Source organism: Lactuca virosa, chromosome 7 (genome assembly GCF_052849685.1).
Source record: "Lactuca virosa cultivar CGN04683 chromosome 7, Lactuca_virosa_CGN04683_v6, whole genome shotgun sequence".
In the NCBI taxonomy this organism is placed as follows: Eukaryota; Viridiplantae; Streptophyta; class Magnoliopsida; order Asterales; family Asteraceae; genus Lactuca; species Lactuca virosa.
Window position 1 is genome coordinate 47,338,561 of NC_136432.1, and position 144,179 is coordinate 47,482,739.

The following is a 144,179-nucleotide window of genomic DNA, read 5'->3' on the forward strand; positions in this document are numbered from 1 at the left end:
CGAATTTTCAGCCTTATTTTGGGTGTTCTTGGAGCTTTATATCAAAGGGTATGTTCTTATCATACACCTTGAAACATCTCAAAAATACAGTCTAAAATTTTCATTTTAAATCATTAATAAAACCATAAACATCATTCATCATACTCAGCTAGTGATGAGATACGGGACCTCGCCCACACTCACCTCCTCATCAGGCACATACAAGTATCACAAAGACAACAAGTATAACTAAACATGCATTCCTTCATCGGGTACCACCCGACATCGAATTGTAGTTCGGAAACATACATATAAACATACATCGGGCCCCGCCCGGCATCAGACTGAAGTCCGGAGAGCTTAGAACTTCCTCGGGCTTTCCCCAGCATCGGACCGAAGTCCGGAAACATATAAAAAAAGCACATGCAAGAATCACAAAGACATCAAGCATACAAACATTCATTGGGCACCGCCCGACATCATACCTTAGTCCGGAACATACTAACATACATAAATGGTTCGGCATTGGTGCCTTCGATGCGTTCCTACATGAGAAAACTCACCTCACAAGCTAACTGTAGAATCCCGCGAATAAACCTCTCGCTGCTAGCTGGCAGATCCCCGAACTGCTGCTCTCTCGACTCTCCGAGCTATCATTAACAACATAATATTTAGTCAAAATCCAATAATCCCTTAGATATCATTCCTTTCTCAAGACCCCTTCACGGGTCAAACTTGGTCAAAGCCAAACTCAACGCCCACTCAAATTCAAACTCAACACCCCGAGTTGACTCAACTCGTTGAGCCATCCCCCTAACTTGCTGAGTTCCCTTGCTACTTTTAGTCGTGACAATACGAGTCAACTCATCGAGTCCCTCCTCGGACTCGTCGAGTTCTACCTGGTACAGCATCGGGACACATCGACTCAACTCGTCGAGTTCCTCTATGGAATCGACAAGTTCCTCAGTCTGTTTGGGCCATCTTAATGGATTAAGCCCCTACTCCTTAAATCTAAGCTTTATATTTCTCATATACACTGAAAATGTCCTTTTGAGGGTAAAGTCTCCAACTTCACTCGTTAATACCTTTACTTAATGGGTTTAGCTCAAACCCTGACCCTTTAGGAATTAGATCTTGATTCTAAAGCCATCAACCCTCCAAGCTAAGGCATACAAATGGAGATTTGGACCCTAGACACTACATAAACACGTAAAGCTTCCACCTTTCTCTCCATGCATGGCATGTTGGAGTTTAAAAGGCCAAAATGTCACCCTATAGCTTGTATGGGGCTTCAATGGCAATAATGTTTGCACCTTTATGCCATGAAAGCCCTCCATGGTTCCAGATCTGATGGTGTACTAACTTGGGACGTCCATATCCCAAAGATGAAGCTTCTTGGACCAAAAACCCAATAAAATGATAATAAAGAGATCTAAGAAGCTACTAAGCAAGTATGAGACTTGATAACCAGAAACTAATGAGAATGGAATGGTGTCTCTGGATCTACTAGCTTCTTCTTGAATCCCCAAACTTCTCCTTTCTTCACAAGTTTTAAAACACACTAAGTTTCTCTCAAGGATGGCTCACAATATTCAAACTAGCATTAGGGTTTCTAGACTCAGGGTTTGGACAATGGAGGATGGAAACCCTAGAGTTTAAGATGTATAAATAGGGTGTAAAATCTCGCATTTAGGGTTTCCCAAACCCAGTTCAACTCGTCGAGTTGGTCCCCTCCAACTCGTCGAGTTGGTCTTCCAAAAACACGCGTGGCAACATTTCTACTCGTCGAGTTCTCACCCTTGAACTCAATGAGTTGCCTTCTTGTTTGGAGATTTTCTTTTCTCATTTGGCCTTCTGGTTTCTGGGTGTTACAACTCTCCCCCACTTAAACTGGACTTCATCCTTGAAGTCCGCTACAGTCACCTACCCCGCAAACATCTCACGTGCCACAACCGCAGCTTTCCTCCTACCTGCCCTGGACCAATTGGTGTTTCCCACAGCCATCGGCACTCGCCATCCTGGAAGTACCACTATCATCCCGCGCATTCAATGGCCTTTCCAAGGCAGCTGAACCCAACCATCTAAACTTTCCAAACCCGATGAAGGATAATCCTTACTGTCATACATAAAACTACTTCTATCTTTCCAAGATCTGAAATCTATAATGGTCTATCTCCCTGACGGACCGCCTATGCTGCAAAAACTACCATGCCAAAACCTCATCGAGTAATTATTCAATCGTGAAACTTCTCACCCTAATTATCTTGATGCTACCATCATAAACAAAATCCATGTCCATAACCAGCTGTAAAATACTTATACTTGACAGAAGGCTCAGATAATCCTTCGAGTAGAAGATTCATCCCTGAAACGGTTAGACTCAGACGAGAGCTGCGCAACAGGGTCAAATCAATTACTCTGAGATTATTTAATCCAACTGTAAGTGTCTCGGGACTTTCGATCCGCAAGCTACCCTGCTCACAAGATTCCTCACATCACTACTTCTATCCAAACATCGCTGCCTCTTATCCAATTTTCGAATGAACCGAGACCTCCCAAGTCCCAGCTTATTTGTCAACTATCCGAAGTACCAAATTCCACCCGGTTACGGAACCAATGCACACCCTCTCATTCGCTCTCAGCGACTTCATAAGAAAACTTCGGTTTTCGAAACTGCTCTATCCACCTTGCCACTCTTGGCTCTATAAATCCTGGAATTCCCGATCCTATATCTCAACCCCACGGTCTCTGCGAGGTCCCACCTGCCTTGCTATGATTGCACGGGCCTCGCCCACGGGTCTCACCCAAACCATACTACGGAGTGGCCTTGCCCCCAGGTCTCACCTATCTAGGGCTACGCAGGTACAACTCCACCTTAAATCCTATCTACCTATCCTTTCCTGATTCTGATCATGTTAACTAGGAGATACGGGCCTCGCCCACACTCCGCTGACTATGAGATACGGGCCCCCGCCCACACTCCGCTAACTGGAAGATACGGGCCCCCGCCTACACTCTGCTATATGGCCGCTACTGAATGTTGAGACTATCCCGTAGTCTTACAACATTTCCCACATTGTCTGGCTGCTAGGGAATGTTATGGCTATCCGGCAGTCTCACAACACTTTCTACATTGTCTGGCTGCTGGTGAATGCTACGGCTATCCCGCAGTCTTACAACACTTTCCATGCTGTCTGGTTGTTGGTGAATGATACGGCTATCCCCTAGTCTTACAACACTTTCCACGTCAATCATGGGCACGACCTAACATCCTGGCTGAACTCACGTCCTGACGGGGATTTCCTCAACCTGGTCCTGAAAGCCAACTATCGAACACCAAAAAGACGCAAACCCTACGTTGGGAAGTTTCCCAAACTCCCAACTCACATACCCCTCAATACAATCAGTCACTTGGACCGCCTTCTTTCCTGGCGAGAATGCGAACTCATCCTAAATTCACACTTCCTTCTGTTCCTGAACCCCTTGGAGAATTCTCCCCCACTTTGATTCAACTAACATCTTACAGCACACCAGGCTAGAAGGATTCCCAATCCTTCGTATCATCCATTGATTAATTTTGCTGGCAACCAAGCTTACCACTGTTAGTGTTCCGCAAACTAACCAGCATTAAAGCAGTAAGACTTTAAAGACTGTCGGAACACTTCCCGGGTTCCAATCACACTTGCTACAGCTATCGCATCTTGAGAACCTACTATATAAGGAGACGGCCTCACACTACTACTCTAAGACTCATGGTATGCAGATGGCATATAACCCGAACATAAGCAGGAAGTATAACCCCAAGATACAATTACTCATATGGATGCGAGGCAATAACAATAAAAATCATAAATAAAAACTGATAGAAAAGCAAAAGATATGCACCTGCAACATCGGAAGCTGCTTGTGTCTCCTCTATAGTCAACTGGAAAGCCTTGCCCCTCGCCGCAGGTGCCTCTACCCGGCCCTGACAGCCATCGGTGATCCTCAATATCGCAGGGGCAGGTGCCATCACGTGTCCCGCTGCAGCCAAACTTGGACATTAGGCCTTCTTGTGGCCCCTCTGACTGCACTGAAAGAAGATCAGTTCTGATCCCTACTATAATGACCGATCCAGCCGCATTTAAAACAGCCAGAATCAACACCACTACCGCTCCTACACGCACCCTTGTGTATCCTGCCGCACTTGCCATAGCAGCTACGGTCCCGATGACCTCTCGATCTAGAATCCGATACCTTAGGCCTCTTGCCCGACCCTGCAGATGTCTACACCTCATCTGGTTTCCTATTCCTCTCTGCCTCTAAGTCGATCTCCCTCTCCCTGACTCGAGCGATCCTATCCTCCAGCATCTTGCAGCTGGACTGGCTCACAAACTGCTTGATGTCGCTCCTTAGCATCTTGTGATATCGGGCCTTCTTCATCTCCTCGTCTTCTACATACTACGGAACAAGAAGGGCCCTCTCCTTGAACTTGGCGGTGATCTCTGTCACCGTCTCCGTAGTCTGCTGGAGATCCTGGAACTCCCGTGCTAACTGCTGCAACTCAATCACTCGTGTAAAATCGGCCCTGAACCAGGCCGAGAAGTCACCCCACGTCATCGCGTCCAACGCGGCATCATCCCCAATAGCATGTCCAACCTCCACCCACCAATCACGTGCTCTGTCCTTCAGAAGATAGGAGGCGAGTCGAACCTTGTACCCTCGGGACACCGGCTAGAACGAAAGGCATTGGCGACATCTGCCAACCACCGGCTGCTAGCAATGGGGTCCTTAGCTCCATGATAGTCTGGAGATCAACAGGCTCTAAACTCCCTGAATGTCAATGTACGCACCCCCATCATGGCCGCCATCTCGGTGCAGAAAGCACCCAACCTCTCGTCAAGAACCTCCAAGATGCCCTCCTTGACCGCACTGAAGATCACAGGAGTCTGGTCCATAATATTACGCATAATCTCAGCTGAAATAAACTCTCTCATCTGCTCATCGATCTGCCCAGCTCCAGAGCCCGATTATGATCCTTCCCCAGCGCCTGAACCGCCAACTGGTCTAGTACATAGCGTCACTATACTGAAACATTACATAACAACCATAAGAATACTCATCACTATCGATGGATCACACACGCACCACAAGTTTCCTGGTTTTATCTCAGCCCTCCTTGACTCGAGTATGGATCCTTAGCTTTCAGTAGTACGGGCCCATACTACCTTCCACATCTATCCGTACTTTCCTCAAGAACTACCTTGACTCCACCAAGTCCCTTTCACTACTACTGCTCTCTGCTAATCTCATCTTAGGCTTGCCCTAGGGTAATCTCCGACCCACTATCCGCCATCAGTTGTATAAGAAATCCTTGCTATCTCCCCCTAACTAGCTTGTGAATACTATTACATATCACTAAGAACAGATAATTCTTCGAATGAGAGGCCCTACCCTACAACGGTTTGACTCAGACAAGAGTTGCGAAATAGAGCTGAACCTAACCTTATAAAATTATTTAGTCCTCATAATATGTAACTTAAGATATTTGTTTACTAGGTAGTTAAAGATAACTAGAACTCCTAAAAGCACAAAGCAAGCAGCATTCGAGCATTGAGTAAACATAATCAATCATATTCTACTATGGCTGTCATATCACTGTCTAATTAGTACTAGCATGCAGTTCATAAGCTCATACACATATAACAGGCACATAAGGCATCCTTCCTAGATCCTTATCCTTAATCTAGCATGCAGTTCTCATAACATATCATAACATAAACTTGTATGGGTAATTTGGGAGTACTTACTTGAGCTCGGTTGATTTCATGCACCACACCCTTTTCTCTTTTCAAAGTTCTTTTCTTTTTCAAAATTCTTTTCTCTTTTCAAAATTGTTTTTATGAAAATGATTTTCTTTTGAAAATTTTCATACCAAGTCCTCAGTTTGAGTTCATACACACCTGAGAGTGTGCCCGAATCCCTCAAACCAAGGCTCTGATATCAACTTGAAACATCCCAAAAATACAGTCTAAAAATTTCATTTTAAATCATTAATAAAACCATAAACATCACTCATCATATAAAAATCATAATTCGTGTAACTTAAAAATATCATATCATCTGTCAAATATATCAAAGCATAAACATCCCAGGCTGAACAAATGGTGTGTGCTCTGTAATCATCCCGAGCTCTTCCGCTTGCTACTGGAAGTACCTAAAACCAAAACTGAAAAATGTAAGCACGAAGCATATTGAGTCTCCCCAAGCTACCACATACCATACACATAGTCACTTAATCACATAAACTGGGCCCCCGCCCCTTCTTCGGGACCCGCCCCGTATCGGACAGTGTCCGGCATCAGGCCCAACCTGGCATCGAGCCTCGCTCGGTATACATATATTTTTCTACCAGACCCCGCCTGTCTCTCGGCCCCGCCAACTATACACATACAAACAATAACATATAATCCTGCTAGTACATAAAGAATCATACACAGTGCTTAATATTTTATTCCTAAGGCCTCGCCTATCATAGGACTCGCCCCTACTCTGTTAATGATTGGATATGGAACCCCGTCCATACTCAGCTAGTGGTGAGATACAGGACCCCGCCCACACTCACCTCCCTACAAGGCACATACAAGTATCACAAAGACAACAAGTATAACTAAACATGCATTCCTTCATCGGGTACCACCCGACATCGAACCGTAGTTCGGAAACATACATATAAACATTCCTTAGGCCCTGACCGGCATCAGACTGACGTTCGGAAAGCTTAAACCTTCCTCGGGCTTTCCCCGGCATCAAACCAAAGTCCGGAAACATATAAAACAAGCACATGCAAGAATCACAAAGACATCAAGAATACAAACATTCCTCGGGCACCTCTCGGCATCGGAACTTAATCTGAAACATACTAACAAACATAAATGGGCTGGCATTGGTGCCTTCGACCCGTTCCTACATGATAAAACTCACCTCACAAGCTGACTGCCGAATCCCACGAATAAACCTCTCGCTGCTAGCAGGCAGATCCCCGAACTGCTAATCTCTCGACTCCCCGAGCTATCATTATCAACATAATACTTAGTCAAAATTCAATAATCCCTTAGATATCATTCCTTTCTCAAGACCCCTTCATGGGTCAAACTTGATCAAAGTCAAAATCAAGGTCAAAGTCAACGCCCATTCAAAGTCAAAGTCAACACCCCGATTTGACTCAACTCGTCGAGTCATCCACCTGACTCGCCAAGTTCCCTTGCTAGTCGTAGTCGTGACAATACGAGTCAACTCATCGAGTCCCTCCTCGGACTCATCGAGTTCTACCTGGTACAGCATCAGGACACATCGATTCAACTCGTCGAGTTCCTCTATGGACTCGACGAGTTCCTCAGTCTGTTTGGGCCATCTTAATGGATTAAGCCCCTACTCCTTAGATCTAAGCTTCATATTTCTCATATACATTGAAAGTGTCTTTTTTAGGGTAAAGTTTCCAACTTTACCCGTTAATACCTTTACTTAATGGGTTTAGCTCAAACCCTAACCCTTTAGGAATTAGATCTTGATTCTAAAGCCATCAACCCTCCAAGCTAAAGCATACAAAATGATATCTGGACCGTAGACACTACATAAACACATAAAGCTTCCACCTTTATCTCCATGCATGGCCTTTTGGAGCTTAAAAGGCCAAAATGTCACCCAATAGCTTGCATGGGGCTTCAATGGCCATAAAATTTGCACCTTTATGCCATGAAAGCCCTCCATGGTTCCAAATCTGATGGTGTACTAACTTGGGACATCCATGTAACATCCCAAGTCCACGTATACCTTGTAACCCTTGGTCTTTTGAGTACTTGTCCATGTTAGTCCCTTTATGAGAAAAGGTGGCGAATAAGTACGTGGGCCGTACGCGAGTGTATGCTCAGCGTACTCATATGCGTGCATTTGACGCGGAAGCCACCTAATATGCTGGGCGTACTAGGCCCATAGTGAAAACCCTAATTTAGGGTGAGTCCCCTATATAAAGGTTATGAGGGCCTCATTCCTGGCCACCATTCTCAGACACCAACCCTCCTAAACTGTAGTTTTCATTCTTAGTGCTTGTGAGTGCATTTGAGAGCCTTGGAAGTATTCTTGTGTTTCTTTAGAGTGAAGAAGGAGCCTTGAAGAAGAAGGAGTGGGATTCCATACTTTGGATCTAAGCTTATCTGAGTGTGGAGCTTCATTTTGCGGTATAAAGCTTAAATCTTTCTCACCCTTTTGATGTGTGCATCTTAGTAGATTATTTTAGGGTTTTGTCCCAAAAGTTGGAGACTTTATGTGATATTGAGCTCCAAAAACTATGATCAACCCCCTTTGAGTGTATTTAGTGGTGTAGTGTCATAAAAATCCAATCTTGGACGTTGGAATCAAGCCATGCATAAGATATGGGCTTTTTGAGATAAGAGAGTGAGTTTTTTGTGTGCCTGTGACCATTCCAGCCATGCAAAGGCTTAAAATCACTAACTTTATGGAATAAGAGCCATTAGGGAGTCCAGATCTGTGATATGAGCCAAGGTCTTAACTGATTAAGACCAAATGAGTGAGAAGAGTGAAACTGGGATGTACGTTGGGCGTAATCCCAGTATGTGTAGCATAGGGGTCGAGCATCCCCGATGCATGCATGACGGCAGAGTACGCCCAGCGTAGTAAGCTGGTACGCGCAGCGTACTCTCTGTCGTTGACTTTTGGTTGACTTTTAGGGTTTGGTCAATATGTGGACTATTAAGGCCATTGAGGGGTAAAATGGTATTTTACTCTTCTGTGAGTTTGTAGAAGGGTTAGTTTAGCTTATTCAGAGCCGTGATTAATTAGGGATAAATTTTCATGTGTGTTAGGGGGAGGCTAGACCCGTGATTTGAGTTCGAGATTAGCCGATTTCTTGCGAGTTGAGTCTTCTCACTATACTTACCATGAGTGGTATAATTGTGTGACTGAGATGTCTTATGTGCTTATCTGTGTATTGTGATATCTACATTTTTTTTCTTGTGATTTATGCTTATTATTACTATTATGAGCTTATGGAGTTAGGACCGAAGGGTCCACCCGAGTTGTGGGACCGGAGGGTCCCCACTGGAACACATTGACCGGAGGGTCGTATTCAGTTAGCCTCGAGTGGCTAATGTGATGTGTGTGGTATTTTGGGGAACTCACTAAGCTTTGTGCTTACCGTGTTATGTGTTATGTGTTATGTGTTTCAGGTACTTCTCAGGATCGCGGGAAGGCACCGGCTTGATTGTACACACACCTGCATTGGAGACATGTTTTCGGAGGATCCTGGGTTTGTGATAACAATTTTTTAAATATATGTTGAGACTTGATACTTGAGATTTTTGAGAAAATGTTTCATGTGTTTTATTGTGTTTGAATAATGAAAAAAAAATTGGTTGAAAATTTATGTTGTTACAAGTTGGTATCAGAGCCTTGGTTTGAGGGATTCGGATGCACCTACGGGTGTGTTTGGACTCAAACTGAGGATTTGAGAAAAATGTTCAAAAGAAATGATTTTCTAAAACGGGAAAGAGTTTTAAGAGAAAACGAGTTGGAGCGGTGTATACAATCAGCCAGAGCCCGAACGGTGATTTCCCAAAATACCCATACTTTTGTGTTATGAGATATTTATGCGATATTTTATTAGATTTGCATGCTAGAGAGTAGGCTAGGTATTTCATATTCTAGGGCTAGAGTTGCCTGATTTGTGATGTCTTAGCCTAGGAGATGATTTTGATCAGTGTTATCTGTTATTTGCTCTGAGTATTTGCTGTGTTTTGAGTCGGGAAATAATCTAGGAAGAGATACTTAGATGAGCATGTGAGTAGTCTTCTGGGAGAGTAGTCTGAAGTTTGTAAGGGATAGAGTACTTGTGAATTAAAATCCGAGGAGGAGGACTTGGGGTGACTACAGGTGGGGTGTGGAAGGTAGTATTAGGCCCACACTACTGAAAGCACCCGGACTGTATGCAACCCAAGTAAGAATACTTAGGATGCTAAGGAGGCAGTAGGGATGAGTAGTCGAGTGTGAGTATGCTCGAGCGAGTCTTTGATGGTTTTTGTGTTGTGTTTCAGAGACATCATGGTGGGTACACGCCACACCCCAGGGAGCAGTGGAGTTAGCGATGATGAGATTTGTAGGATGATTCACGACGAGGTGGCCGCAGCCATACGAGAGGCTATTCCGGAGATGTTTGGGTCTATTATGACCACTTTGATTGAGACGTTTGACGAGCGATATGTTGCAGTTTCTGAGGCGACTGCTGCTGCAGCCACCGCAGCTGTCGTTGCTGCCAGGCCACAGGGAGGTGAGTCGTTGCTATACTGGGAGTTCAGCAACACGAAGCCACCAGAGTTTGAAGGGACTCAGGATCCGATTGTTGCGATGAGATGGATCTCTGATATCGAGGGGTGTTTCTATACTTGTTCATGCCCAGAGCATTTGAGGGTACGGTTCGCGCTGTACCAGCTTCGCTTCGGAGCGAAGGACCGATGGAAGTTTGTGACTACCAGTTTTACTCCCGTAGAGCACATTGTAGTGACTTGGGAGAGGTTTACTGTGATGTTCCGAGATGAGTATGTTCCCCCGGTGCAGAGGGAACGGTTGGCCCAGGAGTTTCTGTCTCTTAAGTAGAAGACAGAGTCGGTGACTGAGATTACACGGATGTTTCACGAGAGGGCGTTCTTCTGCCCTGAGCATGTGTTGACTGAGTAGGCACGCATGATCCGGTATTTGAGCATTCTGAGGAGGGATATTCGAGAGTTCGTGGCGAACTCGTCTTATCGGACATTTACTGAGCTTCAGGAAAATGACAGGAGGAGGGAGAACGAGTTGGAGACTCAGGCCAGGGATGATGCGGAGTCTCAGGGGAGAGACCAGAGGCCGGCGCAGTCACAGCCGGCAGCAAAGCAGGCTAAGCCCGCTGATTCAAGGACTAGGGGCCAGAAGGGCAGCACTTGTGGTAAGTGCGGCAAGAGTCACGAGGGGTCGTGCCGAGCGGGGATTTGCTACAAGTGTGGCAAGGAGGGGCATATGGCAAAGGATTGCCCCAAGGGGTTTGCAGTTTGCTTCCACTACAACCAGACCGGCCACCGAAAGGCCGAGTGCCCCCAACTTTGTTAGGGATCTGCACCTGCTACTTTGTGTGCTACTGATAGTCGGCCGGTGAAGGCCGAGGTTCCGAGGGCTAGTGGGAGAGATTTTTAGCTGACAGCGGAGGAGGTCCGCGCAGCACCAGATGTCGTGGCTGGTACGTATTTCCTTATTTATTTATTTTGAGATTTATTGTGCTTATTTTTTGTTATATTTAGGTACATTCCTTGTGAGTTCTGTACCTGCTTTAGTGTTATTTGACTCGGGTGCGAGTCGATCCTTCGTGTCCTTAGCTTTTCGTCATCACATTAGCATCCGACATAAGACATTAAGTTAACCCATGAGGGTTTCTATAGCTGATGAGCATGTGGTTTTTCGCTACTGATGTGTTCCGAGGATGTGTGCTAGAGATTTTTGGTGTCGAGTTTCCGATTGATCTGGTACCGATTGCGATGGGTGATGTCTGTGTCATCGTGGGCATGGATTGGTTGAGCCATTTTGGAGCCGTGATCAACTGCGAGCGTTAGTTGGTGACTATACGAGACCCCAGTGAGGGAGTGCTTACAGCGTATGGTGAGGGTACCAGATCTGGATCAGCCTTCTGCTCTGCTGCCAGGGCAAGGCAGAGTTTACAGCATGGTTGTATGGGTTTTCTAGCATATGTGATGGATACGCGGATTGTTTCAGAGATGCCGAGTTCTATCTCCGAGGTTCTGATAGTGTGCGAGTTCCCGGATGTTTTTCCAGAGGAGTTACCATGTGTGCCTCCCGAGAGGCAAGTGGAGTTCTGGATTGATTTAGTTCCGGGCACGGCGCCTATTGCCAAGGCACCTTATCGCCTTGCGCCACCAGAGATACAGGAGTTATCTTCACAGCTCCAGGAGCTGCTGGGGAAGGGATTTATCAGACCGAGTAGCTCGCCGTAGGGAGCGCTAATCCTTTTTGTTAAGAAAAGGATGGTTCACACTGGATGTGTATTGATTACCGGGAGTTGAACAAGCTGACGGTAAAGAACCATTATCCACTTCCGAGGATCGACAATTTGTTCGATCAGTTGCAGGGGGCATCTTGGTTTTCCAAGATTGATTTGAGATCTGGATATCACCAGATGAGATTCTGCAAGGAGGATATTTAGAAGACGGCCTTTAGAACTCGTTATGGGCATTACGAGTTTGTGGTGATGCCTTTCGGGCTCACCAACTCACCAGCAACATTCATGGATCTCATGAACCGGGTGTGCATGCCTATGTTGGACCGGTCGGTGATCGTATTCATCGATGACATCTTAGTATATTCGAGGTCCAGAGAGCAGCATGGGGAGCATCTGCGAGAGGTTCTTGGGGTATTGAGGTCGGAGAGGATGTATGCCAAATTCTCCAAGTGTGATTTCTGGTTACGAGAGGTCCAGTTCCTGGGACATCTCGTTAATTATAATGGGATTTTGGTTGATCCGGCCAAGATTGAGGCAGTTATGCGATGGGAAGTGCCGAGATCCCCATCCGAGATCAGGAGTTTTCTGGGATTGGCTGGCTACTACCGGAGATTTATCAAAGATTTCTCCAAGATTGCGGTTCCGCTCACCAGATTGACCCGGAAGGGCGTTACTTTTGCTTGGGGGCCTGAGCAGCATGCATCATTCGAGACTCTTCGCCAGAGATTGTGAGAAGCTCTCGTGTTATCCCTTCCGGAGGGAGTGGAGGACTTCATAGTCTATTGTGATGCGTCTATTTCAGGGATGGGTATAGTGTTGATGCAGATGGGTCACGTGATAGCATATGCGTCGAGGCAGCTAAAGCCTCATGAGACGAGGTATCCCACTCATGATTTGGAGTTAGGGGCAGTGGTGTTCGCCCTCAAGATTTGGCGCCACTATCTCTATGGTGTTCGGTGTACCAAATACACGGAACATAAAGAGCCTGAAATACCTAATGGATCAGCCCAACCTGAATATGAGACAGAGGAGATTGTTGGATGTAGTAAAGGACTACGACTGTAAGATCTTATATCACCTAGGCAAGGCTAATGTGGTAGCCGATGCCTTGAGTCGCAGAGCCGAGAGCGCTCCGATCCGGGATGTGTGTATGAGGATGACGGTGATGACTCTGGTCTTAGATACCATCCGAGAGGCTCAGGTGGAGGCTGTGAGACCGGAGAACTGCAAGAGAGAGCGTGTGATTAGGAAGGTTTCCGAGTTTGTGACGGACAATCATGGGCTTATGACCTTCCATGGGCGGATTTGGGTGCCCTACACAGGTGGAGCTCGCCGTGTATTGTTGGAGGAAGCACATAGATCAAGATTCTCAATCCACCCAGGGGCCACTAAGATGTATTTGGACCTAAAGAGAGATTATTGGTGGTCCTGTATGAAGAGGGACGTGGCATGGGTGGTAGAGAGGTGTTTGACTTGTCGTCAGGTTAAGGCAGAGCACCAATGACTTCATGGTCCATTGTAGCCTCTTGAGATTCCCCAGTGGAAGTGGGAACAGATTTCTATGGACTTTATCACCAAGTTACCGATGACTGCACGTGGAGTTGACGCGATATGGGTGATTGTGGACCAGCTGACAAAGAGCGCTCACTTCCTCGCTATCAGTGAGAGTTCTTCTGTAGAGAGATTAGTTGAGATTTAAGTGAGAGAGGTGGTAGCTCGGCATGGAGTGCCAACCTCGATTATGTCAGATCGAGACGGGCGCTTTACTTCCAGGTTCTGGAAGAAATTTCATGAGGAGTTAGGTACCCGGTTACATTTCAGTACCGCATACCATCCGCAAACAGACGGGCATAGCGAGCAGACGATTTAGAAGCTTGACGACATGCTGCGTGCATGTGTTATGGACTTCGGAGGAAGTTGGGACACTTATTTTCCATTGCCTGAGTTTTCTTACAACAACAGCCATCATTCGAGTATTGGTATGCCTCCCTTTGAGCTTCTTTATGGGAGGAGGTGTCGAACTCCCATTTGTTGGGGAGAGGTAGGGCAGCGAGTGATGGGTGGCACTGAGATAGTGCTGAAGATGAATGAGCAAATTCAGCAGGTCAGACAGAGGTTACTGACGGCCCAGAGTCGCCATAAAAGTTATGCAGACAGGCGACGATCTGAGCTGGAGTTCCAGGTCGGAGATTTGGTATTCCTGAAGGTATTCCCTTGGAAAGGGGTGATTCGATTCAGGAAGCGGGACAATTTGGGGCCCCGGTACATTGGCCCTTTCAGAGTGACCGCCACAGTAGGTAAGGTAGCATACCGGTTGGAGCTACCTGTAGAGTTGAGTTAGATTCATAACACCTTCCACGTGTCTCATTTGAGGAAGTGTGTAACCGATGAGACGACAGTGGTACCTCTAGAGGACATTCAGGTGGATGCGAGCCTGAATTACATTGAGAGGCCGATCGCGATTTTGGATCAAAAGGTGAAAGTTCTGAGGAACAAAGAGGTGTCCCTGGTCCGGATCCAGTGGCAACATCGGAAAGGGTCCGAGTCACTTGGGAGCCGGAGTCATAGATGCGAGAGCAATATCCCGAGTTATATTCAGAGCATGACTTCGAGGGTGAAGTCTGATTCTACTGGGGGAGATTTGCAACATCCCAAGTCCAGGAATACCTTATAACCCTTGGTCTTTTGAGTACTTGTCCATTTTAGTCCCTTTATGCGAAAGGTGGCAAATGAGTACGCGGGGCGTACGCGAGTGTACGCTCATCGTACTCATATGCGTGCATTTGACGCGGAAGCCACCTAGTACGCTGGGTGTACCAGAGGGTAAGCTGGGCGTACTAGGCCCATAGTGAAAACCCTAATTTAGGGTGAGTCCCCTATACAAAGGTTATGATGGCCTCATTCCTGGCCACCATTTTCAGACACCAACCCTCCTAAACCCTAGTTTTCGTTCTTACTGCTTGTGAGTGCATTTGAGAGCCTTGGTAGTATTCTTGTGTTTCTTTGGGGTGAAGAAGGAGCCTTGAAGAAGAAGGATTGGGATTCCAGGCTTTGGATCTAAGCTTATCTGAGTGTGGAGCTTCATTTTGAGGTATAAAGCTCAAAGCTTTCTCACTCTTTTGATTTGTGCATCTTAGTAGATTATGTTAGGGTTTTGTCCCAAAAGTTTAAGACTTTATGTGATATTGAGCTCCAGAGACTATGATCAACCCCCTTTAAGTGTATTTAGTGGTGTAGTGTCATAAAAATCCAATCTTGGACGTTGGAATCAAGCCATGCATAAGATATGGGCTTTTTGAGATAAGAGAGTCAGTGTTTTGTGTGCCTGTGACCATTCCAGACATGCAAAGGCTTAAAGTCACTGACTTTATGGAATAAGAGCCATTAGGGAGTCCAGATTTGTGATATGAGCCAAGGTCTTAACTGATTAATACCAAATGTGTGAGAAGAGTGAAACTGGGATGTACGTTGGGCGTAATCCCAGTACGCGCAGCGTAGGGGTCAAGCATCCCCGATGCATGCATGACGGCAGAGTACGCCCAGCGTAGTAAGCTGGTACGCGCAGCGTACTCTCTGCCGTTGACTTTTAGGGTTTGGTCAATTTGTGGACTATTAAGGCCATTGAGGAGTAAAATGGTCTTTTACCCTTCTATGAGTTTGTAGAAGGGTTAGTTTAGCTTATTGAGAGTCGTGATTAATTAGGGACAAATTGTCATGTGTGTTAGGCGGAAGCTAGACAGGTGATTTGAGTTCGAGATTAGCCGATTTCTTGCGAGGCGAGTTTTCTCACTATACTTACCATGAGTGGTATCTTTGTGTGACCGAGATGTCTTGTGTGCTGATCTGTGTATTGTGATATTCAACATTTTGTCTTGTGATTTATGCGTATTATTATTATCATGAGCTTATTAAATTAGGACCGGAGGGTCCACCCGAGTTGTGGGACCAGAGGATCTCCACTTGAACACATTGACCGGAGGGTCGTATTGAGTTAGCCTCGAGTGGCTAATGTGATGTGTGTGGTATTTTGGGGAACTCACTAAGCTTTGTGCTTACCGTGTTATGTGTTATGTGTTTCAGGTACGTCTCAGGATCGCGGGAAGGCACCGGCTTGATTGTACACACACCCGCATCAGAGACATGTTTTTGGAGGATCCTGGATTTGTGATAATAATTTTTCTAAATATATGTTGAGACTTGATACTTGAGATTTTTGAGAAAATGTGTCATGTGTTTTATTGTGTTTGAAAAATGAAAAAAAATTTGTTGAAATTTTATGTTGTTAGAGTCCATATCCCAAAGATCAAGCTTCTTGGACCAAAAACCCAATAAAATGATAATAAAGAGATCTAAGAAGCTACTAAGCAAGTATGAGACTTGATTACCAGAAAGTGATGAGAGTGAAATGGAGTCTCTGGATCGACTAGTTTCTTCTTATATCCCCAAGCTTCTCCTTTCTTCACAAGCTTCAAAACACACCAAGTTTCTCTCAAGGATGGCTCATAATACTCAAACTAGCATTAGGGTTTCTGGACTCAGGGTTTGGACAATGGAGGCTGGAAACCCTAGAGTTTAAGATGTATAAATAGGGTGTAAAATCCTGAATTTAGGGTTTCCCAAACCTAGTTCAACTCGTCGAGTTGGTCCCCTCCAACTCATCGAGTTGGTCTTCAAAAACCACGCGTGACACCATTTCTACTCGTCGAGTTCTCACCCTTGAACTCGACGAGTTGCCTTCTTGTTTGGAGATTTTCTTTCCTCATTTGGCCTTCTGGTTTCTGGGTGTTACACACCTCTTGAAGATCCATAACAAATTTTACAAGTTCTATTCACTTTCTCCTTCAAATTTTCGATTTCTAAGGCATGTTCTTGCAAAGAACCTTTGTTTGATCTTGATGTTTATAGATCACCACCAAAAACATGTTTCATGTTCTGTAAATGGTGTTGATCCATGATCAAACCAAACTCAAGAGCAAAGGTGAGCACATGCAAACCTTGTCTAGCACCAAAAACCAATTTTTCAAAAGTTAGTCTCATCTAGCTTGGTTACATGTAGGATCAAATGGTTAGAAACAAGTATTTTCTATAGAATATATTTAATATAGTGTTTTTATATCTCAATCTAAACAAAAGAAAAGGATAACATTAGGTAAAATAGAAGTTTGAACTATGTTTTCATGAGTTTTACTCTTCAACATTCTCTTAGATTTGTTTACTCAACTTTAAAAGGTCATAAATCACTCATTTCTTGACCAAATCACGATATTGTTTTTCTGAGGACCAGCTCCATGAGTTAAATTTCGAACCCAATTGGCCTTACTGTAAAACATTAAAAATACGATTTTTGACGATTTTTACAAAACAGTTGCACAAACAGCATTTTTTCTGTGATCACTAGTTTTGCATTACATGATCAAAGGCATTAAACTCCACAATAAATCTGGAGAAAAATATTTTAGAAACTAGACACATCTATCTCAGAAGACCTAAATATTTATGAACTAAAACATTATAGAGGTTTCTACACAAGTTATTGAACTTTCAGCTACATTTGGAACTCATGCATTTGCTAGTGCTACATTTCATAACTTGTTGGGGTTGAATACCCCCATTTAGCTTCGAAATTATTTTCAGCCAAATATTTTTATGTAAATGCATATCTTCATGGGATGTTTTGTAAAACCCCAAGTGCTAGACCAAATTATTTAATTTTCTACAAAAATAAAGATTTAATGGCCAAAAATTCAAAATAATTACTTACAGATGAGATAAAAATCTGAAAAGTTATATTACTTATGCATGTATGAAATAACTATACCACCTAAATTTTCATATAATTTGGTCACTGTTTGGTATTTTATCCATAATTTTCATTTAATTAGGGCATAAATTTACAAAACCGAGTCTTAGGACTCATGAGCACAAACTAATATTTTTCCCAGGTTTGGGAACACTATTAGAACTTGTAGAAATTAATCTAGCAATTTTTGCAACTATTTTCTATTTATTATCAATTTTTCCTATTATTTATACTTAAATTATAAATAAATAACAAATGACCTTCACAAATTTCTATAAAATTTCCAGACACTAATACCCTTTGTTAGAACAAGAATATAAAGTGTTACTATTTTGGAGTTCATTTTCATTACTTTATGTATTTTTGCACACAAGGCACAGTGAATTCCATATTATCAATAATGAACCGGACAAACTTTGGTCACTTTACAACACCATTAGTAGGATAGGTAGTTCTTAGATAATGGCTTAGTAAATTGTATCTTACTAGAAACTATTTGTTCCGTAGGGAACTAGTAGAAATCGATCTCTACAACACCGAACTGCGAAGCTCGAACCGCAAACTCTCCCTAGTGAGTATTCACAGCCTCATTTTTACTGTTTTCATGTTTTAGGGTGGAAAGCATGCTACTGTTTTATGAGCTATCGTTACTATTTTATGAACTTGTGGAACTTTGTTTTATAAAATTGTTGAACTCTATTTTGTGAACTTGTTGAGCCTTGTTTTATGAACTTAATGAACTTGGAACGATGTTGTTTTATGAACCTGAGGAACTTGGAACGATACTCTTTTATGAACTTTATATTATGAACTTGTGCTATGAACTTTATGCTATGAACTCTTGATATGAACTTTGTGATATGAACTTGTTATGAACTTTGTATGTAAAGTCCCCGAGAACCGAACTACAACTTATTAACTCGTATTTCGAGCCGACAGTCTTATGAATAACGCTATTTAGGGTAGACAGCCCCCACTCAAGAACCGTGAATGCATATTTCCGTGAACTGGCATCATGGGAACCATGGACATGATGGAATGGGGCAAGAACGGTCGTTAGGCTTGGTTGTGAACGGAGTGCTTTGGAATTCAACACTCATTTTGAGTTGGAACTTTTGTTGAACAAATCTATATTTTCTTATTGAAATGATGTACCTTTATAAACCTGTGAATTCACCAAGTATTTTATAGTTGACCATCATTTTTGCATGCTTTTCAGGAAACGGTCAGTGAGCCAGTTTAAGACGCCATAATGATTTATGTTTATTACTCTTATTATGTACTAGACTATGTAGTATGGAACTAAAATGTAATATTGTTTCGAATATGATGTAAACATAAAAATACTCAATAATTATGGTTGGTAATCCTATTTACCTTGTGTTATGAGACCTTATCCAGTCACCCTTCGTGTTTCTGCTTTAACGGGGTGTGACACATCAAGTGGTTAACTGTGATTATAGAAATTGAAATGAAACAATATGTGCACTATAGTGTGTTTTGGCATGTATTCGATAGGAGATGTTAGTGTGTAGACCACAAAAATCTTGTTTTGGAAGGCTTTCGGTCCAAGTTGAAGGCACTATGTTAAGTTTAATACTTTGATACTAGAGAAAGTCATAAAGGGCAAGTTGAAAAGATATTTTGGAAGCTAAGTTTGAGAAATGATTTACTAATGGAATTATTAAAGATTGGAATATTGGTGACATGCTTGAGAATGAAGGGAGATACTTAGGAAAATTGGGACCTAAGTAAAGAAATAGACAAATGTTGACTTAAGGTTGGATAACCTTATTGCATGAGGTGTTAAATGTTCAAAAATGGACAAAAGGGTAAAACTGTCTAAGAGGGTTAATAACACCTAATGATGTAATGATAATTATTATAATGGGTTTCAATTATGATAAGACGACCAAGGTTACGTGGACATCGAAGAAAATAGAAAGTGATACGACAAAAATCTAATGAGATGGCTCACGATATGATTCCAAGAACATAATCCATTCATGGGGTAGATAATTGTAACATCCTAAAATTTAATATAAGGTTATTAAATTAATTAAATAAAGCATGATTTACATAATCAAGTCATTTAAATGATAATTGTATCATTAATTGATATAATGCTTAAAAAGTTAAAGGTTGAAATGTTAACATTTCAAGGTTAAGGGACCAAAAGTGTCAATTTGGCAATGTATGTTTTACCAAGGGTTGACTCAACTAATGGAAGTGACTACAAAAGTTATGTAATGGATGGAGAGGGACTTAGGATGTCTATTCTTAAAGAAAAGTCACACATATTGGAAGAATGGACCATTTTTGACAAAAATGTGAAATTAGAAGGATAAATGTGTAAAATTATGGGAAATAAGAGGAGTCTTCACTAATTCAGACATATGAACGAAAATTTGATCTTGAGAGCTCCCAAAAGTGGTGATTTCTTACCTTCTTCACAACTAGGATTCAAACCAAACAAGTATTGATGCATTGGAACAAGGAGTGATACAAACATGGGTTTAAAAGGTATAAAATCTCTTCCTCTTGCTCCAGTTTCGAATTCAATGCTTAGGGAAAACCCCAATGTCAAAATTAGTATGATTCCTTGATTAGGGTTTTGGGTTTTAACCTCACTTGATTTGTTTTAATGATCCCAATCTCATTCCTTATATCTAATTGATTGAGGATTTGAGTGAAAACCCACATGAACCCTAGAAATTCAAATTCAGGATTTCATGTTTATATGTTGGGCTAGAATGGATTCAATGACCTAGATGATATTTGATAGCAACTAATCCAATTGGAATGCTCAAATTCATCCATGATGGTAGAATGTTTCATAAACATGGACTTATGGATTTTGGGACAATATGATGAAACTAATGGAATCCTTTGTAGTTGAGAAATTATTGAGCAAATGAAGTTCATAAACACGAATGGATGCTATTAAAATGATTTGGATGCAAAATAGTAAGTGTTGATCTATTATTGGATGAAACCATGGAGTTTGTGGTCATAAGGGCATTTTGGGAAATGTAGGGATAACTACATGTTGATTGACATCTAAGAGGCGAATGACATTCATGGATATGAATTGACACTTTAGATATAGAAATGGAACATAAACATGAAGGATCTCTTGATCTATAAGTGGTTCTAGTGATTATTTTAGCCTAAATGTTAATTTGTGAAACATGGAATGGAATTGAGGATTCCATGGTTAGTTTATGCACTTACAATGAGATTAATGAAGGTTTTATGTACTTGACAACATCGTCTTGGGTATTCAACAAGTTGAGAACAAGTTTTGGGACTTTGTAATGTTCAAGTATAGAATGGACTAATTAACCCTTCATTAAAAGCCTAAGGATCATCATGATCTTTAAGGAGTTCAATGAACACTTAATGGATTAAGTGGAGTGTTTTAAGATGATAAAACACCCCCTAAACATGTGTGAGAACCTATACAAATTGTACAAAGTGATTTGCAAAAGGGTCTTCAAGAACTATGAAAAGTATCGTGTTATTTTGAAAAAGTCAAATTTTGTGTGTGTGTAGACATGAAAACACGGCCTGTGTAAATGCATGCTCTAATTTACACGGTCGCGTAATTCCCTGATTTGGAGATTTTCTTGTTTTCTTCATAACTTTTGCATATAGACTCGGATTTACACACGGTTTTCGCCTACTCGAATTTAGTAATGGAAGTTATGAGGGGTATTTTGGTCATTTTAATGACTTATGTCCGTATATGGTGTAGGTGGTGTTTGAAGAGGATTGATCTAGGGAAAGGAATTAGAAGAGCATTAGGTAACCTACGTGTGATTGAGGTGGGTACATTTTGGCAATTTCCCCACTTTCGGGTACATGGAAAAATGATTTTTATAATAATGAAATACTAATATTTTGAAATATGAAACATTTTGAAGTAAAAGTGTTAAATGCTTTTGGAAATAATGTCTTGAAAGAATGCCTTGAAGGCAAAAATGTTTGTGAGAGCAAAGAACATTTTAGAAGAACAAATATTTTGATAATGTGTTTGAAATGTTTTGAAACGAGTATTATGATACTAATGTATGGAATATGTAAAGCATGGAAATTAATGACAAGAAATGTAAAGTAATGAAAAGGAATGGAAAGTAATGAAAGGAATTGGAAAGTAATGAAATGAAAACTTTCCGAGCCATGGTACCTCATAAGAGGCACTATAGGAATCTATCGGGGTGGCGCCTCCCCTTTGCGAGATAGATGTCCTAATGCAAATGATGCCTTGGTGGATTGATTTGCTCTTTCCACCTTGGTCTAGACTTGGGAGTGGTTCCTTTATTGGACGTAGACCCTAAGTATAAAAATGGAAACGGTCTAATACCATAATTAGCCCTCAATGATAAAAGAAAGTGAAATATGGAAATATGGCTTTTGAAATGAAATGATAAGATATGAAATGATATTTATGACATGTATGAAATGAGTTTTCCTTGAAAAACTTTTATGGTCTAAAACTATGTTTGCAAAGATGAAATGTTTTTGGTAAAAATGTGATAAATGTTTTGGGTCACAAATCCGAGTAGCTTGCGAGACATTATTGTCTTACGTATCTCCTTTTAATGACATGTATCTTAGGTTGCCTTTAAGGAGAGAGGATGATAGATGGAAGTTAAAAGTCAAGTTATAAAGAATGAAGTGGAACTTGATAAGTTCCTTATTATTTTGTATTGATGTAATTCCTATTTGCTTGTTATGGATTTATTGATGCTTAATGGTAACACCCAATGTTTTAATTTATAAAGGTTTTTGTGGGACCGGTTTTTTTGTTAATTGTGGGTTAATATCCGAATGTTTTTAAAACCATAGCATTTTAAAGTTTGAAAAAGTTTGAAAATTTTAGGGTTTTACAGTTTGGTATGAGAGCCATAGTTTAAGCGAATTAGGATTGGATCATTCCACTCCTAGGCTTTGACTTTGGTTATGAAAAGTGTGAATGATACATAGTGTAACACTCGGAATCCAGAAGGTTAATTAAAGGAAGAAAAACCCTAATTCAAAGAAAGTCTACTCGGCAAGTCCAAGGAGGGTAACTCGACGAGTAGAAGCAAGATTAGGACGCGGGTGGAAGGACCTACTCGACGAGTTGTTCAGGCTTTGGGAAACCATAAATCTGGGTTTTTGTACCCTATTTAAAGAGCACTAAGCCTCTCTTCCGGCCTCCTTACTTCCCTCTCACGTCCAGAAGCAAAATCCTAGCCATCTAACTCCATTTTTGAGCATTGTGAGGCTTAGAGTTCCATTGTTGGTGCATGTATTGAAAGATTGAGAGCTAGGAACGAATGGGAGCTTGTAGATCCAACACCTACTTCAGTTTGGCAGCATTTGGAAGGTAACAAGTCATTACCTTAATTATTCTATTGATAGATCTCTTCATCTTAAGCTTTGAAGCCATTTCTAGCACTTTTGTGGACTAATTCTTGGGAGGAGCATGATCTGAAGTTGCAACTTCAGATCTGGACTCTCCTAAGCCTTTAATGTTGTAAAGCTTCAAGATTTTTGAAGCTTGAGCCCTTCTCCATAGTCTAACCTTTCTTTTAGCCAAGTTTTTGGCATTTGGAACTTCCATGCACGTAAAGTTTACAACTTTACGTGGTAATCATGTCCTAGGAAGTCAGATATGCAATTGGGAGCCTTAGGTTAGCTTAAAAGTGACAGAATGAGAAGTGGACCAAAGGAACTCGACGAGTTGGATAGACAACTCGACGAGTTGAGTCGACTTGTCCCGACTCCGTACCAGGTGGAACTCAACGAGATAGGCGGGGCCTAGTAGAAACAGATATGTATACCGAGCAGGGCTCGATGCCAGGCGGGGCCTAATGCCGAATTCGTCCGATGCCGGGCGGGGCCCGATGTAGCGGGCTAGGCCCAATGTTTGCAGTCTGTGTTTATGTGTATGGTATGTGGTAGTTTGGGGAGACTCACTAAGCTTCGTGCTTAAAGTTTTCAGTTCTGGTTTCAGGTACCTCCATTAGCCAAGGGAAGGGCTTGGAATGACTACAGGTTACACACCATAGCTTTTAGCCTGGGATGATTTACTCTGATATTTTGACATATGATTTTGATACAGTATTTTGTTATGATGATTTGAGATACATGGCTTATGATTTTTATTGTGATGTTCGATGATTTATGATTTTCGTAAATGATTTTAAAATGAAATTTTTGGAACATATTTTGGGGATGTTTCAAGTTGGTATCAGAGCCTTGGTTTGAGGGATTCGGGCACACTCTCGGGTGTGTCTGAACTCAAACTAAGGAATTGGTATAGAAAATTTTCAAAAGAAAATCATTTTTACTAAAAGAACTTTGAGAAAAAGAAAAGAATCTTGAAAAGAGAAATGGATTTTGAAAAAGGAGAAAAGGGTGTGGTGCATGCAATCAGCCGAGCTCAAGTAAATACTCCCAAATTACCCATACAAGTTTATTTTATGATATGTTTATGAGAACTGCATGCTAGACTAGGACTAAGGATCTAATAGGATGTCTTATGTGCCTGTTATATGTATATGAGCTTTATAAATTGCATGCTAGTACAGATTAGTCAGTGATGGCCTGAATGAGATATGCTTGATTATGTTTACTCGATGCTCGAATGTTGTTTCCTTTGTGCTTTTAGGAGTTCTAGTTATCTTTTACTAACTAGTAAATGAATATGTTAAGTTGCATATTGCGAGGACTAAATAATTTCAGAAGGTTAGGTTTAGCTCTATTTCGCAGCTCTTGTTTGAGTCCAACCGTTGTAGAGTAGGATCTCTCATTCAAAGAATTATCTAGTCTTAGTGATATGTAATAGTATTCACGAGCTAGTTAGGGGAAGATAGCAGGGACTTATTATGCAGCTGATGGCGGAGAGTGGGATGGTGATTACCCTAGGGCAAGCCTAGAATGAGAGTAGTGCTGGGAGCAGTAGTAGTAGTGGAAAGGGACTTGGTGGAGTCGAGTCAATCCTTGAGATAAGTATGGATATATGTAGAAGGTAGTATGTGTCCGTACTACTGAAAGCAGAGGATCCGTACTCGAGTCAAGGAGGGTTGAGATAAAACCGGGGAACTTGTAGTGCGTGTTTGATCCCTCGATAGTGATGTGTATTCTGATGATTATTATGTTATATGCAGTATGGTGACACTACGTGGTAGACCAGTGGGCAGCTCAGGTGCCGGTGAGGGATCAGGCTCGGGCTCTGGAGTCGGGCAGCTCGATGAGCAGATGAGAGAGTGTATTTCAGTTGAGATTACGCGCAGTATTCTAGACCAGACTCCTGTGATCTTTGGTACGGTCCAGGAGGACGTTATGGAGATTTTTGATGAGATATTGTGTGTGTTTCGCACCGAGATGGCGGCCATGATGGGGACGCGCACACTGACGTTCAGAGAGTTCAGAGCCTGTGGAGCTCCAGACTATCATGGGGCTAAGGACCCCATTGCTAGCAGTCGGTGATTGGCAGATGTCGCCAACGCCTTCCGTTCTAGCCGGTGTCCCGAGGGGGACAAGGTACGACTCGCCTCCTGTCTTCTGAAGGACAGAGCACATGATTGGTGGGAGGAGGTTGGGCATGCTATTGGAGATGATGCCGCATTGGAGGCGATGACATGGAGTGACTTCTCGGCCATGTTTAGGGATGAGTTTGCACCAGTTATTGAGGTGCAACAATTAGCACGGGAGTTTCAGGACCTCCAGCAGACTACAGAGACAGTGGCGGAGATCACCGCCAAGTTCAAAGAAAGCCTTTCTTGTTCTGCAGTATGTGGCGGACGAGGAGATGAAGAAGGCTCGGTATCACGAGATGTTGAGGAGCGACATCAGGCAGTTTGTGAGCAGGTCTAGCTACAAGACGCTGGAGGATATGATCTCTCGATCTAGGGAGAGGGAGATCGACTTAGAGGTAGAGAGGAAGAGGAAACCAGATGAGGTGCAGGCTTCTGCAGGGTCAGGCAAGAGGCCCAAGGTATCAGATTCTAGATCGAGAGGTCATCAGGACCGTAGCCGCTGTGCCAAGTGCGGCAGGGCACATGAGGGTGCGTGTAGGAGTGGTAGTGGTGGTGATTCAGGCTGCTTCTAGTGCTGTCGGATCGGTCATTATAGCAGGGATTGTACCGCTACCACCACCCAAAGGATCAGACCTGATCTACTTCCATTCGTGGCTTTCTGCAGTCAGCGTGTGAGGTGAGTGCTCTTCTGTAGGAGCGGGTCGAAGGCACCAATGCCGGCCCGTTTATGTATGTTAGCATATGTCGGACTTCAGTCCGATGTCGGGGTTAGCCCGATGTAGATTGCATGTTCCGGACTTCGGTCCAATGTCGGGGCAAGCTCGATGTATGTTAGCTTATATGTTATGTGTTATGTGTTCCGGGCTTTGGTCCGATGCTGGCACAAGCCCGATGTAGATTGCATGTTCAGGACTTTGGTCCGATACCGGGGCAAGCCCGAGGAAGGTCTAAGCTTTTCGGACTTCAGTCCGATGACGGGCGGGGCCCGAGGAAGGAATGCATGTTTAGTTATACTTGTTGTCTTTGTGATACTTGTATGTGCCTGGTAGGGTGGTGAGTGTGGGCGGGGACCCGTATCTCATCACTAGCTGAGTGTGGACGGGGCTCCATATCTTATTATTATTAGAGTAGGGGCGGGGCCCAAGATAGGCGGTGCCTTGAGACTAGCAGTTATAGCGTTGTGTTTGATTGTTATGTACTAGCATGATTATGATTATATGTTTGTATGTGTATAGCGGGCGTGGCCCAGAGACAGGCGCGGCCTAGTAGAAACAGGTTTGTATACCGAGCGAGGCTCGATGCCAGGCGGGGCCTGATGCCGGATTCGTCCGATGCGGGGCGGGGCCCGATGTAGCGGGCTAGGACCAATGTTTGAAGTATGTGTTTATGTGTATGGTATGTGGTAGTTTGGGGAGACTCACTGAGCTTCGTGCTTACAATTTTCAGTTTTGGTTTCAGGTACCTCCACTAGCCAAGGGAAGGGATCAGGATGACTGCATGACACACACCACAACTTTTAGCCTGGGATGATTTACTCTGATATTTTGACATATGATTTTGATACAGTATTTTGTTATGATGATTTGAGATACACGACTTATGATTTTTATTGTGATGTTTGATGATTTATGATTTTCGTAAATGATTTTAAAACGAAATGTTTGGACCGTATTTTGGAGATGTTTCACATAGGATTGTTATATGCCTTAATGTAGGTAGAACCCTATGTAACGAATGATGATAAGAATTGTGTTAGTTAGATTCTTATGACATTTTGGATAAGTCTAGATGAAATCATAGAACGCTACATTGAGTGATTCTATAGTGAGTAATGGAAGTAAGACTAGTGTATGGATAATCTAAACCATTGGATCAAAACCTTCATGTGGTAAAGTCAAGGTTGATTATGTATGATGTGGGTATAACAGTATAGGGCCCATACTATTATACATACATGATACATACATGAACTTGGTGGAAACATGAAAGGGTTTTGTGAAATGTGGTAAGGATTTCTAGTGAGCTGAGGACTTACTGAATGCATATCTTGTGTTAGAAAAGAGTCATGAAGAAGTTTAAAACATGATTAATGGATAATGGTGAATTTTTGACAACTTTGACTTTTCTGTCAAAGTCAAACAACTAGTATGAAAATGCAAATTTCTTGGTGTACATTTGATAGCTGCTCAAAAGTGAGTTTTTACTCTTTTATTTTTATTGGTAGTGAGTTAGAAACACCAAGGAATGAAACAGATTGAGCTATTAAATTATTAACAAACAATTAGCTAAAAATAGGCATAGCTGACTTTTGGTAAAAGTAAAAAATGGGACAAGAATTGGAATTCCAAATTTATGGTTAAGTAACTAGAAAAAGTTGGTTATTTGGGACAAGCTTGTAATATTACATAGGAGTGCAAACTTCAAACTACAAGCGAGCTGATTGAGAATGAAATGGAATGGAAGCATAAATTACATCCTTAATGAGAGATAATGATTTGATGTGATTGTTCACACGTGCAGGCGAGCCAATGGCTAAGTTGGAAAAAGGGTGATATGATGATGAAAGCGAGATGGTACAAGAAATCATGACCGAGAAAGCTTGGGAAGGAGCATGATAATGTTGACTTAATATGATCTTTTGGGATCTTAAGGAGTTGGCAACTAGATGACAACATCATCAAGTTTCAAGTGTGATAGCAGCTGTGGAAGAAAGGTGTCCTGGTGATACCTGGACACTAGTTAAAAGCAAGCAGTGGTGCATTAACCTAATGCACTAGACTGGTGAGTCAAATCACTACAAGGAAAAAAGAATAGTGTAAGATACATGGGGGTATTTCTCGAGCCTAAGAGGAAGACAACCAAGATGAAGACTGCCTTGAAGCATGAAAATAAGGGAAATTAAAAGTGATGATGACGAGTCTATAAGAGTACCTTACCCTAAGGTACTAGACTACTGTGATAAATAATTTAACAGAAGGAACTTTGTAAGCCCTACTTACAAGTCCTATAAATTGTTATGAGAAGTTAAAATTACACATAGAATGTGATAAGGGAAAAAGAAGAAATAAGACTCCAATGTGTAATATTTGATGATGAAGGAGCATTATCTGGAAGGTGTTATGTGATTGAGAAGTAGGAAGACGATTTCACATGATGGAATATAGAAGAATGCAAATTGAACATCAAAAATTTTATAGTAATAACAATGTATGGACAAGAATAAACACTTGAAGTTTATTGAAAAGGGCTGTCAAGAAGAAGATTTTGAGCAAACGAAATTTTTGAAATTTCCATGAATAAGTCAAAAAGAAGAACTACTACGTGAGAATCAAAGTGTAATTTGGACCTTAAAAGAAATGCTCTCATTTCTTTTAAAGGGGTAGATGGTAAGAAGGGTATGGAAATGTGATGATGTGATGTTACAAGATCTTATAGTACTCTAGGGGTTGAGTAAGAACAACACGTGGTGCTTGAAATTATAAGTGACACAAACAAACCAAGGATACAAGATTTAGAGCTACCAAGTTATGCAACCTAATGATGCGGACCAAGCACACTCAAGTACAATTTAGTACTAGGTTTGAGTATTGCTGCTAATTGGAATCGACGACCATGCAAAGAGCGGATAGATTTATGATAATGGGAGCTTTTATTATGAGTAAATATAGAAGACATGGCTTTGCCTTAGAGCACTATGGGTCACTCAAACTATGACCAAAGGACTCGAAAATCAATTGATTAAAAAAATTGGTTGTGTATTCATAAAAAGGGACAAGGAATAGAAAATTTAAAGCATGATGATACTTGAGAAGTTAAACTAACAAAATACAAAATGGAAGAGTCGGGTGCTCGAGCAACAATGTTGAAGGACACTTGAATGATGAAACTATGATGAAATCTATATGCAATCAATGGGAAAGTCAGAAGTGTAATCCGAGGTCCATAAGGAGTATATGTGAGGCAAGAAGTTTCCATGAACAAATAAGCGAAATATCACAGTGAGGATCATCTTGTATTTTAACCTTAAAAGAAATGCTCTCATTTCTTTTAAGGGGTAGATAGCTGGTTTCATGCTCATGTTTGATTGCCATAATTTTATTGTTGTTTTATATACTTGTACTATAGTGAATGAGTTGAAAAGGATGAATTCCCAAGTGTTTAGAGATGAGAAAGTTGGAAATGAAATGTAAAAGAAATAATGACGTGGTGCCTACATGACATGTGGGTTGGGACCGGTGAGGGATGCAAGATGTACTCCCTCCACCCTACTTTCTAAACATTCGGTTAATAATTGATAATTAAGAAATGTTTCAAATGTAGAAAATATGCTATTTTTTTATAGGGACTTAATTGTAACTTTTCAAAGAATAGGGGCGAAAACAAAACTTCATTTCACTGTTTTTTTACATTTACACCTAAGAGGGTGTTTGGGATTCCTTTTTGATCAACTTTTTGACTTTTAACTTTTTCAAAAAGTTAAAAATTACCAAAAGTTGTTTGGTAAATTGAAAAAAAAATTTAAAATCAACTTTTAGTTAAGAATTAAAAGTTGGCCGGACAAAAAACAAGAATTCCTATCTTTTTGTGACTTTTGATTTTTATCATTTAAAAACCTTAAAAGTCAAGCCAAACACATTTTAAAAAAACATCTTTTTAGAAAAAGCGAAGGGGAAGGTGGCAACGGGAAACAACGACAGGCGTATAACGCTCAAAAACTAGAGATGCAAACGGGGGCGGATATTGACGGATACTGCAATACCCGTCCCCGTACCCGAAATCCAATCTCCACACCCGTCCCCGCCTTCGCCCCACCTAATCCCTGACGGGTTCGGTTGAAAAAATATCCATTGGGTACGGGGAACCCGATGATACCCATGAAGTATATTATGTTTATTTCTACAAGTACAACTATTTATGTTCCTAAAGGTATGTTAATTTATCAACATATTTTAAAAACAAATTTTCTTATATATTTTATCAAATTAATTGCACTTTTAATCGAAATCGTATAATCAATCAACTACTTCGTTTAGAATTTATTATATAAAATAATTAATGGGCGGTAATTACTTGCATGAAAATGTGCAATGATTTTAATACTTTAAACATCGTTCCAATTCTCAATACTTCAATTATGCATACATACACAACTATACATATTTTGGAGTGTGAGTTGCGAAGAACGAAGAATAATCGAAGAGTCTAAAAGACGGTGAGTGGTGAAGGAACTTTGAAAAAGTAAAAACGTGTCCACAATTTTCAAAGACCAGGTTTAATCATATAGAAATTAATGTGCTTTAATATTTTCGAGTCTATATATAGGAGGGTTCAATTGAGAAAAAAAAAAGGTTGAGAATGGGGGATTCATTCTCAGCCAATCATTTAACTAGCATCTTAACATAAAATACACGGTGGCAAAATTGTAAATATGATATGATATCCTTCAATCACAGATACATAATTGTGGATAATTTGATAACAATTCAAATTCATTACTACTCGATCGTTCATCATCCAAATTTCTTCTCCAAGCTTCAACGATCATCCAAATTTCTTCAATTAAATCATCGATCAACATCATCCAGTGTTAATCAATCATCCATCTTCGTCAAAAACACGTTCATCAACATCATTCAACAGTAGACAAAAAAAAATTGTTTTTGCTTCTTTCAATCCAACCTTCAATTATGCTTGAATTCGAGCATATCTTCAACATCTACGATTAATTATACTCCCAGTGTTATTAGATCAACATCATCGATAATCAACAACAATTTCACTTCATATCATTCATTCAACATCGATCATCAAACAAAACTTCGAAATTAAGGTTAGAAAAACATCAAATCATTTTTTTTTGAAAAATTTCATATAAGTCTCTATCAATCTACTATTTTGTAAGTTTTAAATAGTCAAAGTATCATGTTTTTAGCATTTTTAAAAAAGCTTACTTGTATGCACTCCAACTGTTTGATGAAATGCATAAACTAAATTATCACGTTATATTCACATATGAATATGTTTTCGCACCTTAATCAGTATATGATTATTAAAATAGAAAACAAATATACAATTTTATATGTTATTCATATGTGAATAACATATAAAAATTATATATATTTGTGAATATACCTTGTAATATTCATATGTTAATATCCTGTGTAATATTCATATGTGAATAAACTGTGTAATATTCACATATGAATATACCATCTAATATTCATAAGTGAATATATCATCTAATACTTACAAGTGAAAATACTATGTAATCTTCACAAGTGAATGCATCGTTTAATATTTAAATATGAATATATTGTATCATATTCACAAGTGTATATACTATATATTATTCATATGTGAATATATTGTGTAATATTCATGAATGAATATACCATGCAATATTTGGATGTGACTAGAATGTGTAATATTCACAAGTAAATATACCATATACTATTCACATGTGAATCTACCATAGAATATTCATATGTGAATATACTATGTAATATTCATTTGTGAATATACCATGTAATATCACATGTAAATATACAATATAAACAACATATATCATATAATATTCACATATGATTATACATTCATATGTGAATATACCATGTGATAATTAGAATGTGATAAATCGCTATTATTATGAACTAAAAGTATATTTTTAACATTTTTTATGTGTATTCACATGTTTTTCAGGTATCGTTATAACTCAATAAAAGAATAACATTTCAATCAATGGTTGGTTCATATCCCGGTGGTTGACGATTAGTTGACGTAATTGAGAAGATATCATTGACGAAGACAATATGTTTTTATATTCACGTGTAAATGTTATACAATTTAATATATTCTTCATTTTGATCATGTTAAATTCAAATGCAAATGATATTCATTAACCAATACAATGTTGTTTGTCTTAGTATAATGTTGATTTTACATGTAAAATAATATTGTTACAATATACAAAAAAACTATTCACAAACCAATTATTATAGTGTATTATTTATTTTTATATATAAAGGTTGTATTCACAAAATAAATAAATCAACATGCATAGTTTATTCACATAAATAAAAATAACAGATTACAATGATGTTTTTACTAGTGGGATTGAAGTTAGTAACATCATCAGTAAATATGTCGTAATGATTTCTAAACTTTATTCATATATGAATAAATAGCATGTCATGATGATGTCATCACTAGTAGGAATGAAAATTTAGTGACATCATCAAAACAATTTGCCGCAATGAAGTTTAGTCTCGGAATTGGACGAAATTCGCATATTTGATGTAAAATGGTGCGATTTACAAAACTCACAGCTTCGCCGTGATGTACGGTGTTTTTCGGCCATTCGGGACTGTTTAGGGCCTCAAAATGACGTTTTTCTATTTTTATAATTTTCCGAAAAAAAAGTTATCATTTATTCACAAATGAATATAACATTAATAAAAATATATATGCTTATATAATTATTTTATTAACCTAAAAAGATTAGTTGTATGTGAATAAATATATATTCTTATCAAATACTTTTTTTATCTTTAATTTTATATATTTTGTAGTTCTCGGTTTTATTGACAGTTTTATTCATTTGTGAATAATACATATATATTCACATTTAATTATTACATATATATTCATTTGTGAATATTACATATGTTCACATGCGGATATAATTCTTATATGTTATTCACATATGAATTACAAACTTGCTTAGGACCTCAAAACAATGTTTTTTTCCGAAAAAAATACATTATCACTTATGAATAAAAAGTATGATTAATTTTTTTATAATTTAAGTATCATTCATATATGAATATAGTATATAATATACATAGTATATTCATATTTAAATATTAGACGATGCATTCAATTGTGAATATTACATAGTATATTCACTTGTGAATATTAGATGGTATATTCACTTATGAATATTATATGATATTTTCATATGTGAATATTACATAGTATTACATGGTATATCACATGTGAATTTTACATAGTATATTCACTTGTGAATATAAGATGATATATTCACTTATGAATATTACACAGTATATTCACATATGAATATTACAAGGTGTTTTCACAAATATATATAATTTTTATACGTTATTCACATATGAATAACATACAGACTTGCATATTTGTTTTTTGTTTTAATAATCATATACTGATTCAGGTCAGAAAACATATTCATATGTGAATATAACGTGATAATTTAGTTTATGCATTTCATCAAACAGTTGGAGTGCATACAAGTTAACTTTTTTAAAAATGTTAAAAACATGATACTTCCAATTCAAGTTATCAATTCCAAATCATCATATACTTTCGATTTCGACTTTGAAGCGTGCAATTCCGATTTTCATTTCATTCCAAAAAAAAATTCCGATTTCAATTTTGAAACCTTGAAATCACGATTTCAGATTTCTTTGTAATACTGATAATCAAGCCGCGAACTGTTCCGATTAGAATATATGTTCCAATTTCAAAAGCTTCCGACTTCAGATGCGACATCCTATGTCTGATCGATTTCACATTTTGATTTTGATTTTCGAAAATCCGATTAGGAACCTGTGAGTACCGATTCCGAGTCCTTCAATGTTGATTGTGACTGCGAGTCATGAACTCCAATTCCAATTTCATGAACAACAAAGAAATTCCGATTCCAACTGAGTTCGTTTGTGAATCTGGGAAATTCAAATTCGGAGTATTCAATAAAGAAATCGATGTTACGTATTTGAGATTGAAGGTTATTATCATATTTACAAGTTTGCCACCGTGTCTTTTATGCTTAGATTAAATGAGTGGCTGAGAATGATTCCCCCATTCTCAACCTTTTTTATTTTCTCAATTAAACTTACCTCTATATATATATATATATATATATATATATATATATATATATATATATATATATATATATATATATATATATATATATTCGGGTCTTAAACGGGCGGATAGTACCATACCCATACCCGCCCCGCCCCCACATCGGATATGAAATTTTAACCCCGTCCTCGCCCCGTTACCCGTTAAGACAGATAATACCCGTTCCGTTAGGGTCGGATACCCACGGATACCCGAATCCGCGGGTCGAATTTGCATCACTATCAAAAACGGTGAAGAGGTGGTGTTTGTGCGTTATAACGCCTAAACACGTCCGAAGGCCTTACCATACCCACCAGTTGTAACAAAATTCTTTTTATAAAACGACTTTTGTAATCCCAAACACACCCTAATTTGAGTTTTGCTGCAAATTTTCATGTGGGAAAGCAGCGAGACCTCGCCGCCATGGAAATCGTGGAAGAAGTACAAAATCAACCTACAATTTCCAAAAAAACGTATGAAGCTCGAAGAAATCGTGGAGGAGAGGGGAGAAGATCGACTCAGTTCGTTGCAAGATTGCTTGCTTCTTGAAATCCTCTCTCGTTTACCCTATACAAAAGACGCTATTGGAACAGGTACGCTCTCGAAGCGATGGAAACATCTCTGGACTTGGGTTCCTTCTCTGATTTTCAGTGATCATAATCTTCCGCCGTGGGAGTTCTTTTCGTTCGTCAACAAAACCCTAACTCAATGTCGCCAATTGAAACTCAAGAAATTCGAAGTGTCTATCTTTTATGATATACAATCTGGATCGCAACTCAACAATTGGATTCATTATGCTATAAGATGTAACGTTGAAGAGCTTAATTTAATGATACGTAATGTGGACGAGAGAGATAAGTTTCTGTTAGATCAATGTTTCTTCAACAATTCATGTTTTACAGATCTCACATTAGAAGGCTGCATGTTGAATCCATGTGGGGCTATTAGTTGGAAAAATCTTAGGAGTTTGTGGATTTGTGAAGGGCATTTAAATGAAGATCTGATTGAAAATATAATAGCAGGGAGTCCTGTATTGGAAACTTTGGTATTGGCTTATTGCTATGGTTACAAGCAGCTGCATATTACTTCAACGAGCATTAAGAACTTGGTGGTCCATGGATACTATTTGGATCCTCCTAATTATGAGGATGATGATTTAACCCATATTATTGAAATTAATGCTCCTAATATTTTATCACTAAAAATTGAAGGTAACCTGTGGCAGTGGAAGATTTTGCTGGTAAATGTATCTTCTTTAGTTAAAGCTAACTTAGACTATACAATGTTTGTGTATCATGAGACAATACTTGAAGTGGAAGAAGAGAAGCTTAAAGAACATATACTAAACCTTTCCCATGTGAAAGAGCTTAAAATTGGGTTTTTATGTTCTAAGGTAAATTTGTTTTCCTTTGACTGTTTGTATATCTTTGTAAGAATCATATGATTATTAGTTGTAGTAACTAGTAAGTAGTAGTCTATTGATTATCTTTTGGTAAACTCGTTTCGTGTATACTTGTGCTGAATTCAAAGATTTTTACTTAGAGATGTCACAACTATATATTTGTTTTCCCTATTCATAATTGATGCATTGCATGTTTTCTCATTTTTGTTGTCTTCTCACTTGTATTGTTGTGTTGGTAGGTTGTGTCTCGTTTAGAAGCAAAAGGTTTTGTTTTCCCATCAAATGTGAAGTTTCCTCATGTTCGATCCTCCGCCAGCTTTGCACTCTCACACTGATTCGCTGGAGCTTGGTGATTGGTCAGATGGTTAATTCTTGAGATGGAGTCTGATGTTTTTTTTGATGTTTGTGAAGTCGTGATGCATGCTAGAATGTATGTATTATTGTAATTGTAAATCCGTAATCCGAATTAATAGGTTTTGTTTTGAATGCATACAAGAATGGTTGGAGGTAATGCTTGATATATCTATTCTGTTTTGTAATGGTTTGATGATTTTGTATACATCTTGCAAGTATGCCTTCTATTTCTCATTGAAACTAACAACACAATGGTCCATCAATGGACGAGTCACAAGGTATTCCCTTATGTATATAAGGCTGTGATTGTAGGCTTGTTGCTTTCATCCACATGCCTTGAGGTGAATACTCTGCACATATTATTAAGTAGTTTATCTGATGATCTGAATGGGATCTTACTGTTTGTATGTTCAAAGTTTCAATTATCATGATAATCTATATTAGACTAAACAAAGGATAGAAAAAAAAAGAGAGAAATAACCCTTCAACTATTTTCATCTCTTTTTGTAGAGATTACTTGTGTGGTTGGTCTTGTCCTGTATTTTTATAGAAGTCCTATTCTTAATAATAATGACAATGAATAATATCAGAAGAAAAAAGAGAAAAAAAAACAAGGTGAGTGGTCTAGGGATGTAAACTGGTTTTGGTTCTACTAGAAAATGCGCTATCTAAAAAGGTGTTTGGAATCGGAACTGGCCCGAACCGGAGCGGAACCAAAAGAATCGAAAATCGAAAATGATGGATTGGGGGAATTGGACCGAATACCACTAATCGTTTTTTGTTCGGTTTTTCAGTTAAAAAGTTCATCCCTAGTCCAGAGATGATAGAAAGTTCGAATAAAGCGTAGTTACAAACAATTATGAATTCTACACGATTATAAATGTGACAGGTCTTTTTTTTTTTTTAATAACTTGATTGCCCGATCAAGTCCAAAAAGTCCATTGGATCTGGTTCTTTTTTTCACCTTACCTCTAGTCTAGTATTGAAATGCGAATTTCATGGGGTTAATGATGCTTAAAAGTGGTAAATATTGGACGAGTTCGACACGGAACACAATTTTGGTGTTTATCTTGTGTGTTGAATTCTCTGTGCACTCAAACTCCTTGAAATGTCAAATATCTCTCATATTAAGTTATATCTCCATCTATATAAACATGTGATGAGAAACATATCAAACATATAAAATTCACACAAAAAATTCGTGAGTATTTTTACTATGGATTTAGAGAAAGTTTTTAAGATCAAATAGAAACCCAACTTTGCTTATCAGATCTAACAATCGCTTGACAAGGCCAACAATCTCAATGGAAGCAAATATGTAATCTTTATTCTTATTTAAGTTTCTTTTAACCAAATTCGAAATGTTAAGATCCAAATTTTATGCTTTCATGTTTTAATATACTTATTAAAATTAACTAACACTTATACCCATCAAAAACAGGGTTACCATTGTTTCCACTTTCAACATATCGGGCCAACCGCTACATGAATCTTAATTTCTTTGGAAAAGAATGCCTATACTTCTCGACTATTGTCCTTCCGTTTATTTAACTTAATAAACTTTTCATTAATCTTGATTGTGTCTCATTTGTACAAAATCGTCCTTGAATCACAAGTTACATGATCTGTAATTGTCTAATTGTTTGTCTAATGGATGAGCTCATGATATCCTACGACTCGGAGGTGTTTTCTCTTTTGACATATAAATGTCATATACTCATATTTAACATATAGTGTTTCTCGAAGTTAAATAAGTCCAAATTGGCTAAAGTTCGTTCATTTAGGTTGCAACCTTATTGGATATTTTGCTAGTGTCAAAGCCATGATTGATTAGTATAACTTCATCGCTGTTTTTTTTTTTTTTTCCTAAAATGACTTTCAAACATTCGCTGTAATCAATAATTAGAAAATAGTTCGAACATAGAAAAAATTAGAATTTTACCCGCTGCTGCAACACCCGCAGCGCGTTGCGGCGTCAATAATGTATGTGAGAAGTAGTAAAATGTAAGGTAGCTATGTACATTTGTTAATTATATGTTGAATACATACAAAAGCTTAGTTACCGGAGGTACTACACTTGTTGTTTGCAATTCCATGATGTAGTTATGTGACATCCCATAAATCAAGGTAAAAATTTTCAATTTCAAAACCAAACCAAAAGCCATAATTGTTTACAAAACATAGTTCCTAAATTTCAAATCATAAATTAGAGTATCCCAAAATCAAATCACATAAAATCCGAAGGATGTGCATGATCAAGCCTTCGTCTTACTTCTGTCCTCTGAAGTACCTGAAACCATAACAATCAAATTGTAAGTCAATGCTTAGTGAGTTCTCCCGAAGTACTACATACAACCATACAGGTAACAACATACATATATGAGCCTTTAGCCTGACTGGACCGCCTCACATGGCCTACATCCTATCTGGATCGCTCTCCGGGCCTTCGGCCTGACTAGACTGCCTCTCGGCCTTCAGTCTATCCAGATCGCCCTGGGTATCTTGGCCTTCAGCACAAAGCATGAGGTGAACCCAACCAACCATAACATGTCGACATATACAATACCAATTGATAAGCAACAAGTACATGTAATCATACAGATCTACAGATCTACCAGTTTAACACATACTCAGTGAACACATGTAATCATACAAATCTACCAATCTAACATATCACCAGCATACCATCAATCCATTATACCGGGATACATAATCCAATGGGCCGACATTGATGCCTTCGACCTACATGTACAGTGAGGAAAACTCACCTCAATGTAAGGAAGATAGCTAAACTGAATACTGCTCCAACTAACGGCTCTATGGGTCACCTATACAACACACTGGGACCAAGCCTCAATCTACTATTCAAAATATCCCAAATGACCTAAAGTCAAAATTGGTCAAAGTCAACGGTCAATAGTCAAAGTCAAATCAACTCCAACTGGTCGCCACGCCGTGGCCATCCCTGGCTACGTCGTGACAGCAAAGTGAAAAAGCAGATGACTTTAGCCCAGTCGCCACACCGTGGCGACCTAGGTCCAAAAAGGGGATGAAAACACATAATGGCTTAATCATTAAGCACTTAATCTTGAAGATCTCATGACACACGATTCCAAAAGGGTTTCTAGTACCAAAAGTATCATAAAAATCATGCTTTCAGACATGTATCTCCAGTGCCTGTCTTGAACTCTTATTAGGTCAAAACTATGGGTTTATGACCAAGATTCCATGCATGACACCAAAGCTCACTTTAAATCAGATCCAAGGCACCAAATGCTCTAAGTGACCTGGAGATGCATAAAGTTGCAAGCTTTATGAGATCTCACCACTTAAATCCATCAAGACATGAAGAAAAGGGACAAAATCAAGAGATCTAACAACTTAGCAAGGAAAAGGTTGGATCTTGGACACTCACCAAGGTCCAGGGGATGTGCTAGCTGAAGTAGATGATGCTTGCCAAGTAAACTATCACACCAAGGGTTTCCTTCTTCTTCAAAGATCACCAAAATGCTTTAAGAATGAGTTTGCAATTGCAATGGAGGCTAGGGTTAAGGTTTCTAGGTTCGAGAGGGTGATGGAGGATGAATGATCACGAAACCATAGCCTTAATGTTCTTTATATAGGGTCTAAATCCCAAAAATTAGGGTTTTTCACTAAAACCACCTACCACGCCTTGGCAACCACGCCATGATGGGTCATTTAATCATGCAGTCGAAGACATCGCACCACGTCGTGGTGATGCACCACCATGCCGTGGCCACCCAAATTAAAGTTAATATATAAAAATTCATTCATACCTGGAACGGATGTTACAATTCTTTCTCACTTTAATCATACTTCATCATCGAATTCCTTAACTACAAATAACTTAGGGTAGTGCTCTCACATCTCTGCCTCAAGCTCCCAAGTCCATTCGACACCCTTCCGATGCTGCTACTGGACCTTGACTAATTATACCACCTTGTTGCACAAGGCCTTCGTCTTCTATCCAAAATCGTCACCGGCCTCTCAACATAATTCAGGCAATCATCAAACTGAATATCATCCAAAGGAACCACTGCTGAATCATCAACGATACACTTCTGAAGTTGAGAGACATGGAAGGTGTTGTGAATCCGATTGAGCTCTTCAGACAGATCTAGTCGATAGGCCACCCTGCCTACTCTTTACGCAAAAAGCCCAAAACATAACCTTTCCCATTTTACCCCCCCAGCTTCCATCGAACAATCCAAGGTTTAAATCATTTGTCCAACATCATACACCTCCAATAGAGCCTAAACTTCATTCTGTTGAAGCCCAAGGCCTCCATTTGATCAATTTATTGTCCACAATCCTGAAATAAGTACTTCTCGAAACAAGATGTTACAAGAGAACCGACACTTTGGAGCAAAGATGCGTAGGTATGGAAGAATATGAAAGGAAGAGAACTAGAGAAATACCAAATGAATATTTAGGTAGAAAAGGAGAAAACGGTCCACTAAAATTGAAAAGAGGACCTTTTTTCCACAAAGAACATCGACTTGTATAAGTTTTATAACCAAAGGATCGAAAATGAAAATTAGGAAAAGTTGAAAGGGTGAAAAATCGAAAGAATAGGCCACTAACATTACTATTTGGAATAGATTAGTATTTTACCCGCGCACGTTGTGGCAACAAAAATGGATTTAAGAGGTAGTAGAAAGTTTGTTGTTATTTTTCGAAAGTAGATGAAAATGTTGTTTCTATTTTCATTTCATTTGCGTATATGCCTTCCGATACTACAGACACCATATTATGTAGGAAAAGTTATGTACATTCGTACATTCAAAAATGTTAAAAGTAGAAGAAAATGTTGTTTCTATTTTCATTTCGTTTGAGTATACGTGTCTTCCGATACTACAAGCACCATATTATGTACAAAAAGTTATGTACATTCATACACTCAAGAATTCAATTGCAGTTCCGGTAGGTACCAACGTACAATGATTAGCTAGAATTCTAGGATGTAGTTAAACACCAAAGTTTAAAAAAAATGAGGGGGTGAAAGTGACATTGTAGAATGGTAGAGGGTGGAAAATAAAAGGGGTGAAAATGACATTTTAAAAACTTAAAAGTTAAAAACGTAAAAATGATATTTTAAAAAGTAAAGGATAAGAAAGCTTCATTTTTCAAAATAAGGGTGCAAAATGTAGGTAGGTAGAAAGTTGAGGGTTGAATCAAATGGAAAATAAGAATGTGGAAGTTTTTCAAAATAAGGGTGAAAAATGTAGGTAGGCAGAAAGTTGAAGGGTAAAGAATGGTGAATCAAATAGAAAATAAGAAAATTGGAAGTTTTTCAAAATAAAGGTAGTAAGAAAGTTGAGGGGGTGAAGTGTGGTGAATCGAATGGAAAGTAAGAAAAGTGGAAGGGAGAAAAAAAGGGTACCGACTTTTCTATTTAGAATAATTCTCAGTTTTATAGGGATTGAATTGTAACGATTCAAAGTTTAGGGCCTAAATCAAAACTTCATTTCACAGTTTGTATAGATTTACGCCTAATTCGAGTTTCGTTTCAAATTTTCGGGTGGGAAAGCAGCGAGAGCTTTGTTGCGACAATGGAAATGGTGGAAGAAGGACAAAACCAACCTAAAATTGCTACAAAACGGATAAAGTTTGAAGAAATCATGGAGGTGGGTGGAGGAGATCGAATCACTGCGTTGCCGGATTGCTTGCTTGTTGAAATCCTGTCTCGTTTACCCTCCACAGAGGACGCTATCAGAACAGGTACTCTCTCCAAGCGATGGAAACATCTCTGGACTTCGGTTCCTTCTCTCATTTTCGATGATGATAATCATCCGCGGTTGAATTTCGTTTCGTTAGTCACCAAAACCCTAAATCAATGCCGCCAACAGAAGCTGAAGAAATTCGTAGTGTCTACCATATATGATACTCGATCTGAATCGCAAGTCCACGATTGGATTCACTATGCTATAAATTGTAACGTTGAAGAGCTAAATTTAAAGTTATGGAATGCGGAAGTCATAGCTGATGAGTTTCGGTTAGATCAATTTTTCTTCATCAATTCATGTTTTACTGATCTAAGATTATCAGGCTGCATATTGAATCCAAGTGGGGCGATTAGTTGGAAAAATCTCAGGAGTTTGTTGATATCCGAAGGGAATTTAGATGAAGAATTGATTGAAAATATATTATCGGGGAGTCCTCAATTGGAAACGTTGGTGTTTAATGAATGCTATGGTTACAAGCGGCTTGATATTACTTCAAAGAGCGTTAAGAATTTGGTGTTCAGTGGATACTACTGGGTTCCTCCTGATGATGAATGTGATGATTTGTCCCATATTATTGAAATTAACGCTCCTAATATTTTATCCCTAACAATCGAAGGTGATTTGTTGTTGTGGAAGCTTTTGTTGGTAAATGTGTCTTCTTTAATTGAAGCCAACTTAGATTATACAATGCTTGGGCATCACGAGACAACAGAGTATTCACTTTTTGGGTATCATGCAACAACACTTAAAGACGAAGAAGAGATGCTTGAAGAATTTATACTAAACCTTTCCCATGTCAATGAGCTTAAAATTCGAAGATCCTGTTCTAAGGTAATCTGTCCTTTTTAACAGCACATAAACTCTAATAATTTGCAAAGATCATCAAACCATATACATATACTGATATACATTTCAGAGGTTTTGATTGCAAGTTATAGTTTTGTTTGTCTTTTTGATAATAATGCATTTCATGGCTCTTTTTGTTGTCTTCTCACTTGTATTGTTGTGTTGGTAGGTTGTATCCCGTTTGGAGTTTAAAGGATTTGTTTTTCCATCAAATATCAAGTTTCCTGATGCTATTTATGATTGGTCTGATAGTGATTCAATTGAAAGCGGAGATTGTTATTCAGTTGAGAGTGGAGATTGGTGATGCTTTGAATTCATGATTAGCCATTTTACTTGGTTCTGTTGGGTCATCTCCTTTGGCTTGTGTTGTGGATTTTAAAAATATTGATTCATTGACTGTTTCATGTGTTCTTTCTTTATTTAGCTAATACGTTATTAGTTGTTACTTTAATGCATTTCTTGTACTTTAGAAGCTCTGTTTTTGTCCTTTTCTTTTGGTTATCGGCCTTGAATCATGTTTTGGCTAGACATTGTTAAAGTATCCTAAAAGACATAGATTTGTTACACCACGTTTTGGCTAGACATTGTTAAAGTATCCTAAAAGACATAGATTTGTTACACCACGGGATTTTGAATCGAGTAGTTTATGATTAATGCTTGATTGCTTGTTTTAATTGGCTCTTAAGCTTATTATATGTTGGTGTTAAACCTCTAGTCCATGGTTCTTTGGTTCAAGAATGTAATCTATTTTGTGATAGTTTGATGATTTTGTATGTGCATTTAGGTGTTAAGATTTTAATGTTGTTTCGTTTATTTAATGGAATTAAGGAAATGACTTTCAGTGAGTTATATATAATATATGTATGTTTCGTCGAATTGTCTTCTTCATGGGACTATGATGATTGATTTGCATTCAAAAGGATTTAGGTGAAATTTCTTAATACATGTACAAGTGGGAACATTATTAATTGGATCAATCTTCACTTTGTTCTTTACGTATATCATTGGGCCATCGTTGAACTCTTGAACTCTTAAGGATTTAATAGATTTTTGAACTCTTAAGGATTTAATAGATTGCCACATCACATTATTATACCACATTCTAAACTACCCTACTGTTTAAACCCCAAATTTTATCATACTTAATATAGTTTAATGGATTTTCATATTATCATTCTATTTTTTAATCATTTATCATTTCTTATTATGTATTTATTATTTTACAAATAAGTAAATATTACATAAAATTAAATTTTACTTTCATTAAAAAGTATATATTAGAAATATAAAAAGTCGAAGTCTAAAAATGCAAACCTAAAATATATATTAATAAAAAGTGCGATGATGAAATTGTTAAAAGTTTTCCAAAGGTGATACAAAAAGAAAAGAATGAAGTTTAAAGAAATGCAAGAGGTTGTAAGAAAGAATGTCGAGAGAGCCTTTGGTGTTCTTCAATGATGAAATTGTATGAGGTCCGCAAAGATCTTGGGAACTTAGAAACATAAATATATAATGTATGCATGAATTATATTACATAAATAGATTATGGATGACGAAGGAAATGAAATTAGTCTTTTCAAACAGTTGCACACTAGATGTTGTTGCACATTTCCATAGAAGTACTCTATGCTCTTTCTCCCAAATGAGCTTCATATTTTCATGTATATGTCTTAAACAAAACATACATCGAATATTTTGAAATGCTTTTACAAGTACCGATATGACCCCGTCTTCAAGACCAATATAAACAGTTAGACAAGCAAGATGATACCAAAGTGTGTACCTTCCCAATTAAACGGGTAATGGTTCCGAAAAATGAGAACCGAAGCTGGTGCAAATGGTTCCATACTATAGGAACTGAACCAGTCGCTAGTTCCTATTTTGGAACTGGTAATTCCGTACCCGTTCTAGTCCGAAAAGCGGGTCAAATTCTTCATGGCCATCATTATGGGAAACCAATCCAAAAGCCATTTTGTAGTATACCAAACATCTTAACATGACATTTTTGAAACTATAGTAAATGTGGGTACCTTGCACATACCCTAACTCTTTCATTACTGCATCCATTTCATGAATTGAGAACTCGTATATGTCCAAAAAATTAACGAAAACACCATTGTTGAACCCTAATAGATGTCACTGACGTCTTTGCCACATTGATTTAATGAAAACACCATTGTTAAATCCTAAATGATTATCTTATTTGAAACACCATTGTTAGACCCTAAATGATTATCTTATTATGTTGCTTTAACAAATATGTAAATCGAATCTCGATCTTTAATAGTGTCAAACGTTTGGGAGCTATTGGTAGTCAGCTCAAGTGGTGAGCTCAAGTGGTCTATCTAGTGAGCTTGAGATAGCTCTAGTGAGCTTGAGACAACTCTAATGAGCTTGAGTCAGTTCAACCCAATAACTTAAGTTTCTTGCCCAACTATTTTGGACCAAAGTAAAAAAGTCCATCCTTATTTGTTATGTAATTCTCAGTGAAGAAACGTAGGGTTAGAGTTTGAGAGAAGAACATCACGTATTGTAAAGGGAAAGTGAGGTCAATTGCTTAACCTAATACCAAAGACTCTCTCTTCTGGTGTGGATGTAGGCAAATTTGCTGAACCACGTAAATCTCTTGTTTCTTTCTCTATTTACTTTCATTACTTGGTTGTTGTCATTATTTGATTTTGGGTCCAAAGGGAAAAAATGGGAATATAAGATACATAACGTTAGTTGTTGTTTTTCTTTTGATTTCTGCATTGTTTTTGCTACAACAACAATTGGTATTAGAGCTTAATATCAAATTCGGGTGGTAGAGCTTGGATTTGAGGTATTTAGGTGGTATTTTGTGTTCTGCACACAAGGTGTTTGATAAAAGTCCCGAGAGAGGCAAATTCTGAAACAAGCGGGTAAATGACATCTACGAGCGGAACGGTTAAAGTTAGGAAGTATGAATTAAAGAAGTTCAATGGGAAGAATGATTTTTCTTAATGGGGGATGAAAATGAAAAACTTACTAATCTCACAAAAGTTACATAAGGCTTTGGTGGGTAAGAGAATGAAGCTTAAAGATATGTCCGATGAGGATTAGGAGGAGTTAGTTCCTGAAGCACGGGCATCGATCACTTTATGCCTTAAAAGAGATGTTGCTTTCTTGGTAGGTAATGAGGAATCGACAGCCGCAATATGGGAAAAGTTGGAGGCAAATTTCATGACGAAAACTCTAACAAACATGATCTATTTGAAGTCCAAGTTGTTTACTTGTAAAATGGATGGAGGTTCTTCAATCCGGGAACACATCAGTAAATTTGATAGGTGTATTTCAGATTTAAAAGACGTTGATGTGAAGGTAGAAGATGAGGATCAAGCTCTTTTACTACTTATTTCGTTGCCAAAGTCATATGAGAATCTTGTACAAACATTAATGCTTGTGGGTAATAGTCTTACGATAGATAAGACTAGAATGTCAGTTCTAGCGGATGATCTTCGAAAGATTGCAACTGTTGACATGTCTGCTACTAGTGGAAACAAAGACCAGGCACAATGACTGTTTGCAAGAGGTAGAAGTAATGAGAGAGGAAAAGGAAAAGAGGAAAGTCTAGATCTAAATCTAGATGTCTTGCAGAAAGGCGGTGTTTCAAGTATAGCGAACTTGGGTATTACAAAGCAAATTGTCCCAACAAGAGAGTAGGATGGAACAAAGACAAGAACAACAACAACAACGGAAATGCATAAGAGAAGCAAGAAGCTACTTACGGCTCAGGAGAAGGAAGTAACGATGATTGTTACTTTGTCACTTCTGATGAAGAAATCTCTGGTAAATGGATTCTTGATTCAGGTTGCTCTTATCATATGTGCCCAAATAGGAAGTGGTTTACTAACTATAGAAGCATAAATGGTGGAACCGTGGTAATGGGGAATAATCATTCCTGCAAAACGGTTAGACTTCATTCTATTAGAATCAAAATGCATGATGGAGTGGTCAGAACTTTTTTGGATGTAAGACATGTCCCTGAGTTACGAAAGAATCTCATTTACCAGTGGGTGTAAGATAATTACATGGGAAGGAGTTTGAGGTTCTTTGGTTGTAATGAAAGGTACTCGTAAAGGAAACCTTTATGCTCTTTCGGGTACAACGATGAAAAATGATGTGGCAGTTGGAACAAATGGTAGTGGTGGTGACCCATGTAAAAGCACTCGTTTATTACATAGACGGCTTGGGCATATGTCTGAAAAGGGTCTTGATCTACATGGTAAAGAAGGTTTGTTGAAGAATTTTAAGAAGCCTTGCATGGATTTTTGTGAGCATTGTGTGTGTACGGTAAAGCACACCGGGTTTAGTTCAAGTCAAGCAAACACAACAACAGAGGAATTTGAGATGTTCAAGTCTCAGGTAGTTGATATAGAACCTAAAGCCAACAAGGTTCTAGTCGTGTTCACGAGGAAGATCATGGTGGTATTCACGAGGTTATTGAACATGAGATGGTTCAGCAAGAAAATGTACACGAACCAGATGAACAAGAGCTTGGGGACAATTCGGTATCTACTAGGCCGAGAAGAGCATATAAGAAACTTCTAAAGTTGGGGTCTGATCAACCCTTGAATCACTACGGACATGCAAATTTGGTTGAGTATGTCTCCTTCAAGGAAGATGAGTCGGTCTCCTTCAAGGAAGCTATTTAGAATGGAAATATTAAGAGTTGGTTGGTTGCGATGGAAGAAGAGATGGAGCCTCTTCGGAAGAACCAAACATGGGAGGTGGTCCCATTGCCTGTAGGGAAGAAAGCTATTGGCTATGAGTGGGTGTACAAGAGAAAGGAGGATCCTTATGAACTCGGTGGTACACGGTACAAGGCAAGACTAGTAGTAAAGGGATTTTCACAAAAGGAGGGAGTAGACTACAATGAGATATTTTCTACGGTAGTGAAACATACTTCCATTTGGGTGTTGTTGAGTATTGTTGCTCATGGTGATTTGGAGCTGGAACAACACAATGTAAAAACTGCTTTCTTGCATGGAGAATTGTATGATGAAATTTATATGCATCAAACTGAGGGATTCAAGTTTGTTAATAAGGAAAGTCAAGTATGTCGCTAGAAGAAATCACTATATGGATTGAAGCAATCTCCTCGACAGTGGTACAAGCGATTTGACTCTTTCATGCTGAAGCATGGGTTCTCCAGAAGTCTGTATGATTGTTGTGTTTACATGCGGAAGCCTCATGGAGGTGATTATATTTATCTTCGTTTATATGTGGATGACATTGAGGTTTGTTCGGGAAATGCTAAGGAAGGTATGAGTTGATTATTGTTTTTATTCGGTTTGTATTTTGAAGTCAAAAGGTATTTTGGTAATATGCCAGATCGGGCTTTTATGGAAATTGGAGATTTGTTCGTGAAATGGTAAGGCAGGTATGAGTTGATTAGAGTGTAGAGCTTCTCGTTACCTTTTCATAGATATATGGATCGCCGGAATCGGATTTATATCGAAGAACTTATGGCCTTTAGAGTGCTTAAGGGTTTAAGATGAAACCCTAGTATGCGGGGCGTACCTAGGGAATACGCGGGGTGTACTGGTGCCAAGGGCATTACGTTGGGCATAATGTGGTGTACGCTTAGCGTACTGCGAGGTTTTGGTCGGGGTGCGAGACCTCGTATGCTGGGGGTACGAGGGAAAAGTGAAAACCCTAATTCTTGGAGTTGTACCCTATATAATCTCATTAAGTCTTTTTGGTTGGCCCCTTTTACCAGCCTCCAAGTCCCCAAACCCTAGAAATCATTCCTTAGCCTCCATGGTGGTGTTTTTTAGCTCATTATGTGTATCTTGGTGTTTTTGGGTCATTTCCAAGAAGATGGAGTTTGGTGCAAGGTTGTGGATCAAGGAAGAGTTTGTGGATCTTGTTTATGTTCTTCATTTCCAACATGTTCTATACATTCTTTAAGAAGTAGATCTGTGGTCTGGACTCCTGGTCTTGAACATTAAGAGCTTAAGAAGGGTTTTGGCTTAATAGATTAGTACGCTTGGCGTACATGTATGTACGCACCACGTACAAGCCAAATAGCGAGTACGCTTAGCGTACAACTGAGTACGCCCCGCGTACTCAGTCAGGTGGGTTTTTGCTTTTGGGCTTCGTGGTTGGGCTTCCTTTTTGGGCTTGGGTGTTTGAGTTCTTAATGGGCCATCTGAGTATAGGTGTTTTGGACTAGAAAATTGATTGGGCTTTAGGGTATGGCCCATGTAAGGGTTTGGGCCCAATTTGGAAAATTAGGCCATATTTCGGCCTTGGTTGATTATTTGGCTTTTGGGCCTTTCAAACTGTGACTTTGAGCCTTATTCTTGGACCAAGCTAGGTTAGGGGTAAAATTGTCCTTTTACCCCGAGTATGGATTATGGTTATGGAGTGGAACCCAATTGTTAATTGGGTGTTGTTTTGTTATTAATAGTTCGACGATCTGTCAGCCAACAGCCAAGGATCTTTATGTTTCGACAGTACGGGGTGAGTCTCCTCACTGGGTTTAGCGGGTCGAAGGCACCAATGTCGTCCTATGGTTTATATGTTAGGATGCTAGATGTGTGTGCAACTTTTGCATGTATTTTATGATGGAATGTTTAGCGGGCAAGGCCCAATGCCTGGCGGGACCTGATGAGTATATTGAATGGTAGTTATAAGTATCTGTTTTTATGCTTACTGGGCAAGGCTGGATGACTGTATGGTATGTTATACTATTTGTGATTATTGCATGTGTTAGTAAGGTTATATGTTTATATGATTATATGGTTATATGATTATGTGTGTATCGGGCGGGGCCCAATGTCAGTCGGGGCTTGGTGATTGATAGGTCTATAATCCGAGCAGGGGTCGATGCCGGGCGGGGCCCGAGGCCGAGTGAGAATCGAGACCGGGTGAAGCCCGATGGAGGGCGTGGGCTCAATATGTGATTTATGTATGTATGGTATGAGATATCTTGGTGAACTCACTAAGGTTTGTGCTTACAGTTTTCAGTTTATGTTTTAGGAACTTCGGATTTTCATATGGAAGAGCTCGGGATTATTGTAGAGCACACACCATATGTTTCTGCATTCCGCAATTTACTCTGATTTGATGATGATTTGCTAAATCTTGATTACCTTGGTTTTATGGAAATGATATGTATTAACGATTTATTAATCTAAAAATGAAAATTTTATGTCATTATGAGTGGGACGTTACAAGTTGGTATCAGATCCTTGGTTTGAGGGATTCGGACATGCTCTCGGGTGTGTCTGAACTCAATGAAGATTTGGTAAAGTTTTTCAAAAATGAAAGAAAAACGATTTAAAAAGAAAAAAAGAACAAGTTTTCTAATACAAGAAGGGGTGTGGTGCTAGTAATCGACCAAGCTCAAGTAAGTTTCTCCCAAAATACCCATACATGATATCTGGTATTATTTGATTTATGAATATGTGAATCACATGCTAGTTAGGGCTAAGGATCTGCTCAGTTTTTGCATGATAGAATGCTAGGAGAGATGCCTTGTATGGCTATTGTATGAGCTTATAGAGTTGCATGCTAGTTATGATTAGCTAGTGATAGGGTGGCTTGTTATTTGATGCTTGGTAGCCTAGGAAGCATGGGATGCTGGATTGGGTTGATTTGGATGTGTAAGGAAATCAGTAGCAGGAGTGGGAGCTCCTAGTATGAGTTATAGTATGTGGGATTGGAGTGCTACTGCTCGAATGCTTCTTGCTTTGTGCTTTGTGGAACTCTCAGGTGACGGGAGTTAGCTACTAAGTGGGTATGTCAGGTCACATATGACAAAGGTTGAATAATCTCAGAGTGATGGACTTGACCTTATTACGCAACTCTTGTCTGAATCCAACCATTGTAGGGATGAGTCTGTTACTCGAAGGATTATCTAAGCTTTGTTTCATATGATTGTATTCATGAGGTGGGTGACTGACATTATGGGGAGTTCTTCAGCAGCTGATGGCAGGGTGAGGTCGGGAACCTAGGAAAGCCTAGGGATTGCTTCAGTGGGTTCTGTTGTACGGGTTAGCAAGTGTTGGTGTATGGATTTGAGAAGGTGACTTAGAGGATTCGGGAGGATTCTTGAGGAAAGTATGGATAGGTGTGGAAGGTAGTATTGGACCCATACTACTGAAAGCACAAGATCCATACTTGAATCGATGGGAGTCATGGAAAATCCAGGAAGCCTGTGGGATGAGGATTCTTGGGAATATTCAGATCTGTTGCATGTTGTTTCGGTATGGTGTTGAGCACTTAGGAATGTGTTTCAGATGTTGGTTCCAGCCCAGGAGCAGGTGCTGAGTCGATCGATGCGCGGATGCAGGAGTTCATCTCATCGGAGATTACTCATGGTATTTTGGATTGGACCCCGGTGGTCTTTGGTTCAGTCAAGGAAGGGAATTTGGAGTTCTTGGATGGTCATCTCGGGGCCTTTCGGGCCAAGTTTGTTGCAGGGTAGTTGGGGGCTCATCTGGAGCACAAAGCTTTTGGATCTCTAGAATCCTTCAGGAAGAAGGATCCTATCGTTAGTCCTTGTTATGTGGAATTGGAGGGGATTTTTGCACCATGTCCTCGGGATGGTCGGGGTAACTCAGGAGGAGGAACTCAGGATTCCTTATGATGCTTTTGCAAGTATGTTATCTTCTGTTTTCTTCTGGGTTGTTATCGGGAATTTGTATTGCATTGGAATTTTGCTGGGGTTTGGGTAAGTTATATCTCAGGTTGGTTCTCTGATATTGTTTGGATTATATTATCAAGGATTACGATATGCCATTCTGCATGCTGAGAGTCTTCGATGAATCTTTAAAGGGTTGTATTTTGTTGGGCGGGTTCCAGCATGTTCAGTTGTTGATCTGGGTCTTTGTCGGGATCAATTCAGGGGTGTTGTTTGGAAGATCTTTGGTCAAGTGTCAGTGGTTTTATCATCTGTTCTGGTATGATTGGCGGTTGCCTATGAAAGAAATTTTGGGTTCAAACCCTAGTGTTGCTCGGAGAGGAGCGGTAGCAGGAAGATGGTGGTGTCAGTTGCAAGAGTTGTTTGGTCATTGGATGTGTCAGGAGAGTTGTATTTTCGCATGGATTGTAGTCGGTTAGAGTTCAGTAATTCTTTGAGAATGGGTATTAGGGTGAATATTCGTCAGTGCATGGAAAGGGTTATGGTTTCTAGTCGCCAATATAAGAACTCAATAAATTGGTAAGGTATCACGGGAGGTGATTTGGGTTATTAGACGAGTTAAGATTTCAAAATTATTCTTCAGGATTTCAGGAATTGGGCGATCATTGAGTTTGGCTAACAATGGAACGTTAGTATTGATTAGCGTAGATCATATGCGATTCATACTATATAAGGTTGATGTTTGTCGGCTTGGGAATCCATGGGATTTATGGGATGAGAGAGAGCTTTGTCAAATCCAAAAAGGGGGAGAATCGATCAGAATTCCGGGAGTTCAATCGAGTGTGGAACTAGGGCATGTTTCACAACCTGGTCAGGAGGGAGATGACCCAAGTGGCTGTTTAGATTGAGGATATGTAAGTGGGAGTTTAGGAAACTTCCAACCGTTGGTCGACGCCTTCTTTATTATGTATAACAGGCTTGTGGTTGAGTCCAGGTTGAGGGCTTTCAAATTCGAGGTATGACCCGAACACCTGATTGGATGCAGTTGGATGTAGGTTTCGGCTCAGGATGCATGGGGTTGTGATGGGTAGGGTGTGGTTAGGCCATGGGTGGTAACCCTGGTTGGGTTGTAGTGTTGTAAGGTTGCGATGGGATCGTAGCATTCACCAGTTTGAGGTAGACTATCGTTGGAGGTGGTCATGAGCGTAAAGGGGGGAATCGGTTCGTTCCTTGGGCACGCCGACCAGGATTGTCGAGGAGTATTTCTCTATTTGAGTTAAGGACCATTGGGGTCTGAGGCGGAGTCGGGCCTGTGTAGCTCTAGACGGGTGGGACCCGTGGGCGAGGTCGCTCCGTGGTATAGTTGGATGTGACCCGTGGGCGAGGCCTGTGTGATTATAGCAATACAGGTGGGACATGGTGGAGACTGTTGGGTCAAGGTTTTGGGATCTTGAGTTGCAGGAGTAAGCGGGTGGTCAGTGTGTGACGCAGAGGGGTTTATAGGCTGGGTAGCCTCGTGATTTGGGAACCTGGTGGTGGGACCAGGTGCAAGACTGGTAGTCTCAACGATGGTTGGGAACCTTTATATCTTGGTCTAGTGAGGGGTTGTCGTGAATCAGAAGGTTTTGGGTGAAATGCAAGAGCAGATCCGTGGATCTCGGGTTATGGGTTAAGTATCAGGTTGGATTTTTGGGTGAGATCTCGAGTTGAGAATCACGAGTGTTTATGTGCAGGATTTTCTTTTCATGGGATAAGAATTTAGGGTATCTATATGCCGAGTGCATCAATTGAAGGGTTCAAGGGTAAGGAATCGATTCAGTTTTGGTGATAGATCAAGCTCTTCTGATGGTGTCTTGGATTGGTTCTATCTGTGAAGGGCATCAAGATAAGTCAAGGTGGTGTTATTGATTTGGAATTCATGTGTGGAGTAGCTTGTTATTCGGAGGAAGTATAGGTCACTTGCAGTTGGGATTGGATAATCTCAGAGTAAATGATTTGATCATGTTGCACAGCTCTCGTCTGAGTCTAACCGTTGCAGTGATAAGTCTTCTATTCGAAGGATTATCTGAGCCTTTTGTCAAGTATAAGTGTTATGCACATATAATTGGTCTGTGTTTATGTTTTCTAATAGGAACTTCAAGTTATCAGAAGTTGAATAGTCGGTTGGAAGATAAGTGGAATGGATTAAGCAATGGTTCAGTATGGGCGGTCTGTTAGGGAGTCAGACCAGCTCGAGTCTTTAGGTTTCAGTTTGAGTAGATGTGGTTATTTTGCGAGGGATTATTTTCAGGTGGAGAAAGGATTCGTTCATCTTCGAGTTGGAGAGCCCTGCTAGGGTTGGATTCGGTTGCCTTAGGAAGGTTGTGGTATGCTCGGGGTTATGGCTGTGTTGCTCAGGTTGTTTGGCGTGTCGGGAATGGTAAAGAATGATTTCGAGGACGAAATCTAATTTAAGTGGGGGAGAGTTGTAACGCCCTGCTTCGAATCGTTTCCCATTGCGGGGTGGTGATCAAGGATTGTGTATTATTAGACTTAGGACCCTTGAGGAATTGAGTTTTGGGCTTACTTGGAGGTGGATGATGTAATTTGGATGATCCGGGTATTCGGTTTGTGTTTTGGAGTCAAAGGGTATTTTGGTATTATGCCATCTCGGGCTTTTATTGACATTAGAGGTTTGTTCGGGAAATTATAAGGCAGGTACGAGTTGATTAGAGTGTAGAGCTTCTCGTTACCTTTTCATGGATATATGGATTGTCGGAATCGGATTTATAGCGAAGAAGTTATGGCCTTCGGAGTGCTTAAAGGTTTAAAAGGAAACCCTAGTACGTGGGACATACCTAGGGAGTTCGCGGGGCGTATTGTTGCGAAGGGCATTACGTTGGGCGTAATGTGGTGTACGCTTAGCGTACTACGAGGGTTTGGTCGGGGATGCAAGACCTCGTACGCTGGGTGTACGAGGAGTATGCGGGGCGTACGAGGGAAAAGTGAAAACCCTAATTCTTGGAGCTGTACCCTATATAATCTCATTAATTCTTTTTGGTTGGCCCCTTTTACCAGCCTCCAACTCCCCAAACCCTAGAAATCTTCCCTTAGCCTCCACGGTGGTGTTTTTGAGCTCATTATGTGCATCTTGGTGTTTTTGGGTCATTTCCAAGAAGATGGAGTTTGGTGCAAGGTTGTGGATCAAGGAAGAGCTTGTGGATCCTGTTTATGTGCTTCATTTGCATATTGTTTGAGGTAAAAAACTTTGATCTTGTTCATTGTTGGCTTAGATATAGTTTGTATGAGTTTTGGTTCATTTTGGGTCCCAAGAATGAGATCTAGTGGTTTGGTACCACTCCAGGAGCAATGAGTTGCCACTCTTGGTGTTTCTGAGGTTCTAGATGCATAAAATTTTCTCCATTAGGGCTTGGAATCCCCCATGCATGAGATGGTGTCCATTTGGTGAAAGTTTAGTTCTTTATCTTGAAGATTGGTTCTTTTAGGGCATGAAAAGTCATCAAGTCAATGACTTTATGGTTCTAGACGTTCTTTAAGAAGTAGATTTGTGGTTTGGGCTCCTGGTCTTGAACACGAAGAGCTTAAGAAGGGTTTTGGCTTAATGGATGAGTACATTGGACGTACAAGTCTGTAAGCACAACGTACAAGCCAAATAGCGAGTACGCTTAGCGTACAGCTGAGTACGCCCTGCATACTCAGTCAGGTGGATTTTTGCTTTTGGGCTTTGTGGTTGGGCTTCCTTTTTGGGCTTGGGTGTTTGAGTTCTTAATGGGCCATCTGAGTACAAGTGTTTTGGACTAGGAAATTGGTTGGGCTTTAGGGTAAGGCCCATGTAAGGGTTTGGACCCAATTTGGAAAATTGGGCCATATTTAGGCCTTGGTTGATTATTTGTCTTTTGGGCCTTTCAGATTGTAAGTTGGGGCCTTAGTCTTGGACCAAGCTAGGTTAGGGGTAAAATGGTCTTTTTACCCTGAGTATGGATTATGGTTCTGGAGTGGAACCCAATTATTAATTGGGTGTTGTTTTGTTATTGACAGTTCGGGGATTTGTCAGCCAGCAGCCAGGGATCTTATGTGTGTTTCGGTAGTGTGAGTTGAGTCTCCTCACTGGGTTTAGCGGGTCGAAGGCACCAATGTCGGCCCATGGTTTATATGTTAGGATGCTAGATGTCTGTGCGACTCTTGCATGTATTGTATGATGGCATGTTTACCGGGCAAGGCCCGATGCCAGGCGTGGCCTGATGAGTATATTGAATGCTAGTTATAAGTATCTGTTTTTATGCTTACCGGGCAAGGCCAGATGTCGGGCGGGGCTCGATGATTGTAAGGTAGGGTATAGTCTTTGTGATTATTGCATGTGTTAGTAAGGTTATATATTTATATGATTATATGGTTATATGATTATGTGTGTATCGGGCGGGGCCTGGTGATTGACAGATCTGTAATCCGAGCGGGGCTCAATGCCGGGCGGGGCCCGAGGCCGAGTGGGACTCGAGACCTGGTGAGACCAGATGGAGGACGGGGGCCCAGTATGTGATTTATGTATGTATGGTATGAGGTATCTTGGAGAACTCACTAAGCTTTGTGCTTACGGTTTTCAGTTTATGTTTCAGGTACTTCGGATTTTCATATGGAAGAGCTCGGGATGATTACAGAGCACACACCACATGTATCCGCATTCCGCGATTTACTCTGATTTGATGATGATTTGCTAAATCTTGATTACCTTGGTTTTATGGAAATGATATATATTAACGATTTATTAATCTAAAACCAAAAATTATATGTCATTATGAGTGGGTGGTTACACGATTTTGAAAGTTTAGTGTACAAATGTGTATGCAAAAGGCGGCAATAGAGATATGTAAGAGAGTGACGGGAGGGGATGAGTTGACTTGAGAGATTTTCTCAAATGGTGTTTGAGGACAAAGGAGGGGCTAAATCAACAATGAAAAGTTGGACTTGTACCTTTTTTTTTTGTGTGTGTGTGTAAACCATAAGAACCAAACTCATGCATTATTCCTATCTTTTTCTATTTAACGTATTATGTATAGATAGAGTAACGCCACAGACTTTTTATTTGCATCATTGTTTTAATCGCTAAATGTTATTTTCACTGTTGTTTTTTATGCTGTCTTGGCCAATAAACAAACACTGAAAATCGATTTGAATATTGAAAAAATCTCTCATTTACATAAAGAATGAATTGTAATTTTTAACGTTTAGAGGTGAAAGCAAAGCTTTATCTCACCATTTGTATACATATTTACGCCTAACTGTGTAGAAGGACTAATAAATCAACCTAAATTTGCCCCAAAACAGATTAGGTTTCAAGAAATTATGGAGGGAGAAGATGATCGAATCAATGCTTTGCCGGATTGCTTGCTTCTTGAAATCCTCTCTCGTTTACCCTCCATAAAACGTGCCATTAGAATAGGTACACTCTCCAAACGATGGAAACATCTTTGGACTTCAGTTCCTACTCTCTGTTTCAATGATTATACACGTACACTTTCCGATTTCATTTCATCCGTTGACAAAACCCTAACTCAATGTCATCAACTGAAGCTCAAGAAATTCCTTGTGTGTACCACTTATGATACTCAATATGTATCGCAAGTGAACAGTTGGATTCGTTATGCTATAAGTTGTAACGTTGAAGATTTTAGTTTAACGTTATGGAATATGAAATTTGAAGCTGAGTTTCTGTTAGAACAAATTTTTTTCATTAGTTCATCTTTTACTGATCTGACATTAAGAGGCTGCATATTCAATCCGATTGGGGCTATTAATTGGAAAAATCTTAGAAATTTGTGTATAACTTGGGGGTATTTACATGAAGATTTGATTGAAAATATATTATCCGGGAGTCCTCTGTTGGAAACTTTGGTGTTGAGATATTGCTATGGTTATAGACGGCTCGATATTACTTCGAAGAGCGTTAAGAACTTGGTGTTCTCTGGACACATTATTCGTGATGATGATGATGATGACGATGATGATGATGATGGTGATATCACATATATTATCGAAATCAATGCTCCTAATATTTTGTCACTAACAATTGAAGATGATGTTTTGTTGTGGAGGCTTTTGTTAATAAACGTGTCTTCTTCTTTAGTCGAAGCTAATTTAGATTTTGCAAATATGGGGCATAATGAGATAATACCTGAAGAGGCGGAAGAAGAGATGCTTAAAGGCTTATTACTAAAGCTTCGCCATGTCAAGGAGCTTAAAATTGGAGACTTATGTTCTGAGGTAAAATTTCTTGTGTTTCACAATTTATTCTTTTGTAATAATCGTATAAAGTTTTTAGTTGTAGCAGTACTTTACTGATTATACTTTGATAAACATGTTAGGTTTTGTCTCGTTTGGAAGCAAAAGGTTTCATTTTTCCATTAAATATGAAGTTTCCTGATATCATTCCACCTTTATGCTCTGATAGTAATTCTAATGAGATTGAAAGGTGTTCTTGCTTGACCATGGTCCTAAAATTGATGTGCTTAATTGATTGATGACACTTGAGCTCATGTTCGGGTACTTCTGTTATTGGGAATTATTTTCATCATCATCTTTTATTTTTTTATTATTATAATTTTTTTTGCCGAGTTTAACTGTTCGGAAGATGTTATGTTAAAAAAATCAACCAAAATTGAAGATTTTTTAAGAGTAAATTGCATAGTTATTTTATAATTTTTATATTTAACTACCGATTTGTTTGAACCCACAAATTTATTGTTAATTCGTGTCTTCTATCAACTCTTGTGAGTATAAGGCTAGCAATAAGTAAATCTACCAACCTAATTCGAATCTAACCCAATACTTAATGGGTTAGGTTGGGATTTTCAACTCTTTTAACTAAATGGGTCAACACGATTAATTAAACGGGTTAATTTGGGTTAGGGTTGGAATTTCTAATTTGATTTTAATGTGTATTTTATATATATATATATATATATATATATATATATATATATATATATATATATATATATATATTAAGTATTAAGATGTAATAAATAATATTTTAATGTAACATCCCAAGATTTGTCATTTATAGTCCCTGCGGATGGAAGGGTGAAGCCATGAAAAGTCTAAGGGCTAAATTGCAATTTTGGATCAGGAGGAGTACGCTGCGCGTACATAAGGGTACGCTGAGCGTACTAGGCGCGCCCTAGTACGCTGGGCGTACACTTGTGTACGCTGGGCTTTCTCATGTTAGAAGAAAACCTTAATATTTAGGGTTTGAGGGCTATATAAGCAACATTATGAGCACAAAACCCTCCCTTACCCCAACCTCCACTGCTTAGAGTCGTTTTCCCCAAACCCTAGCCATTTCCTTGAGTGTTTGAGCTTTTTGAGTGTTTTAAGAAGAAGGTGTTGCATCAAGGAGTTGGAGAAGAAGATCAAGCTTGTAGATCTGAAGTTGGTTTGTGCCCTAGAAGCTTTAGAAGGTAAAAAGCTTGGAACTTTATACTTGTATGAGATAGATCTAGTCATTTTAGCTTTATGGAAGCATTCTTGTCCTAAAAGTCCCAAAATGGTGCATGTTATGATTTGGATGAAGTGAGTTGTCCTTTCAGACCTTAGAAGAGGTCCTAAGTGATAAAAATGGTGTCCCAATAGCTAGACTTGTCTCATACATGAAGTAGGAAGGTCTTAATGGATTAAGACCATGTATTAAGAACTTTCTGGACGTCCAAAGTTATAAAGTTCGAGACTTTATAGTCCTATGGCACATTTGGTCGATGGATCTGGAGTTTGGGCTTAAGTGCTTAAGCCATTAAGCACTTATTAGGGTTTTGGTGAAACCCCGCGTACGCCCAACGTACTGGGTCAACCACCCCGATGGTGGTCAACATCAGGACGAGTACGCCCCGCGTACCAGAGGAGTACGCCCCGCGTATGTCCTCTGTTGGGCCTTTGGCAATTGGGCTTCGGGTTTTGGGCTGTTTATGGACTAGTTGGATTTGGGCCTTTACTGGACTTTATGAATATTATGTTTTGGGCCAAGTTTTGATAATGAATCTTGGAATTAGGCCCAATTAGGGAGTTGGGCCCAATTTGGTAAATTGGGCCAATAATGGGCTTTGCATAAGGACTTTCATGGTTATGGAATTGGCATTGGGCCTTGGCCCAATGAAGAGAATGGACATGATGGATTGTGTGGAAACTTAGTCAAGATTGTTATGTTGTGTAATGACTTGGTATTTATTATGTGATAGTTTGGGATTCCGGTATGACAGCGATCAGAGGTTTTCGGTACTTCGGCACTGCTTGCGAGGTGAGTTATCCTCACTATATCAACAGGGTCTAAGGCACCAAGGCCAGCCCTTTATCGGATTTGTATCCGGGTATTCGCTAGATATGTTTATTGATCTGCTAGATCTGCATCCTGGTAGTTAGGATGGTATTATGTTAGTGACTTGGTTTAGGTCGGTATCCTGGTATATAGGATGATGTTATGTTAGTGACAAGTTAGGTCGGTATCCTGGTTATAGGATGGTTGTTGTGTTAGTGATCTGTTAGATTGGTATGACTATCTGTTACATACATGCTAGCGTATGATATTTATGTGCACATGATTGTTTGATTGGTATGGGGTTGGGTTGAGGCGGGTCCTGCTTCGTGCTATAGGCCAACATACCCAGGGCGGACCGGATAGACTGTAGGCCCAGGAGCGCACATAGTCAGGTCGAAGGCCCGACGAGAGGTCCGAATAGGCTGAAGGCCCCGAGAGGGCGGTCTAGACGTGCCGAGGCTCAGAGAGTGGGCCAAATAGACTGAACGCCCGGACGCCCGGTGCAGGCGGTCCAGTCATACTGTAGACTCAGAGAGTGGACCAGGTGGACTGAAGGCCCGGTGCGGGCGGACCAGTCACACTATAGACTCGAGATGCATGGCTGTTCTGTTTGTTTATATGATATGATTATGATTGTATGGCGTTGGTATTTTGGGGGAAATTCACTAAGCTTCGGGCTTACAATTGTTGATTTTGTTTCAGGCATTTCTGATGATCGCGGGAAGGAGAAGGCGTGACCGTACACTTCCTCATATTTTGATTTGGATTTCTGGGATATTCTGATATGAAACTATTTTGAAAACAAATTTGTAATAAATCTTGTCATTTGAAATGTTTTTAAAAGTTTAAATTTGGCATGAATTTTATGGGTGTTACAAGTTGGTATCAGAGCCTTGGTTTGAGTGAATTGGAGGAACACTCGTGTGAATCTAGTCTAAAATCAAGGAAGAGATTTTCAAAATGACTTTTCAAATGGTTTTCAAAATAATGATGGAGGATGCAAGTGTACGATCAGCCGGAGCCAGTAAGTAGACCCCAAAATACCATACGGTTATTTGTTATTGTGATATGTTAGAACAACATGCTAGTACTAGGCTAGGGATCTTCAGGAATTGCATGATAGAATTGCCTAATTACATGATGCCTGCTAGCCTAGGGTTTTCCTTATATGAGATTGACATCATTACTGTAGTTTCTTGTGTATGCATCACGGCTGTACATAATTAAGATCTTATAGCCTGAGAATGTTTGGTTTGGCCTTATGTTCTGTTCTTGTTTAATTGGGGGCTTAGGGTAGGATCAGATATTCGAAAGTCTATAGGGTCCAGCGTTATGTATGGCTAGCGTACACTGGTGCTGCAGGGTTGGTGGAAGTTTCATGGATGAGTGAGTAGTGTGAGGCCGGTAGGTCAGTTATGAGATATTTAGCATTCATCTAGGAGTGAGGATTGAGCGCTCGCTATGTTTATGTATATTGTTAGGGTGTTGTGGTGATACTTGAGACAAATATGGGTAGGTGTGGAAGGTAGTATGGGCCCGTACTACTGAAAGCACATGACCCATACGCGTAGCAAGGAAGTCACAACCCCTGGGGTTTAGTTGGAAGTTGGTTCCATGTTATTGTATGGATTATTCGAGACGTCTTGAGACCGGATCCGGGTTAGGATCGGAAGCTGGCAGCCAGGATAGGCCAGTATTGTCAGAGGATCGTGTCAGTGAGATCATCCGGGAGGAGGTGATCAAGATTGTCCGAGGACAGTTGCCGGAGATGTTCGGGTCTATTAAGGCCTCCATGGTTGAGTATTTCTACGAGCGCTATGCAGCCCTGCTGAGACGACTGTCGCAGCAGCTACAACAGCTGTAACGATGGCAGGGGGAGGAGTTGGTCGAGCTTTCCAGTATCAGGACTTGTTGCTGGGACATATTCCGATGAGCAGAGAACTACAGTTACTTGAGATCAAGGAGATATTCTGTACTCGTTGCATTCCGTGGGTTGAGCGGGAGAGGCTAGCACATGAGTTTCTAGATTTGAGGCTCGGGGGTTTTGCTCGAGGCCGGAATGTGAGTCGCGGGGACTCCGGAAAGGAGTGATGATTATGTTCAGCTAGGGTTTTGCAGTTGGAAGTGGAATGGCAACTTGATGGATTGGATTGTTGTTTTATAGGGCAAGGATTGTGCCCTTTCAGTTTTTTGAGCTCGAAGGAGTGAGCAGGCTTGTGACCCCAGGATCAGGTTGTATTCCAGCTCGGGGTAAGTTGGTTGCAGGGACCGGCGACACTATTTCAGCACCGGTGAGAGCAGGTGGGTTGATGTGGCATAAGTATTTTGTGAGGTCCGGTTTGCCTTGGATCTCTTGTATCAGACGGTAAGGATTGATTATGTGACCTATTGCACTTTTGGGATTGTAGACTATGTCTTGGGATTAGTTTGTAGCCCAATTTAGGGTAGAGGTTGCTTCAGCTACTGTAGTTCAGTTGTGGATGTTTGAGCAGATAAGTGAGTCAGGGTGCGAACCCTGAATAGAATGATTTCTAGAGCCCGAGAGCGGGAAACTTGTTTGGAACACCTTTGGAAAAGGGGTATTATGTGGGAGGTCTGCGGATAGGGTCCCACAGAAGGGTTATTCAGCATTGTTAGGATTCAGTGGTTTTAGCAACCATTAGTGATTGTCGGACGAAAGCACCAAGGGAAGTAGCTCGTCGCCGAGGTATTAGTTGGAGCATCTATCTTTTGGTCTGCAGGACTTGAGTGAGGGGTCATTCAAGAATTAGTGACTGTCGGTTTCACTGGGATTCTGGAAGTGTTCATCTGGTTCTTAGAAGTGTGTGATCAATTGGGATTGGCTAGTAATGGATCACTAGTTGGAAAGAGTTGATTGTCTTCGGATCGATCGTTGGGAAGTGAGAAGGATTGGGAATACTCTAAATTTTCATGTATTGTGAAGGCTTAGTCGAATCTAAGTAGGGGAGAGTTACCCCGGGATGCAGAAACGGGAGAGGTTCTGAAACGGGGATAATTTTCACAACCCAACATGGATAATGGAGGCCCCAGTGGCTGCTTGGTTTGAGGGTTGTGTTGGTTGGGGGTTCGGTAAAACTCCCCAGCATAAGAAACACGTCTTCTTGGTGCTTGATAGCAGAATTTTGGGGAACCGGGTTGGGGTTCTAGTCATGAATCGAGTTCAGTTCGAGTGTTCGGTCGAGGGTGTGCTCGACTCTGAGGGTTTTTGGATTGATAGATTGAGGGTTTTGTTAGCTGCCAGGGCTCGGCAGTACATTCCGCACGGGTGTACGGGTTATTTAGTGTATGTGGTAGATACGCGGGTCAGGGAACAAACCACGATTTTACGAGAGGGTGGACGATCGATATGAGGCCTAGAGTTAGGTCGGGGTTAGAGTCCACGGAATGGATCAGGAGTTCGGAACCCCAAGTGGGTGAGAATAGTCTGCATGGGAGAGATCACCAGGAGGGGTGGTCCAGGGAGATGCTCAACAGTTTAGAGCGGTCCGTATAGAGTGAAGGTCGGTGGGGGCGTACCAGTCAGGCCGAAGGCTCGGAGAATGGTACATACAGGCTGAAGGCCTAGAGACGCGGTCCAGATATGCTAAAGGTTCGGAGAACGGTCCAGACAGGCTGAGGCCCAGAGAGGCGGTCCAGACATGCTGAAGGTTCTGAGAGTGGTCCAGATAGACTGAAGGCCTGATGAGGCAGCCCAGTCATGCTGAAGACTCTATATGCGTTTGTAGATCTATGCGCGGGTATTGAGTATGCTGCTATGCTATAACAATCAGTAGGTCTGTCCACAAGTATTAAACATGCTGATGGAGTATGCTGAAGACTTTGTATGGGTTTTGTTAGTTATATGATCGGGTTCTGAGTATATATGTGTTATGGGGTAGCAACTTGTTCTACAAGTGGATAGTGTAGGGTGAGGTTTCAGCACTGTGACACTTGTTGGTGTTGTGAAGGACATTGATTAGGCCTTCTTGGGTAATGGAGGAGGTGAGTACCTCCAAGATGGAGTGTTGGACATCCGAAGTGGCGACAACGGTGTTGACAGGTTATCGGGAGCATTCCAGTCATGAGCTGAGGGCTGGAGAGGGCATACCAGACTCATGCTGTGGGATCAGAAGCAATCCAGACCTATGCTGAGGACCATGTAAGGGTATTCCAGTTATAGGGTGTGGGCATATAGATTGTGTTGGTTATGTCTCTTGTAGGAGCGCGTTCGGATTGGATATTTTGTTGAGATTCGAGGGAGTTGTACTCGGTCGTGACGAATCAGAGGATTGTGGATGAGACACAAGGATAGATTGTGACATCCCCATTTTTACGGCCAGAAAAGACCGATTTTGTTTATGCTTTATAAAAATCAGAGTACCTCTTTTAGTGAAAATGTTGCGGAATTTGTTCCTAGTAAAGCATGATAAATACGTTATCAAAACATTTCCGAAGAAATGTATTTTTATTCATTTTAAAACATTTGGGATGTCATCGTCAATACATAAACATAAGCATAAACAGAACTTACATTCATTTACACTAGTGATCTACATCTCTTTAATCTCTCAGTGTAATGTAACTTCGTATCGACACATGTGATACAAATAAGCTTGAGTGGGTCAGGTTGGGAAACCTGGTGGGTACACAGGGATTTCAATCCCACAATGTTATATCATATATATATATATATATAATTTAGAACTCGCAAAATATACAATTTCACCATATATATATAAGCAACTCTTACCCCACCCCGTTAATCCTTACAACGAGACTATCCGTACTCTCGGACCTTAAATTTTACCTGTTACTTAACCCATAATCTCGGATCTAATTCATGCTCTCGGATCAATAATTATGCCCATTCCATACTCTCGGATTAGGGACAAGTGTCTATGTGTAAATCCATTCTCCCGGATTAACGACGAATGACTATGTCCTATCCATACTCCCAGACTGAGGACGACTGACTATGTCTTAATCCATACTCCCGGACTAAGGACAACTGACTATGTCTTAATCCATACTCCCGGATTAATGACAGTTGACTATGTCTAATCCATACTCTCGGACTAGGGACAATGACTATGTCTAATCCATGCTCCCGGATCAATGACATATACTAAAGTTCTATTCTCTGAGTATAACTCACTCGTACTCGTAAGAAAATACTACCCAATATTCCTCATAATTAATTTAGGTTTACTCTTTATCCTAAATCATCATATATAATAAGGTATGTTCTTTAACACGTATTTCAGGCAACATCAATTAACTCGCACATAAACATATAATTAATACTTCAATCAATACTTGTATTAAAATCATGTTCGTAAAAGGGACTATGCACTCACCTGCAAAGGTGGTGACTCGGTACTCGGACAACACTTCGTTTACTTTAAAACAAATTTCCATTGACAAAACCTGGTATCATTTCAACTAGAGTTTAGTCTAATGTTCAACGAGACTAATTAATAGACTAGCTATTATTACTATTATATAAACATTAAACAATACTTTTCACCCACTATGTACAGATAGGGGCCAGACATGAAACACCGGAGGGCAGGATCATTTTGGCATATAGCACTTTTGAAATCCAACAACCCAGGCGGCCCTTCAAACCAGATTCCCTATACCGCGAGTGGTTAAAAAGATATTATAACGACACTAATATAACTCATAATAATAGCTCAAATAATTATTATAAGGTCCTAATAACGTTACTATATTTAAATAAAAGCTATATTAAAAATTAGATAGACGTATCTTACCTATGAGGGGGTTTGGCTAGAAGTCGGGCTCTGCTGGGGCAGAACTTCCGAGCTGAAAGCTCTTCTTCTCGGAGCCGTCGAACGCTTCGGGGCTTTCTTCTAGCGCTAGGGGAGTTTTGGGAGGTTTAGAGAGAGTGTAGAGAGAAGAAAGAATGAGAAAAGGTGTGAAGAAAATGAGGGTGGGAGAGGTTCTATTTAAAGGGTGAAATATGGCTGAACTTGGTGCCACATGTCACCATCTGGTGGCAAGACTTGGGGAGAAAGCAATGGCCAAGATTGTGCCACGTCACCCATTTTCACACAACACACTTCCGACTTCTAAAATCTGTAACTTTCGCATACGAGCTCCGTTATTGACGTTCTTTATATCCACGCATAGGTAAAAATATGATCTACAACTTTCATTTTGACTCTGTCGGCTAATTCTCGACCGATCTTATATTTAACAGTAGGAGGAGATTATACTGTTAAATGACCGCGAAAAATTCGTAACTCTTTCATACGGACTCCGTTTTCGTCTGTCTTTCTATCGTTGACTTCCTATTAATGAGATATTCAACTCTCATTTAGGTCACGTAGGCCAAAAACCGCTCGATCTAAAATTCGAGTTTCGAGCTGTGCATTGTCATGCCAAATCTTAGAAAATTCATAACATCCTCATACGAAGTCAGATTTGGGCGTTCTTTTTATGCACGCTCTCGGTTTAACGTATACTACAACTTTTGTTTAGATCACTAAGGCCAAAAGGTCCTCTATCGTAAATTCACTATTTACGTCTCCCGGTGCTGTGCCGGTTTTGCCGTAAAACTTCGACGGGCCATAACTTCTTCGTTATAACTCGGATTTCGGCGCTTTTTATATGTACGGAACCCTTGTAACATATACTACCACTTGGTTAAGATTACTCCTTCTAAATAATATTCCATCAATAACTCATTTTTTATGCTTATTGTCTCTAAATTGACTAACCCGAATATGCGGATGTTACAATTATCTCCCCCTTAGGATGATTACGTCCTGGAATCATCAACGAAACAGGGCTGTATAATGACTCCACTCGTTATCTCTTCATCATAGGTAATAATCGTAACTTCTATGTTTCTTTGAATGCGTATCTAACTCGTGGTCTTCTTGACTGTAAGCGGTGCTTGATCTTGCACCCGTTCTCTATGTCTTGTTACACTTTCAATCATGACCTTCATGTCACAAACTCGCTCTTTATCAGAGACTCCTTCTTCTTCTTAACAAACTTAAGATAAGTTTATTTGATTTCCACGATAGACCGATGGGTCACGTTCTAATGAACTCTCATCGTATGTTGCAACGCTCAGACTCAGGTCTCTTAGAGTCAAATTCCGGAATGGATTATACTTTCCTTCATGTTCTAATGTGATATAATCACATTTTAACATGTAGCATTTCTAGCTACCAACTTCTTTAACTAGCGCGATACTTCTATTGACCGCTTCGATTATCTTTCACTTCAATCTTCTGGCTTAAGTTAGATGCTACATCGAACTTGGTTCTCTGAACCATGTAACATACTCATCTTAGTCGGACTCAATTTGATATGAACACTAGGGTCGAAACAACAATCATCTTCTTAATCATTACCGAAACGATGGTAACGACATACTTGAATAAAACGAAATCAATTACTAGCTTCTTGGTAACCTTGTGACTTTCCCTAATCCAAGTGCGAGTCTTGTGCTTCCGGTAGTATAGGCATCTACTACCATTCACACCTACTCATACTCGTCCTAAGTATTGTCTCGCAGTTTTCCAAGTTATCATACAAGAAAATCACACAACAGCTTAACACATCAGATAGTAAAACGAAGGTTTTATATTATTCCTTGAAACGATTACATGGGTGTTCAAGTTCATCCTAGACTATGCCTCTAATAGGCTACACCTTAAGATACTATAACTTGATCTTCGGATATCCATCCTCACTCCTGATTCCTTGCATTGTCAGCTGCTTCGTCTAGGATCATATGTAATGCTCTTGCCTTCGGTTTTGGCGGCACATTTGGCTTTGCAACTTCTTCTCTCCTTGGGCAGTTTTGCTTGTAGTGTCCTTCTTCACCACACCTAAAGCAAACTTCTCTCTTGGTTGTGCATTCGCTGGCATAATGACTGGTCTTCCCGCATTGGAAGCAGGTCATCTCTTTAGAGTATCTCCCAATGTGCTTCCTTCTGCACTTGTCACACCATTGTGCTCCTTCTCCAGACTTTGAGAATTTTGTCTTCTCGTTGGACCTTGTGGATCCTTCAAACTTTCTCTTATCGCCAATTTCAACCTTGTTGTCGGCTCTTCCCTTGATCATATCTTCAACAGACTTGGCAGCCTAGATAGCTGCCTCTAGAGTAGGTGCATGACGTACCGGCACCGCATACTCCCAGGGAAGTCCCTTTGCGTACTTGTCGACTTTGTCAGCTCGTCTGGAACAAGGCGCAAAGCAAACTCCATTTTGTCCATGAAGTTGTTGGTGTATTCATCGATGGACATGCTCCCTTTCTTCAAAGTTAGGAATTGGTTCTCTAGCTCGAGTAGGTTTTGGGCTGAGCAATACTTGCGCTTGAAATGCACCAAAAATTCTGCCCTAGTCAGTTGCAGGGGCTCATTAGGGCTTAGAGTCTTCCCCAGGGTGTTCCACCAGCGCACAACGCCTCCTCGGAACTGACGTACTGCAAATGTGGTCTGTAACTTGCCTCTACATCCACACATCATGAAGGCCAACTCCATCTCCGATATCCAATCCATAACTCCGATCCGATCTTCCTTTCCAGTGAAAGTCGATGGCTTGCAAGTTAGAAAATCATTGTACTTGCATCCGTTCCTCTCGTCTCCGTCATCTTGGTTGTTTCGTCGAACTATTGGTGGGTTGGCTTGACCAACGGTCCCACTGTAGTTCCCTCCTTCCGACTGCCCATCATTCAGTTCGGATTGTTCGATTGGTATTGTAGCTTCCTTTCGATTCTGTTGAAGCAAACATCTGGTTTCCTCCATTTGACGATCCAACATCATTTGGATCATCGCCTGTACTCCGGCCATAGTGATGGGCTCAGGCGTGGCTACCACAACAGGTATTTGCTCAATCACTGGAGGTTGATTCCTGTTTCTGTTCACGTTCCCGACTCCAATTCGGGTTCTTGCCATTTTGATCTATACACCAATTCAGACATTCGGTGTGTAATGACGAGAATTAAGATAAGAAAGATTTTATTTACGATCGACGTGTAAATCTCCCTATCACTCCGAAAAGTTATATGCCAGTTCTAATACCATAATTAAACGTTTAGAAACCTGAACACATAAAGTTTTCAGATCTGGTCGGCAACAGACCATAGATCTGATCATATAATGCATATCATAAATCATTTAGTACATAAAAGCATGTTAGGTATTTTCCCTAAATAAGCTAGTGCTTGTGTCTATTCAGGTGTATTACCTAAATTTTATTAGACACACTCCTCACAATCATTGCTTAGCATTCTAAGTTTAAGTCTAGAAATAAATCCATATTCCTAGTTCGCTTAAACTAATGCTCTGATACCAACTGTGACATCCCCATTTTCACGGTCAGAAAAGACCGATTTTGTTTATGCTTTATAAAAATCAGAGTACCTCTTTTAGTGAAAATGTTGCGGAATTTGTTCCCAGTAAAACATGATAAATACGTTATCAAAACATTTCCGAAAAAATGTATTTTTATTCATTTTAAAACATTTGGGATGTCATCGTCAATACAGAAACATAAGCATAAACAGAACTTACATTCATTTACACTAGTGATCTGCATCTCTTTAATCTCTCAGTGTAATGTAACTTCGTATCGACACCTGTGATACAAATAAGCTTGAGTGGGTCAGGTTGGGAAACCTGGTGGGTACACAGGGATTTCAATCCCACAATGTTATATCATATATATCTAATTTAGAACTCGAAAAATATACAATTTCACCATATATATATATGCAACTCTTACCCCACCCCGTTAATCCTTACAACGAGACTATTCGTACTCTCGGACCTTAAATTTTACCTGTTACTTAACCCATACTCTCGGATCTAATTCATGCTCTCGGATCAATAATTGTGCCCATTCCATACTCTCGGATTAGGGACAAGTGTCTATGTGTAAATCCATTCTCCCGAATTAACGACGAATGACTATGTCCTATCCATACTCCCGGACTGAGGACGACTGACTATGTCTTAATCCATACTCCCGGACTAAGGACAACTGACTATGTCTTAATCTATACTCCCGGATTAATGACAGTTGACTATGTCTAATCCATACTCTCGGACTAGGGACAATGACTATGTCTAATCCATGCTCCCGGATCAATGACATATACTAAAGTTCTATTCTCTGAGTATAACTCACTCGTATTCGTAAAAAATACTACCCAATATTCCTCATAATTAATTTAGGTTTACTCTTTATCCTAAATCATCATATATAATCAGGTATGTTCTTTAACACGTATTTCAGGCAACATCAATTAACTCGCACATAAACATATAATTAATACTTCAATCAATACTTGTATTAAAATCATGTTCGTAAAAGGGACTATGCACTCACCTGCAAAGGTGGTGACTCGGTACTCGGATAACACTTCGTTTACTTTAAAACAATATCATTTCCACTAGAGTTTAGTCTAATGTTCAACGAGACTAATTAATAGACTAGCTATTATTACTATTATATAAACATTAAACAATACTTTTCACCCACTATGTACAGACAGGGGCCTGACATGAAACACCGAAGGGCAGGATCATTTTGGCATATAGCACTTCTGAAATCCAACAACCCAGGCGGCCCTTCAAACCGGATTCCCTGTACCGCGAGTGGTTAAAAAGATATTATAACGACACTTATATAATCCATAATAATAGCTCAAATAATTATTATAAGGTCCTAATTGTTGGATTAATGTCTAAGTCTATAACTATAATTGGTAAGACTTGACCCGACCCGACATGGTCCATTTGGGTTGCATGGCATCATGCATTTGGATAGACTATAATGAGAGAAATAACACTTAAGGTTGGTTAATATATTATAAGTTCTAATATATTAATAAGGTTATTTAATTAGTATTGATCAAGAATTAATTTGGAGCTAATTAAGTGATCAAAAGGAGACTAATTAAATATATGGGTTGATTGTGTAAATCATTCATTCTTATATATGTGGGCTTGTGATCTAAGATTCCTTATGTTGGACTAAGTCCATGGGGTGACCCATGGATACTCCATGGAGGTTAAAATCCATGGAGCATAAGGAATGGGTAAAGTTATGAGTTACATGGTGTAACCCTAATAGCCACCATATAAAAGAATCCTATGGCTAAAGAAATCGTGCACTAATGTGTGAATATGAGGGCTAGACGATTTCAAGGAGTGTTCCATTTCTCTCAAGTCATTCCATGTGCATTTGGTGTTGTGTGAACCATTTGAGGTGTCACACTTGGGGCACTAGGCACTCAAGCTTCATGGAGACAAGCTACATCAAACAAAGGTATGTATTCTATCTATTTGATTACCCAAGTATCAAGTATTATATGCTAGATAGGGTAATACCTTGGAAAGTTCATAATTTCATGTATAATAGAGAAAACATAGATCCAAGGTATTTAGGGTTGCATGTACACTTAGGAGTGTTAGAATGCTCAAAACACATCAGTGGTATCAGAGCCAAGGCTTGTTTTCTTGTTATACTTGCAAAATTAGCTGAAAAATCGAATTGTATTAGTTTAAAAGTTATGCTAATTACTTGAAAAAAAATTTGATGTGAATTATCTTTGTTCATATGAGTTTATTAGATTAATAGAAAAGTTAATTGATTATGTGTTTTCAATCCATTTTAATCTAAGAGTTGATTCTAAAATGTGTTTTTGTAACTTGTCCTCAAGTTATATGAAAAGTCACATTTAAGTTTCATAAAACTCATAAAAAGTTGGCAATGGTTACAAAAATGAAGAGTCTTGTCCTCATTAAATGGTTTTATGACTCCATAACTTGTACTCAAGTTATGGAGGTTCAAGAGTCACTTCATTAAATGATAAAATGTGTAACCTTAATTAGTTCCATAAGTTACAAAAATAAAGAAAAGTTACATTCTTTTATTAGTTTAAAGTCTTCCATAACTTGTCCTCAAGTTATGGAACTTGAAGAGTTTTTTTTTTTAATTAAAACTACTTTAAGCACATAAGTTATGGAATTAATTAGTTTTGAATATTTTCAAAACTTGCCCTCAAGTTTTGGAATTTGTAAAGTTTTCCCCATGAATACTTTAATTCCAAGTTAGCCCTTAGAATTTTAAAAGTTAAAATTCAACCCTTATACTTTATAGTATTATAAGTTAATAATAAATATATGTATAAGAGCAAGTCAGTCTTACCGTTAGTAGGCCTCATTCACGAAGCCGGTCTATAAGGGGGGTATAAGGTTACTGCCTATAAAATGGCAGTTTAATGGGTGTCCACTCTCACCCACCGCTTCCTTGACTGGTGGAGGTTCGTTAGCCGAACGGGTAGGACAAGGACTATAATTCTCCCTTCATTAAAAGTATTAATGATAAATACTAAGTAACTAAACACTTATAAATTCCCAATCTTAGTTACTTAGGAAAATGTGAATAAGGTGCTAATCCATGAAATTACACTTTGCACTTTGTTTAAACCGTTAGTGGAGCGTGTGTGGTTAACCGGCACACTAACCTGGATTTAACAAAGTAGGCAAAGGGTAACTTAATATTTATCATAGTATCGGTGGAGCTCGTGTGGTTAACCGACACATCGATTGAGGGGTAAATATTAAGGGTACCAAGTATATTTGCATGGTTACTTCACACCTTGTTTTGTGATCCTCGGCATCCCAGTCACAAAACCTGAAGGGCACACTCGAGATTGAAACATGCCATTGAAAAGTTCAATGAATCTCAAAAGATCTAGGAGTTTCAAATCCAATTAAAAACCTAATTACATTATTTCGTTTTTCATGGTGGAAATTGGTAAATCGTCATTTACCTACCTTCAACTATTTTATAACTCGGATTACGGCATCCCTCTTCCAGTTATGAATAGGTTGTTGGATCCTAGCCTTAATATTTCATATTGGGTGTTATATTAAGGACTTTAGATCAACTATCTTGAATATCTCCCAAAAGATGTCTAGTTCAGACATCTATGATCTTCCCAAATCTCTTGGAACTTTACTTCCTCCACCTCCTCCAATTATTCTCCCTAACCCACAAGTTCAAGGTCACTCAAGCCCTAATGGAAAGCAAGGTCTATGTGTGATCACATCTTAGAGATGAAGTCACATATTGACAAGCTGGGAGAGTTGGGTGTCAAAGTCTTGAGAAAGTTGGATGTTCAATCACTTTCTAAGTCACATAGTGAGTTCCTTTGGGACTCCTATGAAACAGACTATGACAAGACCCTTAATGATCTTATCTATTTGCTTGGTACTACTGAATCAACAATGATTTGGAAGGCTAGTAAAGCAAATTTGATTAGAAGATCGACTTCCCAAAACGTTATGGACAGGGACAATAGTGACACAGGAAATCCAGAAAAGCATTCTCTTCCCAATGGAAAGGGATTGGCCATAGTCAACTTGGTTGACCAAATGGTAAAGAGAAAGGCTAAGTCTGAGATAGTCCCATGTACTATTACCTAAGGGTCCATATGTTTCTATTGCCAAAGGAAGGGGCTTTGGTTACGAAGTTGCCAAACTTACCTAAGGATGGTAAAGTCAATGAGTTTGACTTTATTTCAGGTAAAGTCCATTGTCTAACTCTATTAAGTTCCTACTTGGAGATTCTTATTACATGATGTGACTGGGTCACATGTTGATGTTATAAGAATCAAAGAAAAGAGAGAAAGCTTAAACGAAGTATATGCTGATTCTGATCGCGAAGATGGACTTCGATCGCATCAAAATTTTTGAGCTGTTACTTAGGAGTTATGACTCATTGCTTAGGAATAGATAACAACAAGGTTTTCATATATGGATTGTAAGGATGAATTTTTCCGCAAAGTTTTTTAAAATAAAAGAAAATTTTTGATTTTATTTATTTTAAGTATCCTTACAATGGCATTTGTGGAAAAAAAAATTTGTTGCTTATATGATTCCATTGCTAGTAATATAGGAAAATGATTTTGATTCTTTCATTTGTGGTAGCGTCTTAATTTACCAAATAAGAAAAGTTTCTCATCACCCAAGTTTCAATTGGACCGAAACTTGGAATCATACAAGGTGTATAGTATGATGAATGAGAATTTTCAACTTTGGAAAAATTAAGACTAGTTACTTGTTCACATGTATATGTGACTCAAGAGAAGGACTAAGGGATCAAGTACACATTCATGTGCACTAGTCAAAGTTCACCACAAAAGATGGACAAGAATATTCGTCATGATTTACTAAAGCTTAGTAAATATGGTTATACTTACAAGTTTAAGTATAATTCTGAAAAACATTGAAAATACTTCAATGTATGGCAGAACGAATGAGAAGAATCAAATTTGGCAGAAAGATAAAAGTTTCTCAAATCTGAAAAGATGGGAGAGTACTTTAGTATCATGTTTATGATCATCTTAATAATTAAGATACCATATCACAATTGATCCTCTAAGGTCATCTTAGTGCATTTTTATGACTAAGAAGAGGAGTCATGAATTGTTGAAATGGTTAAATCAAAAAGATGAGTCATACTTCGTTCCAAAACAATTCTTAGAGTCATACTCCAAGATTGTAACTTGAGTGATATATCTTAAAGAAGGTTTATTAACACTAGTCAAATGGAAGAGTAAAAGTTATCTACTCTTGTACATTTGAAATTGGTAAGTTGTGATGTTTTGGATAAAACAGAGACCAACTTAGACCAAGTGTGTGAAGTGTTTGTCTTGCTAAAGAATCTGCACTATCTCTTGTATTTTTGGCAAGTGAGTCTTATATGTCAAGAGGACAGTGGGAGTCCTAAAGCTCTTGAAAGTTTCAAGACCTAATCAAGAATAAAACCTGGAATTCTTCACTAGCACACGACTTGAGGTGTATAACCTATCGTGTTGACATTTCTGTGCCTATTCAAGTTGACTTTGCATAGTAGTTCTGAGAGTTCTCAATTGGTTGCACAACTACTTGGAAGCTATGGCAGGCCCTTGTGCTGCCAGGTGACAAGAACTTAAGATTGCACAAGTTCAATCCATATGAGTTTGGATTTGTCACTAACCTTGTCTTGTGATTATGGTTTTGACAAATTCATATGGGTAGGAACTCATACACCATAAAAATCTAAGTGTCATAAGGTTTCTCTCCGATTCATGAAAATGATGGTGAGGAAACACTTTCACTAAGTAGTTTTTTAAGTAGATAGTAATCTTTGCATTCTCAAAGTCGTTAGTAGAGTACACTAACATGGACTTATGAGAAATAGCAAAGGTCTAACCAATTGAGACTATGATTACGGCATCCCTTTTCATAGTTCTTAAATTGTTTAGACACACCAGTGGGCTATCTACAATAAGGTGTATGATTTTGATAAAGTCTTATCAAAGCAATCTAGTAGCAGAAATTTGAACTTTGGTAAGAAAGTCAATAAAGTATTGATTTCTAGAAGTCCACTAATTTCTGAATACATGTCAAAGCTAGTGGGAGCATAAGTATTATGCTGATAATCATCATGTTAGTGGGAGCATGATAATTATGATAAGTATTGCAAGTTAGCAATGTTAATTATAGAAAACAAAAGTTTCAATTCGTGAGGCAGCCAGGGGTTGAAAGAGTTGTTTGCTATAATTAAGGGAGAGGATATACTTCATTTCAGTTCTAAAGGCTTAAATTGAGACCTTAATCATCTTTAGTCAAGAATATATATATGAATTTCATGTTGGATTGGTTCAACTTAAGGAAATTCTATATATTGCGTTCTCAAAATTCGATTATGATTACGGCATCCCTCTTCATAATCAAATTTTGAAAACATGGCAAATAAAAATATTGTAGCAAAAGACTGGTCTAGAATCATGTCTTTATGTGAGACATCATGAATCGTGTCCCATTTGTTTTGGGTACAGGATCGATTGCATGTGCTATAATATTTGTCCTTTCTAAAATTTTCCAAATGTTTGGGGCATTAAGAAGGGAAAAGGTCTAGAATTGGATATGACTAAAAGGATTAAGCAATTGACGAGGACAATCTAAGGTTTACCAAAGATTGGTTGCTCAAGGACAGTTGGAAGTATACTGTTAATATTAGAAGGACCATATTGACATATTCTGAAAAAAGAGGCATCTCTTGTTCAAAAGTGATAGTCAAAATGAGAATATGGAGTTGTCTCCATAGGTGTAAGTTATATGTGTAAGATTAGAAAACTTAATGCAAGAAGCATGTTCAAAGCAATGTACTTTGAATATGAGACTTAGTTTCCATGGAGTGGATCTCCATTGGAATACCTTATAATGACTGTTGACAAGTCTTTGTGACTTTGTACATATTCATTACGGGAGGGTCAGTGCATATAAGTTTAAAATCTAAACAAATTTCGATAAATGATCGGAATTTAAAATTCTCACATTTTTCGATAAGGATTTGGGAGTGTGAAATTAGAATCATTGAAATTATGTTCAATTGGTTTATTTCACAAAGTAAGGATCATAGACAAACATAGAGTGCATACTTGGTGTATGGCAAAGCTATTGTTTAAGAAAAACATAGTGTACATGCTTGGAGCATGGGACAACTAGTGTTTTTAATTCAAGTATAAAGTTGATAAAACCGAAACAATGAATAATGAATAATCAGTATGGTGATAAAAAAAGTGTTTATTTATATTCATAGGGTTTGATACCATATTTGATTCATTTATTCTTGTGTTTCACTTTGCATGTTTTGACTTCCAGAATAACTAAGTCGCTCTTCCTGAATGATTAAGTTATTCAAATAATCCACAGTCGGTTATATGTTGGAAGTAGATATGAATCAAGACTGTCATGGGTTGGTTTGTAGAGGTCCAAGTTGGTGGACAAAGTGGTGCTACAACACTCATGAGTGCTCATAAGTTCTGAGTATTGGATTCAACCCACGCTCATTTGAATCACTTCATGGATTTTATCACGAGTGATCATGAGACGATAATATCTTATATTTTTCAAACCTAGAGATATGAGTTGTTACTATGAGTTGGTTGTACATTGATTGCACGAAAACGCAGTCGGTAACTCGATGTTATAAAACGTGCCTTTGTGTATGATTCAACAAGTAGTAGAACAAGCCATATAAGTTGAAGTTTATCCATTCCTTTTACCTTCGGGATAAAAGCGATATCTATGGGCCCCTCGATGATTTAAAGATGATACATGTGAGTGCTTGGCCAAGCCAGGACTGATTTGATTTGTTCAATCAGTCAGTCATCATGAATCGGAAATCGGGAAACAACAAATGGACAGAGAGAATGATTGATAATCCATGTCTCAGTCCATATGATATCTAGAATGGAGGAATATATGATCCCTTATCTAATGGACAAGTCATTGACAAAGGTCAGAGTTCATCGACAAGGTCAGAGTTCGACAGAAGCTTTTGAGAGCTACGATTGCTGATCGGTTCTTGAAGTCATACGCAATAATAGTTTTAGACTTATCCAAGTGGGAGACTGTTGGATTAATGTCTAAGTCCATAACTATAATTGGTAAGACTTGACCCGACCCGACATGGTCCATTTGGGTTGCATGGCATCATGCATTTGGATAGACTATAATGAGAGAAATAACACTTAAGGTTGGTTAATATATTATAAGTTCTAATATATTAATAAGGTTATTTAATTAGTATTGATCAAGAATTAATTTGGAACTAATTAAGTGATCAAAAGGAGACTAATTAAATATATGGGTTGATTGTGTAAATCATTCATTCTTATATATGTGGGCTTGTGATCCAAGATTCCTTATGTTGGACTAAGTCCATGGGGTGACCCATGGATACTCCATGGAGGTTAAAATCCATGGAGCATAAGGAATGGGTAAAGTTATGAGTTACATGGTGTAACCCTAATAGCCACCATATAAAAGAATCCCATGGCTAAGGAAATCGTGCACTAATGTGTGAATATGAGGGCTAGACGATTTCAAGGAGTGTTCCATTTCTCTCAAGTCATTCCATGTGCATTTGGTGTTGTGTGAACCATTTGAGGTGTCACACTTGGGGCACTAGGCACTCAAGCTTCATGGAGACAAGCTACATCAAACAAAGGTATGTATTCTATCCATTTGATTACCCAAGTATCAAGTATTGTATGCTAGATAGGGTAATACCTTGGAAAGTTCATAATTGCATGTATAATAGAGAAAACATAGATCCAAGGTATTTAGGGTTGCATGTACACTTAGGAGTGTTAGAATGCTCAAAACCCATCACTAATAACGTTACTATATTTAAATAAAAGCTATATTAAAAATTAGATAGGCGTATCTTACCTACGAGGGGGTTTGGCTAGAAGCCGGGCTCTGTTGGGGCAGAACTTCCGAGCTGAAAGCTCTTCTTCTCGGAGCCGTCGAACGCTTCGGGGCTTTCTTCTAGTGCTAGGGGAGTTTTGGGAGGTTTAGAGAGAGTGTAGAGAGAAGAAAGAATGAGAAAAGGTGTGAAGAAAATGAGGGTGGGAGAGGTTCTATTTAAAGGGTGAAATATGGCAGAACTTGGTGCCACATGTCACCATCTGGTGGCAAGACTTGGGGAGAAAGCAATGGCCAAGATTGTGCCACGTCACCCATTTTCACACAACACACTTCCGACTTCTAAAATCCGTAACTTTCGCATACGAGCTCCGTTATTGACGTTCTTTATATCCACGCGTAGGTAAAAATAAGATCTACAACTTTCATTTTGACTCCATCGGCTAATTCTCGACCGATCTTATATTTAACAGTAGGAGGAGATTATACTGTTAAATGACCATGAAAAATTCGTAACTCTTTCATACGGACTCCGTTTTCGTCTGTCTTTCTATCGTTGACTTCCTATTAATGAGATATTCAACTCTCATTTAGGTCACGTAGGCCAAAAACCGCTCGATCTAAAATTCGAGTTTCGAGCTGTGCACTGTCATGCCAAATCTTAGAAAATTCATAACTTCCTCATACGAAGTCAGATTTGGGCGTTCTTTTTATGCACGCTCTCGGTTTAACGTATACTACAACTTTTGTTTAGATCACTAAGGCCAAAAGGTCCTCTATCATAAATTCACTATTTACGTCTCCCGGTGTCGTGCCGGTTTTGCCGTAAAACTTCGACGGGCCATAACTTCTTCGTTATAACTTGGATTTCGGCGTTCTTTATATGTACGGAACCCTTGTAACATATACTACCACTTGGTTAAGATTAATCCTTCTAAATAATATTCCATCAATAACTCATTTTTGATGCTTATTGTCTCTAAATTGACTAGCCCAAATCTGCGGGCGTTACATAGATCCTTGGATCTCAAGTTATAAGTAGAACCGAGTTATGTTCATAGAGGTATTCCAATCTAGGGTATTCTATCCTGAGGATGACCGGACCCTATGATTGATTGGACCTGATATGTTTGGTATTCCAACCCGAGGGTTGATTGGGCCAAACATGTGTGGGGCACGAGGGTATTCCATCCTAGGGATGACTGAACTCGTCGTAGGGATGCCTAGTATTCCAGCCCGAGGCTGATTGGGCCGGGCATGAGTGTTCATCTTTATTAGTGGGTTGATTACGTATGAGATTTTGGGAGCTGAAGAACGCTTTATCCTGTCAGCACAAAGGGTTCGCTTCAGGAAGAGGGAAATTTGGGTTTCCAATATTTTGGATCATTAGGATTTTTGTCAGATTGGCAAAGTGGCATGTAGGTTAGACCCTTTGAAATGGTTCGGTTGGATTCACATCGCTTTTCATGTCTGGCAGCTGCAAAAAGGCGCATATTGGATGAGTAGGCGGTTGTATTGTTGGGTGATGCTCAGGTCGGAGAGCACTTGAACTATGTAAGGAGACCAGTGGCAGCATCGGAAAGGATCCGAGTAGACTTGGGAGCCAGAGTCCCAGATGCGGGATCATTATCCTGAATTATTCACTGCAACAGGCTTCGAGGAAGAAGCCTAGTTTAAGTGGGGGAGAGTTGTAACATCCCAAGATTTGCCATTTATAGTCCCTGGGGATGAAAGGTGGAAGCCATGAAAAGTCTAAGGGCTAAATTGCAATTTTAGGATCAGGAGGAGTACGTTGCACGTACATAAGGGTACGCTGAGCATACTAGGCGCGCCCTAGTACGCTGGGCGTACACTTGTATACGTTGGGCGTACTTATGTCAGAAGGAAACCCTAATATTTAGGGTTTGGGGGGCTATATAAGCAACATTATGAGCACAAAACCCTCCCTTACCCCAGCCTCCACTGCTTAGAGTCGTTTTCCCCAAACCCTAGCCATTTTCTTGAGTGTTTGAGCTTTTTGAGTGTTTCTTGAGTGTTTTAAGAAGAAGGTGTTGCATCAAGGAGTTGGAGAAGAAGATCAAGCTTGTAAAATCTGAAGTTGGTTTGTGCCCTAGAAGCTCCAGAAGGTAAAAAGCTTGGAACTTTATACTTGTATGAGATAGATCTAGTCATTTTAGCTTTATGGAAGCATTCTTGTCCCAAAATTCCCAAAACGGTGCATGTTATGATTTGGACGAAGTGAGTTGTCCTTTCAGACCTTAGAAGAGGTCCTAAGTGATAAAAATGGTGTGCCAATAGCTAGACTTTTCTCATGCATGAAGTAGGTCTTAATGGATTAAGACCATGTGTTAAGAATTTTCTGGACGTCCAAAGTGATAAAGTTCGAGACTTTATAGTCCTATGGCACATTTGGTCGATGGATCTGGAGTTTGGGCTTAAGTGCTTAAGCCATTAAGCACTTATTAGGGTTTTGGTGAAACCCCGCGTACGCCCAGCGTAAATCCAGTACGCCCAGCGTACTAGGTTAACCACCCCGATGGTGGTCAACATCAGGACGAGTACGCCCCGCGTACCCGAGGAGTACGCCCCGCGTACGTCCTCTGTTGGGCCTTTGGCAATTAGGCTTCGAGTTTTGGGCTGTTTATGGGCTAGTTAGATTTGGGCCTTTGCTGAACTTTATGAATATTATGTATTGGGCAAGGTATTGATAATGGATCTTGGAATTAGGCCCAATTTGGTAAATTGGGCCAATAATAGGTTTTACATAAGGACTTTCAAGGTTATGGAATTGGCATTAGCCTTGGCCCAATGAAGAGAATGGACATGATGGATTGTGTGGAACCTTAGTCAAGATTGTTATGTTGTGTAATGACTTGGTATTTATTATGTGATAGTTCGGGATTCCGGTGTGACTGCGATCAGAGGTTTTCGGTACTTCGGCACTGCTTGCGAGGTGAGTTATCCTCACTACACCAAGGCCGGCCCTTTATCGAATTTGTATCCAGGTATTTGCTTGATATGTTTATTGATCTGCTAGATCTGCATCCTGGTAGTTAGGATGGTATTATGTTAGTGACCTGGTTTAGGTCAGTATCCTGGTATATAGGATGATGTTATGTTAGTGACAAGTTAGGTCGGTATCCTGGTTATAGGATGGTTGTTGTGTTAGTGATCTGTTAGATCGGTATGACTATATGTTACATACATGCTAGCGTATGATATTTATGTGCACATGATTGTTTGATTGGTATGGGGTTGGGTTGAGGCGGGTCCTGCTTCGTGCTGTAGGCCAACATACCCAGGGCGGACCGGATAAACTGTAGGTCTAGGAGCGCACATAGTCAGACCGAAGGCTCGACGAGAGGTCTGAATAGGCTGAAGGCCCTGAGAGGGCGGTCCAGATGTACCGAGGCTCGGAGAGTGGGCCAGATAGACTGAAGGCCCGGTGCGGGCGGTCCAATCATATTGTAGACTCAGAGAGTGGACGAGGTGGACGGAAGGCCTGGTACGGGCGGACCAGTCACACTGTAGACTCGAGATGCATGGTTGTTCTGTTTGTTTATATGATATGATTATGATTGTATGGCGTTGGTATTTTGGGGGAAACTCACTAAGCTTCGGGCTTACAGTTGTTGATTTTGTTTCAGGTATTTCTGATGATCGCAGGAAGGCGAAGGCGTGACCGTACACGCGTACACTTCCTCATATTTTGATTTGGATTTCTGGGATACTCTGATATGAAACTATTTTGAAAACAAATTTGTAATAACTCTTGGCATTTGAAATGTTTTTAAAAGTTTAAATTTGGCATGAATTTTATGGGTGTTACATTTAATTATTTTATATTTGTGTTTGTTGTATTTTTTGAAACTTGAACAATTATTGGAGTTTGTAAGTTTTTTTCTGACTTTATTTCAATAATTATTAGAGTTTGTAACATTTTTAACTAGGTGTAAAATTTCATTTATTTGGATTTTGAAAGTTAAGTATGTCAATTTGGGTTCAACTCGTTTATTAAACATGTTGGTTTGGAAAATGCAAATATATACATATCAACCTTGTTTCAACTAATTAATAAATATGTTTCATTGTGTCGGGCATTCTCATGAGTTAATATATTCAACATGTTCAGTTAAACATGTCAATCCGAATATTATGCAACAAGACTCATTGACACCCCTACAATGGAATAACAGTGGTAGCTCCCCATGATAAGTTACGTTTTCGACTCTTGTTTGGTTGAGATAGACCCAGAGGTGAGGAAATAGGTTTTTATTCAAGCCAGATTAAAAAATGGCTTGGATTTTATGAATGAAACAAGTTGATTTCGGTGTCAGAATTTCGGTTGATTTCATGGGCAAAAAGGTTTGAACATATGGTAATACTTATAAATCGGATTAAATAACTGTTTTGAAAAATCTATATTTTCACCAATTTTGCCTCATTTTTTAACACTTGATTTTAGTGTTAGAATTTAACCAAAATTTCATGGTTGATAAGAAAGGGCCCAATAAAAAAACTTATCAGTTTGTTACGATGTAAGTAGCTTTCGGCCACTAGAAATCAATTACAAAACTCAGTTTTGTACATCTGACTTTTAAATAAGTGTTTTTTTAGTGCATTTGTGATCATTAAAATGGTCAAAACCTTTCCTAGAAAATCTCCAAAACCTTCTATCAGGAACAATATACGAAGTGATGGATGAAAACAATATTTTTCTACTACATAAAATTGGATATTTTAAAGGTCCTAACCCTGTTTTAGTAAAACTGTTTAACTAAAACCAGGTTAAAACTTCACAAATATCCAATTTTTTGTAGTAAAAAAATATCGTTTTCATTCATCACTTCATAAATTGTTCCTGATAGAATGTTTTGGAGATTTTTCAAGAAAGGTTTTGACCGTTTTAATAATTCTCCCCCCCCCCCTCTCCCAAAAAAAAAACTGATTCGGTTTATAACTAAACATCCGATTTAGTTTTGGTTTAAGATATCATACATGATGCTGAAATGGAACATATTAAACTAAAACATGTTCCAATTTGGTCTCATGTATGATATCTTAAACCAATACTAAACCGGTGTTTAGTTATTAACCGAATCAGTTTGTTTTTCTCTAATTATACATGCAATTTGATTTTCCAAAGCATTGCACTAACTAGCATACAAATCATAGGTACTTGAATAACAAAAACTAGTTAGATGACTTACCTTTTCTTGTAGCTTGTTAACTTGGACCTTTAAGAGCCTAACACTCCAAAATATGATGCCTCAAATGCTTCACAAAACACCACAAACAATGGAGGACTTTGAGAGAGAATTACTTGCACAAAAATCGGCTCTTATGAACTCCTTGAACCACTAGTGCCGATTTTAGGAGCTAAGGGGCTTCTTTTATAGTGTGGCAAAGTCTAGGGTTACATCCTTTAAACCCTAATGGACATGACCTTTCATATTACTTGGGATCCATGGGTTAAACCTCCATGGACTATCCATGGAATACCATATTGGTTTAGCCCATCCTAAATAACCATTGGCCCACACTATAAGAATCATTGATTTAGCAAAGCAGTCCCCGTACATTTAATGAGTCTCTTTTTATCACTAAATTAATTCCAAATTAATTATTGATCAATACCAATTAAATAATATGATTTCATATTAATATATTAGAACTTATAATATATTAACAAATCATAAATATCCTCTTCTCAAAAGTCCATCCTTTCAAATTGTTCCGGTGAAATGCAACCCAAATGGACCATGCTAATTTCGGGTCAAGTACATACCAAATATAGTTATGGACCTAGACACCTTATCTAACAGTCTCCCACTTGGATAAGTCTAATAACTATAGCTGCAAGTACGAATTCAGGAACCGACTAGCAATCGTAGCTCTTAAAAGCCTCTGTCAAACTTTGACATGCCATTTAGATAAGGGATCATATAATCCACTGCTCTACAAGATATCAGTCGGAAATACATGGAACAACCTCATACTTATTGTCTAGCAGTTTGTTTCTCGATTTCCGATTTGTTTGACATAGAACTTAATCGAACACATCAATTGAGTTCTGACCGGGCCTGGCACATAAGTCAAAACAAAATCATCGAGGGGCCCAAGATATCGCTTTTAATCCTCCAAGGACTAAAAGGAACAAATAAACTTCGACAGTATATGCTTGTACTAACTACTTGTTAAACCATACACAATAGTGCATTTTATAACATCAAGTTACTAATGCGGTTTCACACTATCAATGTACAACCAACTTATAGTCAACAACTCATATATCTTGGTTTGAAGACTTATATGATATTATCGTCTCACGATCACTCGAGATAAATTCCATGAAGTGATTCAAGTGAGCGTGGGTTTAATCCAATACTCAGACCTTTTGAGCACTCATGAATGTTGTAGCAAACTTTTCTATGTCTAATACACTTCAGACAATCTACAAGCCAAATTCATGACAGTCTTGCCTCAATACCTACTCCCAAAGTATGATCGACTGTGGACAGTTTGAATAATATAATTATTCTGGAAGTCAAAATATGCGAAATGAAACAATAGTAAATGATTGACACAAGATAGTAACATTACTTATAAATAAAAAAACACCTTTTATTTAATCATCAAATGTCAATTACATTTCAACTATTACAAGTTTCTAAACAGCTATCTAATCATTAAAACTAATATCGTCCTTCAGCCCGATGCACCTCGCATGCTGTAAGTGCTTAACCCTAATCAGTCCCTTCGTGAGGGGATCTGTTGGGTTCTCCTCTGACAATACCCTCTTTGCCATGAGGAGTCCTTCTTCTATTCGATGTCTTATGAAGTGATATTTTCTATCGATGTGACTGAATCTGCCATGATCCCTTGGTTCCTTGGCTAAGGCAACCACACTCTCACTGTCACAGAAAATCTCTATAGGCTCCTTTATAGCTGGTACAACTCCATGGTCTCCGATGAAGTTCTTCAGCCATATTTCCTCCTTCGCCGCCTTGCTTGTTGCTATGTATTCTGATTCGCACGTTGAATCAGCTACTGTCTCCTACTTGGAACTTTTCCAAGTTATTGCTCCTCCATTCAGGTTAAATACCCAGCCCGACTGAGAGCGGAAATTATCTTTGTCGGTCTGAAAGTTGGCGTCACTATACCCCGTTACTCTCAAGTCATCACTCCCACCAAGGGTAAGGACCCATTCCTTAGTCCTCCGCAGGTACTTGAGAATGTTCTTTACCGCAGTCCAATGAGCCTTACCAGGATTCCCTTGATATCTGCTGACCATGCTCAAAGCAAAGGCCACATCAGGGCGAGTACAGGTCATAGCATACATGATCGATCCAACTGCAGAAGCATATGGTACTCGACTCATCTCAACTATCTCAGCCTCTGTACTCGGACTCTGAGATTTACTCAGTTTGGTATTGCCTTGGATGGGTAAGTCACATTTCTTGGAATCCATCATGTTGAATCTTTTCAACACCTTCTCCAAGTAGGTACTTTGACTAAGTCCAATTAGTCTTTTACTCCTGTCTCTCAATATCTTTATCCCCATAATATAGGCAGCTTCTTCGAGGTCCTTCATAGCGAAACACTTCCTAAGCCAGGACTTAACCTCCTGCAAGGTTGGAATGTCATTTCCTATGAGTAGTATGTCATCCACATACAACACCAGAAAGCTAACTGTACTCCCACTAGCCTTGACATACATACAGTCCTCATCCCCACTTCTCGAAAAACCAAACTCTTTGACTTTCTCATCGAAACAAAGATTTCATCTGCTAGATGCTTGTTTCAATCCATAAATGGATTTCTCAAGCTTACACACTCTATTAGGATACTTTGCATTGACAAAACCCTCTGGATGGCTCATTTAAACATCCTCAGCCAACTTTCCATTATGGAAAGTGGTTTTGACATCCATTTTCCATATTTCATAATCATGAAATGCAGCTATGGCTAGCATAACCTTAATAGACTTAATCTTCGCCACTGGCAAGAAGGTCTCATCATAGTCAACTCCCGAAGTTTGAGTAAAGCCCTTCGCAACCAGTCGCGCCTTATCTGTGTGTACTTTCCCATCCATTTCGGTCTTCTTCTTGAAGATCCATTTGCACCCGACTGTCTTACGACCCGTTACATTGTCAACCAAGTTCCAAACATGATTGTCATACATGGACTGAATCTCGCTGTCCAAAGCCTCTTTCCATTTAGCAGACTCGGGGCCTGCCATGGCTTCCTTGTAGTTGTTAGGTTCATCCAAATTCACTAGTGTGCTATCACTGATAAATGTATCACCCTCAGATGTTATATGGAAACCATACAACACAGGTGGAGCACTAAGTCTACTGGAACGCCTTAGAGGTACAGACTCGTCAGTCGGCTCAATAGGAGTTTCCTCCTCAGGTTGATTGCTAGTGTTTGAGGTTCCTTCACCGCTTGACTCTTGAACCTCTTCAAGGTCAATTTGCCTCCCACTGTCTCCTTGACCTATGAGTTCTCTCTCGCGAAAGACTCCTCTCCTCGAAACGAAGACAACATTGTCACTCGTTCTGTAGAAGAGATATCCAAAGGATTTCTGTGGGTAGCCGATGAAAATACACCGCTCACTATGAGGTTCGAGCTTGTCGTTGAAGGGTTTTGAGCATTCTAACACTCCTAAGGTGTACATGCAACCCTAGAAACCTTGGATCTATGTTTGACTAAGATACATGCAAAATTGATTTTCCATGGTTCATAATCCTATCTAGCATACATGGGAACTTTTTAACATAAAAGATAGCTAGAGTTACATACCTTGTAATTGATTTGATTCCTTGAAAACCTTGAGAGTCTAGCACCCCAAGTGTGATGCCTCAAATGTTTCACACAACACCAAATGCTCTTGGAATAAACTTGAGAGAAATGTTGCACACTTAGAAATCGGCTATGCCCTCTCACTCTTGCTTAATTGGCCGATTTAGGTGAACATGTTGATCCTTATATAGTGTGTTACAATTAGGGTTACACCATGTAAACCCTAATGTGACATGACTCTTCATTTCCATGACCCATGGGTTTGTAACTCCCATGGAGCATCCATGGAGCATCCTATGGACCTTAGCCCAACTTGATAATCCATGGAGCATCTAGCCCACTATACAAGTATGGATGATTTACACAATCAACCCATATATTTAATTAGTCTCCTTTTGATCACTTAATTAATTCTAGATTACATCTTGATCAATACTAATTAAATAATATTATTAATATATTAGAACTTATAATATACTAATAAACCATAAGTGTTATTTCTCTCATTTTAGTTTATCCAAATGCATGATGCCATGCAACCCAAATGGACCATGACGGGTCGGGTCAAGTACATACCAGAAATAGTTATGGACTTAGACACCTTATCCAACAGTCTCCCCCTTGGATAAGTCTAATAACTATAACTGCAAGTATGACTTCAGGAACTGATCAACAATCGTAGCTCTTTTCAAGGTCTCTTGGAACTGAGAAGATGATGATACGCCATTTAAGATAAGTGATCATATAATCCTCTGTTCTAGATATCAGTCGGGCAAATACATGGAACAAGGTCTTACTTATTGTCCAGCTGTTTGTTTCCCGATTTCCGATTTGCTTGACATAGAACTTAATTGAACACATCAACTTAGTTCTGACCGGGCCCGGTACATAGGTCAAAACAAAATCATCGAGGGGCCCAGATATCGCTTATAATCCAAGAAGGAACAGATAAACTTCGACTCATATGCTTGTTCTACTACTTGTTAAATCACACACAAAAGCACGTTTTATAACATCGAGTTACCAATGCGTTTTCGTACGATCCATGTATAACCAACTCATAGGCAACAAGTCATATCTCTAGGTTTGAAGACTTATATGATATTACCGTCTCACGATCACTCAAGATAAATTCCATGAAGTGATACCAGTGAGCATGGCTTGAATCCAATACTCAGAACTTATGAGCACTCATGAATGTTGCAGCAACTCTTGCTATGTCCCATACCTTGGACATCTACCATCCAGCTTCATGACAGTCTTGATTCATATCTACTTCCAACATATGACCGACTATGGATGGTTTGAATAACTTAGTCATTCAGGAAGAGCGACTTAGTTATTCTGGAAGTCAAAACATGTAAAGTGAAACACAAGAATAATCGAATCCAATATGGTCTCAGAACTTATGAATATAAATAAAACACCTTTTATTTATCACCATATTGATTACACATTATTCATTGTATACTGTTTCAAACTATCAACTTTATACTTGAATTAAAACAATAGCTGTCCCATGCTCCGAGCATGTACACTATGTTTTCTAAACACTAGTCATGCCATACACCAAGTATGCATACTATGTTTGTCTAAACATTAGTTATGCCATACACCAAGTATGCACACTAAGTTTGTCTATGATCTTTATTATGTGAAATAGATCGATTGAACATAATTCCAATGATACTAATTTCACAATCCCAAATCCTTACCGCAAATGCAAGAATTCCAAATTCTTGCCATTTACCTACTGTTAGATTCTAAACTTATATGCATTGGTCCTCTTGTAATGATTATGCACAAAGTCACAAAGACTTGTCAACAGACATTACAGAGTATTCCAATGGAGATCAACTCTATGGAACCAAAGTCTCATATTCAAAGTCCATTGCCTTTGAACATTCTTCTTGCATTAAGTTTCCTAATCTTACACAGATTTAATGAATAACTTCCACCTATGGTAACATTTCCATATTCCCTTTTTGACTATTACTCCTGAACAAGAGTTGCCTCTTTTCAGGATATGTCAATATGGTCTTTCCAAAATTAACACTATACTTCCAACTGTCCCTGAGCAACCAATCTTTGGTAAACCTTAGATTGTCCTCAACAATTGCTTAATCAAATTAGTCATATCTAGTTCTAGTATTTTTTCCCCTCTTAATGCTCTGGGCATTTGGAAAAATTTAGAACAGATGAATATTATAGCACATGCAATCGATCCTATATCCGAAGCATATGGGACACGATTTCATAAAGCATTATACTAGACCGGTCTTTTGCTATAATATTTCTATTTCTATTTGCCAAGTTCTCATAATTTAGATTATGAAAAGGGATGTCGTAATCATAATCGAATTTTAGAACGCAAATAATGGACCCATATATAGAATTTCCTTATGTTGAGCCATTCCAACATGAAATTCATATATATATATATATATATATATATATATATATATATATATATATATATATATATATATATATATATATATATATCCTTGAGTAAATATGATTAAAACCTCAATCTAAGCTTTTAGAATTGAAGTGAAGTATAATTTCCTCTCCCCTAATTATAGCAAAACAACTTTTTCCCAATTGAAACCTTGTGTTTTCTATAATTAACATTGCTAACTTGCAACACTTATTATAATTATCATGCTCCCACTTGCATGATGATTATTAGCATGAAACTTATGCTCCCACTAGCTTTGACATGTACTCAGAAATCTGCTGGACTTCTAGAAATCAATACTTTATTGACCTTCTTACCAAAGTTCATATTTCTGATACGAGATGCTTTGATAAAACTTTATCAACATCATACACCTTTCCTTAGATATCACACATGTGTGTCTAAGCAATTTCAGAATGATGAAAAGGGATGTCGTAATCATAGTCTCAATTGTTTAGACCTTTGCCATTTCTCACCAGTCCATGTTAGTGTGTCGGTTAACCACACACGCTCCACTAATGACTTTGAGAATGCAAATATCACAATTGCTATCTAGTTAAAATCTACTTAGTGAAAGTGTTTCCTCACCATCATTTTCATGAATCGGAGAGAAACCTTATGACACTTAGATTTTATGGTGTATGTGTTCTTATCCATGTGAATTTGTCAAAACCATAATCACAAGACAAGGATAATGACAAATCTAAACTCATATAGACTGAACTCAATCTTAATTTCTTGCCGCCTGGCAGCACAAGGGCCTTCCATTGCTTCCAGGTTGTTATGCAACCAATTGAGAACTCTCAGAACTCGTATGCAAAGCCAACTTTAACTGGAATGGGCACATAAATAAGAATATGTCAACACGATAGGTTATAAACCTCAAGTCATGTGCTAGTGATAAACTATAAGTTTTTCTTCTTGATTAGATCTAAAAGCTTTTCCAAGATCTTTAAGACTCCCACTGTCCTCTTGACATATAAGACTTACTTGCCAAATATTCAAGAGATAGTGTGGATTCTTTATCAAGACAAACACTTCACACAATTGGCCTTAGTTGGTCTTTGTTTTATCCAAAACATCACAACTTACCAATTTCAAATGTACAAGAGTAGGACACTATTACTCTTGCATTTGACAAGTGTTATAAACCTTTCTTTAAGGTATGTCACTCAACTTACAGTCTTGGAGTATGACTCTAAGACTTGTTTTGGAATGAAGTATGACTCATCTTCTTGATTCAACCACTTCAGCAATTCTTGGTTCCTCTTCTTAGCCGTAGGAATGAACTAAGATGTCCTTAGAGGACCAATTGTGATATGGTTTCTTAATCATTAAGATGATCACAAAACATGATACTAAAGTACTCTCCCATCTTTTCAGATTTGAGAAACTTTGATCTTACTGCCTAATTTGATTCTTCTCATTTGTTATGTCATACATCGAAGCTTTTCCAATGTTTTATAATTATACTTATCTTGTAAGTATAACCATATTTACTAAACCTTTGTAAATCATGACGAATAGTCTTGTCAATCTTTTGTGGCGGACTTGACTAGTGCACAAGAATGTGTACTCGATTCCTTAGTCCTTCACTTGACTCACATACACATGTGAACAAGGAATTAGTCTTAATTTTCCAAAGCTGAAAGTTCTCATTCATCATACTATACAACTAGCATGATTCCAAGTTTCGGTCCAAATGAAACTTGGTTGATGAGAATATTCCTTATTTGGTAAATTTAGACATTACCACAAATGATAGAATCAAATTCACATTTCTATTATTGCTAGAAACATATAAAAATCAATTTTCCATAAAAGCCATTGCAAGGAGATATAAACTAAAATAAAATCAAAATTTTATTTATTTATAAAATGCGGAAATTTTTTTTCCTTACAATGCAACTTTAAATAAAACTATGCTATTACAAATTTTCTAGCAATCTATCATAACTCCTAAATAGTAGCTCAAGAATCCGATCTTCAACCATGTGATAGAAAACCATCTTCGCGATCAGATTCAGCATACTCTTTCTCTAAGTTTCCTTCCCTTTGCTTGATCCTGCCAAACATCAAAATGTAACTTAGTCACATCATGTATTAATAATCAGCAATTAGGAACTTAAAGGAGTTAGATAGTGGACTTACCTAAATCAGAGTCAAACTTTTTGATTCTTCTTCCTTTCAGATCCTTCAGGTAGCTAGGGCAGCTTCGCTTCCAATGCCCTTTTTCCTTACAATGAAAACATATAGACTCTTCGGGAATGGTACAAAAAGCTATTCCAGACTTTAACTTTCTCTTTACCTTCCGGTCAACCGGGTTGACCAAGGCTGATCCCTTTCCATTGGGAAGAGAAAGCTTTTCTGGACTACCAAAGTTACCATTGTCCATGTCCATGGAAGTTTGAGAATTAGACCTCCCACCCATATTTGCTTGACTATTGCGCCAAATAATTGCTGATTCAGCAGCAATAAGCAAATAAGAAAGATCTATTAGGGTCATGTCGTGATCTGTCATATAGAAGTCTTTAATAAACTCACTATACGACTCAGGAAGTGACTGAAGAACCCAGTCAATGGCAAACTTCCTTGAAATAACAACACCCAACATTCTCAACCTGTCAATGTGTGACTTCATTTTTAAGACATGAGTGCACACAGGTCTTCCATCTTTATGTTTCATTTCTAGTAGAGCTTGAGTGACCTTGAACCTTTCAAGTCTTCGGGCTTGTGGGTCAGGGAGAATAAATGGTGGAGGTGGAGGTAAAGAAGTATGATTTCCATGAGATTTGGGAAGATCATAGTTGTCTAAACCAGGCATCTGTAATGGGAGATATTCAAGTTAGTCGATTTAAGTCCTTAATATAACACCCAATATGAAATATTAAGGCTAGGACCCAACACCATATTTTATAACTTGGAAGAGGGATGCCGTAATCCAAGTTATAAAATATTTGAAGGTAGTTGAATGATGATTCACCAATTTCCACCATGAAAAAGGAAATAAATTATTAGGTTTTAATTGGATTTGAAACTCCTAGATCTTTTGAGATTCATTGAACTTTCAATGGCATGTTTCAATCTCGAGTGTGCCCTTCATGTTTTGTGACTGGGATACCGAGGATTACAAAACTAGGTGTGAAGTAACCATGCAAATTACTTGGTACCCTTAATGTTTTTCACTTAATCGATGTGCCGGTTAACCACATGCGCTCCACCGACCTATGAAAAACCTTAAGTCACCCTTTGCCTATCTTGTTAAGTCCAAGTTAGTGTGTCGGTTAACCACACACGCTCCACCAACGACTTAATCAAAGTGCAAAGTGTAATTTCATGGATTAGCACCTTATTCACATTTTCCTAAAGTAACTAAGATTGTGAATTTATAAAAACATTTAGTTACTTTATAATAATCATTATATTTTTAATGAGAATTTTTAGTCATTGTCATACCCGTTCGGCTAACGACCCTCCACCAGTCAAGGAAGCGGTGGGTGAGAGTGGACACCCATTAAGCTGTCATTTTATAGGCAACAACCTTATACCCCCCTTATAGACCAGCTTCGTGAATGAGGCCTACTAAAGGTAAAACGACTTGATCTTATATATATATATATATATATATATATATATATATATATATATATATATATATATATATATATATATATATTATTAAACTTATAATATTATAAAGTATAAGGGTTGAATTTTAACTTTTAAAATTCTAGGGATTGGAACTACAGTATTAAAAGTGACTTTACATGTTCCAAAACTTGAGGGTAAGTTTTGTAACTTTCAAAACTTTTCATCTTTCATAACTTATGAGTTAATGATGTAATAAAATGAATGACTTTTCATTTTATGTAACCTATGTGTTTAATAATGGACTTTAAAAGAATGACTTTTGGTAATCCATAACTTGAGGACAAATTATGGATTCCATTAAAACACATAATGATCAAGAATTAAACTAACAAGCAAGTTACAAATAATTCCTATGATCTTCTAAACTCATAAGTTCATGAACATGCATATCAACAATTTCAAGAATCATAAATAAACCATATAAAACTTGAAATTTTGATAATAACCTTTGAAATTGGATTAGCATAATCATTACCACATCAAAAACAGGTTTTAAGGTCCCAAAAACAGTTTAGGGTAATGATCCTCATCCTATACCAAGCAAAACCCCAAAATTCTGCATACAGGGGCATCACCACGTCGTGGTAAATATTGCCACGTCGTGGTGAGCAGTCAGATGCAAAATTTCAACTTTTGGAAAAACATGTAGCATCAAGTATCAAGAAAAACAACCCTATGCTCTGATACCACTGAAGGGGTTTGAGCATTCTAACACTCCTAAGGTGTACATGCAACCCTAGAAACCTTGGATCTATGTTTGACTAAGATACATGCAAAATTGATTTTCCAAGGTTCATAATCCTATCTAGCATACATGGGAACTTTTTAACATAAAAGATAGCCAGAGTTACATACCTTGTAATTGATTTGATTCCTTGAAAACCTTGAGAGTCTAGCACCCCAAGTGTGATGCCTCAAATGTTTCAGTCGTTAGTCTCGCGTATCACGAAAGCCTCGCAGCCCCAAAGCTTGATGTGTGCTAACGAGGGAACCTTCCCTGTCCACATCTCGTGATGTGTTTTGGAAACTTTCTTAGTTGGGACTAGATTAAGGATATGGGCTGCAGTCTCTAAGGCATACCCCCAGAATGAGATAGGTAACGAAGCTCGACTCATCATGGAATGAACCATGTCCAATAAGGTTCGATTGCGACTCTCAGCTACACCATTAAGTTGTGGTGTCCTAGGTGGCATCAGTTGTGAAACAATCCCACATTCCTTAAGATAGTCTTGGAACTCGATACTAAGATACTCACCACCCCGATCGGATCGGAGCATCATTATCTACCTGCCCAGCTGATTCTCCACTTCTTGTTTAAATTCTTTGAATCTCTCAAAGGTTTCTGACTTATGTTTGATTAAGTAGATATAGCCATATCTGCTATAATCATCAATAAAAGTCACATAGAAGCGGTGAGCATCCCTTCTGGCAGTTCTGAAGGGTCCACACACATCGGTATGTATGAGATCCAACAAACCTTCACCCCTTTCACAAGTACCAGTGAAGGGTGACTTGGTCATCTTTCCAAGTAAACAAGATTCGCAAGTGTCATTCGACCTTAAGTCAAATGACTCCAAAACTCCAGCATTTTGGAGTTGGCTTATGCGCTTCTTGCTGACATGTCCAAGACGACAATTCCATAAGCATGCCTTATCCAAATCATTGGAAGAATCAATGTGCAACACATTATTTCCTAAGTTGTCTACAACCATCACAGTTTCATATACACCATTACAAGGCAATGTTTTAAAATAAAAAACACCATTATAAAAAGAATTAATAGCACCAATTTCATTATCAAATGAAAAACTAAAACCTTGTTTGTACAAACCATGAAAGGAAATAATATTTCTCGCCATTTCAGACGAGTAACAACAATTATTCAAATCTAATTCTAACCCACTACTAAACAATAAAGAATAAACCCCAATCTTGGTGACAGGTGAAACCTTCCTATTCCCCGTGATCAAGTTCATCTTCCTGTGCTCCACATCCTTACTTCTTCTTATCTCGTGCAAATCAGAACAAATGTGAAATCCACAACCTGTATCAAGGACCCAAGAACAAGAATGTGATGAGTTTTTAGATAGAATAGTATAAATACCTGCATGAGTGGCCTTAACCTTCCCATCTTTGACATCCTGCAAGTATTTGGGGCAGCTTTGCTTCCAGTGCCCTTTCTCATAACAATAGAAACACTCTGCTTCCTTGGGCATGGTAGAGGGAGCAGCAGAACCAGCCTTGGTCCCACTTGAAGAGGATTCATCAAGAGACTTTCCCTTGCGGCTCTTAGAGGGAGCCTTCCTCTTCTTCCCTTTCCCATGTCCAATTGCCAAGACAGGGGCAGTAACACTAGGAGTAGAAACAACAAATTTACCCTTGAGACTACTTTCAGCAGTCCTCAAAAGACCTTGAAGCTTGCTAAGAGTGACCTCCTCCTTGTTCATATGATAGGTCATACGAAACTGATCATAACATGGAGGTAAGGAGTGTAGAATGATATCTATGGTCAACTCCTCATCAAAGTTCACATTCAACTTCAGCAAGTGGTCCACAAACCTTTGCATTTTCTGTAAGTGGGTCGTGATGGGTTCACCATCCTTCATCTTTTCTGTTATCATGGAGGTGATAATTTCATACCTCTCTTGACGAGCACTCTGATGGTATCTTTCCATCAGGTCTTGGTGTATCTCAAAAGGGTAGAAGTACTCATAGGACTTTTGGTGTTCAGCTGTCATGGTGGCCAACATGATACAAGACACCTTGGTGGCATCCTTCTCATGATTCCTAAACTCAGCGATCTCCTCAGGAGTAGCAGACGACTCATCGATTTCCTTAAGCTCCTTATCGAGGACATATTCCTTGTCCTCATAACGAGTGACCATCCTGATGTTCCTAATCCAGTCATTGAAGTTGGGACCATAAAAGATGACTCTCCCACACAGGTTCACGAGAGAGAAGGAGCCTATAGGGTTTGAGCCAGAAGCAGTGTTGGAAGACATCTGAAAAGGAATGACAAAGTTGAGATTAGATAATAATCCTTAATATAACACCCAAAATGAAATATTAAGGCTAAGACCTAACACAATATTTTACAATTTGGAAGAGGGATGCCGTAATCCAAATGCAAAATATTTGAATGTAGGTAAATGACGATTTACCAATTTCCACCATGAAAAACGAAATTGATTATTAAGTTTTAATTGGATTGAAATTCCTAGATTCCTTTGAGATTCATTGAACTTTTCAATGGCATGTTTAAATCTCGATTATGCCCTTCAAGTTTGTGACTAGGATACCGAGGATCACAAACAAGGTGTGAATAACCATGCAAATGTGCTTGGTACACTCGATGTCATTTATCGCCTAATCAATGTGTTGGTTAACCACACACGCTCCATCGATCTATGATAAACATCAAGCTACCCTTTGCCACCCTTACTAGTCCAAGTTAATGTGTCGGTTAACCACACACGCTCCATTAATGACTTCGCAAGGTACAAAGTGCAATTTCATGGATTAGCATCAATTTTTCCTAAAGTAACTAAGATTGGGAATTTAATAAAACATTTAGTTACTTTATAATTTTCATTATACTTTTAACGAGAATTAGTGTCCTATCCTACCCGTTTAGCTAACGACCCTCCACTAGTTAAGGAAGCGGTGGGTGAGAGTGGACACCCATTAAACCACCATTTTATAGGCAGTAACCTTATACCCCCTTATAGACCGGCTTCGTGAATGAGGCCTACTAACGGTAAGACTGACTTGTCTTATACATATATAATTATTAAACTTTTAATATTATAATAGTATAAGGGTTGAATTTTATACTTTTAAAATTCTAGGGTTTGGAATTAAAGTATACATAAGTGTGACTTTACAAATTCCAAAACTTGAGGGCAAGTTTTGAAACTTTTCAAAACTTTTCATTTCCACAACCTATGAGTTTAATGACTTTTTAAAGAAAAGACCTTTCATTTTCCATAACTTGAGGACAAGTTATGGATTCCATTAAAATCATTTAGATCATTATTTTAATTAACACAATAATCAAATAATTCATACATGATCTAATTAAACTCATAAGAACAAGATAATTCATATCAAAAATCTTCAAGAAATTAGCCTAATCATATAAACTAATACAAATCTTGAAATTATGACATTTATCTTTTAATTGGACAAGCATGATCATTACCATATCAAAAAAACAGATTTCATGGTTCAAAAAACAGTTTGGGGTAATGATCCTAATCTAATTCTGGCCAAAAACTCAAAATTCTGCACACATGAGCACCAACTCGGCGAGTGCATGAACTGGACTCGTTGAGTTGGTCAGTTTCTGAGTGGTCTCGTCGAGTCAGCCAGTGGACTCGGCGAGTTCACTAGTCAGAAGGCAGAAATTCGATTTTTTCAACTTTGAAAACCAATAAACATCAAGTATAACAGAAAACAATCCTAGGCTCTGATACCACTGAAAGGTTTTGAGCACTCTAACAACCTAATGGTGCACATACAACCATAAATGCTTTGGATCTATGTTTTCTCTAATTATATATGCAATTTGATTTTCCAAAGCATTGTCCTAACTAGCATACAAATCATAGGTACTTGAATAACAAAAACTAGTTAGATGACTTACCTTTTCTTGTAGCTTGTTAATTTGGACCTTTAAGAGCCTAGCACCTCAAACGTGATGCCTCAAATGCTTCAAAAAACACCACCAACAAATGAGGACTTTGAGAGAAAATTACTTGCACAAAAATCGGCTCTTATGAACTCCTTGAACCACTAGTGCCAATTTTAGGAGCTAAGGGGCTTCTTTTATGGTGTGGTAAAGTCTACGGTTACATCTATGTAAACCCTAATGGACATGACCTTTCATATTACTTAGGATCCATGGGTTAAACCTCCATGGACTATCCATGGACTACCATATTGGTTTAGCCCATCCTAAATAACCATAGGCCTACACTATAAGAATCATTGATTTACCAAATCAGTCCCCGTACATTTAATTAGTCTCTTTTGATCACTAAATTAATTCCAAATTAATTCTTGATCAATACTAATTAAATAATATGATTTGATATTAATATATTAGAACTTATAATATATTAATAAATCATAAAAATCGTCTTCTCAAAAGTCCATCCTTTCAAATTGTTCCGGTGAAATGCAACCTAAATGGACCATGTTAATTTCGGGTCAAGTACATACCAAATATAGTTATGGAATTAGACACCTTATCCAACAGTTTGTGCCTGTGATTAGGTACGTTTTTAGTGAACTCCTTACCTGCTTTGGTATTATTTAACTCGGGGGCGAGTCGGTCGTTTGTTTCTTAGTCATTCAGCAGGGAGTTCGGGTTGCCAGTGGGAGAGCTAGAGTGTCCGTTGTGAGTCTCTATCGCCAACGAACACGGGGTTTCCGCTTCTTCAGTTTATCGGGGTTGCATGTTAGAGATCTTCGGGGTATCTTTTCCGATTGACTTGATTCTGATTCCCATGGGGGATGTGTGCGTGATCGTCGGTATCGATTGGCTTAGTCGCTTCGGTGCCATGATTGACTGCGAGGGTCAGTGGGTGGTGGTTCGAGCCCCAAGTGGGGGAGAAATTATTGTCTACGGCGAGGGCACCAGATTGGGATTAGGGTTTTGTTCAGCTGTCAGGGCTCGGAAATACATTCAGCACGGGTGTGCGGGTTATCTAGCGTATATGGTGGATACGCGGGTCAGGGATCAGGTTTCAGTATCAGAGGTTCCAGTGGTCAGGGAGTTTTCCGACGTATTCCCGGAGGAGTTACCCGGAGTGCCTCTAGAAAGGCAGGTCGAGTTTAGGATCGACCTAGTGCCAGGCGCGACTCCTATTGCCAAGGCGTTGTACCGGATGGCACCACCAGAGATGTAGGAGCTGTCATCATAGTTGCAGGAACTTCTGAGCAAGCAGTTCATTCGTCTGAGCAGTTCCCCGTGGGGAGCGTCGATTCTATTCATTAGGAAGAAGGATGGTTCACACCGGATGTGCATTGACTACCGGGAGTTGAACAAGTTGACGGTGAAGAACCGTTACCCACTCCCGAGGATAGATGATCTTTTCGACCAGTTGCAGGGAGCATCTTGGTTCTCCAAGATAGACCTGAGGTCCGGATACCATCAGGTCAGGGTTAGGGAGGAGGACCTGGACAAGACCGCGTTCCAGACTCGTTACGTGCATTACGAGTTCGTGGTGATGTTGTTTGGGCTCACCAACGCACCAGCAGTATTTATGGACCTGATGAATCGGGTCTGCAGACCGATGCTCGATCACTCAGTCATTGTATTCATAGACGACATCTTGGTGTACTCCAAGACCCAGGAGCAGCACGAGGAGCATCTTCAGGAGCTATTGGGAGTTTTGAGGCGAGAGCGGTTGTATGCCAAGTTCTCTCTAAGTGTGAGTTTTGGTTATGAGAGGTTCAGTTCCTTGGACACCTTGTTAACCAGGAGTGGATTTTGGTCGAACCGGCTAAAATCGAGGCGGTTATCCAGTGCGAGGTTCCGAAATCTCCCTCGGACATCAGGAGCATTTTGGGATTGGCAGGGTACTATCGGAGATTCATACAGGATTTCTCCAAGATTTCAGTACCACTCACTCGTCTAACGAGGAAGGGGGTGTATTTGTGGTGGGGCCTTGAGCAGTAGAGGGCCTTTGAGACCCTCCGACAGCGACTTTGCGAGGCTCTAGTCTTGACTCTCCCGGAGGGAGTTGAGGATTTTGTAGTGTTTTGTGATGCTTCCTTTACGGGACTGGGAGCGGTCCTCATGTAGAGAGGACGGGTGATAGCCTACGCGTCGCGGCAGTTGAAGCCGCACGAGACGAGATACCCTACTCATGATTTGAAGTTGGGAGAGGTGGTATTCTCTCTCAAGATCTGGAAACATTACCTCTATGGGTTCCGTTGTACCATATACACGGACCATAAGAGTTTGAGACACATCATGGATCAGCTGAACCTGAACATGAGACAGCGCAGGTGGCTAGATGTAGTCAAGGACTACGACTGTGAGATCCTTTACCACCCAGGTAAAGTGAACGTGGTTGCGGACACTCTGAGCCGCAAGTCAGCTGGATCTTCTACCCCAGTGACATGTATGAGGATATTCGTGGATTCTCCGCTTGTGAGCTTGATCCGGGAAGCTCAGACAGAGGGTATGCGTCAGGAGAACTGGAAGATTGAGAGGATTAGGGGTGAGAACACCCGGTTTGTGCAGGATAGTTGGGGATTATTGACCCGTTGCGGTTGGGTATGGGTTCCGATGTCTGGTGGGGTCAGACAGACTATTATAGAGGAGGCTCCTAAGTCTCGCTTCTCTATCCACCCGGGGGCCACCAAGATGTATAGATATTTGCGATTGAGTTACTGGTGGCCGTGCATGAAGCAATAAATCGCTAGGTACGTAGAGAGGTTCTTGACCTGCAGGATGGTCAAGGCCGAGCACCAGAGGCTGCATGGCAAGCTGCAGCCTCTAGAGGTTCCCATGTGGAAGTGGGAACAGATCACGATGGATTTTATTACCAAGCTGCTGAGGACGGTGAAGGGCTTCGACGTTATTTGGGTCATCATGGATCGATTGCCCAAGAGCGCCCACTTTTTGGCGATACGGGAGAGTTCATCGGCTGAGAAGCTGGCTGACATGTATATATCCATGAGGTCATTGCTCGCCATGGGGTGTCGGTCTCTATTGTCTCAGACTGCGATGTTCGGTTCACCTCCCATTTCTGGCAGAAGTTCCACGAGGAACTGGGCATGCGGCTGCACTTCAGCACAACCTATTATCCACAGACAAACGGTCAGAGTGAGCGGACCATACAGACTCTCGAGGATATGCTAAAGCCTGCGTTATTGATTTCGGTGGGAGCTGGGACTCCTACCTACCTCTTTCAGAGTTCTCCTACAACAACAGCTCTCATTCCAGTATTGGTGCGCCACCATATGAGCTGTTGTATGGACGGAGATGTCGCACCCCAGTCTGTTGGGGTGAGATCGGTCACAAAGTGATGGGATGGATAGAGGTAGTTCTGTAGACTACCGAAGGGATCCATCAGATCAGACAGGAGCTGCAGACCGCTCAGAGTCGGCAGAAGAGTTACGCTGACAGACGCCGATCTGAGCTGGAGTTTCAGGTGGGTGACATGGTACTCCAGAAGGTCTCATCCTGGAAGGGTGTGATTCGCTTCAAGAAGAGAGGAAAGTTGGGTCCTCGATTCATTGGGCCATTCAGGATCATTGCCAGGGTTGGCAAGGTGGCTTATCGACTTGATCTCCCGGAGGAGCTTAGTCATGTCCACAAAACTTTCCATGTGTCACAGTTGCGGAAGTGCATAGCAGATGAGGGGGCAGTGGTATCATTAGACGATATTCAGGTCGACGAGCGCCTGAATTACATGGAGAGGCCAATAGCCATTCTTGAGAGGAAGTTAAAGGTTCTACGGAACAAGGAAGTACCTCTGGTAAAGGTACAGTAGGAGCACAGGAGGGGATCCGAGTGGACATAGGAGCCGGAGGCAGAGATGCGGGAGCACTACCAGGATTTGTTAGTCGCAGCAGACTTCGAGGACAAAGTCTAGCTCAAGTGGGGGAGAATTGTAACACCCCGACTCATAGGTATGAATTTTGTACATGTTTATGGATCTACTCGACGAGTTGGTTGCCCCAACTCGTCGTGTAGAGGCGGGTTAGCCCACGTGGATTATTGGACCTACTCGACAAGTAGGAGTTGGGTGATGAAACCCTAATTTTTAGGGTTTGCACCCTATTTAAAGGACCTTAAGTCCTTACCTCCAGTCCTTTATCACCTCTTGACAGCCAGAAGGAACCCTAATCGCTATTGACGTTGTTCTTGAGTGTTTTTGAGGATTAAAGAGTGCTTTTGGTGCATTTAGAGAAGAAGGCTTGAAGTATAAGGAGCTTGGAGCAAAGAGGAGCTTGTGGATTTGAATCTACTTCATCTTGGCATCATTTTGAAGGTAACAAGTCGTTACCTTGGCTTATCTTTAGCTAGATCTCTTCATGCTTAGGTTTAAGGCCATCTTTAGTATATTTAGGAGTCATTTAGGGTAATTAGCCATGATCTGAAGTTGCAACTTCATATCGGACTCCTCCAGGTCTCAAACTCACAAAGCTATCAACTTTATCTCATATGAACCCCTCACCATGCCCTAAACCTCATTCTAGGCTTGGTTTTAGTGATTATAAGCCTTTAAGACCTTGCACGCACGTAAAGTTTGTTGGGTTTTGAGCATTCTAACACTCCTATGGTGTACATGCAACCCTATAAACCTTGGATCTATGTTTTCTCTATTATACATGCAAATATTAACTATTCCAAGGTTTCATCCTAACTAGCATATTATGAAGCACCTATACTACAAAGTTCTAGTTAGATGACATACCTTTTGATGTAGCTTGATGTCTTCAAGCTTTAAGAGCTTAGCCCCAATAGTGTGGAAGCCTCAAGTGGAATCACAAATCACCAAAACACCTTGGAAAACCTTTAGAGAATATGGATACTTGGCTCACACTATGAAATCGGTTATTGCCCTCTTTAGTGTATCCACACTAGCCACTAGCATAATTTCATGAACCATAAGACCCTTTATATAGTGTGCAGGATTAGGGTTAAACCCTAATACCCATGACCTTTCATTTCCTAGGATCCATGGGTTAAAGCTCCATGGACTATCCATGAAGACTTAGCCCAACCTAAATGAACTTGGCCCACTACACATATATATATCTAAGAGTCCATATTTAATTAGTTCCTTTTGATCACTTAATTAATTATAAATTAATTCTTGATCAATACTAATTAAATAATATGATTATATATTAATATATTAGAACTTATAATATATTAATATAAATCATAAATATACTATTCTCAAAAGACTATCCATATAAATTGTGTCGGTGAAGTGCAACCCAAATGGACCATGTCGGGTCGGGTCAAGTACATACCAAATACAGTTATGGACTTAGACATTAATCCAACAGTCTCCCATTTGGATAAGTCTAAAACTATTATTGAGTATGACTTCAAAAACCAACTGGCAATCGTAGCTCTTAAAGCCGCTGTCGAACTCTGATCTTGTCAATGAACTCTGACCTTTGTCAATGACTTGTCCATTAGATAAGGGATCATATATTCCTCCATTCTAGATATCATATGGACTGAGACATGGATTATCAATCATTCTCTCTGTCCATTTGTTGTTTCCCGATTTTCAATTTATGATGACTGACTGATTGAACAAATCAAATCAGTCCTGGCTTGGCCAAGCACTCACATGTGTCATCGCTAAATCATCCAGGGGCCCACAGATATCGCTTTTATCCCGAAGGTAAAAGGAATGGATAAACTTCGACTCATATGGCTTGTTCTACTACTTGTTGAATCATACACAAAGGCATGTTTTATAACATCGAGTTACCAAATGCGTTTTCGTGCAATCAATGTATAACCAACTCATAGTAACAACTCATATCTCTAGGTTTGAAGAATATAAGATATTATCGTCTCATGATCACTCGTGATAAAATCCATGAAGTGATTCAAATGAGCGCAGGTTGAATCCAATACTCAGAACTTATGAGCACTCATGAGTGTTGTAGCACCACTTTGTCCACCAACTTGGACCTCTACAAACCAACCCATGACAGTCTTGATTCATATCTACTTCCAACATATGACCGACTGTGGATGGTTTGAATAACTTAATCATTCAGGAAGAGCGACTTAGTTATTCTGGAAGCAAAACATGCAAAGTGAAACACAAGAATAAATGAATCAAATATGGTATCAAACCCTATGAATATAAATAAACACTTTTATTTATCACCATACTGATTACTCATTATTCATTGTTTCGGTTTTATCAACTTTATACTTGAATTAAAAACACTAGTTGTCCCATGTCCAAGCATGTACACTATGTTTTTCTTAAACAATAGCTTTGCCATACACCAAGTATGCACTCTATGTTTGTCTATGATCCTTACTTTGTGAAATAAACCAATTGAACATAATTTCAATGATTCTAATTTCACACTCCCAAATCCTTATCGAAAAATGTGAGAATTTCAAATTCCTATCATTTATCGAAATCTGTTTAGATTTTAAACTTATATGCACTGACCCTCCTGTAATGAATATGTACAAAGTCACAAAGACTTGTCAACAGTCATTATAAGGTATTCCAATGGAGATCAACTCCATGGAAACTAAGTCTCATATTTAAAGTACATTGCTTTGGACATGCTTCTTGCATTAAGTTTTCTAATCTTACACAGATAACTTCCACCTATGGAGACAACTCCATATTCTCATTTTGACTATCACTTCTGAATAAGAGATGCCTCTTTTCAGAATATGTCAATATGGTCCTTCCAAAATTAGCACTATACTTCCAACTGTCCCTGAGCAACCAATCTTTGGTAAACCTCAGATTGTCCTCGACAATTGCTTAATCATTTTAGTCATATCTAATTCTAGACCTTTTCCCTTCTTAATGCCTCTGGGCATTTGGAAAAATTTAGAAATGACAAATATTATAGCACATGCAATCGATCCTGTACCCAAAGCAAATGGTACACGATTCATGATGTCTCACATAAAGACATGATTCTAAACCAGTCTTTTGCTACAATATTTTTATTTTCCATGTTTTTAAAATTTGACTATGAAGAGGGATGCCGTAATCATAATCGAATTTTGAGAACGCAATATATAGAATTTCCTTAAGTTGAACCAATCCAACATGAAATTCATATATATATATATATATATATATATATATTCTTGACTAAAGATGATTAAGGTCTCAATCTAAGCCTTTAGAACTGAAATGAAGTATATCCTCTCCCTTAATTATAGCAAAACAACTTTTTCAATCCCTGCAGCCTCACGAATTGAAACTTTTGTTTTCTATAATTAACATTGCTAACTTGCAACACTAACAATAATTATCATGGTGCCACTAACATGATGATTATTAGCATAACACTTATGCTCCCACTAGCTTTGACATGTACTCAGAAATCAGCTGGACTTCTAGAAATCAATACTTTATTGACTTTCTTACCAAAGTTCAGATTTCTGATACGAGATGCTTTGATAAAACTTTATCAAAATCATACACCTTTCCTTAGATAGCATGCATGTGTGTCTAAACAATTTCAGAACTATGAAAAGGGATGCCGTAATCATAGTCTCAATTGTTTAGACCTTTTGCCATCTGCTTCAAATCTACTTGGTGGAAGTGTTTCCTCACCATCATTTTCATGAATCGGAGAGAAACCTTATGACCCTTAGATTTTATGGTGTATGTGTTCTTATCCATGTGAATCGTCAAAACCATAGTCACAAGACAAGGATAATGACAAATCCAAACTCATATGGACTGAACTTATGCAATCTTAACTTCTTGCCACCTGGCAGTACAGGGCCTGCCATTGCTTCCAAGTTGTTATGCAACCAATTGAGAACTTTCAGAACTCCTATGCAAAGCCAACTTTAACTGGAATGGGCACAGAATATGTCAACACGATAGGTTATAAACCTCAAGTCGTGTGCTAGTGAAGAACCTCAGGTTTTATTCTTGATTAGTTCTTGAAATTCTTTTTAGGATATTTAAGACTCCCACTATCCTCTTGACATATAAGACTATCTTGCCAAATATTCAAGAGATAGTGCGGATTCTTTATCAAGACAAACACTTCACACAATTGGCCTTAGTTGGTCTTTGTTTTATCAAAAACATCACAACTTACCAATTTCAAATGTACAAGAGTAGGACACTTTTACTCTTACATTTGACAAGTGTTTTAAACCTTTCTTTAAGATATGTCACTCAAGTTACAATTTTGGAGTATGACTCTAAGAATTGTTTTGGAACGAAGTATGACTCATCTTCCTGATCTAACCATTTCAACAATTCATGACTCCTCTTCTTAGTCATAACAATGCACTAAGATGACCTTTAGAGGACTAATTGTGATATGATTTCTAAATCATTAAGATGATCACAAACATGATACTAAAGTACTCTCCCATCTTTTCATATTTGAGAAACTTTTATCTTTCTGCCTAATTTGATTCTTCCCATTCGTTCTGCCATACATTGAGACTTTTCCAATGTTTCAGAATTATACTTAAACTTGTAAGCATAACCATATTTACTAAACTTTAGTAAATCAAATAGTCTTAACAAGCTTTGTAGTGGACATGACCAGTGCACAAGAATGTGTACTCGATCCCTTTAGTCCTTCACTTGACTCACACATCCATGTAAACAAGTAATTAGTCTTGATTTTCCAATGCTTGAAAGTTCTCATTCATCATACTATTCAACTTGCATGATTCCAAGTTTCGGTCCAATTGAAACTTGGGCGATGAGGAACTTTCCTGATTTGGTAAATTTAGACACTACCACAAATGAAAGAATCAAATCCATTTTCCAATATTGCTGTCAGTGGAATCATATAAGCGACAATTTTCCACAAATGCCATTGTAAGGATACTTCAAATAAATAAAATTAAACAATTTTCTTTTATTTTAAAACTTTGCGGAAAAACTTATCCTTACAATCCACATGGAAAATTGTTGTTATCTATTCCTTAGCAATATATCATAACTTCTTAAGCAACTGCTCAAAATTCTGATGCGATCGAAATCCACCTTCGCGATCAGAATCAGCATATACTTCCTTTAAGATTTCTCTCTATTCTTTGATTCTTAAAACATCAACATGTGACCCAGTCACATCATGTAATGAGGATCTCAGAATAGAACTTAACAGAGTTAGATAATGGGCTCTACCTGGTGTAGAGTCAAACTTATTGACTTTAACATCCTTAGGTAAATTTGGCAGCTTTGCAATCAACGCCCCTTCCTTTGGCAAAATAAACATATGGACCCTTTGGTAATGGGACTATCTCAGACTTAGCCTTTCTCTTTACCATTTGGTCAACCGGGTTGACTATGGCCAATCCCTTTCCATTGGGAAGAGAATGCTTTTTCTAGATTTCCAGTGTCACCATTGTCACTGTCCATAAAGTTTTTGGGAAGTTGATCTTCTAATCAAATTTGCTTTACTATCGTTCCAAATCATTGCTGATTCAGCAGCACCAAGCAAATAGATATGATCATTAAGGTTCATGTCATAGTCTGTTTCATAGTAGTCCCAAAGGAACTCACTATGTGACTTAGAAAGTGATTGAACATCCAACTTTCTCAAGACTTTGACACCCAACTCTCCCGGCTTGTCAATATGTGACTTCATCTCTAAGATGTGATCACACATAGACCTTGCTTGCCATTAGGGCTTGAGTGACCTTGAACTTGTGGGTTAGGGAGAATAATTGGAGGAGGTGGAGGAAGAGAAGTATGACTTCCATGAGCCAAACTCGGGAAGTCATATTCATTAGGAAAGCTTGGTTTGGGAAGATCATTGTTGTCTAAACCAGACATCAACAATGGGAGAAATTCACGTAAAGTTGATTTAAGTCCTTAATATAACACCCAATATGATATATTAAGGCTAGGACCCAACAAACTATTTTATAACTTGGAAGAGGGATACCGTAATCCAAGCTATAAAATATTTGAAGGTAGGTGAATGACGATTCACCAATTTCCACCAAGATAAACGAAATGTATTATTAGGTTTTAATTGGTTTTGAAACTCCTAGATTCTTTTAAGATTCATTGAATTTTTCAATGGCATGTTTCAATCTCGAGTGTGCCCTTCAGGTTTTGTGACTGGGATGCCGAGGATCACAAAACAAGGTGTGAAGTAACCATGCAAATATACTTGGTATCCTTAATATTTACCCCTCAATCGATGTGCCGGTTAACCACACACGCTCCAACGATACTATGATAAACATTAAGTTACCCTTTGCCTACCTTGTTAAGTCCAGGTTAGTGTGCCGGTTAACCACACACGCTCCACTAACAGCTTAAACAAAGTGCAAAGTGTAATTTAATGGATTAGCACCTTATTCACATTTTCCTAAGTAACTAAGATTGGGAATTTATAAGTGTTTAGTTACTTAGTATTTATCATTATACTTATAATGAAGGGAGAATTATAGTCCTTGTCCTACCTGTTCGGCTAACGACCCTCCACCAGTCAAGGAAACGGTGGGTGAGAGTGGACACCCATTAAACTGCCATTTTATAGGCAGTAACCTTATACCCCCCTTATAGACCGGCTTCGTGAATGAGACCTACTAATGGTAAGACGACTTGCTCTTATACATATAATATATTAAACTTTTAATATTATAATAGTATAAGGGTGTATTTTAGACATTTAAAATACTTGGTGGTTTAATTTATTAATTAAACTATACTCTTAATTTAATTAAATTTAAACCATGTCATTATGGAATTATTAATTCTCTTTTAATTAAACACTTTAATTATCTATTAATAAAGTCCATAAGAGTTAATTGAATTATTCAATAAAAACATCATAATTCCAATTATTAAATTCAAAATTAAAACAATTTAATTAATTGTTTAAGTTATGAACCCAAGAGTTTTAGAATTCAATTCTTTTTTTTATCATAAAAAACTTTTTCCAAATTCCAAAACTTGAGGGCAAGTTTTGTAACTCTTGAAAACTTTTGGATTCCATAACTTATGGAGTTAAATACTTGTTTTATGATGAAACTTTTCATGTTCCATAACTTAAGAACAAGTTATGGAATTCTTTAAAACATTAAGACCAAGTTTTGTAACTCCATAAAAAACTTTGAATCAATTTTTTTTAAAAACCTTTTCATATCCATAACTTATGGAGGTTTCAAAAAACTCTTTAGATCAAACTTTTAAAACTAATAAAATAATCATATCATTTTATCTTTTACTAAATTTGACCTAATTCAACTCATATAGCAAATGATTCAAATTTTACAAATAATTAGTTTTTCACAAAAACAAGTAATTATCTTAAAATTTGACAAACGTCATGTTTTTTTTTTCCTTTTTTTTCCAACTTGAAAATAAAACATTTGCATCAATATAACAGAAAACAACCCATGGCTCTGATACTACTGTTGGGTTTTGAGCATTCTAACACTCCTATGGTGTACATACAACCCTATAAACCTTGGATCTATGTTTTCTCTATTATACATGCAAATATTAACTATTCCAAGGTTTCATCCGAACTAGCATATTATGAAGCACCTATACTACAAAGTTCTAGTTAGATGACATACCTTTTGATGTAGCTTGATGTCTTCAAGCTTTAAGAGCTTAGCCCCAATAGTGTGGAAGCCTCAAGTGGAATCACAAATCACCAAAACACCTTGGAAAACCTTTAGAGAATATGGATACTTGGCTCACACTATGAAATCGGTTATTGCCCTCTTTAGTGTATCCACACTAGCCACTAGCATAATTTCATGAACCATAAGACCCTTTATATAGTGTGGAGGATTAGGGTTAAACCCTAATACCCATGACCTTTCATTTCCTAGGATCCATGGGTTAAAGCTCCATGGACTATCCATGAAGACTTAGTCCAACCTAAATGAACTTGGCCCACTACACATATATATATCTAAGAGTCCATATTTAATTAGTTCTTTTTGATCACTTAATTAATTATAAATTAATTCTTAATCAATACTAATTAAATAATATGATTATATATTAATATATTAGAACTTATAATATATTAATATAAATCATAAATATACTATTCTCAAAAGACTATCCATATAAATTGTGTCATGGACCATGCCGGGTCGGGTCAAGTACATACCAAATATAGTTATGGACTTAGACATTAATCCAACAGTCTCCCACTTAGATAAGTCTAAAACTATTATTGAGTATGACTTCAAAAACCAACTGGCAATCGTAGCTCTTAAAGCCGCTGTCGAACTCTGATCTTGTCAAAACCTATTATTGGATAAGTCTAAAACTATTCTTATAATTTTCTTTAATTTTAATTTGCATAACTTACATTTTTGGGTGCTTTATATAAATAAACCCTCATAAAAAACATATTATTTGATATTCCTTAAATATGATACAATAAAAAAAGTCAATCATATTTAATATATATATATATATATATATATATATATATATATATATATATATATATATATATATATTATTGTTCGCGATGAAAAAAAAAATGTTTTTTATGTAACATCCCAAAAACACGATAACAATTTTCATTTTTAATTTAAAAGAAATCATTGTTTTCAAATCAAAATCATATCAATCAAGTGTCAAATATAATTATTCCCAAGATATGTGTATCAGAAAATCTCCCAAAAACATGTCATTGAAGGATGTGTACGACCGTGCATTCGTCTTGCCCCGGTCAACCGAAGTACCTGAAACATAAAACTGAAACCGTAAACCAAATCTTAGTGACTTTCCCCCAAAGTACCACCAAACAAATATATACCATATACAATTCTACATGCTAGGTTCATAACCTCCCGGTTGGCTTACCCTGGCTCACAACCCCCGGTTGGATTGCCTTGCATATAACGTATTGGTCCATAACCTCCCGGTTGGATTACCCTGGCCCACAACCTCCCGATTTGAATGCCCCGGTCTGTTGTTGATTGGCAGCACAAAGCAGTACAGTCTTAACCCCAAAGATACCATGTCGACATATAACAAATGACAAACATTTTCGGTAGACAGTTAATCATATAGCCAGTAATTACAGGTAGTCCTATAGATCTTCTAGTCTAACGCGTATCCGCAGTCATTAGATAATCATACAGATCGACTACATATTCACCATATCATTCAATATTTCCATAACATCAAATCCAATGGGCCGCCCTTAGTGTCTTCTACCCATAAGTACAATGTGGAAAACTCACCTCTCAGTCTGAAAAGATCGCCGAACGGGACACTGCTATGAATATCAGCTCTACCGGTCACCTATTCATTAAATGGTGACCAATCTCAAATACAACTCAAAATACCCAAAATACCTTTAGGTCAAAATTGGTCAAATTCTGGTCAAAGTCAAAAGTCAAAATAATTGATGAATACCATCCTCATGTGGTGACACCCATGTGCTCACGTCGTGAGAACGCTCTAATATGAAGTTCTTAATGAAAATCTTAATCCTTTTTGGCCAATCAAGGAAATCCTCCATAGTGTCTTATTTACTCCAGAACATCATAAAAATCATGGCTTTTTGGACATGCATGTCCAATACATGTCCCAAACACTATCTAGGGCACAAAATGGGGAAATGACACCAAATCTCATACATGTGACATAAAACTCAACCATATTTCAGATCTAGCATCTATATTACTCAATGGACACTAGAGATCCATAAAGTTGGCAACTTTATGGATTTCAACCACTACATCATCTTGAATATGAAGGATTAAGCATAAAAACCTGGATCTAAGCTTATGGACATATAAAACAATGAACTTGAAACTCACAAAAGGTCCAGAAGGTGTGAAAGTGCTTGATGGTGCGACTTAAATGTAGAATTGATGGACTATATGCTCTTCCTCTTCTTCTCCTTGGCTAGAAACACCACAAGTAAGCTCAATATCAAAATATGGATGCTAGGGTCTCAAAGGGGAGTGCAAAGAGGTGATGGAGGCTGAGGGTGGACTAACCCTAGCCCTCACTTCCTTTAAATACAAAATAAAACCCCCAAAATTAAGGTTTCCTCTTAGACTAGTCTCATGTCGTGAGCCATATGTGCTCACGTCGTGAGCCCAAAGGTGATGCGCGATTGCACTAATCTCCTAACGTTGTCACATACATACCTCACGTCGTGAGTAGGGTTAAAACATTTGAATTTGAAAACTTGACAATTGCTCACGTGAACTGAACATTACATTTTGATTAATCAAGACCTTTCAAATAGGTTTACTTTGCATTTGGTATGTTTAAACCAAGTTGTTTGTGGTTAATTACCATCGTGCTTACCCTACCTTTCATAATTCCACGTCCCGCTCCATTTTCAACCTCCCTTTCTCCTCCTCACCCCGACTCCATGAACTGTGTCTGCATCCCCACTATCAGTTTTCTCCCTAGTGATAACATGTATTGATGGTAGAAAAGTGAGCTCAAATGCAACCGCTCGGTGCAAGGTGAAGAATTTCTTCGTTTTCTTCAAATTTGTGTAAAATACATTGATAATTTTTGTTTTCAGGATTTAGGTAACTGTTGAACCGATAAACATTTTCCCACCGATTATTTTTTTTCTTTTGAACGTTAGGTTCAGAATCATTGTAGTTTGAAAAATGATCATCGATTGATTATAGGTCATTTGAGAAACTTCAAACCAGAGGCGAAAGGGTAGCACATGCTACCCTATATGTAATGAAAATTTGGATTTCATATATATATATATATATATATATATATATATATATATATATATATATATATATATATATATGGCTAGGTTCAAGTGTTTCTTACATTTATTGTGTGCTAGAATGCACCAATAAGAATTTAGTAAAATTAAATAAGTATTTAATTAAATAAAGATAGATATTAAATGATTTTCATAATTGTATGCATATTAAATGATATCCATAATTATAATTCTCTTTTTATGGAACTAATTAAATTTGGTCATTAATGTGAGCAATAACATTCTTTCAGAATGAATTCGCATCTAAGTTTTCATGTATGGGTTCGTGTTTTGTTTATGGACCCACCCTTTCTGTTAGAATATACTCTCATTATTTTAGAATAAACTATCATTCTTCTAAAATAAACTATCGTTCTCAATGTTTCAGACAACTTTGTTGTATTTTGAGTGAGTGGATCATGAAACAAAATACGAACACATACATGAAACCTAGATGCAAATTTATTCTGAAAGAATATTATTGCTGATATTAATGATGAATTTAATTAGTTTCCATAAAAAAAGAATTATAATTATGGATATCATTTAATATACATATAATCATGGAAATAATTTAATATCTATCTTTATTTGATTAAATAATAATTTAATTTTACTAAATTATTATTGGTGCATTTTAGCACACAATAGATGTGAGAAACATTTGAACCTAGCTCTCTCTATATATATATTGGATATGTACATATATACCTATGTGCGTTGGTGAAATTTATTATGATTTTATATGCTAAATTAAAAGCCCAACTAAAAGTAAGTAGCCACTAAATGGAACAAATTACTTTGTTTTTCTAATCTACTCATAAACTACTCATAATTCCACTTATGTCCCGGAACGAACTTAAATCCTAGACCTCAAGGAAGGAGGGAAATACCATATATGATATCACTAAGGGTGAAAACGAGCCAAACTACTCATGAACTACTCAGGATCGGCTCGTTAAAAGCTCGAATAGAAACCGATTTAAACGAGCCTGATCCGAGCTCGAGCTTAGTATTAAGCTCGTTTATTAAACGAGCTCGAGCTCGAGCCTATGTCACTAAGCTCTATTAGGCTCGCGAGCCTAAACGAGCCTATATATAATATAATTTATTACTATTTATATATATTAAAATAAAAAAATAGTTTAGAAATTAGCGATTTAGGATATTAGTAAACAAACTTCTTAACAAGCTCGAACCGGGATTAAACTTATTTAGGCATGTTAGACAAAAAAAACGAGCCGAGCTTGTATAATTCTTTACGAGCTCTAGTCGAGCTCAGTACTAGAAAGCTCGAATCGAGCCAAGCTCGAGCTCAAGCCTTGTTAAACTTAAACGAGCCCAAGTCGAGCCTGACCATGCTCGAGCTTGGTTAAGCTCGTTTGCACCATAGATACCACTTGGCTAGAAGCCCTTTGATTTTTGATGCTTTACTACTTTAGTTTAATTAGTTCAAATTAAAAACATAAAATTAGCTAATTATTTGTTTATTTCTTATGTTGTTGGTGAAATTAGGTTGAAATCTTAGATTATGAATAAATCTTTAATTGTGTTTGTACTTTTTCATTGAGGAATTATCTTTCATCTGGGAACATAACGAAAGAATTTATAATGTTGCTTTACAAAATGCTCCCAAAAACGAAAAATTGACGTCTTCGAGGATTCAAAAAGATTTTGTTGAATTCATTTCAAAAGAGATAATTAAGTCTATTTGTGAAGAAATTGGTAAGGATATATTTGGTAGACGGGTCTAGTAAAATCATAATTTAGGGGGTGTTTGGAAAAAAATCTTATCACTTATTAGCTTATAACTTATTAGCTAATAAGCTGATAAGTTAAAGGAAGGTAACTTATGAAATAATGACTTATTAGCAGTTTGCCAAAACTATAAGTTGTTTTTATGCAAACAGTTTTTTAACTTATAGCGTTGTGGAACTGCTAATAAGCTAATAAGCTATTCTGCCAAACACCCCCTTAGAAAAAGTTATCTTATTACTTTTTACAATTTATTCCTATATATTTATTTTCTCGATCTTTTTTATTCAAAGAATAGATACCAAGTGAGGAGCCTATAAGGTAAGCAATTATATGTTTTGATTTGTAAGTAATTAGAGTCCAAATTAGGGTTTTATTTGGTTCAAATGATTCGATTTTGGGTTTAATTATCTGAATTATGATAGTTATAATAACCCAGAGATATTGATTTTAGGTTTTATATAATACCCAGAGAAAACATGATTATGCATTAAAACCAATGCTACCAAATCAAATTTGAAACGGATGATCTCCTCACTATATATGTTGAACCATCTCTCTAGTAAGCCGATATAATGGGAGAAGGATGTTCTATGTATTCTAGTTTATGAACCATTAAGAAAAGTGGAAAGTATCAGCAAAAAAGTAAACCATGACTAGAGATAATGGATAGAGAGGGATTGTGATGAGCCATGTCCGGTTCAGAAACTTGGATATGAAAAGGGCGAGAAGCCCCATTATGCTTCAAACAATCACCACAACTAGAATCACAACCAAGAAATGGCAGGTCAAGCCGCGAAAGTGTGTGTGTGTATATATATATATATATATATATATATATATATATATATATATATATATATATATATATATATATATATATATATATATATATATGGGAAAAGGGAATATACATTACAGCCCCACCTAAGCTTAGGTACTAAACCTCTTGAAAATACATTGTTTTACTATATAAAGATTACAGTTAATGGATTCACGATTAATACTTCAAGATGTAAATTTAAGATCGACACAATAGGGTTTAGGGTTTAGGGTTTAGGGTTTAGATTTAGGGTTTAGGGTTTAGGGTTTAGGTTTAGGTTTAGGGTTTAGGGTTTAGGGTTTAGATTTAGGGTTTAGGGTTTAGGGTTTAGGGTTTAGATTTAGGGTTTAGGGTTTAGGGTTTAAACCTCTAAAATATAACGTTTTAACTTGCTAAATATACCCGGTTTGGTTTCACTTAGTACATATACCATCCTCCATAACATTTCTTTCTTTCATTATCGTTTTACCATCTCTGTTTTCTTTCCTCCATTGTCGTTTATTACTTCACCCAAGTGAACATTACTAAACCCTAAACCTAAACCCTAAACCCTAAACCCCTAAACCCTAAACCCATAAACCCTAAACCCTAAACCTAAACCCTAAACCTAAACCCTAAACCCTAAACCCTAAACCTAAACCTAAACCCTAAACCCTAAACCCTAAACCCTAAACCTAAACTTAAACCCTAAACCATAAACCATAAACCCTAAACCATATTGTGTCGATCTTGAATTTACATCTTGAAGTATTAATCGTGAATCCATTAACCGTAATCTTTATATAGTAAAACAATGTATTTTCAAGAGGTTTAGCACCTAAGATTAGGTGGGGCTGTAATGTATATTCCCTTTTCCCATATATATATATATATATATATATATATATATATATATATATATATATATATATATATACACACACACACACACACGTACGTTAAAAATCAAATTAGAACCACTAAAGATTAAGAACCTAAGAACCACCTATTTTAACTTATAGTTAAAGTTGTTTTTATATATTTTTTTGATATTTTGTTTTTTCTTTAACATTTTTGTAAATAAAAAAAAGACAATACTCATTTCATTACATTTGATTGGGTAAGATTTTTTAATAATTAGCCAAACAAGAAAAATAAAAACTCTATCATCTCCTTCAACCTCATCTTCTGATGAACACTACCATAGCCTCCACCGCCGCCGACGACCTGACGGCGACCTTTCCACTGCCATCATCACCAACAACGGATTTAAAATCTAGAACCACTGTTACCTCTTCTCTGATGCATCTCCGATGTGCCGTCTCCATCTCCTACCACTAATAAACTATCGTCATCAGATGTACAAGCTCCATCCGATTCTAGATCTGTGATTTTCGCCTCAGATCTATAATATTTGCCTCTAGATCTAAGATTTTTAAGTATAGATCTATAATGTTCCGGTAAGATCCACCACAACCGCATCCTTCCAGATCTGCTTCGGCTCACCGTTTTGTAGATTTGTGGTTCATGTCCATCTTCTTCCGTTGAGTGTCGTTTTCCGGTGATGTTTATGTCATTTTCAGGTTAGATCTGAAATTACATAGAAAACGTTTTTTCGGCAGCTATTCTGATGAGTTTTTCCGGCGGCTGTTCTGGCTAGAATTTTTGGCGGCGTTTTAAACTTAATTGGAGTAAGTTAACTCGTGATTGCTTCTGATATCGAACTCGTGGAATTAAACCTACTAATCTAAAGGTACGCAATATATTACTTTACTTGTTTAATAGATTATTTTATTTGTTTAGGTGCACGTAATATATTAGTTTATTTGTTTAGGTGTTTGAGTGTTTCTCTTTTCAAAATATGGTATTATAGGTAATGAATTTTACAATCAACTAATTTACTAAGTAATGGATGAATTAATTGATTATAAAAAAAAAAGCTTAGATATGTTTAATGCGTACTTGAATTTATTAACATTAAATCCTCAACTATTTTACAAGAAAATTAATTCATCACTTGTTTGATAATTTAGATAAATCATACGGAAATGTCCTCTTGAAATCCAATTTTGATACAACTCACAAGGTGTTTGTTAAAATGAATAAAAAAAGAATGTTTTATATATTTCACATTTAATTGTGAATGGTGTATGGATCGATATGTTAAACTATGAACATGTGTTTAAACTGTGAATATGTGTTTTAAACAATGAATATTGTTATAGATGTGATTTTAAACTGCGAATATTATTTTATCTTTTTTTGTTTTGTAAAATTAATTTTGAATTCAGAAAGAATGTGCAGTTAAAAGATAATTTAGATAAAGCATACATAAATGTCATCTTAACATTCAATTTTGATACAACTTGCAAGGTGTTCATTAAAATGAATGGAAAAAATGTTTTATATGTTTTGTATTTATTTAACTATGAATGGTATATAGATCCTTGTATTAAACTATGAATATGTATTTTAATATGTGATTATTGTTTTAAGATGTGATTTTAAATTGAAAATATTATTTTAACTTGTGATTTTTTTTTTTTGTAAAATTAGTATTGTACTTAGATAGAATGGGCATCAAGAGATAATTTAGATAAGACATGAAAATGTCATCTTGAAATTCAAATTTTATACAATTCAGAAGGTGTTCGTTAAAATGATTGGAAAAAAATGTTTAATCTGTTTTGTATTTAACTATGAATGGTGTATTGTGAATTGACTAATTGACTGTATTAAACTCTGAATTGATTGTATTAAGCTGTGATAACTGTATTAAGATGTGAATTGATTGTATTAAACTGTGAAATTTTTACGATTTTTTTGTTTGCTTCTGAAATATAAGATGAAAAAACATTATACACATATATAATTTAATCTAATTTCGAATAAAATATGTAAAATTTAAATTATGAATATTTTTATAAATAAACTTTAAAGGAAGCACTAGCCTATACATATGAATGTATAAATGTAAATTTTAAGTTGAGAATATGGTTTTGAATATATAATTTTTGTGTATTAAGTAATGAATTTATTATATTAAGTTGTAAATTTTGCGTTTTAAACAGTAAATTAAGTGTATTAAGCTGTGAATTGATTGTATTAAGTTGTGAATCTTTTATGAATTTTGTCTTAAAATATGAATGATTTATATATATATATATATATATATATATATATATATATATATATATATATATATATATATATATATATATATATATATATATATAGGCTTAGGTTATTCTATTCAAAGTAAATATTGTGTTATTGTATGCATAAATGTGGGCCAATCAAATTTACTTATTTTAAGAAAGTGATTAATATATATTGTTGAATTAAATATAATTGAAAAATGTCATCTTAATTAATTACAAGGGTAATTTAGTCAATTAATATAGATTTAATAAAGGAAAATTGCATTTTTTAAGGGATCATAGATTCTATTAATTTTAAAAAACCGATTCTACGAATTATAATTCTTTTAATTCGGACATTCTGACAGAATATGTTTATGAGTATATTCAAAAATAAAAATATTCTTGAACCATAAATAATAAAAATATTCTTGAACCTATTTCTTGATCATGACTTTAAAAACTTCTTATAGAATAACAAATTCTTGAACAATCAATTGAAGAATAAAAACAAAAAATACATTATTTCTTATAGAATACGGGTAACAATTGTTAAGAATTACATTTATTGTTAAAGAATAAAACTAAAAAAACTTTCAAAACGGGAAAGAAAACATCAAAATCTAACAATGACACTAATACATTCTAAAAGACTAATGTTGCTTAGAATCACTTTCAATTTTTGTGGTCCGTTCTTCAAGCATCGACTTCTGTGATTCCAACAGAATTGGAATTCGTGATTCCATTTCAACAGAATTGGAATTCGTGATTCTATTCCAATAGAATTAGAATCTCACCAATATCATTTATTGAATCATCTCCATAAACAAATTGATTTTTATCATATAAGAAGAAGTAAATTTGATATGTGTGACATCCCCAAATTCACGCCCAGAAAAGACCGGTTTGTTTATGCTTCGTTTTATAAAATCAGAGTAATCCTTTGATTAAAAGAGTTGCGAAATTTGTTCCCAAAACAAAATGTTATAAGAATTTATCAAAACATTTATCAAAGAGAATGTACTTTTCATTAATAATAAAACCTCGGGATGTCATGTTCCGATACACACCAAAAGCATAAACAGTATAAAATAGACCTTACAACAGTCATTTATAACTACTGGTCTATAATCCAAAATCTCTCGTCAAGTCCACCAACTTATACTCTTGTGCCATTACCTGTAATGCAAAGAAAACTGAGTGGGTCAGGCTTAGGAGCCTGGTGAGCATGTAGGGTTTTCAACGCACAATAATATAATTATTATATTTAATCATCAAACAATCAACCTAATTACCCATCCCCATTATCTCCTTTTGTTTCTTAAAGATTTACCCTAAGAATCAACTATTCATCGTTCATTTATTCCTAAGGATTGACCTATGGAATTGGCACAAAGTCCATTTGCTACCACGGTTTATACAATAGGCACTACGTCACATAGTCACCAGGGTTCATACAATTGGCACTACGTCTCATAGTCACCAAGGTTTACACAATAGACACTACGTCTCATAGTCACCAGGGTTTACACAATAGGCACTACGTCGCATAGTCACCAGGGTTTACACAATAGGCACTACGTCGCATAGTCGCCAGGGTTTACACAATAGGCACTACGTCGCATAGTCACCAGGGTTTACACAATAGGCACTACGTCTCATAGTCACCAAATATTTCATCTACCCATGTTCTACCCAACATATTTGTAGATATAAAATACATATACGGTTTAAGTAATTTAAAACATATATAAAATATTCATCCAACACCCATCTCAAGTAAACAAACAATATATAAACACATAACACGTATTTCATAGCAAATACTTCATATCTATGTGTTAGAAGAAAGTAACTACACACTCACTTGATCAGAAGATGATCGGACAGCACTACGGCTTGTAAAAGTAGTATTCTTCGGTAGATCTGGAAGATCTTCACAAAAACGGGCTTCTCGCGGGCAGAGCTTCGGCTCGGGAATTTCACTTCTAGGGATCTTCGGGCTTCGGGACTCGCTTCGGGCGGGATGATACCGGGGCTTCGGGGGGTTAAAATAGGGCTTAGAGAGGGTATCGGGAGTGGGAGAGAAGAGATTGAGCAACCAAACTCGGTTGCCCCTTGAATTCTATTTATAGGGCCATTTTTCTGGATTCACGTCGTGAATCTAAAATATTCACGTCGTGAGTTCAATAGTCATTAGGTACGTCATCGCAACTTGCGTCTGTCAGGCTCCAGAAGTGATAAATACTGAGTTCACGTCGTGAACACTGTATTCACGTCGTAAACTCTGACAGTTTTGGGGTTTCGCGCCCCGAACTTCAGAAATTCATAACTTTCGCATACGAACTCCGTTTTCGACGTTCTTTATATACACGCGTAGGTGAGATTACGCTCTACAACTCTCGTTTAGACTCCGTCGGATAATTTTGAATTTATTTTTATTATATTATTTTTAGTAGGCCGGGACAGGAAAACTTCGTTAGAAATCCATAACTTCTTCGTCTGACGTCCGTTTTCGTCTGTCTTTTTACCGTTGGACTACTATCGATGAGATCTTCGATTCTCATTTAGATCATTTCGGCTAGAAATCACTCCATCTCATATTCGAACTTCGGACTGCATACTGCTAATGCTCAAACTTCGAAAAATCATAACTTCCTCATACGAAGTCAGATTTAGACGTTCTTTTTATGCACGCTCTCGGTTTAATGTATTCTACGACTTTCATTTAGATTAATAAGGCTAGATATCGCTCTATCTTAAATTCATATTTAACGTCATTCAGCGTCGTGCCGGTTTTGTCGCGAAACTTCGACAGGTCATAACTTCTTCGTTATAACTCAGATTTCGGCGTTCTTTATATGTACGAACTCCTTGTAACATATACTACAACGTAGTTAAGATTACTCATTCTAAATAATCTTCCATAAAAAGTCATTTTTTTACACTTATCGTCTCTAAATTGACTAGCCCTGATCTACGGGGGTTACAATATGAAAATAGTGACAAACTACCTTCACTATTGTGGACACCTGCCAAGATTGATGCACCACCGAAAAATGAAAATGCAATATAAAACTTCCGTCGAACAAGAGGCCATGGTTTTCCCTAGTATTAAATTATAAATTAATAATTTGGGAAAGATTATATATAACTTGACCTACAAAAGTGAGCATTTTTAATAATGATCTTACATAATGGAAAACACACCTCAACAGGATGGAAAACAAGATTATCAACAGGATGGAAAACAAGATTATCAATCCATAAATCACCATGGACAAAACCTGTCGTGCTTCCAGAAGAATCTTCAAAAGGAATATTCTCACGCAACCAACCAGTAGAAGTAATGTACTGGTTTGCCCATCTTTCTACCTGGTATATACATTATTTACAAAAAATCATAATCTCTTGGTATATTTGAGTAAAAAGAAATAAAAATTCAATACACATGTCGTTTACAGTAGTTGTTTCGTCTACCATAATATTCAAGACCAATAGCATCAACATCAGTAGAATGAAGAAAAGCTAAGCTTTAGCAGTAGCATGCTATAAAGCTTGCCTGCTATTGGGTGTTATGCCCTAATATAAAAGGAATGGATCAACTAAATATGTATGTGAAGCAATTAGCAACACAAACCAAAAACGGGATTATAATAACACAAATTCGTCTTCAACTCATGGAATTATATGTAAGAATTGAGCTTTATAGAAGTGAAATGAGTACTATTTGAGCCAATTTTAGTGGGAGTGTTATAAAATTACCTTCTGGATCTTTGGCAGCTTCAGGATCATATACAGCCATTTTAGGGTTCCTAGGGGCCACTTTAATGCCCCTGCTACCTTCGTCCTCGTCAATTTCATCTTCGGTGTCATCACCTTCGTTCTTGTCCACCAAAAATTGAGGATTATTCAACACAACTGGTTTCAATTCTCTTAGTTTTGCAGCTTTGTACTCTTTCATACTCGCATACGCCATCAATATAGGTTTTAACCCATCTTTCCTCTTCTGTAATCTGCTCCCGAATTCCAATTTCTAGGCCATTCATTCAAAACGAAATTCAGCTTGAAGCCCCCAAACCCTCCAAAAGGGTTAATAAAATCGTGGTTCAACTGGAGGATTTGGTGCAGGAGATGGTGGAGCAGGTAAATGGAGAAGAAGGATAACTTTTTTCCGGCGAGACAAGGATTATGGTGATGGGCGGGAGCGGAGGACTATGGGTTTTGTAGTTGGAGAGATGAGACTGGGTGATGTGGGGAAGGATGAGGGTTATTGAAGAGAAACCATGTCATTTATTTAAAGAGGATGAAGAACACGTATCAGTTTCAAGATCAACTGCAAAAAAAATCAAGGGTGTGAGGCCGATTTATGAAGGGGATAAATTTAGGGTTAGAAAAAGTCAATTAGATATAAACTTGGAGAAATTAGGTTAAAAGTCAATACCATGATTATAGGGATTATTTTTGGAAGTTATTAATCATATTACTAAATTACCCTTATTTATTTATTTAATTATTTAATTTTGATTGGCCCACATTTATGCATACAATAACACAATAATTACTTTAAATACCTGAACCTAGCTCTCTCTCTCTCTCTCTATATATATATATATATATATATATATATATATATATATATATATATATATATATATATATATATATATATGTTTGTATTAATTTTCTTGTAAATATATTCATTTTTTTTGTAGTGTATAAATATATGAATGTATTAGTTTTAAAATTATTTTGCATTAAACTCTGGATTAGTGAACTAATTGGTTTATTAAACTATGAACATTGTATTTAAGTTGTCAATTCATGATATTACACACAAATTTGATTTGGTATAAATGATGATTGCACCGGTGGCACAAGTGGTAGATGGTGACATGTGTTAGTTGGTGGTGGTAAAGTTTGGGTTTGAATTCTTTGAATATGTGAATTAATGTATAATAGATTGTATTATGTTGTGAAATTTATATATTAAACTAAAAATTGATTGTATTAAATTGTATATTTTATATAAATTTTATGTTCAAATATGAATGAATGCGCATGAAAATATTAAACTATGTATTAATGAATTAATATGTTTATTAAACTGTGAATATTTTTTATACACGTTATATTTTTTTTAAGAAATCTACAATTTAAGAAAAAAATTGAATTTCTTATGTCATAAATCTATTTTTTAATAAATTTTTTGTACATTTGGCTGCAAAAAAATGGTATGTATTAAAAAGTATAACCAAAGAAATTAGAACTACAATGTTTATTATATTAAGCTGTGAATACGATCAGAAAATGCCATTGAATTTGGTGTTAGTCCATCGGTGGTCTGACGGCGGTCCGGCGGCGATCCGATGGTGGTCCAATGTCTAACCAACAACAAATGGGAACTAGTTTGTGTTGGTGATTTGTTATCATCAATGTTATTTAAGTGTAATGGGATTACTTTGTTGACTAAAAATGATCTTGATAAATATTAAACAAGTAAGGAAGGTGTGGAGTACACACTTGTTTAAGTTTGATCAAGTATCAAAGTATACTGTCATTTAGGGGTGAAGCTCCTGAACGAACGGGGGTCCGGGGGCAGCGCCCCTGGGAGCGGGGTTCAAGGGGCGGCAGCCCCTGGCAGGGTCCAAGGGGCAGAGTCCCTGGCTGGGATCGAGCTGCCAGGTCAGCGCGTAAATTTTTTGACTGTTGAGAAAAACTGTTATATGACAGTTTTGACAGTTTTTTCAAACAAGGAAGGTTTATAACCAATTTTTAGTCAGTTTTCTGGTACTCACGAAATTACACCATCTCATTCTCTTTCTTTCTCTCTGATTTTCTCTGAGTCTTATCCAATTGAGGATTTGGGAGTACCACCCAAATACTTCGATTTGAAAGTGTTTTATCACGATTCTCAGATTTCCAAGTTCCACTAAACCATATTTCTAACAGTTTGTAAACTAGGGATTAGAAAATCTTGCTTAATATAATATTAATGGTTGATTTGTAAAAAAATTTCTTAATGAAATTATTTAAAAAATAGTTCTTAGAGTTGTTAATCTTTTTGGGTTCTTATTTGAACCACTTCCTATATATATATATATATATATATATATATATATATATATATATATATATATATATATATATATATATATATATATATATATATATATATATATATATATATATATATGACTAATACTAGAACAAACAAGCCTAGGATATTGTTCATGAAGACTTTGTGGTATATCTGCATTTTAAGCAAACTATGAGTCTATGAGCATCTCAATATATAATGAACAAGGTGAAAGTAAATAAGTCAAGATGGTGTAACTAAACGAACACGTCGTCAAGAGAGGGACAAACCTAGGAGAAAGTTAAAGATGTTTGCTGGCTCTTCTGATTTGCATATTTAATAGTTGTGACGGTTGTTCTAGCATTTGTAGCCAAGGGTACTAAACCAAACGATGCATAAAAAGGTTCTATGTTTAAAGATTCTGAAAATATTTGAACACTCTCTACCAAAGGTTCAGCAAAACACCATTAGCATTATGATTCCGCCCATCAGTAGTGTTATTGCTTTTTTCTTTTTCTTTTCCGGTGCTTTCGCCTTTACCTCACCCCGTTGGTACTCGTCTATTTCCTACACAAAATACACGTTTAATTGATCCGAAATACTATAGAACGAATCAAAGTTCTTGAAACTTGATTACAATCTATCTTACTTGGTTGCCTTCATGTGGTTGCTTTTTTTGGTTACGTGAAGCTACATTAATTTCCTTGAGCCATTTGGTAACAACCTACTTGAATTATTTTTGATCGATGTCACCACTTCCATCAACATCTAAACGTCTCATTATGATATCTATTATCTCGTTCGTTGGTATCTTGCCCTCCATCGGAATCTCGTCCAAGTTCAATTCTATGATACTTAGTTTCATCTTCTGTAAGAACACCTGAACCTGTTAAAAACTTCAATATGTTAAGCTCGCCGACGAGTGATAACTTTTCAGATGATCATAAATAGTTCTTTGAGCATGTTAGTTATCAAAACTCTCAGGAGATCAGACGGCAAGAGCAAACCTGTTGATAGTTGTACCACTTTATTTTTCACTATTAGCACTAAGAACATAAGTTTGGCATGATAACTGGTTTCTTCCATATCTGTAAGAGCACCATAACTTGTAAAAATGTCAACATATTTACTTTGTTTCCACGGAACAGAGTTAAAGAAAATGACTATTAAACTTATACGTTTTTTAAGCATATTCAAGCAAATAGCAAACTCTATGCAATCAAACCTGTTAAATATAGTTGAGTCCCTTGATTTCTTTGTGTAGAACCAGGTTCTACATCGAATTCTGTTTTGGCACAGATGAAAATATTCCCCATACAAGTGTGAGAAGCAGTATTGATGATCCAGCTAGCAATCCAACACCCATCACAACATATTTTTGACTTTATCTTTACTACTCATTATTCCAGTTGCTGCAATCAGACGATCAATAACAGAAATGTAAGAAACAAGTTCATCGATGCTGAAGGCAAGCAAACCCATTCAATACCTAGAACTCTTTAGATAAATGTCCTCACGCCACCGTTGAGGTGCAAAATTCCATACAGGAGGATCAAGGTTCAAACCTTGCACGCCTATAATATCGCTAGTGCTCTAGGATTTACCCCCACATGATGGGTTCAGCATGGTTCGTCCAGAGCCATTTACCCCTTTTTAGTATTGGATAAATTGATGGGTGAAACTTTGCATCACTACTATACTTGGAATTTCATAAATATAGAAAATCATACGATCATCTCTTTCAGAAAGACGCATAGAAACAAAAAGGTGGTTGATATGGAGAACATAAAAAAGAGAAGCAACCAAGGAGTATTAAAAATTCTGGGAGGGAATCGATAAGCCGATAATTAAATTCGGTCCAGAAGCTCTCGCTAAAGGCACGATAAATTCATCAATCACCACTCGCATAATATTCCCCCTGATATAATAGGTACTCGTATGTAACAATCAGGAAGAATTGACTCAGGACATTGGTTGCACATGGAAAAAACCCATACATTATCTGGCAATGCTCTTCAGAAGAATACATTTCTTTAAGATGCAGAAAGGATTCTTGCTCTCGAGCAACAGCATCATCACTAACACCATCATTGCACACCAACTCAGCAGACGAATGATCAAAATGACAACTATACTGCCTTCCCAGATAACAAGAAAAGTATAAAAACAAAAGAAGAAGATGCAATACTTACAAATAGTTTTCCCATTTTGAAATTGGTGATGGGGTTGAGTAACATTACCAATGGGTATCCTGCAATATATGGAGCCATGGGGGCAACCTTGTAGTATAGAGGGGGAGCAAAGTCAACGTTTACTAGTTTTTTTTTGGTCTTCTAATATAATAAGGTTAGGTAGAATGAATCCTTTCTCTAATCTTAATCTTAATATCTTAATATAACATTAAACTCATCCTCGTACATTAATTGCTCAAAGTTTATTTAGTTTTGTAAGGCCACATTGACGTCTAACATATAACAGTTTAATTCCTGGAATTTTTCAGGTAAAATTAATCTGTTGCATGTAATTAAGATTTGCAGAAATGGATAGTGGTGCATATGTGCTTTACAAAATCGCAAGTTTACTCTAAGATTTGCATTGCGTTACATAGGGTATATATGTCCTTATCCTCTTGATTTATTTTGGTTTCGGTCTCTTATCAATGTGAATTGACTTTCTTTCCATGATCTTCACCTATTGTTCAAACCCCACTTTCAGTTTCCACCCAAGGACTTTCATGGTAGGAAAAGATCCTAAAAGAGTCCAGTCAGTTGACACAACTGTATATATGTATATATGTATCGGACAGGACCGGATACGAGGAAACAGAGCATAACTTGTAATTTTTTTTTGTCTCACCCAAAAAGGTGGGACATAGATTTGCTCTCAGTTTCGGATATATAATTAGGTTGTGTTTGGCGTGTCACAACTAGCTGATAAACTAGTTTATTTTTCGAGCTTTTTTAAGTTGTCATGTTTGGCAAACCTAAAAATAGTTTATAAGCTAGCTTTTTAAAAAGATACTTAGGCTATGTTTGGTGTACTAGCTGAAAAGCTAGTGGATTGCTGAAAAGTAGCTGTTAGGAGGGAAAGTTAAACATTTTATTCTTTCTTTTCAAATCCTCCCAAATCGGAAGGAAAGTTAGGAGGGAAAGTGATCCTTCCATTTCCTTCCACTTCCTTCCTTTAATGAAACTCGGGAGCATAAAGCTCTCTTACTTTCCTCTCATTTCCACCCATTTCCTTTCTTTTCTCTCCTTAAGTTGAACTCGGGAGCGGGGTGTTAAATAAAAAGCTAGCTGACAGCTGAAAAGCTAACTGATAAAAAAAATTATGTTTGGTAAAACTAGCTGAAAAGCTAGCTGAAATATATAAAATGACATAAAATAACATTTTAAATGAATGTGTTTCTCTAATTCATTAGAGGGTACTTTTAGAAAATTTTTAAAAAGCTCTCAAAAAGCTAGTCTAAGTAGCTTTTTAGAAAGCTAGCTTATAAGCTACTTTTTGAGTTACCAAACACGACAACATGAAAAAGCTCGAAAAATATGTGCGCCAAACATAGCCTTAGACTAGCTTTTTATGAGCTTTTTTTAAAAATTTCCAAATATACCCTTAATTAGTTAAAGAAACACATTTTTTTTAAATGTCATTTTATATTTTTCAGCTACATTTTCAATTAGTTTTACCAAATGACATTTTTTATCAACTAGATTTTTAACTATCAGCTAACTTTTTATTTAACAGCTAGCTTTTCACTAGTTTTTCAACTGTCAACTAGCTTTTTAGCTAGTATGCCAAACATAGCCTTCGTCACAGTGTGACAATCCTTACAAACCCGTATCCTGGTTTCCTATTCAACAATCCAAACACAATTTGAATCCTTTCAATATGCCCACAAAGAATCTCCTTTCTCTCATCCTCTCCAACATCATGGAAAACAGATGTCAAATTACTAATATACCCTTCTTTGACTATTAACTCACCAAGAACTTCAAACAACTTCTTAACCTCTTCATATTGTTCAAAACACTTGTCCCCCATTACCAAAAGCATACATGTTTTTAATTAATATCCAACCAACTACGCCCCACATCTTTCTTAAATCCCTTAACTTTAATTTCCTTACCTCTCTAACTTGATCCGATTTCCCTAAAGATGCATATAGATTATATACCAAAACATAATATCCCAAATTATCTAAATTCAAATTAATTATACGTTTTGAAGCACGTTCTGCAATCTTAGACGTTTTTTTTCAGGAACCACTAAGTAAAGAACCATATATGCTTGCAACGGGGGTCATTGGCATGGAAAGAATGAACTTGTCTGCTTCGGGTAGCTGCCCGGACCGTGAAAGAAGGCCAACTAAACAAACATAGTATTTCGATCATTGGTTCCATTAGGGATGAGGAAGTCGTTCCCTCCCAACCCACTGTCACATTAATTTTTGTCTATTTTTTTCTTTATCTTTTCCAACCCACAACACACGGAAATCCTATCTTTCTCAACCCACTCAATTAAAAAAAATACAAAACAACTAAGGTACAAGTTTTAAAACACATGGTACAAGAGAAAATGAGAAAGAGAAAGTAGAGAGAGATGATGAAGTGGGTTAGTGAAACCAATTAACTAACCCATTGAAGCGGGAGTGGTACCGCCGGTAACTCTATTGCTAATTAAGATTTTACCTTTGATTGTTTTGTATTTTTTTTTAATTGAATGGGTTGAGTGGGTTCAAAAAGATAGGGTTTCCGTGTGTTGTGGGTTGGGAAAGATGAAGAAAAATAAAAGAGAAAAAATGATGTGGGAGTGGGTTTAGTGTGTTGGGAGGGAATGACTCCCTCCTCCCTTAGGTAATCTTTTGTCATCTGGTCAAACTCGTTTGCATTCTGAACGAGGAATTAGGGATTAACTTTGCATAGTTCACAATTCTCACCAAAAAGAACCCACAGTACATAAGAATTAAATTGCTAAAACCCTTGTTAAAGCAATCTTAAACGCTTCATTAGTGAATGAACAGTGTCATAAATCATAGAAGAACAGAGATTACGAACAAAAAACAAAGCCATTAAACTACAATAAATGCATTGAGGTAATAACTAACAATGCATTGGCTAAATAAAGAAAACATACATCAAAAGGTCAAATGATCACTATTTTGAAGGGTATCCAAGTAAACTTTACAAAATGAAACAGGAAAATAAGATGAAAACAGTTCTTGATAACTAAACTGCATAAACATGAACTCAAAGCATCATCAATCACTTAACCTCATCACCTTTAGGACCATGATCATGCAAGAGCACCTCCATCTAACAGAATAACCTTAATATTGACAGTTATGAGTAACAGCTGGAAGCTTCATATTTGGTATTTGGTGGGAGAATGAAACCTTTAGTTTGCAAACGAGAAAGAACCTGCAAGTGAGAAGACAATGAAAATGACATTATATTATAATCATTGATTGACTGAGAAGACAATAGAAGGATACTTGAAACAAGTTTGTCAAACGATAATCAATAAACTACTATACAACTAATGATCATATGATTTTTTAGTTAGATATAAATTGCCAATGGAAACGAAATTTTACCTCTGAACAGAAACTTCCAATTTTAAGTTCCTTGACATGGCGAAATTTTATTATAAATCCTTAAAGCATCTCTTCTTCCGTTTCTTTATGTACTAGCCCCGGCCCCCATTCCCGACCTTGTTATAATCTAAGTTAACTTCGACTAAAGAAGACACATTTACCAACAAAAGCTTCCACAAAAACAGGTTACCTCGGATTGTCAGTGATAAAATATTAGGAGCATTAATTTCGATAATATGGGCACCCAATGGATTATCAAAAACAATGTATCCAGAGAACACGAACTTCTTAACGCTCTTTGAAGTAATATCGATTCGCCTAAAACCACAGCAAATCTGCAATACCAAAGTTTCCAATAGAGGACTACCGGATAATATATTTTCAATCAAATCTTCATCTAATTTCCCACTGGATATACACAAACTCCTAAGATTTTTCCAACTAATTGCCCCAATCGGATTGACTATACAGCCTTGTAATTTCAGATCAGTAAAACATGTGTTGATGAAAAAAATTTGATCTAACAAAAACTTCGACTTCGCTTCAAAACCAGGTAACCTTATATTAAGATCTTCAACATTACATCTCAGAGCAAAACGAATCCAATTGTTGATTTGCGGTTCAAATCCAACTCTACTGTAATAACTGGTGTAAACTTGGAATTTTGAAGCTTCAATTGGCGACATTAAGTTAGGGTTTTATCGACGCACAACACGAAATCGAACCACAGCTGACTAATATCATGTTTGAAAATTAGAGTAGGTACCAAAGTCCAAAGAGGTTTCCATCGCTTGGAGATTGTACCTGTTCTGATGGCCTCTTTTGTGGAAGGTAAACGAGAGAGGATTTCAAGAAGCAAACAATCTGACAACGCACTGATTCGATCGTCTTGCCCCTTCTTCGCGACTTTTTGAGATTTTCTCCGTTTTGGGGCAATTTGAGGTTGATATTATCCTTCTTCCTGCGTCTCCATGGCGGAAACAGAGCTGCCCTCGCTTTACCACATAGACCACTTAAATAGAACTCTAGTTAAAAACAGATGATGAAATCAAAATCAAGTTTTGATTTCGCCCCCGAAGTTTGAAATTTTCAATTTCAGTCTCTAAATAAATGAGATATTTTGTTATCATATTGGAAAGGATATTGTTGTCGACGATGATACTAGATAGTTGCCCGAATTGAGAAAGATAACATAGAATAGAGAAAAAAATGAGAGAGAGAGAGAGAGAGAGAAATGATATAAGTTTTTAATAATTAATCTAATTTAATTGATAAATTATAAATAAGTGAAAAAATAAAATAAAAAATGACAATATATTCTTTTAAAATGAAACGAGGGACTAAAATGATAAATTTAAAAGAAACGAGGGACTAAACGAGCTTTTGGGGCACTTAAACGGAAACCACTAACGGCTAACGGCGATAGGGACTAACTATGCAAGGAAATTGAAACATAGGAACGGTCCGAGTTAATTTTTGAAAATAGGGACTAAACACGCTTTTTGGTACCTAATCGAGGGACGATTCGTGTAATTTACTCTCATTTTTAATTGGTTACTAGATTATGACCCGCGGGAACATATAAAAAAATACATATAAATGTATAAAAAAAGTTGGCACAATAACAAAAAAATTAACAAAAACAAACTTAACATTATTAGTAACATTGAAATGTCTGAAAATAAAAATGAAATGTTTAAATATCTATAATCGTTAAAGGACCTCTTTGTAAAAAACATTTTTTGTTTTATTAGTTGGACGGCCTTTCTCGTCAAATATGAGTAGCTTCAATTCTATTTTACTTGTGACGCGAGAAACGACAATAACTGACCATGAGTGAAGACGGACCTACACAAGTAGGATATCCAACATTTGATAATGTATGTCCTTGACTTTTGTTAAGGGCAACAACCGATCAATGTTTCATCATTTTAACATTATACTGTGACAAATCAACCAATTATAGTTATATCAACATACTTCCTTTTTTAAATAGCACAAAAAATCCCACCATTGGTAACCAGTTATGTAATATTTTCTTGCCTCATGATATATTACTATAATGTTTTTTTTTGCCTCACGGAGTCAAGGTCTAATTACATGATATATTTCTTCCTAGGGACTAATTATGTAATATTTTTCCACCATAAGGACAAGTTTTGTAATCTTTTTCTGCACATGGGCCATTTCTATAATGTTTTTCTGCATTGCTAATAATGGTAAAGAGCAATAAGTATGATACTTTTATGGGTCAAACTAAGTTTCATTTTCATTTGGTATATAGATGTCTATTTAAAAACGGTATAAAATATTGAGTATTAAAAAAAAATCAATGATAATTACAATAAATTGCTATTTTACAATTAGTCGTAAGCATGTTGCTATGTTGGTAAGAAGAGGTGCTTCTGTTGTACTCTTTAAATGTTATAATATCCAAGCCAATCCAACATTTATTCAGAAAAAACGTGACTCTTTAGCAACATATAGGGCATGAAAAATTAAATTAATAGGAGTAATTAAATAAATCACAAGAATGAACAACATAGTTTGATGGTTGTAATTATCAAACATAATAAACAATGCACACAAAAGTCATATAGAAAAATCAATGAATTCATTCACTTGTAGTAGCAACAACAAAAACCATAATAAAAAAAAATAATATAGAATGATTGGCATGTATATAAAAGACAACCCTTTTGCTTCAAAACTCCAGAAACAACCCCAATTGCAATAACCATTTGACTGCAATTGTAACTATAAAGGTCTTCCAACAATAAAAAAAAATAATTACCATCTATTATTTAACGATGGCAGGTTCATCGACATATTCATCAATCTTGTCACCTCTGTCACTGCATCCTTTGCATCACTTATTTGGGCATCAACATCTACGAAAACACGAAAAAGCTTAAAAAGAAAGAAAAAGAAAGTAGAGTATAAACAGGTTGACCATATTGACTGAGCACAGATAGTATTTGTCATTAAGCAACATCAAAATGTTGGTTACTGGAAATAGCAACCAAGTTTATGGAAAATAGGAACTAAATAAGAACAAAAGTTATAGGAAATAGCATCCAACTTTACTTTTTTTTTACCAATAAAGACAATTTATTTTTTACCCATAAGAGCAGCATATATTTTTTTAATTGCATTTGTTTTATAGGTAATAGGCTATTAACAATGCTACTTTCTAATTTATTTATTAAAAATATGTGTTTTTAAATAATCCACCCATTGTAGAAATGGGTAAATAGACAAAACTTATATAAATCAATGGAACGTAAATACTTAGAATGTTATCTAATAAAATATTATTTTAAATGGTTTAATGCAACATTATTTTAAAATGGAAGTATAAGCTTGCCTTTATTCTTTGTGGAAAATGCCCTCCAACGTGATCGCTTTTTGATCTTTATTATAACCAATCATGTAAAAATCAATAAGAAAATTTGATTTTTCGACATCCATGGTTGATAGAGAAATTTTAGTCGATATAACGACAAAACAACTGTGCTTGATGCATATCTACTACTATTACACAATAATCTAAAAAACAACTTATTAATATTGTTACCTAAATAAAGATGGATCAAAGTATGTTGAAATAGCCGACAAACTAAAAAAAAAGGATGTTTCCTATCAATTGCCCCTAATACTTGCAATACTTGCTATAGTGCATAAACGTTTGACTTTTGTTCCAATTAAGCCATTTAATTTACTTGCTACTATGCACATAAAATCCGTGAGCATGTCTAACTATACACACTAAATCTTTTAACTTTTGCTCGGCATTTAGAGCCTATAACACTTTCAAGTGATCTTGGAGAGAACTTTTCTAGACCAACCAACACAAAGTTCACAGTTTTTATATCTCTTTGATCAAGAACTTTTGACAAAAAAGGTGAGTGAACTCTTGAAACATAAACAAATATTTTATAAAATAGATGGACTGCATGTGTCCTTTTGATGAAGGATCAGAATTTAAAGGTTTTTTTTAAGTTGATCATTCACAAATAATGGTCCCTTTTATAACAGTTACAACAATGGTCTCTGTTTTTCCAGATTTTGCAAATGGTCCTTGTCTTATAACAAATAGCCCTTGTAAATGAATTTTATGTAAATGGTCACTATTTTATAAAAGATATGAAATTAAAGTACGTTGCTTTTATTTATACAGAAAAGGTGAAAAAAGAACATTAAAAGGAAATGCTTGTAAAAAATATTACACAAATGGTCCCTGGAACCAAAACAAAAAAAATATATATATATATATATATATATATATATATATATATATATATATATATATATATATATATATATATATATATATATATATATATATATGAGGTACATTGCTATATAGCAAAGCTTCGAAAAACCAAAAAGAAAATAAGTTGGTTTTATTGAAATTGTGGGAAGCGTTAATTAACTTTTACTCATAATAACAACCTACTTTGAAAGTAGGTTGCTATTAAGTGTAATAAGTAAGTAGGATTTGTTCATGGATAATGTGATGTAGCATGTATGATTAAAAATAAGTAGTCATTAACGAAATGGTCCCTCGTAAAAATATTACACGGATAAGTCCATGTCAAAAATATTACACGAATGGTCAAATTACCAATTATACCCTTCCTAAATACAAAAAGAAAGAAACAAGTTGTCATTAACTTGCATATATCAAAAGTATGTTGTTGTTACGTAGTAGTAATAAAAATAACCTTTTTTCTGTGAATAGGCTACAAGTGTACCAAGAGACTCGTTGTAAATAAATCATTTACTAATTTTGCAATTCCCAAATACAAAAAGAAAGAAGGAAAATGTACTTTAATTTTCTTCACTATCATTTTTATATCCCAATAAGGTTCAATAACAGAATCCCAAAGTTCAGACCTACGATTAAAAAAATAAACATTGCTTTGATATTATTTATACTTCTGAAGATTATTAAATTGAAAATTAGTTTGAGATCCTTTTGTGAAGCGTACTTTCAAACCATCTGAAGACTATATATAAAAATATTTAAATATTTTTTTGAACCAAAAATATTTATATAAATTTGATTTTAAAATAACCTGAGATAAAATGTTGATAATGAAATATCTTTTTTTTTTTTTCTCTTGCGCTTTTTCTATGTTGATCTGCACTTTCCTCCATTTTAATTTCTTCAAAAGGATTGATGCGCATCAGAAATATTGTAAAAATAATTATTTAATTTATTTTAAATGTTATAAAAAGAATATATATATATATATATATATATATATATATATATATATATATATATATATATATATATAAGAGTTTTAAGACATTCATATGGTTGCATGTCCATCCTTCTCCAACAATCACAGGCCAAACATTTCCATGTTTTAATGTATAATTAAGTACATAGGTTGATATCTCTCTATGAAGAGCATTGTGTGGAAATCCTCCTGAAACCAACAAAAATGTAATTTTTAAACATGTAGACATAAACTTTGCTTGCAAAATTTATAAAAAGGGCTCACCTAAACATTTGTTTCCCATAGCTTTGGAGATTGTGATCAAAACACATTATACACCAACCTAATATGAAAACTACCAGGACTAGATTTTTTAGTTGACCACATACTACCTCTGTTTCCATGGCTACTGCTACTCTATCATAGGCAATGCAGATTGACTACCCCAACCAAAACCAACCTCTATAATAATACCACCAAAACCAAGTCTAGTTTTGATATTATGGAGGTTGGTTTTGGTTGGGGTGAAATACATAGTGTTTCTTTTGCTCAGAAAATTAAAATCTGGTTTTATATTCTAATTTGCTCAAAGACTCATCTTTTAAACATGATTCTTGCTTCACTTTATCAAGCTTCACGATCAACATAAAAAAAAAACTTATTCAAATATTAATTCAAATGCACAAATTTAAATAAATAAATTAAAATATATGACAATATGTATAAAACTTACTTACCATGATTTTAATTTCTGAATTGAGCCCATCTTCTATTACCTTTTGATTAAACGTCTTCATTAATGCTAAAGTTCTTCCTTCCTTCCATGTGGATTGATAATAATTCAAGAACATTATTTGTAACCCTCACGATGGCTCTATCCCCTGAAAACACAAAAATCTTTGTGTAGAAACTGAAGTAATAAAGCGGGAATGAAAAAATAAATAAATATGGGTCATATCCCTATAAAATGAATAAAGTATTCCATCAAATAGTTGTTGTGCATGATGTTATCCCAGTAACCAGTTCCACATAAATCCAATATCTTGGTGGATTAAAACCTATATACAGACAAAAGAAAATATAGAAAGGTTAAGCGTCTTGAATGAGACCAATTGTAGCTTGCATTATCAGACCAACATTGTAGGAAAACTAACGTATCACAAGGAATGCACCAAACCCTAAAAATCGGTTAGAAACATATAAATTGAAAACCGAAGATAAGAGAAGAAGAAGGATATGTTAACACGGATTAAAAAAACATAAAAAAAATTGAATAATCAACACTAAAAAGTTATATCAAAGTGCATAACACCCTTGTCTGCTCAATGTCGAAAACTTTGTTAATAAACTACTCTTACCGGTTTTTCCAAGCATTTCGTCAAGAAATTTGTGTGCATCTTAAAACCTACCAGCTTTAAACAAAAAAGAGAACATAATCATCCCGAATTAGTTTCTTTTTTCACATATCATATTTGTTAGGATGAAGAAAAAGTAATATATTTCCCAAATATATTTTAAAGCTACATGGTTGGAAATTGCAAATAGATCAAATCTTTCAATAACGAAAACTATCCATATGACCAAAATTTGGTTTTGAATTATATCATAAAGAAGTCCAAAATTAGAGGAGGAAGCATGACGATTGGTAAAATACGAAAAACATATCCATATGACCAAAATCTGGGAAAGTTTTATGACAGGGAAAGAAATCATGATGTTTGATTGTACATCTGATTGACTGTGCTGAATGATGAAAAAAAAAATAATTCAATAAAAAATATAATTAAAAAAAGTTATTTAAAAAAATTAATAATCCAATAAAGAAAGAAAGAGGCGGGGTTTGGTGTATAATTGTCTTTTCAGCCCATTCAGCCAGAAAGATATGATTTTGGGGCTTTTTGGGAAAGACATATCTTACCGGGAAAGACCCCTTCTTTTGTGTAAATCAAACAGTCTTTCCGGTCCATTCAGCCAGAAAGATCTGTTTGGACCTGGAAAGATGCGTATTAAACGGGGCCTAAGGTGCTGTTTGTTCTGCAGTCTGCAAGGAGAAGGAGAAGAGTGTTTGTTTTTTAAAATCTGCAGACTCCTAAAAAAATAAAATTAAAATAAATTGATTTTTTAAACTTGAAAAGGTTTTTTTTTATCATTGAAATTAAATAATTCTTATCCTAGTTCATTTAATATATAATTATATAATCAGATTTCAATATTAATAAATCACATCCAAAATTATCTAATAAAAATATATCAATGGTTTTGCAAGATAAACAAAAATAAGATCCTAAAATGTATCATAGATGCAACACATCTTTTTTATTCAACCTGGTTTAAATTTATATGTAATAACATCAACAGAGTCATATACACATTACATATAAATTTTACAATCATAACCATCTTCACTAATAAAATTATATCAAATAAAAAAGAAAATGAAATCCTAGACTTGTCTTAGCTTAGCTTGCTGATTCATAACCTAAGGTGAATTCTTGAACAGCAAAGCCACATACACATAACCTGAGGTGAACTCTTGAATAACAAAGTCACATACACACTGCAACAATTGCCACCATTGAGAGCATTGTCGGCTTATTCAAATTTACATGCTTCTCGACATATTTGGTGTCGTTTGCCTACAAAGGTTGTAAATTTGAGTCTTCATTGTGTTAAATGAACTATAAACAATAAAGTAATCTCTTCCAAGATGCAATGCCCCTATCAGACATTTGATCAAACACTTGGTGGGCGCTGTGATTTTAGAAACCCAAAATGATTTCAACAAAAAAAAACATCCAAAACAATAACATAATCTGATTCAAGAAATCATTTAAGCAAACCCAACATCAGAACCACAAACCAAAACCGATATATGATTCAATGACTTGCACATCCAAATCAGATAAGAAAAAAGATGGGATACGATTATAGAGAGAAAGTTAGACGAAATAAATACCTCATGAACAACAACAGGAGGCGGAGGCGTGGGGGAGAGGGTGGTGTTGATGGAGGCTGGTCGGCGACATGTAGGATGGTCCGATGGGCAGAACCTACTTTTTTTTTCAGGGGGAATCCGGTGGTGAGAGGCTGAAGAAGATTGGTGTGGAGGGAGTTGTCAATGGTGAGGAGGTAGTGATGGATGTCGGCAGCAGCTATGGACGTCGACGGTAACGATTGTTATGGACGGTCAGGAAGGCAGCGACCATCAAGAATAGGAGGATAATCGGTGAAGGAAGGAAGGTTGAATGGTGAGAAGGAAGGAGGCGTTGTCAGAGAAATAAGCATGTTTTTTTTGGAGGGCTTTGAATAAAGTGTGCAGAGCTTAAAAGACTCAAGGCCAAGTCTGTCCCACGAAGACCTCGCGCAGATGTTTTTATGTCTGCAGACTTTGGAAAAACAAACGCACTGCGAAACCTTATGTCTGCGCGTGGTCTGCGAGGTGCAGACAAAAGAGGTCACGCAGATCTGCAGACAAAAAACAAACAGCCTCTAAATGACGAAAGGAAGGCAACATTAGGCAACGGGTTTTTGGGTACATGGATCATGTCAGCATATAATCTAAGGGTCTAGAATATAGGATTGAAATGCAATGAACGACCCTGATTTCTTAAGTGGAGAATTTAAGGTTCTCATTTAATAATATTTAGAGATAGCACCAAATGCGACTAATGTTCCGGTTCGATCCCGAGAATTGTGAAACTAAATTACTTATGGCACCCCTTCGTGACTCTCCAGAAAAACTTCCTTGCAATAAGGCTTCATATGTAGCGTGACATTGTTCAGATCAGTAGTATTCTTTTTAAATAAGCATCAATGGAGCCTACGGGTGTGTAAAAAAACCGCAAAACCGAAAAAAAAGTATATATATATATATATATATATATATATATATATATATATATATATATATATATATATATATATATATATATATATATATAAAGTAAAAAAAAAGTATTATTTCATTAGTATTGTTTCGATTGATCTACGAGTCCAACAATCTACACAAAAATCCATATCGACAACTCCAATTTTGTAATTCTAAATTCATTTGATTTTCTTGTTATTTTTATTATTGTATTTATTATACAAATTATAATATATGATATTTGAACTTCATTATGTTTTTTAAACTTCATTATGTTTTTTTTAACTCTTTGACTTACTAATTTTAAGAAAGAGATAACTAAAATGGAGTTTTTAGTTTCAATTGAATTTAAGTTTTTATATTTTACCGGGTACCCGTGAACCGAATCGTGGTTCGGTTTGGGTTCGGTTTTTTTGTCAATACGGTTCGGTTTGGGTTAGTGCGCATGAGGTACCCCCCCCCCCCCCCCCCCGTGGTCACGGTTCACAATTTTATTACCATCCGAACTGAACCGCCCCGTGAACACCCCTAATGGAGACGTATCTAAGTCACAAATTGTTCACTACTTTTAGAGAGAGATTTGTGTAGTTGTCAATGTTTTAAAAACCGGTTTGAATCGGCCGGTCGAACCGGTTGGACCGAGAACCGATGATGGAGCGGTTCAACAACGACCGGTTTTATGTCAAACTCTAAACCGGATGGAACCGTACAGTTTCTTCAAAAATTAGATTGAACCGATGTGATAGAACCGGTAAAAACATTTTATTAGATTTTATAGTTGGATTTCCCATAGTACGTTTAAAAAAATAGCTTATTTCCAAAGTAAATTTTACATTTTCAAAGTGTACATAACTCGAAGGACAACACACACCACATCAATATGTAGAAAAATTCTCGGTTAAACAGGTGGTCGAAACGATTAAATCGATGGTCGAACTAGCTGAACTGAGAATCGATCACCAGACTAGTTCAACTAAAAAAACCGGTTTTTAAAACATTGGTAGAGAGAGAGAGAGAGAGAGAGAGAGAGAGAGAAAAGGTTGTATGTACTGTGGGTGAAAGAAATTCAACAGTAGATAAATATTTTGGCTCCACAATAAAAATAAAATTGACTCCAATTTGTTTTCAATAAAAAAAATTGTCTCCAAAATTAGAGGGAATAATTTGGTTTGATGCTAATGCACGTTTTGTAATAAAAAAATATAGGGGATAACGATATATTTGTCGTTTTATTCAATAAAGTTAATGGTAATTAATGTTTTTTTAATTTGTGTTTTTTGTCTGTAGACAATAATTTTGAAACGAATTGAGTAATAGGTAATCAATTACGTGTAAACTAATCAAATAACTTAAGTAAAGTTGGACGTATTTGATTTGAAGCATATAAAACTAGTATGATAATCTAGTTAAAATTTATAAGTAGATATAAAAATAAATAAAAAAACATATAAAGAATTAAGTGTTTTTATTATTAGTAAAAAATATATTTTAGGAAAATTTTGAATAGTCATATATTTTCCTTCAAATGTTAGTCACAGAGCTTTCTAAAAACTATCTTATAAATTATATATTTGTTACAACTTAAAACCTTGAAAAACAAACATGTGGCTAACCAAATAAAGCTAAGAAAAAAGGGAATTTTCCAATAAACTCAAACAAAATTACTTCCCAAAATATTTAGATGTGGCAATTATTATAACCGTGAAAACAAAATTAAGATGTTCTATTTTTTATATATAAAAGAAGAGAAATAAAATGTACTTCTATTTTTTGTTTCTATATATCTCCTTACCTAATAAAATGGTGACATATATAACATTTAATGCTCATTTAATGAAATTTAATAATATTTTAAGATATTAATATGACACATTTCAACGTTTAAATGAATATGAGGATTGATTGGAACAAAAGAACCATATTTAATTTCTCATAAAAGAATAGGTGTTGTTAATAATAAAAGGGATTGTGACAAATATTCCCGTCACAGGAAAAATCATATTGAGTCGTCACTACAATACAACCATGTTCACAAGAAAGTCTCATTGTTGTAGCATAATGGAACACCGATATGTGATCACTAGTAATTCTCCAGTATATTGATGAGACATAGAAAACAACTACTCTCTTTTTTACCTGAAGAACCAATTGACAGAGCCACTGCATCATAAGTTATGGGTATACCACTGATACTGAGAAAATTTTATATTCGATTAGTTTTTTATTAAATTAAATCTCTTCAAAGAGAATGCACATTAATCCATGGCCGTTTATGATACAAGTTTCTTATATAAAAGGTCATGATTATTCGAGTAAAATTTGTCAAGAATGCACATATCCCGTTTACGCAAATTGGCTCTTTTTTCGTCATCTCTATTCTGATGCCAACTCTCTGTACAAACGTAACTCAAAGGTTACACGGTGTTTCAGAAAAGTGATATCAAAGCTGCACTCAATGTGTTTGCTGCGATTCCAAGAAGAAATACCGTGACTTGGAACTGCATGATATCCGGATTGTAAAAAATGGGATATTTTTTATGTCTGCCAAGTGTTTGATGAAATGCCTAGCCGAAATGTCGTGTCTTGGACAGCAATGTTAAAGAGATAATGGATGAGGCCATGAACTTGTTTGATGCTATTACCAAAAAGAATGTGGTATGCTGGAACGCTATATTGTCTGCATATGTAAGGAATCGGCATATTGATGACGCAAAGAGGTTGTTTGATAAAATCCTGGAGAAGAATGCAGTATCTTAGGCGACTATCATTGAAGGGTGTTTCCACGAAGAGCTTACAGCAGAAGCAGAGAATTTCTTTTACGTTTTCCCTTGTGAGGATGTTTTGAATAATAATACTATGTTATCTGGTTATTTTTAGATGGGTGAGGTTGATTCATTGTGGAAGTTTTTTAACAGTGTCTGAGATTGATGTGGCATCATTGACAACAACAATTTTTTGTTTCACAAGAGCTGGCAAGATGGAGAAAGCTAGGAGCTTGTTTGATGAAATGCCTTGAAAAGATATAATCGCCTGTAAACTGTTCGATGAAATGCCTTGCCGAGATATAGTTGCATGGAACTCAATGATCGATGGCTATGTTAAAAACACACGTTTAGAAGAAGCTCTTGAGCTTTTTAAGAAGACGCCAAGGCATAATATAGTGTTATGGAACACGATTCTTCAAGGATACACATATGAAATCGATATGCAAAACGCTCGAATCTTTTTTAATAACATTCCCATTAAAGATCGAACCACTTGGAATATAATGATTTATGGGTATCAGAATGATGAATCTTTGAATTTATACATGTAAATGCTGAAAAACGGAATCAAAACCGATCATGTAACAATCTCTAGTTTGATTTCCATTTGTGGATCACTTGCTATACATGGTTACGGGAAAGCAATGCACTTATGTGTAATCAAGTATGCTTATGAAAACAATCCCATGGTTATTAGTTCATTAATATCCATGTACTCCAAATGCGGCTTCATGGGTGCTGCCAATTTTTTTTTTTTTTTTAGAACGACAAATCTATTCTACTCCTAAACTACTCATAATTTCACCTATGTCTCCAATGAGACTTGAACCCTCAACCTCTAGAAGGGAGGACAACACCTATGTCTCCAATGGGTGCTGCCAATTTGATCTTCCAAAAAACAATACAAAAATATTGTATCTTGGAACACCATGATCATGGCACAAGCATACCATGGCTGTGGTATCGAAGCCTTAAAATTTTTCTCTTCAATCACCGCATCCGGATTCCAACCAAACCATTTGACCTTTTTAGGTCTCTTAACGGCTTGTGTTCATCGGTAGTATTCTACCTGTTTCTTGTTTATCGGTTTTCTATTGTCTTGGTCATCATTAAACTTTATGTTTTTTTATGATAACCAAATTATATTTCAGATTCGGTAAATTTGTGTTTAAGTATTCTTGAACATTGTTGAGGTTTGTGTGGCCTCCTTGGTTCTACTTTGGGTTGTGGATTAGTTGTCATCTTGGGTATGAATTTATCATTTTTTTTGGTAACCAAGTTTGATTACAACCTCAAGTTTGTTTTGTGTTCAATATATCTTGAGCATTCTTGGAGGGTTTGTATAAACCTCATTGATTGTCTTGTGTGAGACTTTGTTTGCTTGTAACCATTGATGGAGGTTATGTGGCTTTGTTTTTTTATTTTTTTGCATGCTTGTATTTTTCTTTTGTCAAAATTTGTGCTAGTAAGTTTTGGTCATAAGTTTTCTCTCTTTGTTTATGTTGCTATCATTAGTTTGTTTTAGTAACAGTTTAGAAAAAGAATATTTTTGTTGTTTAAATCTGAATCTGTGATAAAAGGTTTTTTTTAAGGGATGAAGTTTTTCAAGATAAACATCTTTTTTAGTGATAAACTAGTTAATAAAGAGGTTTCCTAATTCTTGTGTGGTCTTATCAAGGTTTCAATATAATTGATGACTGAGATTGGATTAACTTCATTTAGAAAATGGGTTGAATTGAATGCAGTGTGTTCATCTTGTTTTTATCCTTGGTTATTGTATGCAGTTCAATGAAAATTTTCTAGTAACAAGGATTATAACTAGTGTCTTCTATGCTGGTTTTATGCCGAACAAGAGGTAATGTTTTTTCAATCTTAAACACTTCTATTAAACAAGATTATAAAATATAGAAAGGTTAAAAGGAGTTTTGAAAAAATTGTTTAAATGTTTTCAGAAAACATATACTGTCATTCTTCCTAAGACTTTCATTTTTTTATTTTTTTTGTAAAGATATTGGTGTGTTTGTTCTTTAATCATATTTTGTTTTTGGGTATTAAGATTGTGGGGGGGGGTGTTGGAAATAATGCCTATTTCCTTACAATCTTAATTACCCAACAAATATGGGTACTACTGACTTAATCTGGTCAGTGCTGGTTTGTTGGGGACTAAAGTTGCAACTTTTTGGAACTTGATGGTTTAGTTCTGGATTTATAGTTGAGTTGTGTGATGCTTAAAGCTGGATGTACAACAGACCCGCCCTGATGCACCCACTCCGATCAGATATTGTTCATGGAAGTTTTGGGTGGCCGAAACGCATCTCATTCAGTGGGATCAGATACTTTTCCAGGTTTACCCCTAAAGAAGACATTGTTTTGTGAGGTGACTGTTTATAGCTATGGCTCTGTGTGCATAAACAGAATTGACCGGTTTGGTTATTGGATCTAGATCCGTTTTTGCCATTCTTACTTATATTGCCTTTGGCTTCAAAAAATATTATAAACGATTGACTGGAATCATTTGTTATACTTTTTTTTAATCAGACATAAAATACATTAAATAATGGTGCTTATATAACCCACCTATCCCTTTGGATCTGCTATCGTCTAATGGTTAATTCTTTTATGATGTACGTAATTATTGGTTATATAATCAAAATTATTATATTGACTTTGGCTTTAAAAAGTATACATAACTGACTGGAATCATCATGTTATACTTTTTTTAATCAAACATCATCAAATACATCTAATAATGGTGCCTATATCACCCACCTACTCCTTTGATCTGCTAATCTAATGGTTATTTCTTTTATGATGTACGCAATTATTGGTTATATAATCTAAATTACTCCGATT

General features: G+C 37.4%; 3 protein-coding genes and 1 pseudogene across 4 annotated transcripts; 3 read left to right on the forward strand and 1 right to left on the reverse strand.

Moving 5' to 3' along the window:
- Window positions 1-34,524: 34,524 nt before the first annotated feature.
- Window positions 34,525-36,172, forward strand: LOC145123559 (F-box protein At5g03100-like). Its single transcript, XM_079058767.1, has 2 exons — window positions 34,525-35,624; window positions 35,873-36,172. Exons 1-2 carry the CDS (start codon window positions 34,626-34,628, stop codon window positions 35,966-35,968), a joined length of 1,095 nt encoding a protein of 364 aa, XP_078914893.1. The 5' UTR covers window positions 34,525-34,625; the 3' UTR covers window positions 35,969-36,172.
- Window positions 36,173-41,538: 5,366 nt separating this feature from the next.
- LOC145125472 (F-box protein At5g03100-like) lies at window positions 41,539-43,052 on the forward strand. The gene is made up of 2 exons (XM_079060930.1): window positions 41,539-42,565; window positions 42,750-43,052. The coding sequence occupies exons 1-2, from the start codon at window positions 41,561-41,563 to the stop codon at window positions 42,882-42,884; spliced, it is 1,140 nt and encodes a 379-aa protein (XP_078917056.1). The 5' UTR covers window positions 41,539-41,560; the 3' UTR covers window positions 42,885-43,052.
- A 4,231-nt stretch (window positions 43,053-47,283) lies between these two features.
- LOC145126604 (F-box protein At5g03100-like) lies at window positions 47,284-117,222 on the forward strand. The gene is made up of 5 exons (XM_079061938.1): window positions 47,284-47,655; window positions 56,514-57,449; window positions 57,551-57,657; window positions 116,942-117,085; window positions 117,207-117,222. The coding sequence occupies exons 1-5, from the start codon at window positions 47,284-47,286 to the stop codon at window positions 117,220-117,222; spliced, it is 1,575 nt and encodes a 524-aa protein (XP_078918064.1).
- Window positions 117,223-128,981: 11,759 nt separating this feature from the next.
- Window positions 128,982-130,411, reverse strand: LOC145126605 (F-box protein At5g03100-like; annotated as a pseudogene). Its single transcript, XR_013716419.1, has 2 exons — window positions 129,463-130,411; window positions 128,982-129,286 (listed from the first exon to the last, which is right to left on the reverse strand). The product of XR_013716419.1 is annotated as an F-box protein At5g03100-like (transcript).
- Window positions 130,412-144,179: the final 13,768 nt, after the last annotated feature.

What these genes read in the sequence shown, in the direction of transcription:
- LOC145126604 (XM_079061938.1), top strand. Translation starts at nt 47,284, where the DNA reads ATGGAAGAAGAGATGGAGCCTCTTCGGAAGAACCAAACATGGGAGGTG. An exon ending in TTGGAGACTTATGTTCTGAG is followed by an intron (nt 57,450 to 57,550) that starts GTAAAATTTCTT and finishes TAAACATGTTAG; the next exon opens with GTTTTGTCTCGTTTGGAAGC. An exon ending in AATTCTAATGAGATTGAAAG is followed by an intron (nt 57,658 to 116,941) that starts GTGTTCTTGCTT and finishes TTTTGAATTCAG; the next exon opens with AAAGAATGTGCAGTTAAAAG.
- LOC145123559 (XM_079058767.1), top strand. Translation starts at nt 34,626, where the DNA reads ATGTGGGAAAGCAGCGAGACCTCGCCGCCATGGAAATCGTGGAAGAAG. An exon ending in TTGGGTTTTTATGTTCTAAG is followed by an intron (nt 35,625 to 35,872) that starts GTAAATTTGTTT and finishes TTGTGTTGGTAG; the next exon opens with GTTGTGTCTCGTTTAGAAGC.
- LOC145125472 (XM_079060930.1), top strand. Translation starts at nt 41,561, where the DNA reads ATGGAAATGGTGGAAGAAGGACAAAACCAACCTAAAATTGCTACAAAA. An exon ending in TTCGAAGATCCTGTTCTAAG is followed by an intron (nt 42,566 to 42,749) that starts GTAATCTGTCCT and finishes TTGTGTTGGTAG; the next exon opens with GTTGTATCCCGTTTGGAGTT.